This window comes from Phyllobates terribilis, unplaced genomic scaffold (genome assembly GCF_046119375.1).
Source record: "Phyllobates terribilis strain yellow unplaced genomic scaffold, ASM4611937v1 Scaffold_1__5_contigs__length_1240528914, whole genome shotgun sequence".
Classification (NCBI taxonomy): domain Eukaryota; kingdom Metazoa; phylum Chordata; class Amphibia; order Anura; family Dendrobatidae; genus Phyllobates; species Phyllobates terribilis.
In genome coordinates this window covers 1156348770-1156492948 of record NW_027362761.1, presented here as the reverse complement: position 1 = coordinate 1156492948, position 144179 = coordinate 1156348770, and the positions used below count along the sequence as shown (strand labels likewise).

The window sequence follows — 144179 nt, the reverse complement described above, 5'->3', positions numbered from 1 at the left end:
CCTTCTTTCATCCTCTTCTCTGGATTCTGGGCCAGTCCCTCCCCCCAAGGACCTTGCATCCCCAAAAAAAGGAGACACGGCACCACCCTCGGCCTCCTCCTCAGAGGAAGAAATGTTCTCAAGGGCTTGGAACCGGTTAGAAAGATCAACCAAAGGGGAGTCAGTTTTACCTTCCTAAGGTCTCTTGGTCAGAGTGGGAGATGTTTTATCTCCCTTCTTTCTCTTCTTTTTGCTGCTGAGCTTACGCTTGTCCTCTAGCCACTGCTTATTATTCTCATCCATACTTTCATAATGGGAGGATTCTGAGACAGAGGCGGTTTCCTCCCTGTGGATCCTACTGGCCTCCTCATCCAACTTATCATCCCTCAGGGCCTCAGCAGCAAGACTGGCGTCCAGGACAGGGGCCGCCCAGGTAGCTTGGGGCTTGCCCAGCTCCTTCTCATGTCAGCGCTTGTCTAGACGCCTCAGCTGGGCGGGCATCTTTTATTTGCTTTTTCTCCCTGGCCCCTCAGCTTCCTCACCCCGCTAGTCTCTTACCCAGCAGAATCGGCCTCATGGCTTTCTCCCACCGGGGTCACAACCTCATTAGCGAAGGAGTGAGGACAACAGCTGAATGGGTGACCTAACTCACCACACAGGTGGCACCTAATCTCCAAACAAGATGCAGCAAGATGGCCGACAGATGAGGGGATGTGGGCAACCGTAACACCTGAATGCTTAAGTTTTACCATAAAAGTCCAGGCAGCTGACCAGATACCAAACTCACTGCATTTTTTCTTTGGCATCTCTACCACCTCTCCATACCGGCTAAGCCACGTCATGATGTCATAACAAGAAAGTGACTTGTTACAAGTCTTCACGGTCACTTTCTTGACTTGGTTTTGGCACAGCCTGAACAGCAAAGTCTCACGAGCCAGTCTCATTTCTTGCCAACTCATAATTAAACCAGAAGAGCTCAAGCCCCTCTGGTCGAACAAAGATGACATTAAATTCAGGCATGGAATATGGATGTATCAAGCGGTAGATGTCAATTGCCTTGAAGCCCATCTTCAGCCGGAGCTCCACAAGCTTAGTCTTTGGAGGATATGCATCACTGCCCTTCCACCGAAGACGGACCAGATTCCTACGCACACTACCCGGACCACGCCGGCCTGGTTCAGGGAACAGAAGCATGGGTCTTGGCTCCATTGCTCATCCCAGGAAACCCACTCCCTCCCTGGGTAGGAGAGAGAGCAGGCCCCAAGGTGGAGAGGTCTTGCTTCTCAGGAGCTCACAGCAGGATCAGTAACGACCACACCCTCAATCATGAAAGTGAGCAACAGCTGACCAGAGCTGCACTCATTATTCTGCTGGTGCAGTCACTGTCTACATACATTACATTACTGATCCTGAGTTACATCCTGTATTATACTCCAGAGCTGCACTCACTATTCTGCTGGTAAAGTCACTGTGTACATACAGTACAGACCAAAAGTTTGGACACACCTTCTCATTTAAAGATTTTTCTGTATTTTCATGACTATGAAAATTGTACATTCACACTGAATGCATCAAAACTATGAATTAACACATGTGGAATTATATACTTAACAAAAAAGTGTGAAACAACTTAAAATATGTCTTATATTCTAGGTTCTTCAAAGTAGCCACCTTTTGCTTTGATGACTGCTTTCCACACTCTTGGCATTCTCTTGATGAGCTTCAAGAGGTAGTCACCGGAAATGGTTTTCACTTCACAGGTGTGCCCTGTCAGGTTTAATAAGTGGGATTTCTTGCCTTATAAATGGGGTTGGGACCATCAGTTGTGTTGTGCAGAAGTCTGGTGGATACACAGCTGATAGTCCTACTGAATAGACTGTTAGAATTTGTATTATGGCAAGAAAAAAGCAGCTAAGTAAAGAAAAACGAGTGGCCATCATTACTTTAAGAAATGAAGGTCAGTCAGTCCGAAAAATTGGGCAAACTTTGAAAGTGTCCCCAAGTGCAGTTGCAAAAACCATCAAGCGCTACAAAGAAACTGGCTCACATGAGGACCGCCCCAGGAAGGAAGACCAAGAGTCACCTCTGCTTCTGAGGATAAGTTTATCCGAGTCACCAGCCTCAGAAATCGCTGGTTAACAGCAGCTCAGATTAGAGACCAGGTCAATGCCACACAGAGTTCTAGCAGCAGACACATCTCTTCAACAACTGTTAAGAGGAGACTTTGTGCAGCAGGCCTTCATGGTAAAATAGCTGCTAGGAAACCACTGCTAAGTGCAGGCAACAAGCAGAAGAGATTTGTTTGGGCTAAATAACACAAGGAATGGACATTAGACCAGTGGAAATCTGTGCTTTGGTCTGATGAGTCCAAATTTGAGATCTTTGGTTCCAACCACCGTGTCTTTGTGCGACGCAGAAAAGGTGAACGGATGGACTCTACATGCCTGGTTCCCACCGTGAAGCATGGAGGAGGAGGTGTGATGGTGTGGGGGTTCTTTGCTGGTGACACTGTTGGGGATTTATTCAAAATTGAAGGCATACTGAACCAGCATGGCTACCACAGCATCTTGCAGCGGCATGCTATTCCATCCGGTTTGCGTTTAGTTGGACCATCATTTATTTTTCAAAAGGACAATGACCCCAAACACACCTCAAGGCTGTGTAAGGGCTATTTGACCAATAAGGAGAGTGATGGGGTGCTACGCCAGATGACCTGGCCTCCACAGTCACCAGACCTGAACCCAATCGAGATGGTTTGGGGTGAGCTGGACCGCAGAGTGAAGGCAAAAGAGCCAACAAGTGCTAAGCATCTCTGGGAACTCCTTCAAGATTGTTGGAAGACCATTTCTAGTGACTACCTCTTGAAGCTCATCAAGAGAATGCCAAGAGTGTGCAAAGCAGTCATCAAAGCAAAAGGTGGCTACTTTGAAGAACCTAGAATATAAGACATATTTTCAGTTGTTTCACACTTTTTTGTTAAGTATATAATTCCACATGTGTTAATTCATAGTTTTGATGCCTTCAGTGTGAATGTACAATTTTCATAGTCATGAAAATACAGAAAAATCTTTAAATGAGGTGTGTCCAAACTTTTGGTCTGTACTGTACATTAGATTACTTATCCTGTGCTGATCCTGACTTAAAGCTTACATTATACTTCAGAGCTGCATTCATAGTTCTGAAAACTTTATAGCCCATATCTCCCACCATTTAGCACTCCGATGACTGTTCAAAAAATGACTATCCCTGGGATAGGCCATCAATGCATTATGAGAAGTGGGCAGACTCCTGGGACCATCACTGATCAGCAGAACAAAGGGGCATTCAATTAAATGAGCCTGAGCTGGGTTACCTGGCGACTCTGCACCTGCGGACCCATGATATCCACCGATCACACATACATGACCGTCAATGTGTTTTTTTTCTGGAATTCCTGTTTAAGTTCTTCTCAAGGCCTCTCAGTCTTTAAGAAATTAGAAACTCGCCATACTGAGAAACAAAAGCGTTTAACCCCTTCTACCCCAAGTGTATTGGTATTTTTTGTTGTTGCTCCAAATATATAAAAATCCCGTCTATAGAGTTTATCACTTTACTGCTGTGATGTAAATGTAAATTCCATGTCGGTGTTTATCTGAATCTTATGTTATCAGCCAGGACATGAGCGGTGCGAGTACTTTGCAGACACAGCTATGGGGCTTCCATTCTGAACACACACGTCCTGTAATGCATCCTGTAACGTGAAGTGTTTACCAAACCGTTAAACTTCCTGACGCATGAACTGGAGGCTGCGTACGAAGAGGGAGTTTCCTGAAAATATTGCACTGCCATAGAGATGGTGGTTACTCCCCTCGTGCTGCACGTAGACGTCACTGCAGACACTGTACTTCCTACTAGAGCGGAGCCAGTGAGGTCACCAGCACACGCTGAATGCACACAGTCTACATGGACAACTGATTAAAGTGCAATTCTAGAACATACAAAAAAAAAAAAAAGGTACTCAGGACAAGAGTAGTGTCCATAGGGGACTTCAGGGGAATGGTCCTCTCCAGAAGATCGCCATTGTGCATAATGGTGGAACCAAACCCAAAAATATAGTTTGCACAAGAGGATGGTCTTTTCATTAAAAATGGTCATGTTCAAACTGGCGGTCAAAAAAATTAATTTTCAAGTGGAAAACCCTTCAAATTTTCACGGCTTTTTATTTTTTTTTTATCCTGAAGAATTTTGTTAACGTTTCTCAGCGGTATTTTCTGTAAACTTTTTTTTCTGCATTTTTTTCCGTTTTGTACATTTTTTGACATCTATTAAGCAATGAAACGCTAGAATTTTTTTTATTTAAAGCAAAAACACTTACAAGACGCATCTTTCTGTGATCTTTTTAGCCTTTCCATTAACTTCTTTGTAAAGTATTGAGCGTCTTCTTAGCAGAAAATGCCTGAAGAATGGACTTGTTACTACTTTTAAACACTTGATCTTTTTGAAAGCCCAAAGTGTTTAAAAGACATTCAAAACCTGAACCTGTTATTTTTACATGGAAATGAATAGATATGGGAAGCATCCAGGGAAAAGCAGTACAGATAGTAACCACTTATAAAGGAAGAATTCTATAGTAAAGAATGCCTACCTAGGACATGGCATTCATCGTGCTACAACTGAAGATACGAGGGGTGGAGGAAGAACCACCCAGGGATGAAGCAAAAACCAAAGTAAATTACAAAAAACTTTATTATTAAAATTGCACAGATAAACAGGTAGGGTGGGACAAAACACATACACGGACCTCACTGTGAATAAACAGATAAACAGCAGCGCACAGTCATCATAATCGGTCAAATAATGTCATGGCAAAAAATAAATCACCTATATAATCTACTTAGACTCCAAATGTAGGTACAAAAACCATATGTCATAGGGGTGACACAGAGGTCCAACATCCATGTGGGTGGATAACAGCAAAAGTGCAAGATGAGGTTACCTGACTAGGCGGGGGACCTGGAGGCAGAAAGGGCACCGGTGCTACAACCCCAACGCGCGTTTCGGCAGGAACGCCTTCCTCAATGGAAATTAATAGGAAGTTTCTTTTGCACATTTTGTGATCACTTTTTCTGGTATTTTTCAAACCGGACCAGGAAAAAAAATGGCGTAGTGTGAACATATCTTTAGGCATTAGATAGAAGGGTGGGTTTCTCAAAGAAGTGATATTTTTGAGAGGTTTGACACTATATTCATATGAAATTTTTATTTTATTTTATTGAGGATCCATTCCAAAACCCTCCTCAAACACTGTTACAAAAATACTTGAAAAATTCAAATGAAATGTTTTACATTTGAGACTTTTTTTTGCGTTTTTTTTTTTTATTCTGAAAAGTTTTTGAAAAACGCCTTGTGGGGATAAAAAGTGCATGTCCCTTCTGTAAAAAGTATCCTGTTGGAATCTGCTCCATACTGGGCACCGTCCAATCAAAAGACTGAAAAACTTTTCCAAACTACTTTAAGAAAAAAAAAAACTCCACCAAAAAATCACCAAAACAGGAGTGGTTTACATTTGAAAAATTTGTTGAATTTGTCTGCCTCAAAAAAGTCAGTGTGAACATAGCTTTATTGTATCTATTGTATCCTACTGTGAGGCAGTGACCGGGATCGTATACGAGGGACGTTATATCTCCCCCAGAATGTGCACAGAGACCTATTAAATCCATTGGAGTGCATTGCAGTCACAAACTCACCTGCGGCTGCAATGCAGGAATAAAGATGAGCATTGACCTGGTCAGGCTATCTGGCTAAGGCAGATTAGTAAAACCTGGCAGGGCCTTCATTTCTTGGAGGAGGTCACAGGAGGCAGTGGGGCGGCCTCCTCCCTCCAACTCGGGTTTTTCAGTGGCTCTTGCCACAGGTTCTTTAAAAACCCTGCACTAAGGATTAGTGTTGTTCAGTGTTGGGACCTGCTGGGAGCTTAGCAGGAAAACTTGGCAGGACTGTATAGCTGAACCTACGCCTGGGAAGGCTCTGCACCCATCAGGCTCTGAGCGGCCCGGCGCGGCCGTTGCCCACGGCAACCGTTGTGTATGGACTTCTGTTAATCCAGCTGTGGACCGGAGGACTTTCTGTTTACCTGTGAGTTGCTGAAATAAAAGCTGTTTATGTTGGACTTGCTTAGGTCACTGCCTCAGTTACTGCACTGTGTGAACACCGCCGCCTTACACTACTTAGTTTGGTAGTCCAATATGAGTGAACTATGGCAGCTTGCGCAGAGCATTTTTCAGTGAACCTATAAAGGCACAGTAGTACTTAAAGGTCCATCAAAGTAATAATCTGAAAAAAGAAGATCTCTTACAAAAATGTATACTTGAAAATATAACAAAACTTTATTTCAGATAATAATTCTGTCTAAAAAATATATATGGGGTGATGTAAATGCAAAAAACAAGAAGTAGAAGTAGTAGTATGTCAATTCATGCCTTTCTATAGATAATATAAACAGACATATTTATGGTGCTATATAGCAACAAGCATATAATGAATGGCGTTAGAATATTCTTATAAAGTGCGAATTGCTATGAGGTAGATATCTTAGGTAAAGTCAACACTGTCTCTTTAAAAAGTGCTTAGCGCAAATCAAGTGAATTCTAACATAAGACAAGTAGCTCAATGCATATCAGCACTCAAAAGTACCTACTGACATGAAATCAGATTAAATCAAATTGGCAAAGAGTGCACAAAAGGAAAACACAAAATACATTGCATAATAGCCGATAAAGTATAGTACCCAAATGGCAACCACCATCAAGAGTCCCCTTGACGCGCGTTTCATCTACCTTCTTCAGGGGTATGAGGGATGAGGGTGTGCTATTTGTAGGAGGGCAGAGTCCAATCAGATTTGATACTTGTTGTGGGGCAATCATGAGGAGCACTCGTGCCAAGAGCCACCATGTTCCCGGAAGTCTTGGCACTTGGCGTAAAGAGGGGCGCGCCAATACGTCACTACTGGGATGCATCACCCGGCACACCAGCAGTCAAGGGTGAGCGCATCTCTCAACGGAAATGCCTGGACACAGTTCCCTCTATTGAAGCATAACATTGCACTACCATAGGTCTAACTAGATGCAAAATAAGAAAACAGCCACATACAGTCATGGCTGAAAGTGTTGGCACCCTTTAAATTGTTCCAGAAAATGAAGTATTTCTCCCAGAAAATTATTGCAATTACACATTTTATTATACACATGTTTATTTCCTTTGTGTGTATTAGAACACAAAAAAAAAAAAGAGAAAAGAAGGCCAATTGTTGTGTACAAATATCTGAAGGGCGGTCACAGTGTAGAGGGATGTCATTTACACATGGAAACACGAGAAGCAATGGGATGAAACTAAAAGGGAGAAGATACAGATTAGATATTAGAAAAAACTTTTTGACAGTGGGGGTCACAACAACAATGAGCACATTAGAAAGCTCCCAAACGTCAAATTAGTACTCCATCCAGAGGATCATGGGTGATGAGGACGACTTGCTACTGACTTCCCAGAGCTGCAGCCATATCTCTGGTCCTCCTCCATTGGCACTTTACAAAATTACTACTGGAGACACATGACATAATCATCATTTTTTGGAACACATTTCTGTTCTTAGTCGGTTTGACTTGGTGATTTACATAAACTGTCTTCAGACCCGGATGTCTTCATCTGAAAACAGTCCCAGCCAACCCGCTCTAAGGCCCCAACATGGGGAACTCCACAAACAATCCCTAAATTTCTTTCCCGGTGGAAATCAAAGGCCTCTTAGACTGTTCGGAATTGTGGTTGTGTGCTCCCACCTGGGAATGGATTAGGTCCAATGCTATGCTACTCCAGTCGTAAGCATCACCATTGTCCTGACCCTGGAGGCGGAGCTACACAGGGAAACAGTCCCAATATTATGGAGCATTGCGTACTGGAGTAGTAGGATGTCTGGGGACGCAGGACGTTGTATCTCCCACGTATTTCACTGCCCGGGGAGCATGGGATGCTGTGTTCCCCCGTTGCCAGGCAATGCAGGACGCTGCTGTGTCTGGTACTAGGCAGTGGTCGGATTGTGTCCATCCTGCTGTACTAGTTAGCAGGGAGTGGTTGTCTGCGGATGATTGGGAGGTATTCAACACCTGGTCATTTCCTTCAGCATTGGGCATGCTATTTAACCCTGTTCCCAGCTCAGGCCTTTGCTGTTTATTACAGTGCCTGTGTGTTGTGGTGGGGAGTGGTGTTGCTCTCTTTCAGGGTTGGTTTTAGGGTTCGTTTCACTTTCTCTTCATGCTATACTCCCAGGGTTTCTCGCAGGGGTATCTACTTGTTCTTGACTAGGCTCCGGCCACATCACCAGATGTCAGCTTCCTGGCGACAGTGGGCCTGGGAAGGGCTCAGCTAAAGTCCCCTTCCAATTTACTGGGTGCTGGGTGAAGAATAACCAGGCCCATTAAGGCTCGCTTAGCTGGGACAACTTGCACCAAGTCCGTCCATTGCTGCCCCTTTGCTGGTTTGGTACTAGTATTGCTGGGTCTCTGCGGTTGCGCATAACATAGACATCATGCTTCTTTTTGGTCAATATAAATTTAATGTAGCTTCATATCATAGAAAAAGTAACAGAAACATCCATAAGAATGGATTACCTCCATGCGTCAAGACGGCGCATGTGGTGCATCAGTAAACTTGGTCTGTTACAGCCTAGCTAGACGCTATCATGTTGTTTCAATGTTATTTGCCATTTTTATCATTTTGATGCAAAGGAAAGTGAAGAGTTTTATTTTGCCTTTAAAACTGATAACTACTATTGTCTGTATCTGCACAGGGAAGCCAGGACCTTGATCCGCAAAATAGGATGCTGTAGTGTGTGGCCCCACACCAAATAAGAGTCTAGCGCTATGTTTCGTGATGAATTACAGAAGAACGAGAATGGGGTAGTAGAACAGCTTGTGAAAAGCTTAGGTGGGCTGGCAGAGTGAAGTTGACATGTCCTAACCAGAACTGTGCATTGAAGCAGAGTGGTTACGGGCAATCCAGAAGCTCATTCCGGTAAATTTGACCAGAGGGAAAGAACAAGACAGAAGCATTGCCTACCTTGTGCCTGAATTTAATCAGTTGGGGTTCTGTGAAAAACTGTAACCACCAATCCATGGGCCATAAACTGTAACCAACGAGTCTTGAGCCATGGCTTGTAACCACCAAGCTGTGTGCCATACACTGTAAACGCCAATCAGTGTGCCATACACTGTAACCGTCAAGGCATGTGCCATACACTGTAACCGCCAAGGCATGTGCCATAAACTATAACCGCCAAGCTGTGTGGAATAGACTATAACCACCAAGCTGTGTGCCATAGACTGTAACCACCAAGCCGTGTGCCATGGACTGTAACCACCAAGCTTCGTGCCATGCACTGTAAATGCCAAGCTGTGTGCCATACAATGTAACAGCCAAGGCATGTGCCATAGACTATAACCACCAAGCCATGTGCTATCTATTGTAACATTGCTGGGTCCAGGCAGAATGATTAGCGCATAAAGTCTACAGATAACAATACAGCAATTACATAGTTACCAACATTCACGAATTTGTAGGATGATCCCTTTTTTTGGGAGGTGTTTTTTTCCCCGCAAATATTAGTCCCGAGTACTGTCACTCAAAAGAGTTCTTTATCTATTAGAATAATTCAATTTAAACTCTGGGTTTGTATTATGTAGTCTTATTTTTTTATTTCAATTTTAGGGTTGGATCAGATATCTGGATTTGTGCTATAGAAAAATTTGTGAGTCTGGTCTGAAATAATTAGGGTTTATCCAGGCTATAAGCTTCTTATAGTGAAGACAAAGTACAGTGAATAAAGTTTTGGCAAACTTTGCCCCATAACAAGCCACACCCGAATATACGACAACCTGTCAACGTTTCCCTATTTAAAAAAAATGTAAAAGTTTGTTTATTTCAATAGGGAGGAAGACAAATCTTAGAGGAACACAGGATGCTGGACTTCAATATGGCTAGATGTTCTTTCCCTGCCCTACGATCCATGATACAAATCAGCTATCCCACCAAAACAAGGAGGTTGTTTTGACATCAGACTACTAGGTATAGCCATGCACATGGCTATATTACAAATCTGTTTTCGTATATAATGACATTAGTATGGCCCATGGGGAATATAAGGGGGAAGCCCCCATGGAAGGACATAAAGACTCAATTTCTTACAGACCCTGAGGAGCATGTTCACTACTCCTAGTTCTGCAAAGTGTCTTCTATAGACATATCCATGACTATGGAGCCGTCACGACAGCATACGCATACAGTGTAAGGAGTGCAGAGATAGCAGTTTTGCCAAAAAACACCAGAATTTTAATTAGTAGATGGTAGGTGAAGGACCCGGCTACAGCTTTTGGCCCAGGACATGCAATCGTCTCTATACACAAGTGGTCGTGCATTAGGTTTCCCACCACGGTCCTGCTCTTAGATTCCTAGTAATGGGCACACATTACCATCACACGTAATAATATTTCCTAATCAGAATTTCATTTTAATTACATTTTTTCTTTTTTTTTTTAAAGGTCAGTGTCATAAAATTCACACGAATGTAATTGTGAAATCCTCATACACCACGCAAGATCGAGGCCCCTCGTTGGTATTGGCTTTCCTTAGAATTGCTGCAACTTTGACTTCATCCGTTCCATCCAGTGACCTTCAGAACCAGTTCTCTAAATAACAATAATAGCAACGACTTCATACAAAGACATTAAGGAACGCCTACTGACTATTGAATGAACTAACCAGAGAAAAGGCAGCACCCACAAGAGTACTCGTGTTACTCAATGCCAGAACTCCCCCCCCCCCCCGCTCGCAGGTCAGCAGTCTGCTCACCACAAGACTGAGCACCGGCTGCACACCCGTCTGTTAATTAGCAGAAAGTCAAGCGAACAAACTCATGGAATTTATGATCAAGAGGTTTATTCTGCTCAGTGATTATTTTGAAGACCATGAACTCATTTTTAGTAATTTTTCCTTTTAGATTTTTTGATCACAAAAAAAATTGGCACTTTTTCTGCCATCAAAAACTATATTAAAAATAAAAATCAGAATTATTGCAAATTCTCACTGCGGCGTTTTTTTTTTTTTTGTTTTTTTTTAAGACTCTTCCTGTGCTTTCAGGCTCATTTTCAGCAGAGGTAGGATTACAATGACAGGTATCGCCTCCATACACAGCTGATAACACAGGACCCATCAATCACAAAAGGAGATGTCACAGCTCACTTACTCCTCCTCCCTTCATAAGGACCTTTGCACATGCTCATTAAATACTTCACTAGAAAAGATAAAGCCAGTGGCTGTTGATGGCTACTAATGTCCATGTGGATTTCCTGAAACAACAGGAAGTTGGAGCCTTAAAAAAGTCCCAGTGGGAGAATTGCAAGATTTATCACTTTTATTTTAATACATACTGTGATATGGAAAAAAAAAAGTCACAAAAACTTGGTTTAAAGTCATTTTCTGGAGGCAGATTCTCTTTAAGAGTACAGTACATTCTGGAAGCGTGCAAACACGTCTGAATTTTTCAGATAGAAGATCCACCCTTATCATACCAGGGCTGTGGATGAAATGATAAGGTGTGAAAAATATCTTCAGTGTAACTGGATCGGCACCACGGATTTGAATAGCTGCTAATTACTACATAGCAGAGGTCCCCTCAACTCCCTAACATGTTTCGCCACAACAGTTGGATCTTCAGGGGAAAATGTCATCACTTGCACGCATGTGTATTTATTTTATGCTGATTGGCAATTGCCAGTCTAGACTGCAATTATAACTTCTTTGCATATAATTCTTACAGTTTTAGGATATATAAATCTAACTTTATTATTCCATTTTTTTATTCTGCATTGGAGTTCATTATGACTAATTTATTGGTTTACAGCAATATTAAAGCTGATCTGTCAACTGATTTCACAGTAAAAACTGCATTTTTTTTTTTTTTTTTTTAAACTCAGACCAGATGAGGCTTGTGTACTTACTTTGAAAATTTGCATAATAAAGGCTGTGTAATGCTTTGTAAAAGTTTCCTTTGCTGATATTAAAATGAGCATTTTGCTGGGCTCACAAAATGCTTATTTTAATATTCTGACATGGATGTTCAGTGTAAAAACACCAGCCTCGTTAGGTCCAACAGATTTATTTGATTTTATATGGAGCTTGTAGCATGAAATCTGGTGACAAATCCCTTTTAAAGACTATATTAAATAAACAACTTAGGGCACAGTGCTGATTTTGCACTTGTAGATAATAATTTTGGTAATTTTAATGCTAATAAAAGCTAAATGTTATTAGAAGTGTTTTTTTTTTTTAATGAGTAGGATCTGATCTACAGAGCACGCAAGTGGCCACTAAATAGTGAACTGAGCCTAATATCATTACAGGTCAATAATTGTCCCAAAGTTCTGAAAGAGTAAAAAGTCTCAACTCCATAGTGACCTCCACCGTACTGTCACTGTATGGGGTGGGCTCATTAGCTAATACTATCGGAGCTAGCTGATGGCCATCAGCAACCTGTGAAATGCAAATGCGTTGTGCCCCATTGACTACCATGGCCCTTCTGCAGGCCACTATGTCTGCCATGTAAAATCTCATAAGAAGCCCAACCACAAGGCTTCATCATCATTTTAGCAATACACTGGAGACCCAAAAAATTGTATATTGCAGTTTTAATTAATCCTCTAACAGAACTAATAAAAAAAAATAATCAAAAATATTTATTAAAAAAAAAAAAGTTTCCGTCAGTTGTATTTTTTGTTTCTTTTCCATATGCAATTGCTGCTCACGTAGCTTTCTGCATGTCAGATACAGCGGGTAGCAAGGAAGTGAGGGAAAGTGGGCTGGCGAGTGCATATTGGAAATTGTGCTTAAAGGGATTGTCCAGGTTGAGCTCATATGACCACCCACTCTCGCTGGCCACATCGGAGAATCCTGACAGTGTGTGGTGTGCATGTTGTGAGAATTCAGAAGTCACAGAGTTACTGCTGACATTAATCCCAAACCTGGACAACCCCTTAAAGCAGCTCACAGCAATGCAATCCTGATTTCTGGCAGGGTGGGCATTCCTCCTTGAGTGCAGAGCTGCACCCCTGAGGAAGCGAGTGGAAATACGTGAAACGCACATTGAGAAGCATGATCTGTGGGACTCTACATGTTGCACCCCATTATGGGTAAGACTACTCATGTTTTATATATGTCAGTTGGGAACATATACTACTAATACATATTTTATGGATCTTATGATCAGGGGTGGATTAAGAGTAGCAAGGGCCCCGGGCAGTTTAGAAGGCGCGGGCCCCCCTCCCCCCCCCCCCCCCCCCCCCACACACACACACCTGATGTATCACATGTCACATGATCCCCTGTGATAGATCATGTGATAGTTCACGTGAAATTAATTTGGCACAATATTAATTATAATAATTTTTTTTAGGCTGTGTGCCCACTATGCGTTTTTAAAGCAATTCCGCTGCAGACGCTTAAAAAACGCTTGGTAGAAGGCCTGCCATGTTCCCCAATGATAATCCGCATGTGCTGTGCACATGCTGCGGAAATTTCCACTGCTGATTATCATTGCGGAAAAATCCACAGCACAACCAATTATCTTGCGGAAGCGCGGCGTTTTCGCCATTGACTTGCATTGGAACACATGTAATCCGCATCACGGCATCTGTAGATGCGCATTCCATGTGTTTCAATGTGCGGATGGTACCCGGGTTTGGAGAAGAGGAGACTCTCCTCCGGACCCGGGTACCATAGTACCTGTAAAAAAAGAATAAAGTAAAAAATAAATATTATTATACTTACCTTCTGATGGCCCCCGGTGTCTTTATCTGATGCGTCCTGGCTTGCCGGCAGCTCACGATGGTCTGAAAAGGACCTGCCGTGACGTCATTTAGTCATGTGACGGGTCACGCGACCGCTGACGTTGGCAGGCCATCAGAAGGTAATTATATTTTTATTTTTTACCATTCTTTTAAGGTCACACTATATAAATCCATGCCGGTTGCATGGATTTATATAGTGTGACCAAGTTGTCAAGCACTTTCCAAATGATGCTAAAATCGCTTGTCAACCCGCATGCGGAAATGCATGTGAAGAACGCTTCACATCAGCAAGTCCCTGGCAGGAAAAACGCATGTACAATCCGCATGCGTTTTTTCTGCCAGGGAGATGCAGAAACGCTAAAAAAAAATCCAGAGCATTTCTGCATCGTGGGCACATAGCCTTATATTAATTGTATGACTCAATATTGAGCACACGTAGCCATCTCTACACAGCGGGAGGCCGCACGTAGCCATCTATACACAGCAGGAGGCCACACGTAGCCATCTATACACAGCAGGAGGCCACACGTAGCCATCTATACACAGCAGGAGGCCACACGTAGCCATCTATACACAGCAGGAGGCCGCACGTAGCCATCTATACACAGCACGAGGCCGCACGTAGCCATCTATACACAGCACGAGGCCGCACGTAGCCATCTATACACAGCACGAGGCCGCACGTAGCCATCTATACACAGCACGAGGCCGCACGGTGCCATCTATACACAGCACGAGGCCGCACGGTGCCATCTATACACAGCAGGAGGCCGCACGTAGCCATTTATACACAGCAGGAGGCTACATGATGCCATCCATACACAGCAGGAGGCCGCACGGCGCCATCTATACACAGCAGGAGGCCGCACGTAGCCATCTATACACAGCAGGAGGCCGCACGTAGCCATCTATACACAGCAGGAGGCCGCACGTAGCCATTTATACACAGCGGGAGGCCGCACGGTGCCATCCACACACAGCGGGAGGCCGCACGGCGCCAGCCATACACAGCGGGAGGCCGCACGTAGCCATCTATACACAGCAGGAGGCCGCACAGCGCCATCTATACACAGCAGGAGGCTGCACGGTGCCATCTATACACAGCAGGAGGCTGCACGGTGCCATCTATACACAGCAGGAGGCTGCACGGTGCCATCTATACACAGCAGGAGGCCGCACAGCACCATCTATACACAGCGGGAGGCCGCACGGCGCCCCCCCCCCCGGAGACAGCGGGAGGTCGCACGCAGTCACGCACACACAAACATATTCAGACATATACATACACGCATAAACACATTTGAAACACAAAAATACATATAAACAGACATCACACAATGATATCTGCCTGCACACACACACACACTCACTCACTCACACATACATACACACACTCACTCTCACACACACACTCTCTCATACACACAGACTCACCATCCCCCGGCTCAGCTCCAGTCCTCCTGCTCTTCTCCGGTGGTAAGTAGCAGTGCAGGGCGCTCACTGCGTGACGTCATAGCTAGAAGACACAGCCACGAACAGGGCCGTGTCTCCTAGCTGTGACACGGCTGGGCCAGCACAGGGAAGTTAACAGCTGCAGTGCTGACCCGGCCGGAGAGGAAGCAGCGGCTGTGCGCCGCTGCTGGGGAAGCGGTCCGGGGGCCCCCCCGCCACTGTCTGCCAGTATGTGCCGCAGCGCCGCAAATATAATGAGGGTAATCTGGCCATAGAAACCCCGGAGCCCCGGGCCCCCTGGAGGCCCCAGGCGGTAGCCCGGATTGCCCTCATTATACTCCGCCTATGCTCATGATCATTGTGCTTTACAATTGTACCCATGTTTCAATGTGATATGCACCTGCATTGTCATCTGTGATATTTTTTTTGTTGTCTTGTATTTCATGGCATTAAAGCCATTTTTTATATATTATATAAAATAAAATACATATTTTAACTAAAAACTCCTTTTACCTTTGCTGTTCAGTTTTGAGCTATAGCATTAGTAGAACGATAAAGCTCAACACAAGTTCTGCTGTAACACATTCAGCTATCAGTGATTTGTTCTGGAGTGTACACTGCTATTACTGTAATCTAATCTTTATATATATCTATCTATATCTATAAATATACAGGGTGGGCCAGTTATATGGATACACCTAAATTAAATGGGAATGGTTAGTGATATCAACTTCCTGTTCAGATGGGTGGTGACCATGGCGGCCATTTTGAAGTTGGACATTTTGGATCAAACTTTATTTTTTTCAATTTTTTCACCACCCATCTGGAAAAGTTTTCCCCCTCCCATATACTAATGTGCCACCAACAGGAAGTTGATATCACCAACCATTCCCATTTAATTTAGGTGTATCCATATAAATGGCCTACCCTGTATATAACAAGGCATTTGAACAAGAACATGGCTCAAGAAAGAAAATGCTGTGATTAGGATTAGTACTCTGAAAGCAGCGAATTATTGGGCTAGTGATTTTGTATTATATATATATATATATATATATATATATATATATATATATATATATATATATCTATCAGACGTTTGTCAGGAGCGGAGAGGGCTAGGGAGGGAGTTGAACAGCTAACTGTTCTATAGAAATCAATGGGCTGGAGAAACTAGGCTGGTATGTATGTTAGGAGTTAACCCATCTTTTAGAATGTAACTACTGGGCATTATTTCCAGGGTCTGGGCAGGCACTAGTGGCTTAGCTCCATGGAAACCAGGTGTACACTACGAAAGATGAAAGCTTTAATTTCAGGAGAATGAAAAGGTTAAAATGTTGGTGTTTACAGGCATTTTCATTCCCTGAACATTCTACTTTGATGTGATCCGTGGTCATAAATCAACAGAGTAGCTCAGAAAAAGAGACAAAAGACTCCCTCATCAGACCATCAAAACAAGGCCACTGAAAGTTTCTCAGCTAACAGTAGACGGTGCAAAACATCGGCTATAGAAGGCAAACAGTACAAAATGTTTAAGGAAACCCAATTCTAAAAATGATTTTTACCTCAATTACATGCATTTAAGTAAAACAAAAAAAAAAAATTGTCCCAAAAGGTGGACAATCCCTTTGAAGGTGAGCCTGTTATTTACCTTATGATTATTGGGACAGTATCATGCCTGGTACTTTAAGACTTATAAGAGTACTCATTAGAAATGGTTTTATGCCCAAAAATGACAACAGTATTCTAGGAGTGATACTTTTATTGGCTAATCAGAAAAATTATATTTGCAAGCTATCATTTTTCTGCTTAGCCAATAAAATATAACTCCTAGAATACTTTAGTTCTTGGGGAGCATAAAAGTATTAACCTAGATTTTTCTGCCTAACACAGTACCACAATATAGTATTCTATAGTACCAGCGGACCTATCGACACTCTTAGGGGTGCACTGTACTTTTATGGAGAACATGTTGTGCCAAAGAAGCTTGAAGTGCCCAAGGTGCAAGTTATCCCATTAGATTCATTTATTAGTACACATGGCAGAAGTAAGGGGTCTCAGATGACAATGGCCTAGATGCCCTTTTTTTCGAGGGTCTTAAAGCAGAAACACAGTCTGGCTCTATGGGATGTAGTTCTTTGGAAGGAAGTGGGTAAGAGGTAAAAAGTTCAACATATGATCATGAAAGTTTCTGTGACCTCTGTAGAAAGTTCTTCACGACTCTTCCTTTACTCTCGGTTTATTCTAAAGTTATCACAATACAGGATTTCGAGTCTGATCATTAGATTTTAGGTCATCACTGAAGAATATGATGCCCTCTCTTTCTCCAACTTCTCTTTAACTAGAACACACTTCCCTACTGAAGTTCATCACTTTTTTGTTTTTTTTAACTCAGAAAATTTCTTAACAGCCTTTAAAATTCGCAGCATTTCCTTCTTAGGAAATATGTGATTCATATAAAACTGGAAATTAGCAAAGAAAAAGTTATTTTTACACCCAGAATTCAGTTCTGTTTAATTATATGTTTTATAAACTATTAGGGGTTGACTTCAAACATTTATTTATTTATTTTACTCACTTATATAGCTCCATTAATTCCCAAGCGCTTCACAGACAATATCAGCACTGTCCCCATTGGGGCTCACAATCTACATTCACTATCAGTATGTCTTTGGAGTGTGGGAGGAAACCCACACAAACACGGGGAGAACATACAAACTCTTTGTAGATGTTGTATTTGTTCAAATTCGGTCTTTCTGCAGCCACCACTAGGGGGAGCTCACTGCATACTGCTTAAAAAAAACCCTCATAGGGTTATTTCTTGCTTAGAAAATTATCACCTGTGAAGGGTTAAGAAGTTGCTAATCACTTGGGGTCCAAAAGCTGGGACCCACACAAATCCAGAGAACAGGTCTCTGAAATGCGCCGTTAGAATTGAGCAGTGGCCACACATTCACATCCATTTCTGCTAGTCCTATGGACAATGAATGGAACAGTGGTGCAAGTGTGGCCATCACTCCAATCTTAAGGGGCATTTCAGAGATCCATAAGGGTCTTGGAGGTCAGACTATTCTTGTCTAATCAGTGCTTGGAGTTTATCACAATGTTTGCTTTTTGGTTTGACCACTTGCTTTTGAGGTTTGACCACAAGTTCTCAATGATTGGTCTCCAGACTCATGGTAGAACTCATCTTTACTTCTCCGGTCAATCATTCTTACAGATGTCCCAAGCAGTCTGAAGGGGGCTTCATCAGAGAAAATAACTTTGCAGAATTACAGATATTGGACTACAGGGGATTGGGGTAAAAGTTAATCTGTCTGATGAAGCCCCCTTGAGACAGTTTGGGACATCAGGAAGAACGAAAAGGTGAGCGCCATCATGAATCCTGTGTCTGCCAACAGTACAGACTCTTAACACTAATCATTGAGAACCTGTGATCAATCAAAAGCAGGGGGTCAAACAAAAACACAAAAATTGTGATAATCTCCAAGCACTGATTAGGTAAGAATAGGTCATCAGTCAGGATTTGGCCCAGAAATTGACATCCAGCTGCCAAGGGAAGGGCAGAAGTCTTGAAGAATATTTAGACTTTGCACAAACTTAATGTATCAACTTGTGTCAATCTCAAAATTTTTGGCTACAACCGTAATTACATGTTGGAGCCCCATCGCTCCTCGGTACCAAGTAAGCAGTAATTGGAGCTCCGGAGAATCGATGGGGGTGGGTGGGGAATAGGGGGTTGTACCACTTGTTGTGTTTTTTGACGGAGCCCTTTCGGTCTATTTTCATCAGCTGGATAACATCTCTTTATTCCACATAGAAATAGCAGCAACGTATCAGCCATTGAGGCATTTTTACTTGAAAATCTGTTTCAAATTTGACCATAGAATGAATTGAAGCCCAAAAAATGCCCCAATACACAAACACAGCATTTACTGAAAACACACACACACAAAAAAAAAAGACTAAAAAATTTTGAAAAGCGCATTTTTGACTGAGTTTTCAGCTTGAAAAAAATCACGTAAAAGAAGGAATCCACCTTCTAGAATTTTTAAGCCATGGATTAGGTTGCAACAAATTTTCCATTACATGTAGATTTTGATGCTGATTTTTCATAGAATTGCGGTGTTTTCTCTTTGCAATGAAAAAAAAACAGGCACGCGGATTTTGTAGTGGAGTCACTGCAGCCACATCAGAGGCTTAGAAATGCGTCAGCTGTGAATTCATTCTAAGTTGTGTCGACACAAAATATAACTTTTATATACTCTGGGTAAGGGGGGGGGGGGGTCTATTGTACTGTACTTCTACATACCATAATTTATAGTTGGCATTTAAAAGTTTGGGCACCCCTGGTCAAAATTACTGTTATTGTGAACAGTTAAGCAAGTTGAAGATGAAATGATCTCTAAAAGGCCTAAAGTTACAGATGAAACATTTCATTTGTAATTTAGGCAAAACATATATATATTTTCATCTTTTATATTTTAAAAATTACAAAAAGGAAAATAGGCTGATGCAAAAGTTTAGGCACCCTGCATGGTTATCACCTAGTAGCACCCCCTTTTGAATGTATCACAGGTTGTAAACGCTTTTTGTAGCCAGACAAGAGTCTTTCAATTCTTGTTTCAGGGATTTTCATCCATTCTTCCTTGGAAAATTCTTCAAGTTCTGTGAGATTCCTGTGTCGTCTTGCCTGCTCTGCTATTTTGAGTTCTAGCCAAAGATTTTCAATGATGTTCAGATCAGGGGACTGTGAGGGCCATTGTAAAACCTTCAGTTTGCGCCTTTTGAGGTCATCTAATGTGGATTTTGACGTGTGTTTAGCACCATTATCTATTTGAAGAAGCCATCCTCTTTTCAACTTCAGCTTTTTTTTTACAGATGGTGTTATGTTTGCATCAAGAATTTGTTGAAATTTCCTTGAATCCATTCTTCCCTCTACACGTGAAATGTTCCCCATGCCATTGGATGCAACACAACCCCAAAGCATGATTGATCCACCCCCATGCTTAATGGTTGTCAGGATGTTCTTTTCCCGAAATTCCGTGCCCTTTTTTCCTCCACAAAGCTTTGATCATTGTGGCCAAAGAGTTCAATTTTAACCTCATCGGTCCAAAGGACTTGTTTGCAAAATGTATCAGGCTTGTTTAGATGTACTTTTGCAGACATCTGATGCTTAATTTTATGGTGAGGACGCAGGAGAGGTTTTCTTCTGATGACTCTTTCATGAAGGCCATATTTGTGCAGGTGTCTCTGAACAGTAGAACAATGTACCACAACTCCAGAGTCTGCTAAATCTTTCTGAAGGTCTTTTGCAGTCAAATGGGGGGGGGGGGGGTTCTGGTTTGCCTCTCTAGCAATCCTTCAAGCAGCTCTCACTGAAATTTTGCTTGGTCTTCCAGACCTTATTTTGACTTCCACTGCTCCTGTTAACTGCCATTTCTTAATTACATTTCAAAATGAGGAAAGGGCAACTTGAAACCGCTTTGCTATCTTCTTATAGCCTTCTCCTGCTTTGTGGGCCTCCCCCATTTTCAGAGTGCTAGGCAGCTGCTTAGAAGAACTCATGACTGCTGTTTTTGGCACAAGGTTGGAGGATGCTGGGTTTTATAAAGCTGGGAAATTTGCATCACCTGACCTTTCCTAACAATGATTGTGAACAAGCCATAATCCTAACAGGCTAATTAAGGTCTGAAACCTTGGTCAAAGTTATCAGAGCAGACAAATCTCCAAGGGTGCCCAAACTTTTGTATCAACCCATTTTCCTTTTTGTAATTTTTAAAATGTAAAAAATGACAATATTTTTTTTTTGCCTAAAATACAAAGGAAATGTGTCATCTTTAACTATAGGCCTTTTAGAGATCATTTCATCTTCAACTTGCTCAACTGTTCACGATAACAGTAATTTTGACCAGGGGTGCCCAAACTTTTACATGATACTGTACATATGAAGATTTTTCTTTTCTTAGGTAGTAATCCAGATTTCCAAAACATATGGGTAAAAATAGGAGACCTTCCAGAATCACCAAATTTCACAATCATCACCAATTCCTGAAGGTTTCTTGTGTCTCGGGACACTGGCACCAAGGTGTGGAGGGGCAGAAAATAACCACTGAGGGGAGTAACCTCGAAACAGGAGTGTCTACAGCCTGATTTTTGAGTGACAAGCTTTGGGCACCACAAGATTGGCTGACAAAAATGTCAGCCTTCAAAAGTGGTCAATTGTGTAAAATTTGGGAATTTATAGGATTCTAAATAGAGAAATAGAAATCTATAATGTCCAGTGAATTAATATTTCCATAAAATAGAAGATAACAGTCAGGGAATGCAACCCTCGTGCGGCTTATCCTACAAGCAGAGCCGGGTGCTGGGAGAGCCGCACTGTCTTCCCACCTGGTAATTGTGCTTTTTTCTTTTGCATTTTTCCTTCTCTTCAGCAGAACTATTGGTACATATTACAACAGCTCATTTCAGGGTTATGTAAACCAAAGTCAGAACTGTGAGTCAGACAATGGACTCAAAGCTTATAGTGGGAATTCCACTACACACCCACTCAAGAATGGGGTGACGGCGCACCAGAAGGGATTAAAGATCTTTTTACAAACTACATTACTCCTATAGGTAACAAAAAAGGCAGAAAATGCATTAAATGATATTTCTTACTTATGTGCCTTCAAGCAGTGTAAAGAATGCTAGTCACTGCATTGTATTATCACCACAGTTGCCATGTTAGAGAAGATCTTTTCCTATGTACTTAGAAATGTTTTGTTTATTAATTTTTGCAGAAAATTCTGCTAACTTTAGGTTTTCTGTTCTACCCTAATTTGCAAGTCCCTAATTTGAGCACATTATATAATTTCTAGATCAACAGAACCTACATAACATATTGAGTGATTGATCCTGAGTTACATCCTGTATTATACTCCAGAGCTGAACTCACTATTCTGCTGGTGCAGTCACTGTGTACATACATTACATTACTGATCCTGAGTTACATCCTGTATTATACTCCAGAGCTGAACTCACTATTCTGCTGGTGCAGTCACTGTGTACATACATTACATTACTGATCCTGAGTTACATCCTGTATTATACTCCAGAGCTGCACTCACTATTCTGCTGGTGCAGTCACTGTGTACAAACATTACATTACTGATCCTGTATTATACTCCAGAGCTGCACTCACGGTTCTGCTGGTGCAGTCACTGTCTACATACATTACTGATCCTGTATTATACTCCAGAGCTGCACTCACGGTTCTGCTGGTGCAGTCACTTTGTACATACATTACTGATCCTGTATTACCTCCTGTATTATACTCCAGAGCAGCACTCACTATTCTGTTGGTGCAGTCACTGTGTACATACATTACATTACTGATCCTGAGTTACATCCTGTATTATACTCCAGAGCTGCACTCACTATTCTGCTGGTGCAGTCACTGTGTATATTACATTTACCCCCTCTGGAGCAACACTCCTACTCTTTCTACAACATTTTGGTACTCGGGTACTCAGGTATGCACCATGTATCGCGGGTGCTCGAGTGACATGCTCAAGTCCCCGCTCACATGTTTCACGGTTATTAGACACCAAAAAAAAAAACATACGGGGATCGCTCGTGCATGGCAGGCAATCCCCGCAAGGTTTTTTTTTGGCCGCGAAGCATATGGGGCGGAGACTCTAGCATGTCACTCGAGCACCCGATGCAAACTCAAGTAGCGAGCACTTGCGCGCAACACTAGTCGCCATATCGTCATTTTTTTTTTTTTTACTTTTTAAAAAAATCCCAACCCCATCACAACCCTAACCCTAAAGTTTATTTTTTCCGCCGTTCCTCGTGCGGTATAAGTGATTAGACGACTTTATTCTTCGGGTCGGTGCGATTACAGCGATACCAGAATCATATCGGGTTTTTATGATTGACAGCTTTCAGACAATAAAAGATGCATTTTTTTTTCCAAAATCTAGTTTTTGCATCGCCATATTTTGAGAGCTATAAGTTTTCCATATTTTCGCCGATAGTAATGTGACCGCTTGTTTTTTGCCCGACAAGTTGACAGTTTTATTGGTACCATTTTCAGGCACGTGACATTTTTTGATCGCTTTCTATTCCGATTTTTGGGAGGCAGAATAAACAAAAACCAACAATTAAGGAATTGTTTTTTTTTTTTTTTTTTTTTTTAAATTTATGCTGTTCCGCGTGTGGTAAAATTGATAAGGCAGCTTTATTCTTCGGGTCAGGACGTTTACAGCGGTACCGCATTTACATTGTTTTTATATGTTTTGGCGCTTTCACACAATAATAGCCATTTTATAGAAAAAAATATTTTTTTGCATCGCTTTATTCTGAGAGCTATAACTTTTTTATTTCTAGGCTGTTGGAGCTGTATCGGTACCATTTTTATTTATATTAGTCTTTTTGATCGCGTTATTCCATTTTTTGTTTGGCGTTATGATGATAAAGCATTGTTTTTTGCTTCGTTTTTTTTTTTTTTTTTTTGTTACCGTGTTCACTAAAGGGGTTAACTAGTGGGACAGTTTTATAGGTCAGGTCGTTCTGGAAGCGGCGATAACAAATACGTGTACATTTATGGTTTTGTTTTTTTCATAATATCTATTGATTTGGTACATTATATTTTTATTTTTGGTGGATTATTATATTTTTTTTATATTTTTACAATTTTTTTTATTATTTGTTTTCATCTTTTAACACTTTTTTTTTTTTTTTTTTTACTTTTATACTTTGTCCCACTATGGGACTTTCACTTTTTTTTTTACTCTGATCGCCTGTGTGGCATAGGGATGGAGCACCATCCCTGTGCTATACAGGCTGTCAGAGCTGCAGATGCAGAAGATACTTTGGTCATGCACTGCGCATGACCAAAGTATCTTCCTGCTGTCTGGTGACCCGGATGTCGTCATGACAACATCGGGTCATCATGGCAACATCCGGGAAGCCGTGTCAGACAGCGTTGGACGCCAGCAGGACAGGTGAGTATCGGCGATCACCTCCCCTTGCCCCCGCAATGCTGCGATCGACTTAGATCGCAGTATTGCGGGGGTTAATGTGCCGGAAGCGGTGCAGGATCGCTCCAAGCACATAACACCGGGTGTCAGCTGTGACAATCAGCTGACATCCGGCGGCGATCGCACCTGCACAGCCTGTGCGCTGGCGAAATAAACAGGGCGTACTAATACGTACCTGGCTCTTAAAGCCAAGGGCGCAGGTACGTATTAGTATGCCCTGGGCTTTTAAGGGGTTAATATTAGGAGTGCACCGATTAATGATATCTACATTAAAGGAGATCTGTTAGTAGGATGAACCCTGCTAAGCAGTTGATATGGGCATGTAGGAAGTTAAAAATTATACCGTCCAGCGAAGCTAACACCATACAGGAGAAGTGTACTTTGTCTCATTACAAACACATTTGCAGCAGCAGTTGTCCTCTCATATTGCTGTCAGCTCTGCTGAAGAGATATGCCTGATTATAACCAACACAGTACAGTAAAGTTACAAGTCTCACTGCAAACACATTTTAAGTCGTCTTCTCACACTGCTGTTAGGCCTCCCCTCACACTGGCTTCCCGTGAGATGGAAGCTAAAGCACTGAGAGGACAACTGCTGCTGCAAATGTGTTTGCAATGAGACAAAGTTCACTTCTCTTGTACGGTGTTAGCTCTGACCTCACTGCAGAGGCAGATTCTTGGAGATCTATGTCCGGCTCATAGATCTTAACAGCTCATTTACATATTAATAAAAACTTGGATTTCTCTGGAATAAGACATCGGATCGCAGATATCAAGGTATCATTTTATTCAGCTTCCTATGACCAGCATGCCCATATAGACCACTTAGGAGGGTTGATCCTACTGACAGATTCCCTTTAATGATGACTATAGTATTAGTGTAATCTGGGGCAGTCATTTCTGTGATGGAACCGTATAGTGTATCTATGGAAAAGAGGAATAATAACACATACACTCTGCACAATCAGCAGGGAATTTCAGATCTCTTCATGTTAAAAGATGAACCATGGACATCCGTGTCAGATTGCTCAAGAAGGATACAATAAACTGTAATAAGAAGTTAATGGTTATGACATCTGGTACATAACGTTCCTGGAGAAAGTAAATAAAAGACTTCCGAAATCAACCGGATATGACCTGTATTTAATGACGCAACAAACATTGCAAGAATAGTGAAGCTCATACAAGGGTCAATAAAGAGAGATAAAGGGAATTTGTATTTGCCAATAGGCAAAGTATCAGTGTATGACACACACAGCAAATATGGCACACAATGGGCAGAGGAGACTAGGGGAGGTCTCTGACCCCAACCCAGATGCTGTGGTCTTGTGATGTGGGCACTGTACGCCTTGGAAGGCGCAGTTCACATCAGGAATAAGGGGAGAATTTTTTTATTTTTTTTATGGTAGCACACCCAATTCAACCTCCAGTGGGTAGGACCTGTAAGTGGAAAGAGTTTTGAAAGCCACAGAGAGATTTCTTTTAGAAGGGCCACGGCGATTGATTTGTGGCAGACCCTGTGGCGATGAGCAGAGCCATGCAGAGCTCTTATATACTAACAGAGTATATATACAGGATTCACATCACCACGTGAATCACACTGCAGTTGTCAGCAAAATGGCACTGCGACTCCAAGTTAACCTTCCTCATCCTTTTGCATGCACCCAGAAGGGTACAAGACCAGTGCCAGCCCATCTTTGCAGCAATATTCTTAATGCTACATTGCAATATCATTGCTTTTCTAGTGGTAAATTGAGGAGGAGGGGGCAGGGACATCTTACTGTGTATGGAGCTCTGTGGGGACGGGGGGTTGTGGGGACAACAATGCATGGGAGCTCGGTGGGGACATCATACTGTGCGCGGGGACATTATATTGTATTGTGAGCTAATGATTAAAAAGGTACAAAGGCTGAAGACAGGAGCAGAATAATCTGCCGCTTTATATAAACTTTATAAAAAGCAGTAAATATGTTTTTATTAGCTGCTATAGGGAAGAATCCTTTACATGTATTAACAGTAGCAGCGAGTCACCAGATTTAACCCTGCTCAAGACTAAGTGATAAAAAATTGATGTAAAACAATAATAGTTGCGTTCCGCCAGTTGGTAAGGCCTTCCACAACAGTCAGTCTTTGATGTGGCCCCTTGGAAAAAATTAATTATCCACCCTTGATCTATAGGATCCAGATCTGGTGACTGTGAAGATTGGAGAAGCAAGGAGAACGCAGTGTTCTGTTCCTGGAAACAATCCACGCCTATATGATCCTTATGGCAACTTATTCTTCCTCTAAACAGTTGCCACGAAAGGATCTGGTCAGCCACAATGCTTAAGCTCTACTGTCAAAATGTCCATCCACAGGGATCTGAGGAGTCAGGATGTGCCCAGAAACATTCCCAGATCATTACTCCACCCTCACCAACCTGACAGGAAGGGATCAACAATCCACCGGGATCTGAGGAGTCAGGATGTGCCCAGAAACATTCCCAGATCATTACTCCACCCTCACCAACCTGACAGGAAGGGGTCATCCATCCACAGGGATCTGAGGAGTCAGGATGTGCCCAGAAACATTCCCAGATCATTACTCCACCCTCACCAACCTGACAGGAAGGGATCAACCATCCACCGGGATCTGAGGAGTCAGGATGTGCCCACAAACATTCCCAGATCATTACTCCACCCTCACCAACCTGACAGGAAGGGATCAACCATCCACCGGGATCTGAAGAGTCAGAATGTGCCCAGAAACATTCCCAGATCATTACTCCACCCTCACCAACCTGACAGGAAGGGGTCATCCATCCACAGGGATCTGAGGAGTCAGGATGTGCCCAGAAACATTCCCAGATCATTACTCCACCATCACCAACCTGACAGGAAGGGATCAACAATCCACCGGGATCTGAGGAGTCAGGATGTGCCCACAAACATTCCCAGATCATTACTCCATCCTCACCAACCTGACAGGAAGGGATCAACCATCCACCGGGATCTGAAGAGTCAGAATGTGCCCAGAAACATTCCCAGATCATTACTCCACCCTCACCAACCTGACAGGAAGGGGTCATCCATCCACAGGGATCTGAGGAGTCAGGATGTGCCCAGAAACATTCCCAGATCATTACTCCACCCTCACCAACCTGACAGGAAGGGGTCATCCATCCACAGGGATCTGAGGAGTCAGGATGTGCCCAGAAACATTCCCAGATCATTACTCCACCATCACCAACCTGACAGGAAGGGATCAACAATCCACCAGGATCTGAGGAGTCAGGATGTGCCCAGAAACATTCCCAGATCATTACTCCATCCTCACCAACCTGACAGGAAGAGGTCATCCATCCACAGGATCTGAAGAGTCAGGATGTGCCCAGAAACATTCCCAGATCATTACTCCACCCTCACCAACCTGACAGGAAGGGGTCAACCATTCACAGGATCTGAAGAGTCAGGATGTGCCCAGAAACATTCCCAGATCATTACTCCACCCTCACCAACCTGACAGGAAGGGGTCATCCATCCACAGGATCTGAGGAGTCAGGATGTGCCCAGGAACATTCCCAGATCATTACCCCATCCTCACCAACCTGACAGGAAGAGGTCATCCATCCACAGGATCTGAAGAGTCAGGATGTACCCATAAACATTCCCAGATCATTACTCCACCCTCACCAACCTGACAGGAAGAGGTCATCCATCCACAGGATCTGAAGAGTCAGGATGTGCCCAGAAACATTCCCAGATCATTACTCCATCCTCACCAACCTGACAGGAAGGGATCAACCATCCACCGGGATCTGAGGAGTCAGGATGTGCCCAGAAACATTCCCAGATCATTACTCCATCCTCACCAACCTGACAGGAAGGGATCAACCATCCACCGGGATCTGAGGAGTCAGGATGTGCCCAGAAACATTCCCAGATCATTACTCCATCCTCACCAACCTGACAGGAAGGGATCAACCATCCACTGGATCTGTAGAGTCAGGATGTGGCCCCTTGGAAAAAATGAATTATCCACCCTTGCTCTATAGGATGCAGATCTGGTGACTGTGAAGATTGGAGAAGCAAGGAGAACGCAGTGTTCTGTTCCTGGAAACAATCCATGCCTATATGATCCTTATGGCAACTTATTCTTCCTCTAAACAGTTGCCACGAAAGGATCTGGTCAGCCACAATGCTTAAGCTCTACTGTCAAAACGTCCATCCACAGGGATCTGAGGAGTCAGGATGTGCCCAGAAACATTCCCAGATCATTACGCCACCCTCACCAACCTGACAGGAAGAGGTCATCCATCCAGAGGATCTGAGGACTCAGGATGTGCCCAGAAACATTCCCAGATCATTACTCCACCCTCACCAACCTGACAGGAAGGAGTCATTCATCCAGAGGAATCAGAGGACAAGGCGAGCCAGGCTGTGCCGAGAAACCATTCTCCCACTCCATATCCACCAGCCTGAACAAAACCTGACTGATTCCTTAGGGTAGTACCAACTTGTCGCCAGCTGTTATAGGCCATTGGTGCTAAGGAACAACAAGTGGCACATTTGAACTTGATAATCGGACACCAGTGTTGTATTCAGCTGCAGTTTCCTTGACTGTGCACCTCACGCTCATCCGAACGGTTCTTCACTTTCTCCTCTGACCCCCTTCATTGAGTTTTTTTCGTCCACAGACTCCCCTCTTGCTGGCTGTTTTTCCCGCAGTCACTCTGTATACTTTCTACAGAAGGAAACCCCATAAGTTTTGCATTTTATGAAATATTGGCCCCAGCTAAAAATCGGCACTGATGACCACGCTTTGTTCAATTTTTCCATTGAGATGTGGCGTTACACTAACTGATCCTTGGAAAACTGATCACTTGATTTTAGGCTGAACTCTGGAGTCTCATATCTAACTTACAAACAGGAAAACTTTAATCGTGAAAGTTCCGGTGTCTTTAAAAAGAAGTTAAAAAAAAAAGTGACCATTCAGTGGCTATTGTCTTTATCTGCTGTATTCTTGGTTCCCTGTTATCAGCCACTTTTATTACCCACAAAAGCAGCAAGAAAAACAAAGAGCACGGAACTATAGTAATATGTAGTAGCAAGTTTTTTTTACATGGGATTATGACTTGCTCTCCTATCACCCTCCACAAATTTGACATGAATAGAGCTAGCAGGCCTATTTATTCCTATAAGAGGGGAACAAGCCGAAACACCTCTGCTCTTTCATCCCAGGTGAACAAAGGATCAGAGAATGTGAACCTTCAAGCAGAGACACAAATTGTAGTGTTCACTGATCCAGCTATAATTGCATGATTAATGGATTAATTTAAAGGGCAGATTAGGTCAAGAGCGAGACCACACACACAATGAATGTGTATCTGCTGCTTTGCTGCCACACCCTGGCCAAAAGACGCAATGACAGGCTTTAGGTTACAGTTCACATAGAACAGTTCGGGTATTTTGCAAAGTTGGCAGCATAGAAGGATCCCACACAGAAAACCCTAATTGTATCATATGGAATACAGTCCAGAAATCTGAAGGAAAAAAAAAACAAAAAAAAAAAAAAAAAAAAAAAAAACACATTTTTTGCAATGCAAAGAAATCAGCAGCAAAATCTACCTGCAATAAGATGCAGATTTTGCTACGGATCAGCTGCAGTAAAACTTGAAAGAAACACTTCTACCAACTTTTTGTCTTGGTTCACTTTTAAAAGGGGTTTGCCTGTCCAGTTAACACAAGTTATCACCCATCCTGTGAATAGGTGATAAGTTATTGATAGGTGGGGGGTCAGACCGCTGGGACAATGGGGAACTTTTATCCTTGTAAGAATGGAGCTAGCAGTGCTGCATCATTCGTTCCCTATGGGGCTGGCAAGTGCTGCGCTCGGCTTTTTCTGGCAGCCACAACAGAGAATGGAAAAGGGGTCGAGGTCTGACCAGCTACGTCGTCGTGAGACCGGGATAAAAGTTGCCCCATCTGATGGTCAGTCCGACCCCCACCGATCAAATAAGTTATCACTTATCCTGTGTATAGACACTCCACATTAAAGCATCACTCAAACGTTTTTTTTGGGGGGGTTGTTTTCTTTTAGCGCTGGAGTGGCGCTTTAAATGTAACCCTCCTGCTTCCGTTCTTATAATCATATTCCGGCGGCTTCACCTTTCACAGACAGCATCTTGTGCCAGTAATTTCCGACTGGCCGAAAGTCACAAGTGCTCAATGCAAGTCTATGAGAGCCAGAACGGGGCTCTCAGATGTACTGTAAAGTGACCTCCGGCGCGCTCCATAAAACACTGGAGCGGCCTGACCGGTCACTTTTCCCCAGAGACCGACGCTGGAAAAGGATGAAGGCGGTGGAAGGAGAGTATGAGACAGGGGATTACATTTATAGCACCACTCCAGGGGTGCAATAAAAAAAAAAAAAAACTGCTGGAGTGATCGCTTTAAGACTTTTCCTTGCAGAGTATTGTGCAGAAAGGAGATAAACACCTGATTTTCATTAGTAAATACTTCGACATCTATAGATACGGTGCAATGCATACTTTTTTTTTGCAATCAGGGTTTAGTGTTTGACATTTATATCATTTTTCCATTTTTTTTGAATAATAACTTTTTTCTATGAAATAATTTGTTTCTGTGTCAATGTATATACGATTTAGTAGCTTTTAAAATTAAAAAGATGACAAGTCCATCAACCTCAACCTAGAACCTAACATGCTGGTCCGGAGAAAGCAAAAACCCCGTGGGCAGACTAGGGAAAAAATTCCTTCCAAACTCCACATACAGCATCAGACTAGTTCCCTGGATCAACGTCCCATCACTGAATCTTGTACCCATAACCTGTAATATTATATTTTTCAAAAATAGGCCTCCAGGCCCTTGTGAACTTTTGTAGTGATCAACCATTACAACATCAGTGGCAGAGAGTTCTCCATCGATCACTGCTGCAACAGTAAAGCCACCCATCGACTCACTGCTGCAACAGTAAAGCACCCATCGACTCACTGCTGCACAGTAATGCACCCATCGACTCACTGCTGCAACAGTAAAGCACCCATCGACTCACTGCTGCAACAGTAAAGCACCCATCGACTCACTGCTGCAACAGTAAAGCACCCATCGACTCACTGCTGACAGTAAGCACCCATCGACTCACTGCTGCAACAGTAAAGCACCCATCGACTCACTGCTGCAACAGTTAAGCACCAGACCACTGCTGATAAAGCACCCATCGACTCACTGCTGCAACAGTAAAGCACCCATCGACTCACTGCTGCAACAGTAAAGCACCCATCGACTCACTGCTGCAACAGTAAAGCACCCATCGACTCACTGCTGCAACAGTAAAGCACCCATCGACTCACTGCTGCAACAGTAAAGCACCCATCGACTCATGCTGCAACAGTAAAGCACCCATCGACTCACTGCTGCAACAGTAAAGCACCCATCGACTCACTGCTGCAACAGTAAAGCACCCATCGACTCCACATGCTGCAACAGTAAAGCACCCATCGACTCACTGCTGCAACAGTAAAGCAACCCATCGACTCACTGCTGCAACAGTAAAGCACCCATCGACTCACTGCTGCAACAGTAAAGCACCCATCGACTCACTGCTGCAACAGTAAAGCACCCATCGACTCACTGCTGCAACAGTAAAGACCCATCGACTCACTGGCTGCTAACAGTAAAGCACCCATCGACTCACTGCTGCAACAGTAAAGCACCCATCGACTCACTGCTGCAACAGTAAAGCACCCATCGACTCACTGCTGCAACAGTAAAGCCCCATCGACTCACTGCTGCAACCAGTAAAGCACCCATCGACTCACTGCTGCAACAGTAAAGCACCCATCGACTCACTGCTGCAACAGTAAAGCACCCATCGACTCACTGCTGCAACAGTAAAGCACCCATCGACTCACTGCTGCCACAGTAAAGCACCCATCGACTCACTGCTGCAACAGTAAAGCACCCATCGACTCACTGCTGCAACAGTAAAGCACCCATCGACTCACTGCTGCAACAGTAAAGCACCCATCGACTCACTGCTGCAACAGTAAAGCACCCATCGACTCACTGCTGCAACAGTAAAGCACCCATCGACTCACTGCTGCAACAGTAAAGCACCCACGACTCACTGCTGCAACAGTAAAGCACCATCGACTCACTGCTGCAACAGTAAAGCACCCATCGACTCACTGCTGCAACAGTAAAGCACCCATCGACTCACTGCTGCAACAGTAAAGCACCCATCGACTCACTGCTGCAACAGTAAAGCACCCATCGACTCACTGCTGCAACAGTAAAGCACCCATCGACTCACTGCTGCAACAGTAAAGCACCCATCGACTCCTGCTGCAACAGTAAAGCACCCATCGACTCACTGCTGCAACAGTAAAGCACCCATCGACTCACTGCTGCAACAGTAAAGCACCCATCGACTCACTGCTGCAACAGTAAAGCACCCATCGACTCACTGCTGCAACAGTAAAGCACCCATCGACTCACTGCTGCAACAGTAAAGCACCCATCGACTCACTGCTGCAACAGTAAAGCACCCACGACTCACTGCTGCAACAGTAAAGCACCCATCGACTCACTGCTGCAACAGTAAAGCACCCATCGACTCACTGCTGCAACAGTAAAGCACCCATCGACTCACTGCACCCATCGACTCACTGCTGCAACAGTAAGCACCCATCGACTCACTGCTTGCAACAGTAAAGCACCCATCGACTCACTGCTGCAACAGTAAAGCACCCATCGACTCACTGCTGCAACAGTAAAGCACCCATCGACTCACTGCTGCAACAGTAAAGCACCCATCGACTCACTGCTGCAACAGTAAAGCACCCATCGACTCACTGCTGCAACAGTAAAGCACCCATCGACTCACTGCTGCAACAGTAAAGCACCCATCGACTCACTGCTGCAACAGTAAAGCACCCATCGACTCACTGCTGCAACAGTAAAGCACCCATCGACTCACTGCTGCAACAGTAAGCACCCATCGACTCACTGCTGCAACAGTAAAGCACCCATCGACTCACTGCTGCAACAGTAAAGCACCCATCGACTCCACTGCTGCAACAGTAAAGCACCCATCGACTCACTGCTGCAACAGTAAAGCACCCATCGACTCACTGCTGCAACAGTAAAGCACCCATCGACTCACTGCTGCAACAGTAAAGCACCCATCGACTCACTGCTGCAACAGTAAAGCACCCATCGACTCACTGCTGCAACAGTAAAGCACCCATCGACTCACTGCTGCAACAGTAAAGCACCCATCGACTCACTGCTGCAACAGTAAAGCACCCATCGACTCACTGCTGCAACAGTAAAGCACCCATCGACTCACTGCTGCAACAGTAAAGCACCCATCGACTCACTGCTGCAACAGTAAAGCACCCATCGACTCACTGCTGCAACAGTAAAGCACCCATCGACTCACTGCTGCACAGTAAAGCACCCATCGACTCACTGCTGCAACAGTAAAGCACCCATCGACTCACTGCTGCAACAGTAAAGCACCCATCGACTCACTGCTGCAACAGTAAAGCACCCATCGACTCACTGCTGCAACAGTAAAGCACCCATCGACTCACTGCTGCAACAGTAAAGCACCCATCGACTCACTGCTGCAACAGTAAAGCACCCATCGACTCACTGCTGCAACAGTAAAGCACCCATCGACTCACTGCTGCAACAGTAAAGCACCCATCGACTCACTGCTGCAACAGTAAAGCACCCATCGACTCACTGCTGCAACAGTAAAGCACCCATCGACTCACTGCTGCAACAGTAAAGCACCCATCGACTCACTGCTGCAACAGTAAAGCACCCATCGACTCACTGCTGCAACAGTAAAGCACCCATCGACTCACTGCTGCAACAGTAAAGCACCCATCGACTCACTGCTGCAACAGTAAAGCACCCATCGACTCACTGCTGCAACAGTAAAGCACCCATCGACTCACTGCTGCAACAGTAAAGCACCCATCGACTCACTGCTGCAACAGTAAAGCACCCATCGACTCACTGCTGCAACAGTAAAGCACCCATCGACTCACTGCTGCAACAGTCAAGCACCCATCGACTCACTGCTGCAACAGTCAAGCACCCATCGACTCACTGCTGCAACAGTCAAGCACCCATCGACTCACTGCTGCAACAGTAAAGCACCCATCGACTCACTGCTGCAACAGTAAAGCACCCATCGACTCACTGCTGCAACAGTAAAGCACCCATCGACTCACTGCTGCAACAGTCAAGCACCCATCGACTCACTGCTGCAACAGTCAAAGACCATCGACTCACTGCTGCAACAGTCAAGAACCCATCGACTCACTGCTGCAACAGTCAAGAACCCATCGACTCACTGCTGCAACAGTCAAGAACCCATCGACTCACTGCTGCAACAGTCAAGAAACCCATCTCTCACTGCTGCAACAGTCAAGAACCATCGACTCACTGCTGCAACAGTCAAGAACCCATCGACTCACTGCTGCAAACATTCAAGAACCCATCGACTCACTGCTGCAACAGTCAAGAACCCATCGACTCACTGCTGCAACAGTCAAGAACCCATCGGACTCACTGCTGCAACAGTCAAGAACCATCGACTCACTGCTGCAACAGTCAAGGAACCCATCGACTCACTGCTGCAACAGTCAAGAACCCATCGACTCACTGCTGCAACAGTCAAGAACCGACTCACTGCTGCAACAGTAAAGAAACCATCGACTCACTGCTGCAACAGTAAAGAACCCATCGACTCACTGCTGCAACAGTAACGAACCCATCGACTCACTGCTGCAACAGTAACGAATCCATCGACTCACTGCTCCAAAAGTAAAGAATCCATAATCTCACTGTCCTTACAGTACAAAATCCATAGTCTCACTGCTCTTACAGTAAAGAATCCATAGACTCACTGCTCCAACAGTAAAGAATCCATAGACTCACTGCTCCAACAGTAAAGAATCCATAGACTCACTGCTCCAACAGTAAAGAATCCATAGACTCACTGCTCCAACAGTAAAGAATCCATAGACTCACTGCTCCAACAGTAAAGAATACATAATCTCACTGTTCTTAAAGGGATTGTGTGGAACTTTAACATTGATGGTCTATCCTTAGGTGAGGTCAACAATGACTGATCAGTGGGGGTGTGACACCAGGAACAGCTGATCCGCACCCCCCACGATCAGACATTGATGACCTATTTTAAGATTAGGCCATCAATATTAAAATCCCAGAAAACCCCTTTAAGACCCCGATGGCCGACGGTCTAATGTGTATGGGAGTGACGGCCAATTGACAGGGGAGCTGTCAATTGGACATGTCCGACTTCGGACTACCAATCGCATTGGTCTCTCTTTCTAATGGCCCAGCCTTACAGTAAAGAATCCATCATCTCACTGCTCTTACAGTAAAGAATCACCAATCAGTATTATTCTTTCTACCTCCTTACCTTCACCTATAGGGACTGTAAGAAGCAGCATAACATTTTTACTGAGCTGTACGAGGGCCTTTTTTTTTTTTTACAGGACAATTTGTAGTTTTCATTGGTTCCAGGATCAATAAAGCGTTAATGTTGACGCACAAGTCGTAATGTATGCATCAATGCCAATTATATATGTCATTTTACACTTTTTTTCTAAAGAGGGGACTTGTAGATATACTATATCACATTAAGTAATGTGTCAGCGCACACACAACACCTTGTAACCATCGAGCACCCATAAACGCCTCTCAAAAATCTGCGCTTGGGTCAAAGTTACCGCAGAACATTTAGAATATGAGGTTATACTGCCACCATGTGGTAAAAACAAATATTGAAAAACAAATTTCCTATAGTAAAACCCGATGGGACTAGGGTGTTTTGCTTAGATCAGATGCTGTGTGGTGCAGAATGCAGGGGAATAAAAAACCTTAATCTTATACACTGCCCCTTTTACTTAGATAATCCCTTTATCCAATTTAAAGGGATTCCGTCAGCAGGTTTTTGTCATTGAATCTGAGATTAGCATGATGTAGGGGCAGAGAGCCTGATTCCAGGGATGTGTCACTTGTTCAGTAGCTGGCTGTAGTTTTAATACAATCAGTGTTTTATCAGGAGGAGATTATCCCTGCAGGACTAGGTCTCCTGTGCCAGGAAGTCAGGCTCATCTGTGTAATCCCACCCAACACTGATTGGAAGTTTCCTGTGTACATTATTAAGCTGCCAATCAGTGTTGGGGGTGGGGATATACACAGCTCAGCATTCTGAGCTCTGCTAGGTCTACAGCAGAAAAAACAGATCCTATAAAAACTGCAGCCCAGCGATTAATCACTGGAATCGGGCTCTCTGCCTCTACATCAAGCTTCTCTCGGATTACATAAAAACCTTCTGAATGATTCTTTTAAAGCAAATAGTTTTCATGCATATTATTTTCCAGCCTCATGGTCAGTTGCGCAGTGTCTCTCCTCGCTGCTGAGATTTCACAGTGCGCAGTACAAGCTGCAGCTGTCCATCAAGCTGGTTGGACAGAGATCAAGTAAACTTGGACTCAATATCAGGATTATACGATCATTCTGAACGGGATTTTCACAGTAAGTACACCAGTCTCATCAGGTAAAACAAAAGTCTGTTTAGTAATGCACAGGTGCATCTCACTACATTAGAATATCAAAAACTTAATTTCAGTTCTTCAATACAAAAAGTGAAACTCCTATATTATATAGAGTCATTACAGACAGAGTGATCTATTATATAGAGTCATTACACACAGAGTGATCTATTATATAGAGTCATTACACACAGAGGGATCTATTATATAGAGTCATTACACACAGAGGGATCTATTATATAGTCATTACACACAGAGTGATCTATTATATAGAGTCATTACACACAGAGGGATCTATTACATAGAGTCATTACACACAGAGGGATCTATTACATAGAGTCATTACACACAGAGGGATCTATTATATAGAGTCATTACACACAGAGGGATCTATTATAGAGAGTCATTACACACAGGGGGATCTATTATATAGAGTCATTACACACAGAGGGATCTATTATATAGAGTCATTACACACAGAGGGATCTATTATATAGAGTCTTTACACACAGAGGGATCTATTATATAGAGTCATTACACACAGAGGGATCTATTATATAGAGTCATTACACACAGAGGGATCTATTATATAGAGTCATTACACACAGAGGGATCTATTATATAGAGTCATTACACACAGAGGGATCTATTATATAGAGTCATTACACACAGAGGGATCTATTATATAGAGTCATTACACACAGAGGGATCTATTATATAGAGTCATTACACACAGAGTGATCTATTATATAGAGTCATTACACACAGAGTGATCTATTATATAGTCATTACACACAGAGGGATCTATTATATAGAGTCATTACACACAGAGGGATCTATTATATAGAGTCATTACACACAGGGATCTATTATATAGAGTCATTACACACAGAGGGATCTATTATATAGTCATTACACACAGAGGGATCTATTATATAGAGTCATTACACACAGAGGGATCTATTATATAGAGTCATTACACACAGAGGGATCTATTATATAGAGTCATTACACACAGAGGGATCTATTATATAGAGTCATTACACACAGAGGGATCTATTATATAGAGTCATTACACACAGAGGGATCTATTATATAGAGTCATTACACACAGAGGGATCTATTATATAGAGTCATTACACACAGAGTGATCTATTCCAAGTGTTTATTTCTGTTAATGTTGATGATTATGGCTTACAGCCAATGACAACACAAAAGTCATTATCTCAGTAAATTAGAATACTTTATAACAGCTTGAAAATTTATTTTAAAATCTGATATGTTGTCCTACTGAAATGTCTGTTCAGTAAATGCCCTCAATACTTGGTCGGGCTCCTTTTGCATCGATTACTGCATCAATGCGGCAATGTGGCATGGAGGCGATCAGCCTGGGGCACTGCTGAGGTGTTATGGAAGCCCAGGTGGCTTTGATAGCCGCCTTCAGCTCGTCTGCATTGTTGGGTCTGGTGTCTCATCTTCCTCTTGACAATACCCCATAGATTCTCTATAATAGATTCTCTATGGGGTTAAGGTCAGGCGAGTTTGCTGCCAATCAAGCACAGTGATACTGTTGTGTAAACCAGGTACTGGTACTTTTGGCAGTGTGGACAGGTGCCAAGTTCTGCTGGAGAATGACATTTCCATCTCCAAAAAGCTTGTCGGCAGAGGGAAGCATGAACTGCTCTAAAATGTCCTGGTAGACGGCTGCGCTGACTTTGGTCTTGATAACACACAGTGGACCTACACCAGCAGATGACATGGCTCCCCAAACCATCACTGATTGTGGAGACTTCACACTAGACCTCCAGCAGCTTGGATTGTGGCCTCTCCACTCTTCCTCCAGACTCTGGGACCTTGTGGAGTGTGTCAGTGACTGCCTTCAAAAAACATCTGTCAAGTCAGCAGTCTTCCCCATGATTGTGGAGCCTACTGAAACAGACTAAGGGACCTTTTTAAACGTTTAGGAAGCCTTTGCAGGTGTTTTTTGTTAATTATTTTAATTTACTGAGATAATGACTATTGTGTTGTCATTGGCTGTAAGCCATAATCATCAACATTAACAGAAATAAACACTTGAAATAGATCACTCTGTCTGTAATGACTCTATATAATAGATCCCTCTGTGTGTAATGACTCTATATAATAGATCCCTCTGTGTGTAATGACTCTATATAATAGATCCCTCTGCGTGTAATGACTCTATATAATAGATCCCTCTGCGTGTAATGACTATATAATAGATCCCTCTGCGTGTAATGACTATATAATAGATCCCCCTGTGTGTAATGACTCTATATAATAGATCCCCCTGTGTGTAATGACTATATAATAGATCCCCCTGTGTGTAATGACTCTATATAATAGATCCCCCTGTGTGTAATGACTCTATATAATAGATCCCTGTGTGTAATGACTCTATATAATAGATTCCTGTGTGTAATGACTCTATATAATAGATCCCTCTGTGTGTAATGACTCTATATAATAGATCACTCTGTGTAATGACTATATAATAGATCACTCTGTGTGTAATGACTCTATATAATAGATCCCTCTGTGTGTAATGACTCTATATAATAGATCCCTGTGTGTAATGACTCTATATAATAGATCCCTCTGCGTGTAATGACTATATAATAGATCCCCCTGTGTGTAATGACTCTATATAATAGATCCCCCTGTGTGTAATGACTATATAATAGATCCCCCTGTGTGTAATGACTCTATATAATAGATCCCTCTGTGTGTAATGACTCTATATAATAGATCCCTGTGTGTAATGACTCTATATAATAGATCCCTGTGTGTAATGACTCTATATAATAGATCCCTCTGTGTGTAATGACTCTATATAATAGATCACTCTGTGTAATGACTATATAATAGATCACTCTGTGTGTAATGACTCTATATAATAGATCCCTCTGTGTGTAATGACTCTATATAATAGATCCCTGTGTGTAATGACTCTATATAATAGATCCCTCTGTGTGTAATGACTCTATATAATAGATCCCTCTGTGTGTAATGACTATATAATAGATCCCTCTGTGTGTAATGACTCTATATAATAGATCACTCTGTGTAATGACTATATAATAGATCACTCTGTGTGTAATGACTCTATATAATAGATCACTCTGTGTGTAATGACTCTATATAATAGATCCCTCTGTGTGTAATGACTATATAATAGATCACTCTGTGTGTAATGACTCTATAGAATAGATCACTCTGTGTGTAATGACTCTATATACTATAGGTTTCACTTTTTGTATTGAAGAACTGAAAAATTAACTTTTTGAAGATATATTCTAATTTAGTGAAATGATTTGTAGATTTAGCACTGTTCGAGTGGCTAGTCTATCAAATTATTCTGCTGGATTGGCACTGCCGAAAAATGGGAAATTGCAACACAGTTATCACACCTTGCACAGCAGGTTATTAAAACTGTATAGTATAGATGTAGTTGGAGAACATAATAGAAGGGGTTATCTGACAATATTTTTTTTTCTAGGAATGAATTGATTAAAAATATTAAAAAACCTCCCTCCACGGGGCACACCTCCCTCCACGGGGCACACCTCCCTCAGGATCCGCAGTGGCATTGGAAGAAGGGCATAATTCAGTTTTTGTTTCTTTTTTGAAAGAAAGAAAAAAGGAGTTCTGTTACTTACCAGGTTTTTGCACTAGTTAATAGTATTCGATGAATCACTCCCCGGACATTCAACATCATCTTGCCCAGGTGGTCCCTCCTCCCCTTCCAGCCAAGTCATATCAAGGAAGCCCCTTTTTCTGAAGCCATAACCCCCCGGGGCTTATTCGACAACCCTTTGTCTCCCTTACATAAAAATAAGCGAAATACTGATATCACCTAGAAATGAAGAACACAGGAACAGACCATCCTTCTGCCATACTAATGTATTCCATCTTTCAAAAAGAAAGATATGATTTTAATATTACTTAACAATATGTTAAAAAAGTAGCCACTTGGGCGTCAGTGTTAATACAATTATACACTCTATAACAGATTGATAGTGTGAGTATTTTTTTTCTTCTTTTTTTTTCCGTTTTTCTTCTCCTGTTAACATCCTCATTCTGCAAGTATTCTTTACACAAGCCGGCTACGAGTTTAGGAAGGGGGTAAAAAAAAAAAGAAAGAAAAGAAAATCCAAAAAAAAAAAAAAAAAAAACAAACACAGACAAGCGTATCTTGTACACTTCTTTTCGACAGTAGATTGTATGTGAGCTGAGAAACGTCCGTCCGTTTACGAGAATTTCCCCCATGAGAATCGGAGCAGTGATGATTTCATGAGCGGGTATGAAGTCCATTCTTTTATTATATTTTTTTTCTCGCCGGTAGTCCGTGTGATAAAACATCGCGTACTGCAGAAGTGACATGAGCCATCCTGGGTGATGCAACTAGCCGGGCCTCAAATCAACCCAAGGAACCAATCTTGAGCCTGACGCCAAGGCAATTTAGAAGAGAGCGTATTGCTACAACCAAAGTCTCACTCACAGACTACGAGCGCACAAGCTAACAAATCCAGGTAGAAAGTGGCATATTCGGGTTTTTTTTTTCCAGATCAGCGAGAATGGTCAGGGCTGCGGGGGGTGGGGGGTTCAGTGCAGATCCACACAGCACTGGGGGACAAGGCAAGGCAGCACTGGCTTGGGGGCCGGATTAAGCGGTCAGAAGAGCAGGGCATATACCAGTGGCATTGGTTCCTGCAGGGTGACCCCCTCCCCTCTCACACATCTCCATAGTCAGTGTGCAGCATAGGTAGTCTTCTTCAGGCTGAAGTTGGACCAGTTGATTGACAGCCTCTGTCTTGTCTGCCGGGCGGAGTCTAAGCAGAACCTGCGGGGAAAAAAAACCATGGAAATTCACCAAATGCATTAAAGGGGTTCTCCAGGAACTGTTCCGAGCATGGCGGGTCTCCCCAACTCTCCCCTGACAAATACTAGAATCCTAATGAGTTTCAATACGCCCGATCCCTTAGTCTCATGTGAAATAAGCAGTCGTCACCAGAGAAGTCTCTCCTCCCCTTCCCCATAGAGAACACATGCACACTCAGGTGAGCCGAGTACGCACGTGTATGGCGGAGGGGAGACTCGGGAGGAATATCTATGACGGTTCAGCTGTCAGATACAGTCTTCAGGTGGGTGTAGACAGTGAGATGTAGGTATGCGAATGCCGGGACATATGTAAAGATAAGCCGAGCCAATTATATTGTTACAATGTATGTCCCGTAAATGTGTATATATATATATATATATATAATCAGTGACTGATGATGTAATAAACAGATCGACCTTGATGCGCCATGTACCAGCGTGGCTCTTACGCGCACATATTTGGACTTTACTATTTAATTTCAAACAGTCACAACGTCTCAGAACGTCCCACATTATGTGGTGACAAGCGGCAGCGGTCAGGGACCGTGATAAGAGCAGATAATCATGGATATGGAGTTGTCATTATTAAGAGTCGCTCAGCTGATGACATGTCTGACTTTTAAATCTTTATTATTTTTTTTGCAATCCTCATGAAATTACATGATTGGAGATTCTCTCATGTTCCAGCTGTTCCTCCCAGAAATTTATGGGGAAAAGAAAAGCGCAACTGGGTCTTACAGGTTGAGGGTTTGTTCCCAATACAGCATGTTCAACCAGGGTAGACACCCCCAGGACCCAGTAACATGCAGTTCACAATTTCTAAATATTCAGGAGGAAGCATATTTTTTTTTTAACTATATTTGCCCAACCTGTATGGCTTCTGACAAAACTGCAGCACCCATCATCCCAACCTGTCCAAGCATGATGGGAGGTGTAGTTTTGCAACAGCTGTAGGGTCGTGACTGTGGGTAGGCTCCTCCACATTTGTACGAGCCTCCTTTTTTAAATTATGCCTACGGTACATTAATGTTCTGGCGTTATCCAGCAAAATGGTGCCGGGGGGTGGCGCATGCTCAGATTAACCTCCGGCGGTCTCCAGAAAAACGGCACGGTGGCTGCACATGCGCAGATTGGGATCTCGGTTCAATTAGGAGCAGAAATCTCCATCTGTGCATGCGCCATTTTGCTGGAGACAGCCGGAGGAGCCCTGCTCCTGCCTCCTGTGACCCCCCCAGCTCCACCCCCACCAACCAGGTAAGCTACATTCGGACTATAAGACGCACCCCCCTAAACACAGGGTTTGGCCGAATTAGGACGTCCCTGAAACACGGTTGGAATATGGTCTGCGATGTCCAAACCGGTCGTTTGCCACCTGACCCGGATTCAACAGCCTCATATATGCCTATGAGGCTGGTAACTTTGGGTCAGGAGAAATGTACATGGTCTGGATATCATGGTCTGAATTGTGCCTTAAGAGAAATGAGGAATAGTTACATAATGGCCACTAAATCTACAATCTACATCAGTCAGCTAATGGGTCCTCTAACTTATAAAGGGGCTTATACGTCTTCTCAGTGCTTTTATTTCCTTCCAGAAGCTTCGGTATATTCCTGTCTCATCGCGTATCCTGTTGATATGCAATGAATGTATAAGTGTAGGTAATTGGCGGCCACACGAGCGCAGCTCTCGCCATTGATTAGTATGGGCATTCCAAGGTAACATCAAGTTTTCTAGATAGAGGAGGGCCCCGTCTATTCTGTAGATATCCAGTTTTCTAGATAGAGGAGGGCCCCGTCTATTCTGTAGATATCCAGTTTCCTAGATAGAGGAGGGCCCCGTCTATCCTGTAGATATCCAGTTTTCTAGATAGAGGAGGGCCCCGTCTATTCTGTAGATATCCAGTTTTCTAGATAGAGGAGGGCACCGTCTATTCTGTAGATATCCAGTTTTCTAGATAGAGGAGGGCCCCGTCTATCCTATAGATATCCAGTTTCCTAGATAGAGGAGGGCCCCGTCTATCCTATAGATATCCAGTTTCCTAGATAGAGGAGGGCCCCATCTATTCTGTAGATATCCAGTTTCCTAGATAGAGGAGGGCCCCGTCTATTCTGTAGATATCCAGTTTTCTAGATAGTGGAGGGCCCCGTCTATCCTGTAGATATCCAGTTTTCTAGATAGAGGAGGGCCCCGTCTATTCTGTAGATATCCAGTTTTCTAGATAGTGGAGGGCCCCGTCTATCCTGTAGATATCCAGTTTTCTAGATAGAGGAGGGCCCCGTCTATTCTGTAGGTATCCAGTTTCCTAGATAGAGGAGGGCCCCGTCTATCCTATAGATATCCAGTTTCCTAGATAGAGGAGGGCCCCGTCTATTCTGTAGATATCCAGTTTCCTAGATAGAGGAGGGCCCCGTCTATTCTGTAGATATCCAGTTTCCTAGATAGAGGAGGGCCCCGTCTATTCTGTAGATATCCAGTTTTCTAGATAGAGGAGGGCCCCGTCTATCCTATAGATATCCAGTTTTCTAGATAGAGGAGGGCCCCGTCTATCCTATAGATATCCAGTTTCCTAGATAGAAGAGGGCCCCGTCTATCCTGTAGATATCCAGCTTTCTAGATAGAGGAGGGCCCCGTCTATTCTGTAGATATCCAGCTTTCTAGATAGAGGAGGGCCCCGTCTATTCTGTAGATATCCAGCTTTATAGATAGAGGAGGGCCCCGTCTATTCTGTAGATATCCAGCTTTCTAGATAGAGGAGGGCCCCGTCTATTCTGTAGATATCCAGCTTTCTAGATAGAGGGGGGCCCCGTCTATTCTGTAGATATCCATCTTTCTAGATAGAGGAGGGCCCCGTCTATTCTGTAGATATCCAGCTTTCTAGATAGAGGAGGGCCCCGTCTATTCTGTAGATATCCAGCTTTCTAGATAGAGGAGGGCCCCGTCTATTCTGTAGATATCCAGCTTTCTAGATAGAGGAGGGCCCCGTCTATTCTGTAGATATCCAGCTTTCTAGATAGAGGAGGGCCCCGTCTATTCTGTAGATATCCAGCTTTCTAGATAGAGGAGGGCCCCTGCAGACAAGAAAGAAAAGTTCTTCACCTTTTGAAATATTCCACTTCTCTTTCAGTCTCATCCATTTCAACACTGTCGAGATCAATGTCTTTTGGAAGAAAAACATCATCTGGAAGAAAATATAGAAATGACATATGAACGAGTTTTAGTACTTGGTGAAAGTAAGATCTGAGTGTACGACACACGTCTCACGGTACGAGGGTCACAACGTCGCACTCACAGATCAACTGCTGTAAGGTTTAATTACCACCTAAGTATTTTATACTTTCCAATCCGGCAGAATTGTATTAAGTCTAGCCTGTAAATGCTGACAGTCCTGTTAGTGCATGTCCAGCAGAAGGAGAGCACAGTCCTGTTTTAGTTATCAAACACCAAAACTGATCCGTCCCCCCAAAAAAAACAAAAAAACATTAAAGCTGTCGTCTGAAGTTTATAAAATGGTTAAAGTGCTTGTAAAAAGGAACAGATTAGCAATTTCTCTCTTATTAAAAATCCTCTCTGTTCTCTATGAAAGGATCTTTTAACTGTATAGCTTACAGCTTGTTAAGGTTAGTGCCACTCCTGCAGGGGATTAGAGGTGGCCGGTTAACTAGATAGGGAGCGTGCCCGGCTTGTAGGTGCAATGCTTTAGATCTTGTAAGCTCTGCTCTGAGGCCGGACGAACCTCCTCTACGCCGCCACATATAGAGGCAAGGGAGACCGCGAAGTTCAGACCGGCGGCGCAGCCTAACAACCAGCTCCAAGTCAGGAGGAGCGGTGTGCACTCCTGACGAAAGGCGGTCTTCCAGCATGCCTACTGGTTGCCACCAAGACAACCTAGTCCTACCAGAAGAGGGGTATAGTCTGCATCACTCTTCCTCCTAGGGAACGCACAGATATACTCAGGAGGGGGCCCTCTTCTAACCCAGGGCATGCTGTGCTTTCTTGTCCCCCCCCCCCCCCTCCAATCACCAGCTCTGTGCCATACAGCAAGAGAAATATTAACATCCCTATATGACAGACTGCATTACCCAACCTCATGCCCCCGCTATAGGTGGGGTAATTATGCCATAACATAGGTACGATATCTGACACGTCAACGCAGTTGTATCTGTTTGCCTGGCCAATGAAAGCATAATCTACATACAACTATGTATGCCCACCAAAGCAACATGCAGCAACCCCCAGACTGCATAAAACGGCATGCAGGTCTTTGAAATATAAATTTATCAACACCTTTATATCTTTTTTCTGTTGCTGCTTTCCTGACAAATTAATTCATAAGCAAATGAGGCTTGAAGTGCTCGGGGTGCACTTAACAAGCTCCTGCCTCCCAAGGTTATTTCCCTGACCAGCATCAGCCTCTTCAGCTTGCCTGACGTCACATATGGTGAGATATAAAGCTAAACAGGCTGGTGATGGGTGGGGAAATAACCACAGGAAGCAGTCAAAATTATAATTTGTTTATTCCAAAAAAAAAGCCCTCATATGGCCAATGTCGATGGAAAAATAAAGAAAAAAAGTTATGGCTCTTGGAAAGGGAGGAAAAAGCAAGAGCAAGAATGAAAAACAGCTGACGGGAAGGGATTAAACCCTGCTCCTAACGCTTTAGAGACCAAAGGAAGGTCCTAAGACAGGACTTCATGCTTGATGACACAGGTTGCCCTTTAATGACCAGAAAGCAATGCCATGTGGATCGGCAACTTACCAATTGAATTGTTGACTTTTTCTCCTTTCTTCTTCTTATTCCTCTTGCTTTTCCCCTTGGGCTGCGGGGAATCAGCGGTGACCAGCTGCTTGTTGTTCTGCTGCTCCCCGATGATGGTGGCTTCACAAGGTGCTGGGGGTTTGTCCTCCTTTATAAAGTTTAGCTGTTTCTTGTTGTTTCCGTTCGTGGCCTTTTTCTCTTCTTTCTTCTGCTCGACCAAAGGTGCCACTTCCACGGCTCGGACTTTGGCTTCGCATTGGTTCTTGGGTTTTGGTTGGAGTTCGGACATTTTGGGGGCCTCAGACTTTTTGACTTGTTCCGGGCTGAGCTTTGCCATTTTGGGCTTCTGCTTGACGTGGTTTTCTTTTTGCTGGACTAAGTCGAGGAGGAGTGAGAGCTGCTCTTGCTGTTTTGCCTTCACTTCTTTTGAGGTGTAAGATTTTAAGTCTCTGCTGTTTGTGTGGTTGGAGAACTCGTTCATGGCCTCTAATAACGGACTCGGCGTGGCTTTGTGACACTGCCTCGTGGGTAAAGGAACGGATATGGTTTCCTGCTCTAGGGTCCCATTGGGAAGAACGTCTGTGGTGGCTTCTCTACTGGGGAGAGAGTGGTGTGTGTGTCGATCCGACTTGTGACAGTCTTTACTAGATCGATCCTTTTTCTTCTTCTTGAGCGCCTGACACTCCTGGTGCCGCTGAAGTTCCTGTTTGAACCTTTCCTCGACCTCTCGTTGCTGCTGCTCTTCTATGAGACGACAGACTTCCAGTTCTCGGATTTCAGCTTCCCGTCGTGCCTTTTCCTCCAGCTGTGTTTAAAAAAAAAAAAAAAAAAAAATGAAGATATAGGAAGAGACAATTTAAGGTTCTCTTTTGCGACATGTGCTGATTACCATAAAGAATACTTAAAAATTCCCGCATATTTATTCCCCCAGTCCATTCCAAAGATGCATTTTAGAGGCATGTTCTTGAGATCTGTCGGGGCTCCAGTAATTGGACCCCCATGATCAGGAGGTTGTCATCTATCCCATGTATAATTGATACCTTTCAATGCTGGGACAACCCTTTAAATATGGATGATGTTCTCCCAACATTCAAGGGTCAAAACCGGAAAAATATGCTACTCAAGGGCTGATCATAGGAACATCTACCGGAGAATGGGAAGTCAAGGCAGTGGTTAATCACACGCAACTACAGTGCCTACAAGTAGTATTCAACCCCCTGCAGATTTAGCTGGTTGACACATGCGGAATTAACTTGGCATTGTGACATTTGTACTGTAGATCAGCCTGGAAGTGGGAAATGCACTGCAGCAAATTTTGTTCTTGTTTTTTTTTATTTTTTTTTTAAAAACGTTAAAAGTTAAATCAGAGTGTCATTTATTATTCAACCCCTCAAACCACAAGAATTCTGTTTGGTCCCCCTAAAGTATTAAGAAGTAGTTCAGGCACCAAGAATAATGAGCTTCACATGTGTGGATTAAAGATCTCTTTTGCCAGCCTTTTCTGACTATTTAAGACCCTCCCCAAACTTGTGAACAGCACTCAGACATGGTCAACATGGGAAAGACAAAGGAGCATTCCAAGGCCATCAGAGACAAGATCGTGGAGGGTCACAAGGCTGGCAAGGGGTACAAAACCCTTTACAAGGAGTTGGGCCTACCTGTCTCCACTGTTGGGAGCATCATCCATAAGTGGAAGGCTTATGTTACTACTGTTAGCCTTCCACGGCCTGGACAGCCTTTGAAAGTGTCCTCCCGTGCCGAGGCCAGGCTTGTCCGAAGAGTCAAGGCTAACCCAAGGACAACAAGGAAGGAGCTCCGGGAAGATCTCATGGCAGTGGGGACATTGCTTTCAGTCAATACCATAAGTAACGTACTCCACCGCAATGGTCTCCGTTCCAGATGAGCCTGTATGGTACCTTTACTTTCAAAGCGTCATGTCAAGGCTCGTCTACAGTTTGCTCATGATCACTTGGAGGACTCTGAGACAGACTGGTTCAAGGTTCTATGGTCTGATGAGACCAAGATCGAGATCTTTGGTGCCAACCACACACGTGACGTTTGGAGACTGGATGGCACTGCATACGACCCCAAGAATACCATCCCTACAGTCAAGCATGGTGGTGGCAGCATCATGCTGTGGGGCTGTTTCTCAACCAAGGGGCCTGGCCATCTGGTCCGCATGCATGGGAAGATGGATAGCACGGCCTACCTGGAGATTTTGGCCAAGAACCTCCGCTCCTCCATCAAGGATCTTAAGATGGGTCGTAATTTCATCTTCCAACAAGACAACGACCCAAAGCACACAGCCAAGAAAACCAAGGCCTGGTTCAAGAGGGAAAAAGTCAAGGTGTTGGAGTGGCCTAGTCAGTCTCCTGACCTTAACCCAATTGAAAACTTGTGGAAGGAGCTCAAGAATAAAGTCCACATGAGACACCCAAAGAACCTAGATAACTTGGAGAAGATCTGCATGGAGGAGTGGGCCAAGATAACTCCACAGACCTGTGCCGGCCTGATCAGGTCTTATAAAAGACGATTATTAGCTGTAATTGCAAACAAGGGTTATTCCACAAAATATTAAACATAGGGGTTGTATAATAATTGACCCACACTTTTATGTTTAAAATTTAATAAAATTCAACTGAGCAACATAACTTTTTGGTTTGTAAGATTTATGCTTCTGTTCATAAAACCTACTCTCGTTTGCAGTTTGAAGGCTCTAACTTATTTGCATCTTATCAAACCAGCTAAATCTGCAGGGGGTTGAATACTACTTGTAGGCACTGTATATGGGACGTCATATAGGTTTAGCTGCAGGGTGCATTACAAGTATCTTGGTCGATATAATGGCTTCCATGGGCACGTAAAGCAGTGCATCAGCTCCACCTTACAACCCCTCCGCCCTACAGAAGCAGTTTGAGCTACCAAATCCTTGAGAATTACTTTAAGACTAAACCTATTAAGTGACTTAGGTCGTGGCACAGGAATAGTGGCGAAAGTTCTCTAGGTGTCGTTGCTACATCGCAGCGTAATACAAGTGAACGGGGGTCGCATTGTCACCCCCGGGGTACGGCCACAAGCAAGTCACAAAAAATAAGTTGCAGTTGGACTTATTACTCGCTTGTCACGGTACCCTTGGAGTTGCAAACAGACACCATTCACAAGTATTGAGCTGTGATGAAGCAGCGACACCAAGAAATCTTTGGTCGGTCAAAGCCGCCAAGTAGCCGCAGCCTACAGCTGGAATGACATGCAGCTATTTGAGCAAACACACAAAGAGGATCTAAAAGGAATAGGAGATAAAAAGAGGGTTGGTCACTACTGTGAAGTCACTGCCACAGATGGACTCTTTTCTAAAAGCATTTCCAAATACACTGCTTTCCCAAATCTTTCTGTAACCCGAGCTGCTCCCCTGGTGACATGATGTCTAGCTGAGAATGCTCTGACTTCCTGTTATGTCGCCTCTCCAGCCTCTGGAGTCTGACGTGACTCATGCTGTGTGAGTGAGTGTTATTCAGCAGAGCTCACTGAAGGTGCCTCTCCAGCCTCTGGAGTCTGACGTGACTCATGCTGTCTGAGTGAGTGTTATTCAGCAGAGCTCACTGAAGGTGCCTCTCCAGCCTCTGGAGTCTGACGTGACTCATGCTGTGTGAGTGAGTGTTAAGGCCCCGTCACACTAAGCGATGCAGCAGCGATCCCGACAACGATACGACCTGTCAGGGATCGTTGCTGCATCGCTAATACATCGCTGGTGAGCTGTCAAACAGGCAGGCTCACCAGCGATCAGGGGAGCAGCGATATCGTGGAAAGGATCGTTCCACGATGTCCTGCTCCCGTTACCAGCCTGCTGCAAGCAGGAGCAGGCTGGTAACTATGGTAAACATCGGGTTACTAAGTGCACGTGTGCCCCTAGTAACCCGCTGTTTACCATGGATACCACTCTGTTACGGTGCGCGGGAGCCTCCGAGCACTGTAGCAGAGTGGTATCCATGGTAAACAGCGGGTTACTAAGTGCGCGCGTGCCCCTAGTAACCCGATGTTTACCATAGTTACCAGCCAGATCGTTGGTCCCGCTGGTCACACACAGCGATGTGTGCTGGCCAGCGGGAGGCCAACGACCAAAAAATGATCCAGGACACTTTGCAACGATCAGCGACCTCACAGCAGGGGCCTGATCGTTGCAAAGTGTCACACATAGCGACATCGCTGGTGAGGTCGCTGGTGAGTCACCAAAACCGTGACACAGCAGCAATCTCGCTAGCGATATCGCTATGTGAGACGGGGGCTTTATTCAGCAGAGCTCACTGAAGGTGCCTCTCCAGCCTCTGGAGTCTGACGTGACTCATGCTTTGTGAGTGAGTGTTATTCAGCAGAGCTCACTGAAGGTGCCGCAGAACTGATTATTCTCAGGAATGGCAGAGGTCGGACCCCCACGAATCATAAAGTGATGGAATATAATAGCAATAAGGCATCGCTTTTGATGGAAATACCCTTTTCAAATATACACAAGTTAACCACAATTTAGAAAGTTACTAAAAAAAAAAGTAACCATTTCACAGTTTATATAGTGAAACATATCTCCGGTCCTGGGTTACAGACTGGATTATTTCCCTGAGCTGCACTGTGAAAGTAGCAGATGAGAATAGGCACCCATATGCAGACTGGCCCCATTCTGTACACCGGTCTTATTGAAGGGTGTGCAGAAATAAGATACGCACGCCTCCATGTTCCCCCAGTTGAGGACTGGAGTAACCCATCTGGCATAAGAAACAGCGCCACATTCCATGAATTTGACAGGTGTAGCGATGCCCCGTCCCGTTGTCTCCCCAGCTCTTTTCATTATGGCGGAGCTGCTTGAAACCGTCATATCTGGCAAAATTTTTGCACAACTCCACAATGCGCAAAAATTAGTCAAGTGTTTTATACCAGTAAGCACCGATTTATCTGCCTTTATATCTACAAGTAAACTGCAAGGAAATTGTTCATTTAGACCCGTAGTTGCAGTCTACATTCAGCATATATTCCAGAAAAAATGCTTCTGGCTAATGGTTCTAATAAATGCAAAAAAAAAAAATTGTTTTTCTTTGGTTCTTTTCCACCAGATTGGTGTACATTTTGCTTCAACACACTGTGTGCATCATGTAAAATGTATACAGAGGTAGTGTGAACAAAGACTGGAAGCACGGCAGGGATGGATACCGTCACTTGTGTTACTATTAGGTACCTTGCTCCCAAAAGAAGCTCCCACACATGAAGATGCTAACCTGCTGCTTTTCCAGTCGTTCTCGCTCTGGTTCGATGTCCAGTCTCTCTGTCCGTTCCTCAGCTGCGCTGCTGCAGGATCTCTGCATGCTCCCATCAGAGCCGAGCACATGGCTAACGAGAATATTCATCGCGGGGCTCGCTCCATACTCCTATGAAGGGTAGCACATGGGTATTAAAAAAGAAGAAAATTATATCTATCTATCTATCTATCTATCTATCTATCTATCTATCTATCTATCTATCTATCTATCTATATATATATATATATATATATATACACACACACACATATATACATATACACAGTGGCATGTAAAAGTTTGGGCACCCCTGGTCAAAGTTGGTGTTATTGTGAACAGTTAAGCAAGTTGAAGATGAAATGATCTCTAAAAGGCCTGAAGTTAAAGATAACACATTTCCTTCGTATTTTAGGCGAAAAATATATATATTTTTAATCTTTTACATTTTAAAAATGACGAAAAAGGAAAATGTACCAATGCAAAAGTTTGGGCATCCTGCATGGTTAGTACCTAGTAGCGCACCCTTTTGAAAGTATCACAGCGTGTAAACGCTTTTTGTAGCCAGACAAGAGTCTTTCAGTTCTTGTTTGAGGGACTTTCATCCATTCTTCTTTGGAAAATCCTTCCAGTTCTGTGAGATTCCTTGGTCATCTTGCATGCACTGCTATTTTGAGGTCTAGCCACAGATTTTCATTGATGTTCAGAAGAGGGGACTGTGAGGGCCATTGTAAAACCTTCAGCTTGCACCTTTTGAGGTAGCCTATTGTGGATTTTGATGTTTGTTTAGGATCATTAACCATTTGTAGAAGCCATCCTCTTTTCAACTTCAGCTTTTTTACAGATGGTGTTATGTTTGCATCAAGAATTTGTTGAAATTTCATTGAATCCATTGTTCCCTCTACCTGTGAAATGTCCCCTGTACCATCGGCTGCAACACAACCCCAAAGCATGATTGATCTACCCCCATGCTTAATAGTTGGCGAGATGTTATTTTCCTGAAATTTGGTGGCTTTTTTTCTCCACACATACCTTTGATCATTGTGGCCAAAGACTTCTATTTTAACCTTTTCGGTCGACAGAACTTGTTTCCAAAATGTATCAGGCTTGTTTAGATGTTCTTTTGCATACTTCTGATGCTGAATTTTATGGTGAGGACGCAGGAGAGGTTTTCTTCTGATGACTCTTCCATGAAGGTCATATTTGTGCAGGTGTCTCTGAACAGTAGAACAATGAACCACAAAGCTAGAGTCTGCTAAATCTTTCTGTAGGTCTTTTGAGGTCAAGCTGGGGTTCTGATTTGCCTATCTAGCAATCGTACGAACAGCTCTCACTGAAATTTTGCTTGGTCTTCCAGACCTTATCTTGACCTTCACTGTTCCTGTTAACTGCCATTTCTTAATTACATTTCAAACGGAGGAAAGGGCAACTTGAAAACACTTTGCTATCTTCTTTTAGCCTTCTCCTGCTTTATGGGCCTCCACCATTTTCATTTTCAGAGTGCTAGGCAGCTGCTTAGAAGAACCCATGGCTGCTGTTAATTTGGCATAAAGTTAGAGGAGGCTTGGTTTTTATAAAGCAGGGAAATTTTCATCACCTGGCATTTCCTAACGATGGTAGTGAACAAGCCATAACCCTAACAGGCTAATTGAGGTTTGAAACCTTGGTTAAAATTATCAAAGCACACAAATCTCCAAGGGTGCCCAAACTTTTGCATAGGCCCATTTCCCTTATTGTAATTTTTTAAAATGAAAAAAAAAAAAAAAAAAAAAAAAAAGACAATATATATTTATTTGCCTGAAATATGTCCTCTTTAACAATATGCCTTTTAGAGATCATTTCATCTTCAACTTGCTTAACTGTTCACAATAACACTTATTTTGACCAAGGGTGCCCAAACTTTTACATGCCACTGTATGTATGTATGTATGTATGTGTAATATATATATATATATTCACACCACTGTGTGTGTGTGTGTGTGTGTGTGTGTGTGTGTGTGTGTGTGTATAAGTGTTTGCCCCTTTTCCTGATTTCTTAGTCTTTTGCATGTTTGTCACACTTTAATATTATTAAAATTTGTTTTGTTATCTGAAACATTTGACAAACATAACAAAAGTAAACAAAAATGCAGTTTTTAAATGAAGATCTTTATTATTAAGGGAAAAAGAAATCCAAACCTACAGGGGCCTGTGTGAAAAAGTGATTGCCCCACCACTCCTTAAAACATAAATTAACTGTGGTTTATGACATCTTGGGTAAGTGGAGTTCAATTTCTCTAGCCACACACAGGCCTGATTTCTGCCGCACCTGTTCTCAATCAAGAAACCACTTAAATAGGACCAGCCTGACAGTGAAATAGACCAAAAGATCCTCAAAAGCCTGCAATGACCCTGCTGCCTCCTCAACAACACCGAAGCTACTGCATCCCCCAACCTACTGTCTCCTCCCCACTCCTGTAGAATGTAAGCCCGCAAGGGCAGGGTCCTCTTCCCTCCGTACCAGTCTATCATTGTTAGTTTGTTTACTGTAAGTGATATTTTTACTTGGTATGTAACCCCTTCTTATGAACAGCACCATGGAATCAATGGCTATATAAATGAATAATAATAATAAAAAAAAAAGAGGGATTTTTGGTACTCACCGTAAAATCTCTTTCTTGGAGCCTTCATTGGCGGACACAGGACCATGGGTGTATGCTGCTGTCGCTAGGAGGTTGACACTATGCAAAAAAAGGAAAATGGCTCCTCCTCCGCAGTATACACCCGCCTACAGGCACCAAGCTCACCAGTTAGTGGCTAGAGCAGTAGGAGAAGAACAAAATAACCAACTATGTAATGCCCAAAGGGGCACAACCGTGAAAAACTAAATGAGATGCCCAACAGGGCCAACAGGACATATGTCCAAAAACAGGGAGGGTGCTGTGTCCCCCAATGAAGGCTCCAAGAAAGAGATTTTACGTTGAGTACCAAAAATTCCTCTTTCTCTATCACTTCATTGGGGGGACACAGGACCATGGGACGTCCCAAAGCAGTCCCTTGGGTGGGAGAACAGAAGATAGCCACAGATTAGGTCAGACTTCGGCAACTGCCGCCTGCAGGACCTTCCGTCCAAGACTGGCATCAGCCGAAGAATAAGTGTGGACCTTGTAAAACCTTGAAAAGGTGTGAAGAGAAGACCACGTTGCGGCCTTGCAGAATTGAGAGGCCAAAGCCTGATGGTGGACCGCCCTAGAGGCCCCCACCGCCCTGGAGTGAGCCTTGCAGAATTGAGAGGCCAAAGCCTGATGGCGGACCGCCCTAGAGGCCCCCACCGCCCTGGTGGAGTGAGCCCTTACTCCGGGAGGGGGAGGTTTGCCCGAGATGCGATGTGCCTCCAAGATGGTCGAACGTATCCAACGGGCGATGGTTGACTTGGAAGCAGGGAGACCCTTGCGATGCCCCTCAGGGATGACAAAAAGGTCATCCGAGCGCCGAAGGGAGGCCGTTCTGGAAAGGTAAACACGTAGAGCTCTGACCAGGTCCAGTTTGTGCAGGGACTTCTCCCGTGGATGCACTGGAGCAGGGCAAAAGGAAGGCAAAACGATGTCCTCATTAATGTGAAAAGAGGAAACCTTAGGCAAAAAGGAAGGCACCGGCCTGAGCACTACTTTGTCTTGATGGAATACCAGAAAAGGCGACCGACAAGAGAGGGCTGAGAGTTCTGCGACCCTTCTAATAGAGGTAACAGCCACCAGAAAGGCCACCTTCCAGGAAAGGAGAGAGGCTGGAATGTCCTGAATGGGTTCAAATGGAGGCTGTTGTAGGATGCTTAGGACCATATTAAGGTCCCATGGTTCCACTGGAGGGCGATAGGGGGGGCGCCAGGTGGGCCACCCCTTGTAGAAACGTCCTGACCTGAGGACGGCTAGCTAAGTTACGTTGGAATAGAATGGACAAGGCCGAAACTTGGCCCTTGAGAGTGCTGAGAGATAGTCCCGCCTCTAGGCCAGACTGAAGAAAAGCCAAAATGACTGGCAAAGAAAAGGACATAGGCGTTAGCTGATCTTGTTCGCAGTGACGAAAAAAGGCTCTCCAAGTTCTGTGGTATATGCGTGAGGTAGCGGGTTTTCTGGCGCTAATTAGGGTCTGAATGACATTGTCTGTAAAGCCCGCCGTCTTCAACACTGCGGCCTCAACGGCCATACCATTAAATTCAGAGAACGAGAACTCTTATGAAGAATAGGCCCCCTGAGAGAGGAGGTCCGGACAGTCTGGTAGTCTCCAGGGGGAGTCGACAAGCAGATTTACCAGATCTGCGTACCAGACGCGTCTGGGCCAATCTGGGGCTACTAGGAGAACTGGTACTCCCTCTATCTTGATCTTTTTGATGACTCGAGGGATCAAAGGTAGAGGTGGAAAGATAGGGCAGTTGGATCTGTGACCATGATATGACTAGCGCGTCCTGGGCGATTGCTAGCGGATCGCGGGACCGAGCTACAAAGGATGGAACCTTGTGGTTTAATCGGGACGCCATGAGGTCGATGTCCGGCATGCCCCACCGTAAGCAGATTTGGTGAAACACCTCGGGTTGGAGAGACCATTCTCCTGAGGCGAGGCCCTGCCGACTGAGAGTCAGCCGCCCAGTTGTTGTCCCCTGGATTGTGAACTGCTGAGATTGCCGGGACCATCTTCTCGGCCCAAAGTAGCACTCTTGCCACCTCTTTTAGGACGGGCTTGCTGCGCGTTCCTCCCTGATGGTTTATGTATGCCACGGCCGTGGCATTGTCCGATTGTACACGGACTGAGAACCCTGCCAGGATCCTCTGCCAGTGACGCAACGCCAGGTAAATCGCCCTTATCTCCAGAATGTTGATGGGGAGGGAGACTTCGTGGGGACTCCACCGGCCCTGGACCGTGTGTTGTAGAAAAACTGCCCCCCAACCGATGAGACTGGCATCGGTCGTGACCACCTGCCAGCGAAGCGGAAGGAATGATCTCCCGGGTCTGAAGGAAGAAGGGCGGGACCACCAGGTTAGCGACTGTCTTACTTGACGAGGCAACTTGATGCGATCTAGAGATGACGGATTCTTGTCCCAAGCTGAGAGAAGGGCTAGTTGAAGAGACCGGGTATGGAACTGGGCAAACGGAACTGCCTCCATGGCTGCTACAATCTTTCCCAGGACACTCATGCATAGGCGAAGGGAGTGTGGACTTGAGTCGGAGAGGATGTGGATTCCTTGTCGTAGGGAGTTCATCTTGTCCCTCGGAAGGAGGACCCGGGCACGGGTCGTGTCGAACTGCATCCCTAGGAAGGTTAAGCGTTGGGATGGGACCAGGGAGGATTTGTCCGTGTTGATCAGCCAGCCTAACCGGGAGAAAGTGTTCAAGGTGATCTGGAGACTGTGGAGACAGTCCCTGAACGTGGGACCTTTGATTAACAGGTCGTCAAGGTAGGGGATGATTACAATTCCCCTTGTTCGAAGAATGGCCATAACCGTCGCCATCACCTTTGTGAAAACCCTCGGGGCTGTGGGGAGGCCGAAGGGGAGGGCAGTGAACTGGTAATGCGCGTTCTTGAAGGAAAAGCGTAGGAACTTCTGATGTGACGCGCAGATTGGGATGTGAAGGTATGCATCCTGAATGTCCACTGAACATAAATATTCCCCGGCCTCCATTGAGGCGATTACCGACTTGAGGGACTCCATCCTGAACTGTCGGATGCGTACCTGTCAGTTTAGCTGTTTGAGGTCCAGAATCGGACGTAGTGAGCCGTCCTTTTTTGGGACGACGAAGAGATTTGAGTAAAAACCGGAAAACCTTTCCTGAACGGGAACCGGGACTATGACTCCTGAGCGCAGAAGAGAAGTGATGGCTTGGAGGAAACCGGGAAGCAGAAATGGTTGTGGGGGGCGGGACCTGAGAAAACGTGATCGTGGGCTGTAATCGAACTCTATTTTGTAGCCTGAAGTCACAATTTCTTTGACCCAGGCATCTTCTATTGCCGGGAGCCAAGAATCTGAACAGAAGGAGACGGCCGCCCACCCTGGGAGAAGCCCCAGGTGGGAGTGACCCGTCATGTTGAGGAAAACCTGTTGGATCGTGAACGTGATCCAGAGGACTTGGAGGAGCGACTCTTTGGGCGCCAGTTAGGCGTGGGCCTAAAGGAGGGTTTACGACTGACCCGCTGTGCTGGAGTACGGTCCTGTTGAGAGGAGGGGTTCGGATGAACGAACTGACGAAAGGACAGGACCTGAAGGGGGCGTCTCCTAGGAAAAGGGCGTTTGGGTCTGGGCTGGGGGAGAGAGGTGCTCTTACCCCCAGTAGCATCAGAGATGATCTGATCTAGTTTGGAGCCAAACAGCCTGGAACCTTGAAAAGGAAGATTAGTTAGAGATCTTTTGGAAGCCGGGTCGGCGTTCCAGGCTTTAAGCCAAAGAATTCTACGTAAGGCAACGAGATTACTGGAAACCCAGGCTGAGCATGCAGCGGAGTCAAGGGACGCCGTAAGCAGATATTTTCCGGCGTGGCCGATCTGATCAGCTAAGTCGGCCAGATCGTCCGGGGAGGCCCCTGCTAGGATGTCCTGTCTGAGCTGTTTGGCCCATGCGGACACCGCTTTTGATACCCAAGTTGAGGCGAAGGAAGGGCAAAGGGAGGTGCCCGCAGCCTCAAAGGCTGACTTAGACTGGTTGAGGCCCTCTCTATCCGTGGTATCCTTAAGGGAGGAACCATCTGGAAGAGTCAGTACCGTCTTGGCGGAAAGGCGAGAGATGGGAGGATCCACAGATGGGGACTCCGTCCATTTGCTGACAAGGTCATGGTTAAAGGGGTATAGGACATTTAACTGTTTCTTTCCTGTAAAGCGCTTTTCTGGATGCTCCCACTGCTTTTGAAAAACGCTGTCAAATTCTGCATGGTTAGAAAAAGTGCGTGCAGGATGCTTAATCTTTTTGAAGGAAACTGAGTAGTCCCGGGAAGGGCTCTAGTCTTCTGTAACATGCAGAGTCTGATTGACAACAGTTATAAGGCTGTCTATCATGTCCTGGACCTTGGAATACTGGTCTGAGTCAGAACCAGAGTCTGAATCTGAAGCAGAGTTAGATCCCGGGGCAACCTCCGGGGAGGAGGTGTGAGACGCAGGGAGCATCTTGGAGTCTTGAGAGCTGGAGGATGGGCTTGTGCGAGTCCGTTTCTGAGAACGTGCCGTCAGTCTGCCCCTGTGAGGAGGGGGCAGGGGTGCCTGCGAATCGTCTGTGGGGACGTTCAGAGCGCTGGTGGCCGTGGATAACATAGGCAAACGTTCCGGAAAGCGTTCTAAGACCTGCACCAGAGATTGAGAAACCTTGGTGAGGTCAGAGACAGACTGTGACATAGCAACAGCCCACTCCGGAGGGGAGGGGGTTGCCACGTCCTGAGCGGCGGGGGGATCTTGGGGTGCCAGCATGGCGGGAGGCTTGCAGGTCGAGCAGAAGGCCGTAGTGAGACCCGCGGGCCACTTAGTACCGCAAAGAGCACAGGCGTAGTATGTGACAATGTGAGAGGGACGGACTGAGAGCTCCCTGGGTTTGGGCATATGTGCCTGACCAGGGATACTGCAGAGGGGAGCGCTGTAAGCGGGGAGGGGTGGGGGATAGAGCCTACCCGATCCTGCAGAGAAGCGGTCCCGTGTCCCCCCTGAAGGCTCCGAAGGCGAGATTGGAGCGGGTCACAGTAGGTGCCGACGGAGTAGGGAGCTGCGTGCGGCAGAGTGATGGAGTCGGTGCAGAGGACGCTCGTTGATGACGGAGCGCGCGAGGCTCCGATAGGCAGATGGGAAGGGGGGCGGGCTTGAGAGGCCCCCCAATAATAGGTCCGCGGAAGGCACGAGGGCGTCACAGAAGCGTCACTATGCTCCTCGGCCCTGGTTGGTCAAATAGGAGGGTGCGTATAGCCGTCCGAGGGGGACCGCCCACAGGACACACACCCCCCCGCCCCGACGGAGAAAAGCGCGGCAAATTTGCCACGCATTATGGAGAAGAAGGAGGAAGTGGCCCAGGAAAGCGCTGTTAAGCGCCATGTTTGGAGAGGGGGAGGGGGGAGGAAGGCGGGTAACGCCGGGGGGCTGGGACCTGCAGCTGAAAGACAGGGAAGTACCTGTCTTAGCGGGTCCGGGAATCGTCCCTTCCGTTCTCCTTCTGAGGATGGTCTCAGGATGCGTTCCAGGATAGGGGGGGGATCCTGGCTTTTCCTCCTTCCCGCACTGCCCAGTCCTGGACAGTGCAGGAGATGGTGTCAACCCCAGAAAACTGGGGGAAGGTCACCCGCAGGGACCACAGTCTCCCTCCCAGGCTGCTCTGAGGAGGGGGCTGGGGTGGGGAACAGGCTAGGACTGGCCACCGAAATCACCCTGAGACACCCTAAGGTGACAGGGGAAAAGTCCGGCCCAGCGGGTCCGAGAGTGGGCGATGTGGGTGTAGCTACATTGCTCTCTCAGTCGCTAGTGGGTTAACAGGGGACGCAATGTGCCCTGTTAGCCTGAAGAGCTGTATCTGAAAGAGAAAAAACAAGGATTAATAAACACAACAAGGTTGGATCAGTAGGATCCAGGTCTACCTCCTACAGACACTAAGCTTAAACTGGTGAGCTTGGTGCCTGTAGGTGTGTGCATACTGCGGAGGAGGAGCTATTTTCCTTTTTTTGCATAGTGTCAACCTCCTAGCAGCATACACCCATGGTCCTGTGTCCCCCAATGAAGCGATAGAGAAAAGCTAGACATCATGCTGTGATCCTAAGAAATTCAGGAACAAATGAGAAACAAAGTAATTGAGATCTATCAGTCTGGAAAATGTTATAAAACCACTTCTAAAGCTTTGGGACTCCAGCGAGCCACAGTGAGAGCCATTAGCCACAAGTGGCGAAAACATGGAACAGTGGTGAACCTTCCCAGGAGTGGCCGGCCGACCAAAATTACCCCAAGAGTGCAACGACGACTCATTCAAGAGGTCACAAAAAAACCCACAACAACATCCAAAGAACTCAGGCCTCACTTGCCTCAGTTAAGGTCATTGTTCATGACTCCACCATAAGAAAGACTGGGCAAAATTGGCATGAATGGCAGAGTTAAGTAGCTTAAGTAGAAATCATATCGTGTCAGGCCCACCAAGTACAGTGTCAGGATCAAGTCACACGGGAAAAATGCTACAATACCAACATCTCAAAGTCGAAAACCACTGCTGAGCAAAAACAACAAAGGCTCGACTCACTTTTGCCAGAAAACATCTTGATGATCACCAAGACTTTTGGGAGAATACTCTGTGGACTTAAGAGACAAAAGTTGAACTTTTTGGAAGGTGTATGTCCCTTTACATCTGGCGTAGAAGTAACAGCATTTCAGAAAGGGAATATCATACCAACAGTAAAATATGGTGGTGGTAGCGTGGTGGTCTGGGGCCGTTTTGCTGCTTCAGGACCTGTAAGACTCGCTGTGGTAAATGGAACAATGAATTCTGCTGTCTAGCAAAAAATCCTGAAGGAGAATGTCCGGCCATCTGTTCGTGACCTCAAGCTGAAGCGCACTTGGGTTATGCAGCAGAACAATTATGTAAAACACACCAGCAAGTCCACCTCTGAATGGCTTAAGAAAAACAAAATTAAGACTTTGGAGTAACCTAGTCAAAGTCCTGACCTTGATCCCGATTGAGATGCTGTGGCATGACCTTAAAAAGGCGGTTCATTCTCGGAAACCCTCAAATGTGGCTGAATTACAACAATTTTGCAAAGATGAGTGGTCAAAATTTCTCCAGAGATTTGTAAAAGACTCATTGCCAGTTATTGCAAACACTTGATTGCAGTTGTTACTGCTATGGATGGCCAACCAGTTATTAGGTTTAGGTGGCAATCACTTTCACACAGGGCCCTGTAGCTTTGGATTTCTTTTTCCCTTAATAAAGACCTTCATTTAAAAACTGCATTTTGTGTTTACTTGTGTTATCTTTGTCTAATATTTACATTTTTGTGATCTGAAACATTTAAGTGTGACAAACATGCAAAAGAATAAGAAATCAGGAAGGAGGCAAACACTTTTTCACATGACTGACTGCCTGTATGTATGTACAGTTGAAACCAGAAGTTTCCATACACTACATAAAGACACATCTGCAGGTTTTTCTCAATATCTGATATGAAATCAGAATTAACCTTTCCCATTTTAGATCATTTAGGATTACCATAATTTTTAATATTTGCCAAATGCCAGAATAAATGAGAGAGAACTTCACAAAATAGATGGCATCATGAGAAAAGAAGATTATGTGGCAATACTGAAGCAACATCTCAAAACATCAGCCAGGAAGTTAAAGCTTGGGCGGAAATGGGTCTAACAAATGGACAATGACCCGAAGCAAACTGCCAAAATGGTAACAAAGTGGCTTAAGGATAACAAAGTCAAATGTTTTGGAGTGGCCATCACAGAGCCCTGATCTCAATCCTATTGAAAATTTATGGGCATAATTGAAAAAGCAGGTGAGAGCAAGGCGACCTACAAACCTGGATCAGTTACACCAGTTTTGTCAGGAGGAATGGGCCCAAAATATGACAAACTATTGTGAGAAGCTTGTGGAAGGAGATCCCAAAAGCTTCACCCAAGTCATTCAGTTTAAGGGCAATGGTGCCAAATACTAATGAAATGTATGGAAACTTGACTTTGCAGTAAGTAATAAAAATGGCTTAAAACATTCTCTCTCTCTCATTATTCTGGCATTTGGCAAATATTAAAAGTTATGGTAATCCTAATTGACCTAAAACGGGAAAGGTTTATTCTGATTTCATGTAAGATATCTGCATGTTTTTCACTGTGAATTTTTATAGAGTATCGAAACTTCTAGTTTCGTATGTATGTATGTATGTATGTATGTATGTATGTATGTATGTGTCAGTTGCGGATTTAATGAATAAATCTTGCTGTGGAAGAAACTGACCTCCACATGAATGACATTGGCCACTGCCTCCACGACAGGCGCTTTTCATCATGGAGGTCAGGCTCCATCAGCACAAATGTGTGGTGCACAAAATAAAATACAGCTGGGACCCTTCTTCAGCGTACACGTGTGTCTGCACAGTAACGCTGAGCTGGGGTGACTGACATGAGCTTACCTTTCTTTGCTTGTGTCTGGCACGCTTGGCTGCCCGCGAGCTGCTGACTGGTTTGGGCTCAGAGCTGTTGATGAACTGTACTAAGTCTTCTACCTTTCGATGGTCGACCACACCGGTTTCCCTTTCTGGGATCTGCTCTGGCTTTTTGGGCTGCTCTTCTTTCCTCTTGGTTAGCCGTAAACGGAGTTTCTCCCTCATTTCTGTGTAATTCCTACTCGTTGGTGCTGACGGGGGCTTAAGTAGAAATCAGATAGTGTCAGGACCACCAAGCAAAGTGTCAGGATCAAGTCACAAGGGAAAAATGCTACAATACCAACATCTCCAAAGAGTAACATTTGACGGCACTTTCAGCAACGGGGTATTACAGATTTTGTAAAATGAAATGTTGTAAAACTTTTACTTTTTATATTAATCAAAATTAAGAAACCTCAGATTGCTGTCAATCAAGACATTGATTATATACTTCCATCTGTCCCAGACACGTGCTGAAGCTCTGTAGCACAGGGAAGAGATTTCTACAAGCAGATCCACTGTGGCCTGTACTTAATCCTCTGTGGATTTTACCTGCACAAATCAGTAAGCAATATCTGTAGCAAATCCACGGTAGAGCTGGGTTTCCACGGGGAGGTTGCCATTCTTGCACGCGGTGACTTTTTTCACCTTTTTTTTAACCCACAAAACCATTGAATCAATGGCTGCACGGTTTCGGTCACATGTGGCAACTTCGGCGAGAAAAATTCCAAACTTACGGTACAAAGATCAGAACTTTTACCCCGGGCCTTCAGGAAGGCAGAATCAGATCAGGGTGAATAGTAGAAAGTTGCATCCTAGACACAACTGCTGTCTGGGAAGGTAGTAGTTATAATATATGTTAAGATTCTTTTTATTACTACTTCTATTCGCAAGACCCTCACCCCTCCATGTCCGAAGAACTCGCAGTAGCAGCAGTCACAGTATTTGCCCTCTTTCTGGTTGGTGGATGTGGACGTGCTGGAGCTGTGTTCGGAGCAGCTGTCCTCGTCCTGACTCTCCTCCCCGTCGTACTGCTGGTGATCGTACGCAGCGCTGTTTTCACACCGATGACCCTCGCAGTCGGGATCGCTGCAACACAAGTCACTCTGGATTAAAGTCTGCAAACCGTTCAACGATGTATAAATGGTGTGTCTGCTCTTCCCTGACCAGGAGTAGGCAGCCGGCAGTAGGAGGAGGGGAGCATGTGCAGCTCCGTGCCATTCATGGTCTCTGCACTCTCTGGAGAAAGCAGAGCATTGTACTCAGCTCTTCCCGGCAGTCCAATAGACAACGAATGGAGCACAGACCAAGCATCAGACCAAGCATCAGCACCATCCAAAACCGGGCTGCAGAGCCTGATTCATTGTTTGCTGGGGGTCCCCAGAGATCAGCAAGTTCCATGTGAATAAGGGATAAACATGTATTATTTGGAATACCCCTTTAACCACTTCACGACTTTTTGTTTTTTGTTCCTCTTCTTCCCAGAGCCATAACTTTATTATTTTTCTGTCAATATGGCCATGTGGGGGCTTGTTTTTTGCAGGTCGAGTTGTACTTTTTAACCACCACTTTTTCAATACAGTGTACTGAAAAATGGGGAAACAATTCTAAGTGCGGTGAAATTGCATAAAAAGTGCAATTCCACAATGCTTTTTGGGTTGTTTTATTATTTATTTTTTTTTACCATGCTCACTAAATGTTAAAACTCATTATGATTCTCCATTATGAGTTTGTAGATACCAAATACGTATAGGTTATTTTTTATTTAAGTGGTGAAAAAAAAGTTTTCTGTTTTTTTTTTTCTTTAACAAAAAGGCGCCATCCATTTTTCGAGACCCGTAGGAGTCTTCACTTTTTGGGATCTGGGGCCGGCTGAGGGCTTATTTTTTGTACCCTGAGCTGACATTTTTATTGCTACCATTTTGGGGTAGATACGATGTTTTGATCGCCCGTTATTGCATTTCATTTAAATGTTGCGGGGAGCAAAAAAAAACCCGTAATTCTGGCGTTTTGATTTTTTTTTTTATCATTACGCCGTTTACCGATCGGCTTTATTCTTTTAAGATTTTGGTAGATCAGGCATTTCTGAAGACGGCGATATCAAATGTGTATTTTTTTTATTATTGTTTTATTTAAATGGGGCAAAAGGGGCGTGATTTTAATTTTTATATAAAAAAAAAAATATATAAAACATCTTTTTTTCTACTTTTTACTTGCTTCAATAGTCTGAAGCTGCGATCATCTGATCGCTTGTGCTACACATAGCAGGGCTTCATCCCGGCTATGTGTAACAGAAATCATCATCATCTGCTATGAACGCTGACAATGTGTCGGTATCCATAGGAGATATGCAATGACAAGCACGGGGCTCTTCTGCAGACCCTCGGGCTGTCATTCCAACCCATCGGTGCCCCGCGATCATGTGACGGGGCAACGATGGGCGGGGTTTGTGATGCGCATCCGGTTTGCACGAGTTAAAGGCCACTGTTAGAGACTGATGTGGTATTTAACATGTTAACAGTTGCGGGTGAAGCGCGATTCCACCCGCGTCTTGTTAGGGGCACATGACCGCTGATCAAATCATCTATACGTCATAGGTCGTGAAGGGGTTAAATATAGATCTAAATAGCTTGAATATTAAAACACAGCCAACACGTTGGCATCGGATAGCGGCATACAACACGCGGTTCCTTACCTGCAGACACTGGGCGGTGCGCTGAGCGTGCCGTCTGTAGCAGATGTTGGAGGAGTCGCAGTGGAAGGACAAAAACCTAAGTGAGAATCCACAAAACCAGGAGCGGTGGCAGCTGTTTTGGGGAAGGGCTGAGGATTAATATTTGGATGGTGCGGAGTGGAGGCAGATGAATGTGTAGCAGGAGACAGGGAGGGAAGAGAAGCTAAGCTTGTTGGACTGTTTCTTGGTGCAACCGGCGTAGACGGATGTCTGTGCTCTTCTTTGATGTTATGAAATACATCACCTGAAACGAGTGAGAAAGTAAAAGAATGGTAAAGCAATGGCCTGCCTGCAAACACATAGCATCCATCAGTAATCGCTAAATGGCAAAAGATAACTGCCAGCAGTCACCACTAGAGGGCGCTTAAGTACTTACACCATATGCAGTTTTGTGTTCAACGCATAAATCTGGTCAGCGCCATCTAGCGGCAGCAAGAAAAGTGTCATTTAAATAAATGACTTCTTTTAAGACCCATAACTATTTTTCCACCATTAAAACTTGTTTTTTTTTTGCAGGATCAGCTGTAGGTTGTAATGACACTATTCATTTTACCATATAAAGTACAGAAATTGGAAAAAAAAAAATCCAAATGGGCTGGAAATGGGGGGGAGGAGGGGACCAACTCTGCCGTTCATTTTCTGGGTCTTATTCTATACATGTATGCTGCATTTTAGAGGTCACCTGGCTGTAGCTATATATACAGGAGCAATTTATCAGTCTTCCCCATGATTGTGGAGCCTACTGAAACAGACTTAGGTTAAGTGCACACGTAGCGTTCTTGATGAGTTTTCGCAGCGTTTTTTTGGCGCGGAAAAACTTCAAAAACGCTTGGTAATGGTAATTGGTCTGCCAGCTATTGCAATGATAATCCTGATGTGCTGTGCACATAATGCGGAAATCTTCGCTCAGGATTACCATTGCGGAAAAAAAACGCAGCATGACCATTGTATGCAGGGTTCCCACAGCGTTTCCCGCCCATTGACTAATTGAATCACAGCAAATCCGCAAGTATAATAATTACCCTGGTCGGTTGGTGAGGACTACTACCCCCCTCATCCGATTGCCGCTCCCGCAGATAACAGCGAGAGTGGCACAGCTGAGGGGAGCAGTAGTCTCCTCATCCAAGCCGGGACTGCATGTGGCGGTAAAAAAATAAAATTTTTTTTTTTTTTTTTTTTTTTTTAAAAGCCCACTATACTCACCTGTCCGGCACCCCCCTGGTCCTCGGGAGGTCATCCTCCCAGCGGTACACTGTTGGGAGCACGCTCGCTCCCAGCAGTGTACTGCGCTGCCAGGACCTGCGGTGCAGTCAAGTGAACTCTCAGCTGAAGATCAGCTGAGAGCTCACATGACCTCACTTTACAGCATCGGTGCTGCATGGGAATATTCTGAAAAATGTTCCCACCAGTACTAGTGCTGAGGTCACCGGGGCTGATCAGCTGATGAACCCCAGTGACCTCACTCCTGCAGCAGCATTTTACACCCCTGTCAGTGTACATTGCAGTCTTCTACAGAAGGACATCAGTGATTGCTGATATCACAGCTGTAGAAGTGGCCTGGATCGTCGAGGGACAATGGTGACGGCGGTACACGTTGACTACATCGTGATGGCGGACAGGTGAGGAATATGGTTGTTTTTTATTTTACAGAAGATCAAGGGATTCGGGGACTGAGCGTACTATATATATATTTTATTTTTTTAAACCGTGTTATTTTTTTTTTCAATAATACACTTTATTCTGGCTGTGTCTTTTATTGAAAACGCGCAGACAACTTTACTACGCAGTTAGCAATGGGGGCGTCTTATAGACCCCCTCCATGACTAACTTAAGCTTCACGTTTTACAAGGCGGACGTGAACCCCAACCCCATTACCCCACTCTCCACTGCTACAGGACAGTGGGAAGAGCGGAAGCTAAGTGCCAGATTTGGAGCATCTTATGGATGCGCCATTTCTGGGACTGCTGAGGGGGCTTGCATCCATGGCCCCTTCCCTGGCTATTAATATCAGCCCGCAGCTGTCTGTTTAGCCTTTTCTGGTTTGATTTTAGAGGGACCACATGTCAATTTTTTTCTGGGGTCCACCTGTAATCTAGCCAGTAAAGGCTAAACAAACAGCTGTGGGCTGATATTAATAGCCAGGAACATTGTTGGCTAATGGCCCCTTCCCCGGCTACTAATATCAGCCCCCAGTGGTCAGCTTTCCCTCTGCTGGTTATAAAAATAACACGGAAGCCCACGCCATTCTTTTTTAAAATTTTAGGCTGTGCGCCCACGATACAGACATAACAGCGCTTTGGACACATTTTTGCTGCGTCCAAAACGTTGCATTCTATTGAACTCAGATAAATCCACATGTGTTTACTGAACCATGCGGATTTATCGCATTCAATACTTTCTAGTGGTCAAATTTCTGTTGCGCAGACAAGCGACTCCGCAAGAGAATTTGACATGCCGCGGTCCTGAAAGACACACCGCATGTCAGTGTCCGCAGGTGATTCGCAGCCTCTGATGCACGCATAGTGGACATGGGATTTCTAGAAATCCCATCCACTATGCTGTAACATTTGGACGCTGCGGGTTTGACGCTGTATAATCAAACACGCAGTGTCAAACCTGCAGCGGCTTCTGATTGTGGCCAAGTACCCAAACTCACCGGCAGCATGTTCATTTCTGTAGCGGACACGCCAGTCTCAGCTGCAGATTTTGACCAATTGAAGTGTCATTATATGCGGTAGATTCACATGTACCGACAACAAAAAATGCGGCATTAGAACACAGCGTTTTGGACGCAGCAAAAAACACGCTGAATCCAAAGTGCTGCCGAGTGCTGATCGGGGGGACGTAGCGGCTAACGAACCATCTGTGAGATGTTAATAATAGCCAGGGACCATGTTTGCCTAATGGCACCTTCCTAGGCTAAAAATAGCAGCTCTCAGCTGCCCCAGAAATTACATGAATGCTAATGAAGATTGGGTGAATGGGATTAGCTGACACCTAGCTCTTTTGTTTGGAGATGACAAGATGTCAATCAGACCCTTTCATCACCAAACCTAATTAAAGTAAAGAGTTAAATAAACACACAGTAAACACTTTATTTGAAATACAACAGACATTTAATCATTTACATTAAACAATATACTCACCCCAGTTCTGAGAGTAATCCAAGGGTTGAAGCAATGACCCACCAAAATAGCTTTATTTAGCTCCAAAAATGCTTCAAAAACGCAGCAAAACAGCACTTTTTCCTGCCAAGGAGATGCAGAAACGCTGCAGAAATTTTTGCTTTAAATCCTTAACGTGCGCACATAGCCTAAGGGACCTTTTTAAACGAGTGGGAAGCGTTTGCAGGTGCTTTTTGTTATTCTAATTTACTGAGATAATGACTTGTGTTTTCATTGGCTGTAAGCCATAATCATCAACATTAACAGAAATAAACACTTGAAATAGATCCCTCTGTGTGTAATGACTCTATATAATAGATCCCTCTGTGTGTAATGACTCTATATAATAGATCCCTCTGTGTGTAATGACTCTATATAATAGATCCCTCTGTGTGTAATGACTCTATATAATAGATCACTAGGTGTGTAATGACTTTTTGTACTGAAGAACTGAAATAAATTAACTTTTTGATGATATTCTAATTTAGTGAGATGAACCTGTATATATTCAGAAAAAATTGAACTGAAAACTGCTTTTCTCACTTTTTCTGGTCAAGAGCCGTGTTTCTGGTGTCTGTAGCACCGGGGTGGGTGAATATACACATTTGTGTTTTGGGGGTTTTTTTTGTAAAAAAAAAAAACTCCAACCAGGAGAGTGGACCTAGAAATCCTTTTTTTAATAAATTTTGAGAGCCACAACTTTTAATTTTTAATTATTAAGAGTTTTATCTGTTATTTTTTTTTTTGCTGCATAAACAGTAGTTTTGGTGGCAGATATGACCTGGATTTCCCTTTATATTTTTTTACTGTGGCGATAGGAGAACCGTTTTGGTGGACTGACATTTGACATCTGACATCCCACAGTTTCAGTGTATGGGATAAATATTGATAATTAATTTAGACAATTCGGCAAATAGCAATACTAAAATGTATTTGCATAGTTTATTACACTTTTATATTTGATTCTAGTAGGCCTTTTGCTATAAGGCTGCGTGCCCACGATGCGTTTTTCATGTGTTTCCGCTGCGGAAACGCATAAAAAACGCTTGGTAATCCGCACCCCATGGTCCCCAATGGCATTCCGCAATGTCAATGTACATGCTGCGGAATTTTCCGCAGCATTTCTGCAGCGCAAATAAATCCGCAGCATGTTCATTAATTTTGCGGAAGCGCTGCCATTGACTTGCATTGAGACGCATATAATCCGTGTCTGTACATTTGTACAAGCGGCTTCTATGCGTCTCTATGTGTGGATGGTACCCAGTTCTGGAGGAGAGGAGACTCTCATCCAGACCTGGGTACCATTGTACCTGTGAAAAAAAGAATAAAATAATAAATAAAGTTTATATTCACCTGTCCGGCGGCTTCTCTCTGCTTGCCGGCAGCGCTCATCTTCCAGGACTTGAGATAACGTCGCGGTCATGTGACCGCAGGCTGTCTCGCGAGAGCCTGGCAACCAGGAAGAAGCCAGGACGAGCTCGACAGCACACGTGGCGGGGCATCGGAGGCAAGTATAGCTTTATTTTTTTATTTTTACGGTCACACTATATAAATCCATGCCGTTTGCATGGATTTATATAGCGTGACCTAGTTGTCAAGCACTTTCCAAGTGATGCTAAAATCGCCTGGAAAGTGCTTGTCAGTCCACATGCGGAAACGCATGCGTTAACGCATGTGAATCCGCATGTATTCTGCAGGAAAAAACGCATGCACAATCTGCATGCATTTTTTCTGGCAAGGGAGATGCAGAAATTTTCTGCTTCATTTCTGCATTGTGGGCACATAGCCTAAGGGTAGCCGATAGGTGTCAGAGGTCACCCCCTTTCCAACTTCCTAGATTCTACTATAAATGGTGACAATGGCATTCAAAAGGTTAAACTGATGCAATTGGAGCTACAGTCTCTCTCGGGTGCCGGCTGTATAAGAGAGCTGGCACCTGAGTGGTATGGTTCATATATATGGCCCTTTGCTACGTGCCTTAAAATAAAAGCCAAACCAGATACTGTATTTGAAGACACGTGTTTCAGGGTGTTTGCCCCTCATCAGTAGAAAGCAAATACAAGTCATTGAGAAGTGAAGGGGAGAGAAAAAAAAATGCTATAGCAAAACACAGTGGACCGATGTGACGGGCGATGTCTGGAGACATACGCTTCCTCGCTCACCTATAGAAGAAGGCCTCTTGGATGACACTTTGAACTGGTTGCTGCTAGACTGTACCGTCGTGGCTGTGCAGGAAACGGACGACGTTGCGGACGAGGTTGCCATTACAACCTTATTTGCTTCTATAAAGGCATCCTGGAAATTATATAGACATTTCTTTTTGGCAGTGTTTTTCTTCTCTTTAACATCCGGTGCCGTTGTCGTCTCATTGCTGGATGTGGTAGGAAGTGTTTCTGGTCTAATTTCTGGGAGGGCTGGGCCTAATATATCCCCTCCTGGACAGCGAGAAAAGAGGGGAGGGGGTGAATAAAATAAAAATAAGCTTCTGTTGAAATCAGCCTTCTCCGTTAAATGCATTGGCTTTTCATTTTTGGCAATGTACCCCAACCCCCTATAACACAACCTGGATTAAAAGATAAAAATGAGAAATTTTGCAATCTTCACACTAGCCACTAGGGATTTTTTATACTCTGACTTCATCTTTCAAGAAATTTACATGAACATTAGCAGCAAAGCACAGACTCCGACTTTATTCTTAGCATTTCGGCGAGGGAGGCACGTGTGCAAGGCGAGGGAGGAGGTGAGCTGTGACCACGTATTGCGATAGGTGGATCCTAGCTCTGTATAGGAGGTGTTACCCATCATTGCCATCTTGCCTCTGATGAGAAGGAAAACTTATCCTAAAAAGGGCTGAAAATGTCAGTAATTAATAGCCACAGTGGCCAGTGTGAAAATTTTAAGACTATGAATTCTTGTTTTTTTTTGGTTTAAATATTGTTATATCAATGAAAAAATTACCAACAATTTTTATAAAAATATATAGAGGTCTAAGGGGTAACGTCTCTCCTTGTGTAGAGTGACATACTGGTGTAAGGAGACTTATAGGCCATGCAGGCTCCTCTGTGAAATTAAATATTCAAATTGCCTCTTCAGAGAGGAAAATGACAAGCACTCTAGCACCACCTACTGGAAGTAGCAATCTTAAAATCTCATCAACCCTTTAATGGGACTTGCCACATGACTTAAGATAAAAGCCAAACCAGATGCTCTATTTTCAGACACGTGTTTCGGAGTGTTTGCCCCTCATTAGTGCAAAGCAAGTATAAAAAAAAAACAAATCCTGGTTAAGAAAAGTTCACTTTCTAATGACACTCTGTAAGCTGACCATACACTTTAGATGTCTGCTGAAAGTACGGACAACCGCTATCTCTCTCGTCCCCCACACACAGGAACGCTCGGCTGAGCGCTTGTGTATTCTCTACGAGCGAATCGCTGCCTACTCATCTCCTTACCAAATCAGAACGATCGCTGTTGAAATTCAACAGCCTGTTACTCTGGGAGACTCAATGCTAGCTGGATGGTCGGCAAAACCAACCAAAATGGGTGGGTTTGGCCGACTGTGTTTTGTGTGCGTTATGTAAGTATAGGGTCACGGCACAAAAATATACACCATGCACTACACTTTTTTTTTTTTGCAGTGGGTCTCTGTGGTGGATGGATGCCTAAGCAAAGGAAGAAACCAGGGTCAATCTGGATCATATATTACAAGGCGATGCCCTCGACTGCCCTCTGCGTGGGATACTGCCATATTTACCTGCCATGGGGTCGGGTAAAAAAGAAGTTGGACTCCAGTTTTTCTCGTTCATCATTTCTGAATTCCATAGACTTATAAATTTTGACCTGTTCCACTCGGGAGAATTGCCAAAACAGGTTGGGTATATGTGATCCTGTAGGGAGGCGTTCAACACTTGATGCTTATTGGTGTGATTCTGTACGGTTGTGGGTGGCAAGGCCTAGACAAAAAAAAAGGCAAAAGTGTCAATACGAGCCACATTCCTAAGTAAAAGCAGAGGGGCGATATCTAGGCTTAGAGGGATGGAAGAGTGCAAACTTCAAAGTCTCAAAACTTACCTTACTGTGTGCAAACGGGGAGGCGTAGAGTGTGGGATGGATGAGCGGTCTGGGCAGGTGGGGGATTGTGTGTAAGGGTAAATGTCCGTGTATATGGGGGTAGAGGTGAAGTGCTGGGTGCGGTGGCTTGTCGGGATTAACAAACTGATGTCCACTTGGGAGACGTCCAGCTACCAGTGCAGACGGAGAGAGGCCAGAAGCTTCCTGCTTACACACATGACACTCACAAGTATTTGGTATGGGTTCCACCTACAATGCAAAATAATGCAATTACACTATTATGTACAGTCATAGCAAAACAAACAAACTTGGGACCACTTTTATGAGCTAGGACTACCTATATGGCTATTCGACTGAATGTCGTTCATCCTATAAAAAGCCTCACAAATATAGATGGCACTTCACTATCAGCAATATCATATAATTCACTGGAAGCAAAGCCAATTTGATTAAAAAAAAAGAAGATTGTTATTGACAGATTAAAAAAATACTTTTTAAACAATACAAGGGGAAAAATACTAGTTGAAAGTACAAAAACCCGTCATATCTAACTACACCACAAGAGGGAGACCATGCTCCATATTAATCTAGATTCCAAGTGGTACTAAACAAAATTCATAAACGTATATTTATATATTTATACAGATCCTAGTGGTAATGGAGTCAAACTGCTGTTATATTGTGCTACTGTGAAGTCTTCTAAGTACACAGAAATTATTAAATTAGAATATTTGGTAAAGTGCTATGTGCAAAGTGCATGTACATGCAATTCATAATGAAAGCACTTAACAAAGTGCATAAAGCAAATCAGTAATTTAATACAATGCCAGTGCATGAAATCTCAAATAATCAATAATGGTATCAAAAGAATATTGAATATAAACTGCATAGAGTGAAGTAAGGAAAGCAGCAGATATGACCTGGGTAGGTGGACAGCTGATGCCAACACGTGTTTCGCAAGATGCTTCTTCCAGGGGAATAGTATACTATCGTGCGAAACGCGCGTTGGGGTCAGCTGCTCATCTACCCAGGTTATATCTGCTGCTTTCCTTACTTCGCTCTATGCACTTTATATTTAAGATTCTTTTGATACCATTATTGATTATTTGAGATTTCATACACTGGCATTATATTAAAATTACTGATTGCTTTATGCACTTTGTTAAGTGCTTTCATTATGAATAGCATGTATATGCACTTTGCACATAGCACTTTACCAAATATTCTAATTTAATAATTTCTGTGTACTCCTATTGTGCTGCTGTGAAGTCTTCTAACAGCAGTTTGACTCCATTACCACTAGGATCTATTTAAATATACGTCTTTATGAATTTTGTTTAGTACCACTTGGAATCTAGATTAATATGGAGCATGGTCTCCCTCTTGTGGTGTAGTTAGATATGACGGGTTTTTGAACTTTCAACTAGTATTTTTCCCCTTGTATTAATTGTTTAAAAAATATTTTTTCAATCTGTGTCAATAAAAATCAAAGTTTTTTTCTTTATCAAACTGGCTTTGCTTCCAGTGAATTATAGGATGCTGTTTTCGAATGAAAGGCGGCCTAAAATAAAGGCCGGCTGTTAATCCCCCCTGGCAAACTCAGCTGATTGCCAGGGATGCCAGTCCCAGACCAGAGCCCGATCAGCTGATCACGCCAATGAACGTATTCAGACAAAGGGTTGTCTTTGTCTGAATTATTATTTTATTTTGATCTGAATTTATTTATTTATTTTACTCACTTATATAGCGCCATTAATTCCACAGCGCTTTACAGACATTATCATCACTGTCCCCAATGGGGCTTACAATCTACATTCCCTATCAGTAGGTCTTTGGAGTGTGGGAGGAAACCTATCCAAACATGGGGAGAACATACAAACTCCTTGCAGATGTTGTCTTTGGTGGGATATGAACCCAGGACCCCACAGCAAGATAATAGTGCTAACCACTGAGGAGCCACTGCCCTGCCCTGAGTTAACTGAGAATCCATCACTGAGCTCGTCCTCACAGTCTTAAAGGGTCGGTTCCTGGGTGCAGCTTAGTATTAAAAAAAACAAAGCCTGCTGATCTGGAGCGCTTTAATATATTTGTGCTTTAATTGTTTAACATTATTAAAATGATGATTGCTGTCAAGAATGGAATTATTTTTCTTCAGTACATTTACTGGGCAACCTGTGCAAATAAAGAAGGAAAACCCCTCTTAATCGCTCAATTCAAGTTTCTCATTCAATACCCTTCCCGCCAGTGTGTAGCATAGCATCCGGCCCCATAGCCTCCGGCCCCATAGCCTCCGGCCCCATAGCCTTAGCCTCCAGCCAACTCTTAATCACCCCTGGGGTATAACATCTAGCCATTTGCCCTTACTCTACAGAGTAAGAATGAGCATTGCATTACCTGTGGGCTGAGGTATGATGGAGGGGGGCTGTCCATCTTTGCGCCTTCCTTTCGAGGTGACCTCTTCCCAACATGAATGTCATCTTTTGACATGTCCGGCTGCTCACCGCCGCTCTCGCCATCTGCTTCTTCATCGTCCGCCTCTGAGGAGCTGCTGCTTGTGCTGCTCACTGAAGGAGACTGTAAAGCAGAGACCGTGACAATTTCCCTTTCTATGAAAGACGAGAGCGATGCCGGGTGCCATAGGAAGTGACCTACTTCGTCTTTCATCGCCATGTTTTCTCCACCGCCATTGAGCTCGTTGTGAATACCATTCATGTTGGCGACGACTTCCGCATCATCGTAGTTGTTCAGGGGGTAAATATCAGCAAATTTTGCTGATAAGGGGGCACCATCTTCATCATCACTACCACTATAAACAAAGAGGATACAGTTAATTCATGTGCTCCCATTAATAAAGCCTCGGTTAAGGCAGATATCCCAAATATTATGGATGGCTGCTATATTGAATTAGATAAGACGTGATACAAAAACTACCAATACTGCAGTGCTGTGGAAATCCAGTATTACTGGGATGCCCTAAAACCACCACCATCTCTCCATCCCTTCCAGCTCATCATAAATCAAGTCAGTGACTAACGTAGGAGCTGCAGTGGCTGCTGAGCCCATATGCCAGCGATTTTATGATGAGCTCAGAGGGAGTTGGAAAAGCAACAGAAACACTCGTTCCTGTGATAAAACAGGCAGGGAAATGTGATATCTTACAAAAAGACATAGCTGCAAGCTGGTGCTGTGTCTGTATACTCTTATGCTTCCTCCCCTGGCCAGGAGCTGTGGTATGCACAGACCATGAATTGGAGCAGCTCTGCACAGTTGCATATAACAAATAAGACTGTAGGGACACATTTATAAATGTCTTCGCACAAGAACATATTTTTTTTTAAAAGACATCCAATTGTGAAACCTATTAATATTCCAAGATTAATTAAAATATCCTTTATTCACGGGACAACACCTTTAAAACGGTCCCAAAATTTCACCAAGTGCCTGCAAAGAAGGACAGAATGTGCAACTCCCTGAAGAAAGGTACCCTATTTGTGAAAAATCAATATACAGTTAAAGCGTATGGAAAGGGTGGAACCCTGTCCTTTCATAGAGGTGAGGCTGAGGTCTATGTCCAGTTAGGACTGAAGAAAGTAAAGAACCCTAGGAATGGAGAAAACCATGTGACGCAAGTACCTTTGCCTGCACTAGTGAAAGTAGATACTCCAAGTATGGCAGTAAACCTTGACGGATTGTGATTTACCAGCCTTCAGAATTGTCTGTACAAGAGTCAGAAATTACCTTGGATCTCAGAACCTCGGTTTAAACAGTCACCCTGTTAAATGCAGCGGAGATACAGTGGGGTGGAAGAGGAGGACCAGGAGAAGGATGGTTGTGATGAGTAGGAGAAAGTCATGGAGTTCCAGTGACCAGCTTCATAAAGAGTACTATGTGTCTGGAGGTTTTAGGATCACCCTATGCTTAGATCACTTGAGAACATTAGGAAGGAGGTGAACAGGAGGGAAGAGAGTACTCTGACCATAGAGTGAGCAGAGCATCTACCAAAAAGGCCCTTCAGTTTGGGACCTTGTGATTGAGAAAAGACACAGAGGTTTTCATCAAGGTTGCCCCAGTGAAGGCAGAGCTAGCTGAACATCGCTAGAAGTTTTCACTCTCCCAGATCCAGAGAGATTCTTGACTGAAAATCCAAGGTCCAGCTTTCCACACTTCTAATGTGGACCGGGGTGAGGGCTGGAATATGACACTCCATCCAATAAAGAATCCTAGTGTCTTCCCCCATGGCCAAGGGCTCCTGGTGCCTCTCTGATGGTTCAAGTAGGCCACCAAAGTAGAGTTGCTGGTCTGCTCACAAAGTGGGAAAGAACCACAAAGATGGCTCCCAGTTCCAGAAAGCTGATCTGGCGGTGGGTTTCCTCCAAAGACTAAGTGGTGTAATAGGTGAACACCCTTCCCCAACAAGAGAGACTGACATTGGCTGTCATCATCTCAAATTAAAAGGGGAAGAAAGCATCTGCTGGAGGTACCAAAGGCAGCCTCTGTGCACTCACACAGGGAGACTGATAAGATGATGCAGAGTTCACGGATTTGTTTTGAAGAGACCAAATGAAATCCTGCAGAGGGAGGGCATGAAATTTGATGAAGAATACAGCCTCAAAAATTAGACCGTCCTGCCAAGGACCCTCCCTCATGGGGAAAAAAAAAAAAAAAAAAAAAGAGAGACCCTACAATAAATGACACTGTCTCGAAAAGGAGAAAACTTGTCTGGTGGAGGAAAACTCAACCCACCCAGGTATTTAAGGTCATGTCCAGAAATACTAGCTACTAGGATGGCGTCGAACATGATTTCTATATGTTGATGGTGCAATCAAAGAGCTCCAAGGATGAAGGGTATTTGGAGGGTGGACAAATTCTTCTTCTTCCCGAACGAGATCTTCACCAAAAGTTTGTAGAGATGAGTGACAATTGTCCCTCTTCTGGCATGGAGGAGCGTCATGAGGGGCTTGTCTGAAGGGGAGTGTGACAAACTGGAAATTAAAGAGAAACGCCAGCAAAGAAATAACTGGTGGGACTCGGCGATGGGGATGTGAAGATACACATTGTGTAGCTCTACCAATGAGGAATTCTAGCTCCAGTGATGGGACCACAGACCACAGGTATGCCATGTGAAATCTTCAGACTTACAATCTATTGAGTCTCGTCAGGTCCAGTATGGGCCTGATCAAGCTGACTTTTCTAAGAAAACTATGAACAGGTTGTAATAATATCACTTGAAATCATTCCAGATCCAGAACGGCAACAATAACTCTTTGGAGCTTAAAATCATTGATGGCTGAGGGGGGAAAGGAGGAAAATGGAGGGAAGGAGATGTAGGAAAGAACCTGTCTGGGAGCAGAGTGACGAATTTGATCTTGTAGCCCAAAGAGTACACCTCCTGGGCCCAGGCGTCGTCCACGTGAGCCATCTAAATTTCTCTGGAGGAGAGAACAGAGGGATTTTTGGTACTCACCGTAAAATCTCTTTCTTGGAGCCTTCATTGGGGGACACAGGACCATGGGTGTATGCTGTTGTCACTAGGAGGCTGACACTAGGCAAAAAAAGAAAATAGCTCCTCCTCCGCAGTATGCACCCGCCTACAGGCACCAAGCTCACCAGTTAGTGGCTAGAGCAGTAGGAGGAACATAAAATAATTAACTATGCAATGCCCAACGGGGCACAACCGTGAAAACTAAATTAGATGCCCAACAGGGCCAACTGGACATATGCCCAAAATCAGGGAGGGTCTTGTGTCCCCCAATGAAGGCTCCAAAAAAGATTTTACAGTGAGTACCAAAAATCCCTCTTTTATCGCTTCATTGGGGGACACAGGACCATGGGACGTCCAAAAGCAGTCCCTAGGGTGGGAGAACAAAAGATAGCCACAGATTAGGTCAGACTGCCTGCAACTGCCGCCTGCAGAACCTTCCGTCCAAGACTGGCGTCAGCCGAAGAATAAGTGTGGACTTTGTAAAACCTTGAAAAGGTGTGGAGCTTAGACCAGGTTACGGCCTTACAGATCTGAGAAGCTGAAGCCTGATGGCGAACAGCCCAAGAGGCCCCCAACGCCCGGGTGGAGTGAGCCCTTACCCCCAAAGGGGGAGGTTAGTCCGAGACGCGATATGCCTCCAAAATGGTCGAACGTATCCAAAGGGCGATGGTTGACTTGGAAGCAGGAAGGCCCCTGCGACGCCCTTCAGGGATGACAAACAGGGTGTCCCAACGCCGGAGGGAGGCTGTTCTAGAAAGGTACACACGTAAGGCTCTGACCAGATCCAGTTTATGCAGGGACTTCTCCCGTGGGTGCACTGGGGCCAGACAGAAGGAAGGCAAAACAATGTCCTCATTGATGTGGAAAGAGAAGACTTTCGGCAAAAAGGAAGGCACCGGCCTGAGCACTACCTTGTCTTGATGTTAGACCAGAAAGGGTGACCGACATGAGAGGGCTCCGAGCTCTGCAACCCTCCTAATAGAGGTAACGGCCACCAGAAAAGCCACTTTCCAGGAGAGAAGAGAGGCTGAGATGTCCTGAACGGGTTCAAACAGGGGCTGTTGGAGGACGCTTAGGACCATATTAAGGTCCTATGGATCCACCGGGGGGCGATAAGGCGGCGCCAGGTGAGCCACCCCTTGTAGAAACTTCTTGACCTGAGGACGGGAAGCCAAGTTACCTTGGAATAGAATGGACAAGGCCGAAACTTGGCCTTTGAGAGTGTTTAGAGAGAGTCCTGCTTCCAGACCAGACTGAAGAAAGGCCAAAATGCCCGGTAACGAAAAGGACATGGGAGCTAGCAGATCTTTCTCGCAGTGACGAAAAAAAGCCTCTCCAGGTTCTGTGGTATATGCACGAGGTTGCGGGTTTTCTGGCACTAATTAGGGTCTGAATGACGTCTGCAAAACCCACCTTCCTCAAGACTACGGCCTGAACGGCCATGCCATTAAATTCAGAGAACGAGAACTCTGATGAAGAATAGGCCCCCTGAGAGAGGAGGTCCGGACGGTCTGGTAGTCTCCAGGGGGAGTAGACGAGCAGGTTTACTAGATCTGCGTACCAGACTCGTCTGGGCCAATATGGGGCTACTAGAATTACCGCTACTCCTTCTGTCTTGATCTTTTTGATGACTCGAGGGATCAATGATATAGGGGGAAAAAGATATGGCAGCTGGAACTGAGACCATGATATGACTAGTGCCTCTTGAGCGATCGCAAGGGGTTCGCGGGACCGGGCTACAAAGGATGGAACCTTGTGGTTTAACCGAGACGACATGAGGTAAACGTCCGGCGTGCCCCACCGTAAACAAATCTGATGGAACACCTCGGGATGGAGAGACCATTCTGAGGCAAGGCCCTGTCGACTGAGGAAGTCGGCCGCACAATTGTCGACCCCCGGAATGTAGACTGCTGAGATTGCCAGAACTGTGTTCTTGGCCCAAACTAGCACTCTGGCCACTTCTTTCAAGACGTACTTGCTGCGCGTTCCTCCCTGACGGTTTATGCACGCCACAGCCGTGACGTTGTCAGATTGTACACGGATCGGGAACCCTGCATGAATATCCTGCCAGTGACGCAAAGCCAGGTAAATTGCCCTTATCTCCAAGATGTTGATCGGTAGGGAGACTTCGTGGGGACTCCACCAGCCCTGCACCGTGTGGTGAAGGAATACTGCCCCCCAACTGATGAGGCTGGCATCGGTCTTGACCACCTGCCAACAAAGCGGTAGGATTGACCTCCCGGGTCTGAAGGAAGAGGGGCGAGTCCACGTTGTTAATGACCTTATGACATGAAGAGGTAACCTGATGCGTCGATCTAGAGACGACGGGTTCTTGTCCCATGCCGACAAGGGCCAGTTGAAGAGGCCGGGTATGGAACTGGGCAAAAGGCACTGCTTCCATAGCTGCCACTATTTTTCCCAAGACACTCATGCATAGGCGAAGAGTGTGTGGACTGGGGTCGGAAAGGAGGTGGATTCCCCGATGGAGAGAGTTTATCTTTTCCCTCGGGAGAAAGACCCGGGCATGGGTCGTGTCGAACTGCATCTCTAGAAAGGTTACGCGTTGAGATGGGACCAGGGATGATTTGCCTGTGTTGATCAGCCAGCCTAACCGAGAGAGCGTGTTCAAGGTGAACTGGAGACAGTCCCTGAACGTGGGACCCTTGATCAATAGGTCGTCGAGGTAGGGGATAATTACAATCCCCCTGGCTCGTAGAATGGCCATGACAGTCGCCATTACCTTCGTGAAAACCCTCGGGGCGGAGGCAAGCCCGAAGGGGAGAGCAGTGAACTGGTAATGTGCGTTCTGTTAGGCAAATCGAAGGAACTTCAGATATGGTGCGCAGATTGGGATGTGAAGATACGCATCCTGAATGTCCACTGAACATAGATATTCCTCGGCTTCCATCGAGGCGATTACGACCTGAGGAACTCCATTCTGAAGTGCCGGATGCGTACCTGTCGGTTTAGTTGTTTGAGGTCCAGGATCGGACGTAGTGAGCCATCCTTTTTTGGAACAACGAAAAGATTGGAGTAAAAACCGGAAAACCTTTCCTGAAGGGGGACTGGAACTATGACTCCTAAGCGCAGAAGGGAGGCGATGGCCTGAAAGAAACCGGGAAGCAGAGATGGATGCGGGGGGCGAGACCTGAAAAATCGTGTTCCTGGCATGGCGTTGAATCAGATCTTGTAGCCGGAGGTCACAATCTCTTTGACCCAGGCGTCTTCTATTGCTGAGACCCAAGAGTCTCGGAACAAAAGTAGACGGCCGCAAACCCTGGGAGAAGTCCCAGGTGGGAGTGACAAGTCATGCTGAGGAAAATATGTTGGATCGTGATCGGGATCCAGAGGGCTTAGAAGAGCGACCCTTTGGGCGCCAGTTGGGAGTGGGCCTAAAGGTAGGCTTACGTCTCTCACGCTGTGCTGGGGTACGGTCCTGTTGAGAGGAGGGGCTCGGTTGAGCGAACTGACGAAAGGACCGGAACTGAAGGGAACGTCTCCTAGGAAAGAGGTGTTTAGGTCTCGGCTGGGGAAGGGAGGTGCTCTTACCCCCAGTGGCATCAGAAATGATCTGGTCTAACTTAGACCCAAACAGCCTGGAGCCTTGAAAACGGAGATTTGTTAGTGATTTTTTGGAGGCCGGGTCGGCGTTCCAAGCCTTCAGCCAAAGAATTCTACGTATAGCAATAATATTACTAGAGACGCGGGCTGAACAGGCAGTAGCGTCAAGGGACGCCGTGAGCAGATATTTTCCTGCGCGGGCGATCTGTTCCGCTAGGTCAGCCAGATCGTCCGGGGAAGCCCCTGTAAGGATGCCCTGCCTAAGCTAAGCAGTTTGGCCCATGCGGAGACTGCCTTTGATACCCAAGTTGAGGCGAAGGAAGGACACAGGGAGGAGCCAGCAGCCTCAAAGGCTGAGTTAGCCAAGGCCTCAACCTGTCTATCCATAGTGTCCTTGAGGGAGGAACAGTCTGGAAGAGACAGCACCGTCTTGGCCGAGAGACGAGAGACAGGAGGATCCACAGATGGGGAATCCGTCCATTTACTGACAAGATCGTGATTAAACGGGTATAGCATGTCTAACTTTCTTTCCAGTGAAGCGCTTTTCTGGATGCTCCCACTGTTTCTGAAAGACACCGTCAAATTCTGTATGATTAGAAAAGGTGCGAGCCGGGCGTTTAATTCTCTTGAAGGAAACTGAGTAGTCCTGAGAATGGCTCTCGTCCTCTTTAACATGCAGGGTCTGATTGACGGCCGATATAAGGCTGTTAACCATGTCCTGGATTTTAGAATATTGATCCGTGTCGGATCCAGAGTCAGAATCTGATGCAGAGTCAGATCCCAGGGCGCCCTCTGGGGAAGAGATGTGAGATGCAGGGAGCATATTGGAGTCTGGAGAGCTGCAAGACTGACCTTGTGTGAGTCCGTTTATGAGAACGTGCTCCAAGTTTGTCCTTGGGAGGAGGGGTAGGGGTGCCTGCGAATCATCCGTGGGAACGTTCGGAGCACTGATGGCCGTGGATAGCATGGGCAAGCGTTCTAGGACATGAACCAGAGATTGAGATACCTTGGTGAGGTCAGAGACAGACTAGGACATAGCAACAGCCCACTCTGGAGGAGGGAGAGTTACTTCTTCCTGGGCGGCCGGGGGATCTTGGGGAGCCAGCATGGTGGGAGGCTTGCAGGTCGAGCAGAAAGCCGTTGTCAGACCCACGGGACACTTAGTACTGCAAAGAGCACAGGCGTAGTATGTGACTGTGTGAGCGGGACGAACAGAAAACTCCCTGGGTTTGGGCATATGTGCCTAACCAGGAATACTGCAGAGGAGGGAGCCTGTAGGCAGAAAAGGTGTGTCGGTGCCAGGGCAGAGCCGACCCAGTCTAGGAATATCCACAGTCCAGTTTCCCCCGTCGGAAACTCTGGAGCTGAGCTGAAGGGAGCCGCTGTAGGAGGTGCGGTGCTGAAGCTGGCAGGCAGAACCAGGAACAGAGAACAGCGTAGAGGGGCGGGGCGGGAGCAGAGCATGCTGTCCTGAGTGACTTGGGGGAGCCGAGGCTCTGATAGGTGGAAAGAATGGGGACGGGCTTAGGAAACCAGCCGCTGATAGGTCCCCGGGAGAAATGTGGGCGTGCCAGACACATCACAATGCTTCTCTTCGGCCCTAATTGGCCGATTGCCGGAGGGGGCGTATACCAGCCGGTAAAAGGAACGCCCCAATCGAGACGAATTCTCCCAGAAGCTTTGTGGCTTGTACACATGTAGTTTGGCAAATTCCAGTCTGGCTTTATGATTTTTTTTTCCAACATTGGTGTTCTCCTTGGTCGTCTCATATGAAGTTCACTTTGGATCAAACAAAGACGGATGGTGCGATCTGACACTGATGTTCCTTGAGCTTGAAATTCACCTTTAATCTCTATAGAAGTTATCCTGGGCTCTTTTGTTACCATTCGTATTATCCGTCTCTTTGATTTGTCATCAATTTTCCTCCTGTGGCCACGTCCAGGGAGGTTGGCTACAGTACCATGGATCTTACATTTCTGAATAATAAGTGCAACTGTAGTCACAGGAACATCAAGCTGCTTGGAGATGGTCTTATAACCTTTACCATGCTTGTCTATAATTTTCTTTCTAATCTCCTGAGACAACTCTTTCCTTTGCTTCCTCTGGTCCATGTTGAGTGTGGTACACCACAATGTCACCAAACAACACAGTGAGTATCTGTAGCTGTATATACAGGCCCACTGACTGATTACAAGTTTGTAGACACCTGTGATGCTACTTAGTGGACACAACTTGATTTAACATGTCCCTTTTGTTACATTTTCAGGGGTACCATCATTTCTGTCCAGGCCTATGTCAGGAGTTGAATTTTTTTAGAAAATTCTGTGTAAGCAGGGTTGAAAAGCAATGACTGACTTTCATTCGTTCATTTTTATAGATTTTTAATTATTACTTTTGTCAGAATCAAGATGACCATTGTGGGGTTTCCTTTCATTAAAAGAGGGGCACTGTCAAGTGTGTGTGTGTGTGTGTGTGTGTGTGTGTGTGTGTGTGTGTGTGTGTGTGTGTGTGTGTGTGTGTGTGTGCCAAAAGTTTGGACACACCTTCTCATTTAAAGATTTTTCTGTATTTTCACGACTATGAAAATTGTACATTCACACTGAAGGCATCAAAACTATGAATTAACACATGTGGAATTATATACTTAACAAAAAAGTGTGAAACAACTGAAAATATGTCTTATATTCTAGGTTCTTCAAAGTAGCCACCTTTGGCTTTGATGACTGCTTTGCACACTCTTGGCATTCTCTTGATGAGCTTCAAGAGGTAGTCACCGGAAATGGTTTTCACTTCACAGGTGTGGCCTGTCAGGTTTAATAAGTGGGATTTCTTGCCTTATAAATGGGGTTGGGACCATCAGTTGTGTTGTGCAGAAGTCTGGTGGATACACAGCTGATAGTCCTACTGAATAGACAGTTAGAATTTGTATTATGGCAAGAAAAAAGTAGCTAAGTAAAGAAAAACGAGTGGCCATCATTACTTTAAGAAATGAAGGTCAGTCAGTCCGAAAAATTGGGAAAACTTTGAAAGTGTCCCCAAGTGCAGTTGCAAAAACCATCAAGCGCTACAAAGAAACTGGCTCACATGAGGACCGCCCCAGGAAAGGAAGACCAAGAGTCACCTCTGCTTCTGAGGATAAGTTTATCCGAGTCACCAGCCTGAGAAATCGCAGGTTAACAGCAGCTCAGATTTGAGACAAGGTCAATGCCACACAGAGTTCTAGCAGCAGACACATCTCTTCAACAACTGTTAAGAGGAGACTTTGTGCAGCAGGCCTTCATGGTAAAATAGCTGCTAGGAAACCACTGCTAAGGACAGGCAACAAGCAGAAGAGACTTGCTTGGGCTAAAGAACACAAGGAATGGACATTAGACCAATGGAAATCTGTGCTTTGGTCTGATGAGTCCAAATTTGAGGTCTTTGGTTCCAACCACCGTGTCTTTGTGTGACGCAGAAAAGGTGAACGGATGGACTCTACATGCCTGGTTCCCACCGTGAAGCATGGAGGAGGAGGTGTGATGGTGTGGGGGAGCTTTGCTGGTGACACTGTTAGGGATTTATTCAAAATTGAAGGCATACTGAACCAGCATGGCTACCACAGCATCTTGCAGCAGCATGCTATTCCATCCGGTTTTGTTTAACTGGACCATAATTTATTTTTTAACAGGACAATGACCCCAAACACACCTCCAGGCTGTGTAAGGGCTATTTGACCAAGAAAGAGTGATGGGGTGCTACGCCAGATGACCTGACCTCCACAGTCACCAGACCTGAACCCAATCGAGATGGTTTGGGGTGAGCTGGACCGCAGAGTGAAGGCAAAAGGGCCAACAAGTGCTAAGCATCTCTGGGAACTCCTTCAAGATTGTTGGAAGACCATTTCCGGTGACTACCTCTTGAAGCTCATCAAGAGAATGCCAAGAGTGTGCAAAGCAGTCATCAAAGCAAAAAGGTGGCTACTTTGAAGAACCTAGAATATAAGACATATTTTCAGTTGTTTCACACTTTTTTGTTAAGTATATAATTCCACATGTGTTAATTCATAGTTTTGATGCCTTCAGTGTGAATGTACAATTTTCAAAGTCATGAAAATACAGAAAAATCTTTAAATGAGAAGATGTGTCCAAACTTTTGGTCTGATAGAATATATATTACACACACACACGGTCAAAATTGATGGTACCCCTGGTTTAATTAAAGAAAAGCCCACAATGGTATATATACACATACACACACACGTATAGTGCACAACAATAACGACGCATGCATAATAACTCACAATGTGGGTGCAGAGCCGTTGTCTGCAAGTATCAGCCTGGGATGCTGTTGGATAGTGATGGGAGAACTGGGGCCAGAACCTGAACTGGCGGAGGACAGGCTGGGCGGGTGTATCTCCGACAGATAATCTGGAGTGGCGTCTACTTGTAGTGGCAATGGGTTTAGGTGGATATCATCTGTAATGGGTGTATCCATGATGCCACACGTGAGGATGTGAGACAGGCTGCAGTCGTCACAGGTGCACCTGGGAGAAGAACACAGACCCGACAGCGTACAGTCAGAAAAAAAGAAATAAATTAAAGGTTGTTTTTTTTGTATAGAAGGCGATAATCAAAACGGCGACACTACACGCTCCATAATTAGAAGCTGCAAAGACTAGCGTTCATACAAATTACCGGCAAGCGATGGTATATAAAGGAGTGTTTATAACACATTCGCCTATGGTCTACAAGCTTTCTAGGGATTTGTATCCCAGGAATAAAAGTAGCAGCCCACAGAGTACACGGACCACGGTTATGCCGACAGCAATAAACCCACCTCCTCCTGTAGTTACAGTTCGGACAGTCGGACATGCACATCCGCGTTGACAGCATGTGTCTCATTTTGTCTGCGAAGTTGTTTTCTCCAGTTAACGCTTTCTTGTTGTTTAACTGAGAATCAGAATAAAATATACCATGAAGTTAATAAAATAGAACATGGTCTTAAGCCATCGGCTCCACTGCTGTCGCAGCAAAATTGCAGCATTACCGCTAACAGTTTCACACATCCGAGATTTACAGTGATATCTGGACCAGCCGAGGTGCTCCTGCCCCGAAATCAGCCTGAGGGCGTATACGAGGCTGCCAAGTTCAGGTCATGACACCCTGGCAGCCCGGACATCGCACTCTGTACTCGGATGTGTGAAACCTACCATTTCTGCGGAAAGGTCACCAACAACTGCAAGAATTTTTACCATCAAGAGAATTCTTGCAATTGTCGTCCCTAGCTTTTTCCTCTACGTTGCGGTAGTGCCGCATTTTCATGGCGACTCACATCGGCGCAGTGTCACTGCGGAGCACTCGTTTTACAGAAAATTGACAAGGACATGAATTAAATTAGGATGAGAATAGTCTTGGACAAGCAGTCAGGTTTTCTAATCTGGCCGGTTATAGTAAAGCTACATGGCGACTTTGGTTGTGCGACACCAAGATTGCAATGTGGCACTGTGACATCGCAAGTATAGTGTGCAGCGGTACGTCCCGCAAGAGCGACATGACTGGACCAACACATGTAGACTGATCGTAAATTGCTTTTCTAACAGAGTTCGAAGTAAATGTGGTGCAAGTTCAACTCTTGGATATACAGTGTAAAAGTTTGGGTACCCCTGGTCAAAATGACTTCTTGTGAACAGTTAAGCAAGTTGAAGATAAAATACTTTCTAAAAAGGTCTAAAGTTAAAGATAACACATTTCCTTTGTATTTTAGGCAAACAAATATACACTGCTCAAAAAATAAAGGGAACACCCAAATAACACATCCTAGATCTGAATGAATGAAATATTCTCATTGAATACTTTGTTCTGTACAAAGTTGAATGTGCTGACAACACAATCACACAAAAATCATCAATGGAAATCAAATTTATTAACCAACGGAGGCCTGGATTTGGAGTCAACCCCAAAATTAAAGTGGAAAAACACACTACAGGCTGATCCAACTTTGATGTAATGTCCTTAAAACAAGTCAAAATGAGGCTCAGTATTGTGTGTGGCCTCCACGTGCCTGTATGACCTCCCTACAACGCCTGGGCATGCTCCTGATGAGGTTGCGGATGGTCTCCTGTGGGATCTCCTCCCAGACCTGGACTAAAACATCCGCCAACTCCTGGACAGTCTGGTGCAACGTGACGTTGGTCGATGGAGCGAGACAGGATGTCCCAGATGTGCTCAATCGGATTCAGGTCTGCGGAACGGGCGGGCCAGTCCATAGCTTCAATGCCTTCATCTTGCAGGAACTGCTGACACACTCCAGCCACATGAGGTCTGGCATTGTCCTGCATTAGGAGGAACCCAGGGCCAACCGCACCAGCATATGGTCTCACAAGGGGTCTGAGGATCTCATCTCGTTACCTAATGGCAGTTAGGCTACCTCTGGCGAGCACATGGAGGTCCTCCAAAGAAATGCCACCCCACACCATTACTGACCCACTGCCAAACCGGTCACGCGGAAGGATGTTGCAGGCAGCAGATCGCTCTCCATGGCGTCTCCAGACTCTGTCACGTCTGTCACATGTGCTCAGTGTGAACCTGCTTTCATCTGTGAAGAGCACAGGGTGCCAGTGGCGACTTTGCCAATCCTGGTGTTCTGTGGCAAATGTCAAGCGTCCTGCACGGTGTTGGGCTGTGAGCGCAACCCCCATCTGTGGACGTCGGGCCCTCATACCACCCTCATGGAGTCGGTTTCTAACCGTTTGTGCAGACACATGCACATTTGTGGCCTGCTGGAGGTCACTTTGCACGGCTCTGGCAGTGCTCCTCCTGTTCCTCCTTGCACAAAGGCGGAGGTAGCGGTCCTGCTGCTGGGTTGTTGCCCTTCTACGGCCCCCTCCACGTCTCCTGGTGTACTGGCCTGTCTCCTGGTAGCGCCTCCAGCCTCTGGACACTACGCTGACAGACACAGCAAACCTTCTTCCCACAGCTCGCATTGATGTGCCATCCTGGATGAGCTGCACTACCTGAGCAACTTCTGTGGGTTGTAGAGTTCGTTTCATGCTACCACGAGTGTGAAAGCACAACCAACATTCAAAAGTGACCAAAACTTCAGCCAGAAAGCATTGGTACTGAGATGTGGTCTGTGGTCCCCACCTGCAGAACCACTCCTTTATTGAGGGTGTCTTGATAATTGCCAATAATTTCCATCTATTGTCTATTCCATTTGCACAACAGCATGTGAAATTGATTGTCAATCAGTGTTGCTTCCTAAGTGGACAGTTTGATTTCACAGGAGTTTGATTTACTTGGAGTTATATTCTGCTGTTTAAGTGCTCCCTTTATTTTTTTGAGCAGTGTATATATATTTTTATCTTTCACATTTTAAAAACTACAAAAAGGAAAATGAGCCAATGCAAAAGTTTGGGCACTCTTGGAGATTTGTGTGCTCAGATAAGGTTTGAAACCTTGGGCAAAGTTATTAGCCTGGTAGGATTATGGCTTGTTCACTATCATTGTTAGGAAAGACCAGGTGATGCAAATTTTCCAGCTTTATAAAAACCCCAGCCACCTTGTGAGAAACAGCAGCCATGGGTTCTTCTAAGCAGCTGCCTAGCACTCTGAAAATGGTGGAGGCCCACAAAGCAGGAGAATGCTATAAGATGATGGCAAAGCATTTTCAAGTGGCCCTTACCTTAGTTTGAAATGTAATTAACAAATGGCAGTTAACAGGAACAGTGGAGGTCAAGATAAGGTCTGGAAGACCAAGCAGAATTTCAGTGAGCTGCTAGTAGGATTGCTAGAGAGGAAAATCAGAAACCTGCTTGACTACAAAACACCTTCCGAAAGTTTTAGCAGACTCTGGAGTTGTGGTACATTGTTCTACTGTTCAGAGACACTTGCACAAATATGGCCTTCATGGAAGAGTCATCAGAAGAAAACCCATCCTGCGTACTCACCATAAAATTTTGCATCAGAGGTATACAAAAGTACATCTAAACAAGCCTGATGCACTTTGGAAACAAGTTCTGTGGACCGAAGAGGTTAAAACAGAACTCTATGGCCACAATGATTAAAAGAATGTGTGGAGAAAAAATGGCACAGAATTTCAGGAAAGGAACATCTTGCCAACCATTAAGCATGGGGGTAGATCAATCATGCTTTGGGGTTGTGTTGCAGCCAATGGCATAGAAAACATTTCACGGGTAGAAGGAAGAATGGATTCAATGAAATATCAACAAATTCTTGATGCAAACATAAAACCATCTGTAAAAAAGCTGAAGTTGTAAAGAGGATGGCTTCTACAAATGGATAATGGTGCTAAACACACGTCAAAATCCACAATAAGACGCAAGCTGAAGGTTTTACAATGGCCCTCACAGTCCCCTAATCTGCTCATCATTGAAAATCTGTGGCTAGACCCAGGAATCTCTCAGAACTGGAAGAATTTTCCAAGGAAGAATGGATGAAAATCCCTGAAACAAGAACTGAAAGACTCTTGTCTGGCTACAAAAAGCGCTTACAAGCTGTGATACTTTCAAAAGGGGGTGCTACTAGGTGCTAACCATGCAGGGTGCCTAAACCTCTGCATAGGCACTTTTTTTTTGCAATTTTTAAAATGGAAAATCTGAAAATATATATATATTTTTTGCCTAAAATACAAAAGAAATGTGTCATCTTTAACTTTAGGCCTTTTAGAGATCATTTTATCTTCAAGTGCTTAACTGTTCACAATAACTAATTTTGACCAGGAGTGCTTAAACCTTTATATGCCACTGTATATTCATTTATTGCAATATAATCATACCCTAGAATAGTCATGTGACTTCAACAACAGCAGGTCGCAGAAGAAAAGAAAAATGCACATATTTCTCGACTTGTATGGATCTTGCTGTAGGGGTACCAAAGTTGCTATGTAGCCCCAACCCCAGGGAAATGACAAAGATTTGGACGCAGATGATAATGCAGTAAAAAAAAAAAAAAAAAAATTACACAAACCAGGCACACACATAAATTAATGGCAGGCCAGTACTGTAAAGAAACACCTGGGCCAAAAGCACAGAACAAAGCACTGAGAATGGGGGGGTTAATGCCCAACAGTAATTTGGCAGGACTGGACAATAGTAATCTCACTAAGGAGGTTAAAAAAATAAAATAAAAGTCTGGAGTGGTTTACAGAAGAGAAAAAAAAAAGAAGCCATGTTTTTGTAACCTTGCGCACATCCAGAGATAAGACTAGCCCAGTGGTGGCCTCTTGCTAAGGGATAGACCTGTCAATCACTTCTAGAAGTGCAGGTGCGGTGCTGGACTAGTCACCTCTCCAGCTCTGGAGCCCAACTGGAATCTAAAATGAATTGGGGGGGCTTTAACCTGCTCTAATCTCAGTTTAATGAGCCACATGAGAACACACTGATCAGCAGATTGCAAAGATGTCTGCAGATGGGAGTCATTTTCTTTTGGAGTAGACCCTGGTTTGGCTAAACACAGACACATAGGGCAACCTACCTCCAACAGGGAAAGGCGGCTTTCCAACTCCTTGAGGAGTAGAGCTATTTTGCATCGCTTTATCCCATTTTTCCACATTATCCCATCCCCAAAGAGCAAGTTTCCTTCCTTCTCTAGGAAATCATTGCGATTCCTTTTGGGCTATGCTGTTTTTACCATTGGAAAGCGACAAAAACCCGGCGTAATGGGAGAAAATTTGTCTCGTTTGTTAGAGTCGGCGCGTTGTAACATTTGCATCTATCTAGCCCTATAAAAACATAAATCAATACTGCAGAGCTGCTGCCTACAGTTTGCAGCCGGTCCTAAAAATAAAAACTTAAAAAAAAAAATGGAAAAATTTATATTTTTCTTTTCTTTATTTTGGCAAAAATGGATTTCAGGAAAGCAGAAGAAGAGCACACGGCCAGAGCCGGACATAACCAAGCAGATAACGCAACAAAGCGTTTATTCCCTCCACCCCAAAAAGAGGATTTTGTTTCACGAAAGTCAATTCCAAAAGCACAGTGAAAGCAATGGTGGCGGCCTTACTTGGTCTTCAATAAACATCCTTTGTCTATAGTATTCCCAATCTTCTTTTAGCATCCTGTGTTTGGACTGCAATGCCATCTAAAATGAAGTTTAGACCAAAGTGAACACGCTTTCTGGAAAGTCCATAACCACCTGCACCTTTTGGCAGCGCTCCTTTACAGACGGCTGGCATGGTTCTCAGCAGCACACCAGGAGCTGTGGTATGATCAGACCATGTTCCTGCACGGTCAGACTCAGCCATTACACAGTACACAGCAGGGGCACATTTATAAGATTATCTCAGCACAGGAACATTTTATTTAGACACATCCAATTGTGGAAATTATTATTATTGATTAAAATCAACTTTTGTTTGTGGGAAAACCCCTTTTAATAAATGCAGATTACATCAAGCGCATAAAAACAATTAAGATTAAAAAGGACCAGCCATTTTCACTTGAAAGGGTCAAAGATCAGCAGATAAAAGCAGGAGTATTTGCTTAACCATATCCAACCTCTTGCAAGAGGTCTGCGGTGTAACCCCCTAAACCGGTCCGGGGGTTTCTCCAAGCCAAAGGTGGGATCAGTGATGAGAGCAGTAACTGCTAGCAGCACCAATGACCAAGTCCTACCACTCGATCACCTGCTGCGATGGGAATGCTCAGATATATCCGAACTAGTCTGCATCCTCTCCACCCGCACATAGATGTAGACGCAGAGAAAACAATGGATGGCAATGAAAAGCACAACACAAATGTGTAGTAGTTTCCTAAGAGAAGCGATCATTAAACGACTAGAGCGGCTGTGGTTTACCTGCTCATCTACATAGTTGTCGATCCTCTTCTGACACTCCAGCCACTCTTCTGCAATCTGCGCCATCTCTTGCTCCAGCTGAAGGTACCTTTGTAGTAAGGTAGTGTACATGTCCTCGCTGTACGAGTCGTGCGATGCTGTTCCAAGCCTGGGGCACAAAACACCAGTCCAAGAGTGTGAGTAAATGCTTGAGATTACACAATTCTGCAAGAACACTGCTTGGCTACAACAACCCAGCAACCTCACACTGAACCTCCAAACGCCATCATTAGGTACGAAATGAGCCATTTAGGATCAAGCACTATAGGAGCAGAACATTGGGGGGGGGATGCAATGGATTGGGTTTCAGAATACTGATCTCGGGATGTCTGGGCGCCCCAGCGGTCAGATCCTGGCAATTAGCAATATATTGCCCATTCTATATAGGGGATCATTTATTTGGGAATAAACCTATCAAGGTTTAGACCAACTTTTTCTACCTGCGACTCACCAGACAGACCAAGATTATGTCCAGGCTTTCCTATCGATAGTAAACGCCTGCACTAAAGTTAAAAACATCTTGACTTCTACTTTGTCTCCTGAACCCAATCGAACATTAAAATAAGTACAAAATGAGTCAAGTATGTTGCTAAACTAGAGATTGCTGCAGTCACAGAAACTAAGAAAATAGGAAAAAACTAAGATACTTTGCGCATAAATCAGCCAATTCATGTGAGCCCAACAGGCACAACCAAGCGATTCTCTGTTTATTTTCCTAAAGTGTAACGTTATTTGTTAGCTATATATGGAGATGGCTGCTGCTAGTAAGTACCTGTCCTGTTTGGAAGTGACGATCAGTCTTTATATTTATACATAGGCTCTGACCGAGCACTCCACCCATCAACCTATGGCGGTTTTAATCACAGCAGGATCCTACCTACCCATATAAATGTAGGCCATCAGCCCAGGAGAGGAATCACATTAGGTTAAGTTCCCAGCAAAGAGGATCACCTTGTCATGACTGTTCGGCTCATTTGAATTGGCCAATTTGTGTGCCAAGTATCTTAGTTTTTTCCTATTTTCTAAAGCAGTATTGCAATTTCAGATACAGTGCCTACAAGTAGTATTCAACCCCCTGCAGATTTAGCTGGTTTGATAAGATGCAAATAAGTTAGAGACTGCAAACGAGAGTAGGTTTTATGAACAGAAGCATAAATCTTACAAACCAAAAAGTTATGTTGCTCAGTTGAATTTTATTAAATTTTAAACATAAAAGTGTGGGTTAATTATTATACAACCCCTATGTTTAATATTTTGTGGAATAACCCTTGTTTGCAATTACAGCTAATAATCGTCTTTTATAAGACCTGATCAGGCCGGCACAGGTCTGTGGAGTTATCTTGGCCCACTCCTCCATGCAGATCTTCTCCAAGTTATCTAGGTTCTTTGGGTGTCTCATGTGGACTTTATTCTTGAGCTCCTTCCACAAGTTTTCAATTGGGTTAAGGTCAGGAGACTGACTAGGCCACTCCAACACCTTGACTTTTTCCCTCTTGAACCAGGCCTTGGTTTTCTTGGCTGTGTGCTTTGGGTCGTTGTCTTGTTGGAAGATGAAATTACGACCCATCTTAAGATCCTTGATGGAGGAGCGGAGGTTCTTGGCCAAAATCTCCAGGTAGGCCGTGCTATCCATCTTCCCATGGATGCGGACCAGATGGCCAGGCCCCTTGGCTGAGAAACAGCCCCACAGCATGATGCTGCCACCACCATGCTTGACTGTAGGGATGGTATTCTTGGGGTCGTATGCAGTGCCATCCAGTCTCCAAACGTCACGTGTGTGGTTGGCACCAAAGATCTCGATCTTGGTCTCATCAGACCATAGAACCTTGAACCAGTCTGTCTCAGAGTCCTCCAAGTGATCATGAGCAAACTGTAGACGAGCCTTGACATGACGCTTTGAAAGTAAAGGTACCATACAGGCTCGTCTGGAACGGAGACCATTGCGGTGGAGTACGTTACTTATAGTATTGACTGAAACCAATGTCCCCACTGCCATGAGATCTTCCCGGAGCTCCTTCCTTGTTGTCCTTGGGTTAGCCTTGACTCTTCGGACAAGCCTGGCCTCGGCACGGGAGGACACTTTTTCAAAGGCTGTCCAGGCCGTGGAAGGCTAACAGTAGTTCCATAAGCCTTCCACTTACGGATGATGCTCCCAACAGTGGAGACAGGTAGGACCAACTCCTAGGAAAGGGTTTTGTACCCCTTGCCAGCCTTGTGACCCTCCACGATCTTGTCTCTGATGGCCTTGGAATGCTCCTTTGTCTTTCCCATGTTGACCATGTCTGAGTGCTGTTCACAAGTTTGGGGAGGGTCTTAAATAGTCAGAAAAGGCTGGCAAGAGAGATCTTTAATCCACACATGTGAAGCTCATTATTCTTGGTGCCTGAACTACTTCTTAATACTTTAGGGGGACCAAACAGAATTCTTGTGGTTTGAGGGGTTGAATAATAAATGACACTCTGAATTAACTTTTAACGTTTTTAAAAAAAAAAAAAAAAAAAAAAAAATTTGCTGCAGTGCATTTCCCACTTCCAGGCTGATCTACAGTACAAATGTCACAATGCCAAGTTAATTCCGCATGTGTCAACCAGCTAAATCTGCAGGGGGTTGAATACTACTTGTAGGCACTGTATTTCATGTTTGCATGCTATAGCGTTACAGAGTGCAACTTTGTTAGCTATAGATGAAGATAGCTACTCTTAGTTCTGTTCTGTTTGGAAGTCACAGTCAGTCTTTTGATATTTGTAGTCACAGAAACGACCGTGCAGAATGATCACTAAGAAAACCGCCCGCAGCATTTTCCACGTTACTGAAATAAACAGTCTTGTAGAAATCCTGGAGAAAACACTGGGGTTAATAAGGAAACCTATCATACAATTCATGCTGCCCAAATTATAGGCAGCATGAACCAAAGTCGGACTGCACTATTGGAGCCAGGTATTTTATTATGAATATAAAATAATAGTTAGAAGATCCAGCTGGTGACCATAGCCGGAGACTAGTCTGAAACTGCTCTTGGCCGGCTCTTCCTGATCTTTCAGTCCCCTGAAGTGGCACCAGAGTAATCTCATCTCCAGCTATAGTCCTCAGACAGATCTTCTCACTATATTTTCTCTGAAGCGCCAGAACATTCAGAGTAAAATATAACCTGGCTGCAGTCATGCAGCCAGGCTCTAATTCACACGGTCTACAATTTGGGATCCCCTTGCTGTGCTGTAAGCTGTTTACAGACCATGGCTTTTGCTGCAAAATGCAAGAGAAAAATCAGGAAAATCAAATCCTCCTTGAACAGCGAAACTGTATATGGGGTTAATCAGAATCACTGTAATACTATTTACCATGAGTGACTGGCTAATTCGGATTTTAAAATTTTCCCCCTCCAAAAATTATTACAGTTTGTTTTCCAATGAATTGTAAAGTTTATGGGTGACATTAAAAGGTGGAAAACGTTCTGAAAATATTCTTCTTGGCAAGATGTTTTTACATGACAAAAACCTGGCATTCTAACAGGGAGGTGTAGGCGGTTTATATTGCACGTATGTATATATGCAAGGAAAAACGTTACCCCTTAGACCTCAGTCCAGAGCCTCTCACACTTTGCACTGACGAGGGCCAACAGCCTGAAACACCGTGTCTGCAAACAGATTCTGATTTGGCTTTTATCCTAAGTCATATTGCATGACTCGTTAAAGGGCTGATAGTGACTTGTAGGATTGCTGCTTCCCATAGGTGGCGCTATAGAGTACAAGTCCTCTTTTTCTCTGAAGAGGCAATTTGCGTGTATGAATATATAAACTGTGTGTGCACATTTTCTACATTTCGCTTTCTTTTAACACAACCAACAGAACTAGGCTTATTTTGGTTACTATTAGATGTTCCCTGGAGCTGCCACTGACTGGTGCGATGTAGCAGCGGGGCTCTGCTCCCGCCGTCAGAGCTGGTAACAGCTAATCAATGGGGGGGTTCCTAGTGTCGCAACCCCACCAAACTGATAATGATGATCTATCCCATGAATAGGTCATTGAGATCATAATGCTATAAAAAGCTGTTAAAAGGCACAGATGGCATTACATAATAGCCAATAAAGGAGTATTCCCATCTACAATATCCTATCCCAATATGTAGTAAGTGTAATAGTAATATAAAGCAACTACTTACAATTAGAAATGTAGTGTAGTTCTTCTGATTCACCATGTTGCTTACCCCATGAGCAGGGCATTGCAGTAGCTTAGGTATACATGGTTACAGCCACTAACAACTAACTGTCACTATTTGAGTGGTCGTATCCATGGATACCTAAGCTACTGCAATGCCCTGCACATGGGGTAGGAGACATAGCTAATCAGAAGAACTATACTACATTTCTAATTGGAGGTATTTGCTAATATTGCTATTCTTACACTTACTACATATTGGGACAGGATCTTAGAAATGGGAATACCCCATTAACAACAATTAAGATCAGGAAAAAAGTCGCATCGGGATCATTAGCTTTGAGCATTGAAGGCAGGTTACCTTAACTGTGAAACCAATGCCGGCAAGCTGTTTTGGAGTAACGGTTCAGAAAATACTAAGTTTTCGAAGAGATGCTTATTGTGCAGTTCCCAGGTCACCTGGAATTTCTTCAAATGTTCATTTTCCTGCCGATCAGAAATGTAAAAAAAAACAAACAAAAAACAAAAAAAAAAACACAAAACCTGTAAATTAAACTCTCAAAAGACATCGCCTGCCGCAAAGGAGACGGTGTCATCAAGGCTTACAACACGTAGTTTAGTCATTTAGGTCCTACCAGAGTGATGAGGAAGGTGCCGATTGTGCATGCCGCCTGACAGAGGGCGCTGTATTCTTCTAGGAGGAGGGAGATGAATTGGTGGGCTTGGGGAGGCTTGTTTGGGGTCACCTTAAAGCCCAATGACAAGTGCTTGAGTAGACGGACTTTCATCTCCAGGACGTATTCTCGCGCTTGCTGCTCTAAGCGTTGATACAACTGGTAAGGGTCCCGCTCACATAACCTGTATAGGGGGCAGGAAAAGCCATAAAGTGAGGGAGTGTAGCAAAGACGAAATTAGATTCCCCTGTGGTTATAGGCTCCATGTAGAGCAATGTGTAACATGCCAGGACGTAGTTGTGAGAATGGTGCCACAACTAATTGTATGATAGATGGGTTTGTATGCATTAGACTACGTTCACATCTTGGTTTTTTCAGCATTTTTTGATGCTCTTTTTTATGAAATTTTCAGCTGCGTTTTACAGTACCAGCAAAGTCTATGAGATTCCAGAAATCTCCTGCACACATCATGGTTTTTTGTTCAGGATTTTGTGCTTTGCATGTTTTTTTTGCACAACAGAGAATGTCACTTCTTTCAGCGGTTTTTCAGCATTGGAAGTAATGGGTGGTGAAAGAAAACCCTGAAAAAGCCCACCAAAAACACGTGTCCAGTTTTCAAAGTTTTCAGCTTTTTTGTGCCTAAACCAGAATGAGATTTTTTTTCCACTGAACTTAAAAGTACATGCATAACAGACAAAAGGAAAGTGGGGAAAAAAAATGCTGAAAAACGCAAAAAAAAAAAAAAAAATTGCATGAAAACAGCAACAAAAATCTTGAACAACCTCTCGGCAAGAGACCAGGTTTTGATGCAGAAAAATAATGCTTAAAAAACCATGATGTGTGAACATAGCCTTAGGCTTACCGGCCTTTATTAACCCCATGTCGGCCCCCTGACTTTAACCCCTTAATGACATGGCCATTCATTCTATCAGTGTACTGGAACACAGGTAAGAGAAAATTCCAAGTGCATTAAAATTGCAAAAAAAACTGCAATTTCACAATGGTTTTTGGAGTTTTCTTTTTTGTTTTTATTTACCATGCTCACTATATGCTAAAACTGACCTGGCAATATGATTCTCCATGTCAGTATGATTATGTAGATCCCAAACATGTATAGTTTTTTTGTTTGTTTGTTTTGTTTTTAATTTAAGTGGTGAAAAACATTTTGGAAATTTGCAAAAAAAAGATTAGAAAAAAAAAAAAAGAGTTTGTCACAGGTTTCCCCGAGACCTGTAACATTTTCATTTTTCGGTTGAGGGCTTATTTTTTGTGCCCTTATTTTGGGGTAGATACAATGTTTTCATCGCCCGTTATTGCATTTTATTGCACCGGACAAAAAAAAAATGTAATTCTGGCGTTTTGATTTTTTTTTCATTATGCCGTTCACTGATCGGCTTAAATTTATATATTTTGATGGATCGGACTTATATGAATGCAGCGATACCAAATGTGTGTAATTTTTAATTGTTTTATTTTTAATGTGGTAAAAGGGGGGTGATTTGAACATTTTTTTTCATATTTTTAAAAAGCTTTTCTCACTTTTTACTGTATTTCTTAATCCTCTTAATTTCATCAGTACACATAACATTGTGGGTTAAAGTGAATTTAGTGATATAATGTATAATTGGTGAAGAAGGGTTGAACTTGATGGACCGTGGTCTTTTTTTTCAACCTATGTAACCCCAATCTGTAAACTGTGTAACTAAAATAAAAATCAATAACCACCAGAATTGTGGGGGAAAAAATGCAATAAGAGGCAATCAAAACATTGTCTCTACCCCAAAGTGGTATCATTTCCACCCCATACATTGGACCGTCCGCTCGTGATTATCCATCCTGAGCATTTACCTATCTACCAGCTCTTTCATTCCATCCTTCTCTGGCACCAGGGACTGGTCCTGGTCGTCCGCCAAAGGCGTCCCAGCTTGCCGGTATATGCATCGGATCATGTACCGTACGTCTGACCAGTAATTTTGGAGCTGTTGGGATTCCCGTTCAGTCTCTGCTGAAATTTCCCTAAAGTTAAAAGCAGCGGGAAAAAAAAAAAAAAAATGTTAATATTGCAAAATTCACACCAAAGCAGCAAAGTGAGTAAGCTTTCTGAAATCTCGTGTTTTTCTTGCAGGTTTAAACCATCAAAGGATTTTGCTTTATTCTTCAAATCTGCAGCAAGGCAATGCTTTCAGCATGTTTCACCCGAATGATTAGGAGGGGAGGGGGAAGGTGGGGGATGTGCATGTAACAAGTGAAAAAAGGGAGTATTTTACGCAGAGTTTTTCATGCCAAGACACTGGCTTTTGGAGCAGAAAAATCGACTGAAAATATTCAACGTTTGCACATAGCCTAAGGGGTTCAAAAAAAAATAAAAAATATATAAAAAGTTATTTAACATCACTGCATCCACAAAAGATCTTTCAATATGTAAAATTAATTTAACTATATAGTAAATGAATGGACCCAAAAAAAATTCTAAAGAGCAGAACTCCCAAAATTTAGACTACAGCACTTTCCCAAGTAAAGAATTAAAAACATCGTACCACAAAATGGTTGAAGTAAAAATAGCAGCAAAAAAAAAAAAAAAAAAACAACAACCCTCATACTGCTTCATAATTGGGTAAAAAAAAAAATAAATAAATAAAAAAGTTTTACATTTCAGAAAATTGGTTTGCATTTATTTTTTTATTTTAAAACTTCAACATTTTTGAGAACAAAAAGGATCAGGCATGTTGAAATCGCCATGCCTCACCCTTCTTTGCATCAAGGAGAAGTGGTCACACCCTATACACATAAAAATTTAGGATCTCAAATGCTGCTCTTTTTTAAGCCTGGAGTCCTTCACTTATCTTACCTGCGCTCGTTACATGCTTCACAACTGCATGACATTTCAGGAGGTGCAGTGTTATTAAGGGCCACGGTGGGTGCAACAGTCTGAGCTCCGACTAACATCCGCCCTCCGCCGACAGATTCCTGTTTTGAACCGCTGTTTCCCGGTGGCATGTGCAAAAGGAAATCTTGACTCTAAAAATATGAGGGATAAAATACTTACACACACACATTATATTTATATATATATATATTGTACACAATTCACAAATAAAACGTAGTAGTACTAAGAAAGACGTAAGCAGAACTACATGGTCATGGAGTGTGGGCACAGAATGACTGATCAAACCAAGCACAGCCTTTCTGTGCACAATTCAGTGCACCTTCCCACCTAATTGTTTTGCATATTATCGCTACCCTTATCTGGATCCTGTAAAATCAGTCAAGGAAGAGGAGGGCGGAGTTAAAGAACAAAAATCAAGTAGGTTGGAACGAGGCCTATGCTTGGTATGAACAGTCATTTTGTGCAGACAATATTGTAGCAGCTGACTTACCACTAACGATTGGTCTTGCGTGGGGTGGATATCCTCGCTTTCTACCGTCCGCCGGCAGTCTGAGCATACCCACAGGGGAAGGTGCATCTTGGCGTTGGATTTTGGAGATGTGGAAAGTGCTAGTTTGCTTGAGTTTTTTGTGCCGCACTCGGAGAGTGTAAGGTCCTTGCGTTCACTCCTACACAGGAGGCAATGCTCTCCTGTGGTGTAAGGCGCCCTCTGACCCAGGCCAAATGTAAATGGTGCCTTTAAATTTAATTAAAAAAAAAGAAAGAAATTACGGATTTATTAATTTGGCAGCAAAATTATACTACCACCAAACATCAATGAAGTCACTAGTGACTTTCACAACTTTTCACATCTTTCCCTATTGTGCGCGCTGCCAGGATTCTCCGATGCCGCGAGCAGGCGGTCGTACGACCACATGTATGCGATTTGAAAACTTCTGGCCACATCCTGACTAGACGTGCCTGGCATACCTCAATACACTTGTACTGAGCAAGGCCCGACAAGTCTAGTCGGCACGTGACTGCATGTATGCAAATCCCATACTTGCGATTACATGACCGTCCACTCCCGGCATTGGAGAATCCTGACAGCGCACGCTGTGCGCACAGTGAGGGTTCACAGGTCTACAATCACAGAGACTGCAGTCTTGTGCCTCAAGCCTGGACAACCTTTTTAACCCCTTTTACTGCCAGGGGTTTCTCGACATTTTATGGACACCCGCACAATGTCATAATGCCACTCAGCACTTTAAAACCACCGGTTACCTTCATTTTCTGTTAAAAGTAAAAAAAAAAAAAAATAATGCATAAAACCTTATTAACTAAAAGTGTGACCCAAATAGAAAGTTGGATGCACTGCACCTCCTTAAAATAAAAAAGTGTAACATGTGCAGAGTCTACACGTACCCATCCCAGGCCTAGGTCTTCATTTTATATAACTAGAACTGGAAACACCAAAAATCTGGTTTTAGGCTGGAAAATTCAATTCTGGATTGTGTCACTTTACGACGTAAAAACTTTGGAATGCCTCCATGCATACCCTTGGTTCATAGACAGTTTTTTCATGACACTTTGGACTTTAGTTTTGAATTCATTAAAAACTGTAAAAACTTAAAAAAAATTTTTTATTTTTTTTAAGGTGCACTTAAAACAGATTGTCATACCACACAAAATAGTTCATTGACATTTCCCATAGGTCTACTTTATGTGGGCATCATTATTTTTTATACATCCATTTATTTTTTTTGGGGGGGGGGGGGGGTGGCACCTAAGCAAGTTAAAAATTTTAGTAGCATTTTTCACATTTTCAAGGAAGTTTTCAGAAACTTAATTCAGTTCTCAAGTCCCTTTCAGGCGCATGTATTTTAAAATAAACCCACAAAAGCTCCATTTATAATGACGCCCCCCTTACAGTATACAAAATAAAAGTTTAGTAAGTCCGTTAACCCTTCTGGCGCCTCACATGTCTAATGCAAATTGTAATCAATAAGTGAAAAATTTTGGGGTTTTTGCCATTAAAAATGGAGGTTTAGCCCAAAATTTTTCAGTTTAAAAAAAAAAAAAAGTAAACAGGTGTGAAAAAGAAAATCCAACAAATTTTCAATCAATTTCTTCCTAGTACGGCAATACCCTATATGTGGTTGTACTGAACTGGTGCACAAGGAAAGGAGAGACATCTGTTGGTCAAATTTTGGCGAAATGGTTTCCTGATTCAAGAGCGCATTTTCAGAGCCCCTGAAGTGTTTGACTAGAGGAAACCACCGCCCACCCCCAGAAGTTACACCATTTTTTGGAAACCATACCCCTAATGCAGTGCATGTGGTGCAGGGGACTATTTTGACCAACAATGTTCAGCAGAAGTGACAATTTCATCCCCTGCGCCCAGAGGTTTTACTTATTACGTGTGACATATGGACTGTCTGGAAAGTGTCTATGATTAAAGAGATAGCAAGTTATAAAGTATCATTTATATTTCAGTATGTTTGCACAAAAAAAAGAATTGTAAAAAAAAAAAAAAAATGTAAAAAAAAATGGTGACGTCATTTTGCAGGACACGCAACATTCTTATTGTTAACGGACATGTGAGGGCTTATTATTTGAAGGACAAGTTATAGTTTTTATTGGTACCATTTTGGGGTGTGTGTGTCTTGATCGCTTTTTATTCCATCTTTTGTAAGAAAAGTTTATATAAAAACAATTCTGGCTTCTTTTTTTTTAATGATGTTCCAAGGGCAGAATAAATAACACTCATTTTATAGTTGGGTTGTAACTGACACATTAGCGTCATATCTACAGCTTAGATTTTATAACTTTAACAATTTAATTTAAACAAAAAAATGAATGCTTTGATATGTCGCCATATTTTAAGAGCTGTAACTTATTTTTTTTGTTGGAGTAGTGTGACAGCTTATTTTGTGTAGAATTTATTGGTACCATATTATTGTTCGAGAATGTATTCAATTTTATTAAGTGAAATGACCATAAAACATCTATTCTAGCTTTGGTTTTTTCTTTATCGAATTTACTTGGCAGGATAAATGTTATACTTCATTTGGGTGAACACGGACACAGTGATCTAGCACATGTATCGTTTAGTTATACTTTATAATCGTATTAGCAAAATAAATATATTTTTATTTATTTTGAGACGGTATTAGAGGGCATGTTTTATTGCAGGATGAACTAGAATTTTAGTTGGTATAATTTTTGGGTATGTGACTTTTTGGTTGCTTTTTAGTCTTTTTTGAGGAAAGGCAAGGTAATGAAGAAATAGCATCTCTGGGGTTGTTGTTTTTTTTAGTTTTTTTCCTTGCCATTGTCAGGACAGTAAGGCTATGTGCGCACGTTCAGTATTTGATAGCAGAAATTTCTACAAGGTTTCTGCATCTCTTAGCAGCAAAAACACGTTTTGCAGTGATTTTGGTGCGTTTTAGTACAGCAATGAAAGCTTTTTGAAGATAGAGATTTGAAAAAAGAAACGTGGGTCATCGCTTTAACCCTTGGATTACTGTAGGAACCGGGTGTGAGTATATGTGTGTTTATTTAACTCTTTACTTCGTAATGAGGGTGTCTGGCTAACACCTCTTCATTACTAAACCTATGGTTAGGTGTCAGCAACACCTAATCCCATTAACCCTAATGCCACACTTGTTTTGTAAAGGCCCCGTCACACATAGCGACGCTGCAGCGATCCTGACAACAATAAGAACTGTCAGGAATCGTTGCTGCGTCGCTGTGTGGTCGCTGGTGAGCTGTCAAACAGGCAGGCTCACCAACGATCAGGGGAGCAGCGACATCGTGGAAACACGATGTCCTGCTCCTGGTTACCAGCCTGCTGAAGCAGGAGCAGGCTGGTAACCATGGTAAACATCGGGTTACTAGGGGCACATGCGCACCTAGTAACCCGCTGTTTATCATGGTTACCGCTCACTTTAGCAGGCTCGTAACCATGATAAACAGCGGGTTACTAAGTGCGCGTGTGCCCCTAGTAACCCGATGTTTACCATGGTTACCAGCCTGATCGCTGCTCCCGCTGGTCACACACAGCGATGTGTGCTGACCAGCGGGAGGGCAACAACCAAAAAATGGTCCAGGACATTTTGCAGCGATCAGCGACCTCACAGCAGGGACCTGATTGCTGCAAAGTGTCACACATAGCGACATCGCTGGTGAGGTCGCTGTTGCGTCACCAAAACCGTGACACAGCAGCAATCTTGCCATGTGAGACGGGGGCTTTAGTATATACAAATCCACCGCATCTAATGACATTTCAACCTGTCTCCGCTACAGAAATTGACATGCTGCGGGTGAGTTTGGGTACGTGCCCATGATAAGGAGGAAATGCTGCGTGTTTGAAGCTGTGCAGCGGCCAGATGTTACAGCATAGTGAATGGTATTTTTACAAATCCCATATCCACTATGAGTGCATCTGAGGCCACTAGTCTCCGCAACAGAAATTTGACCACTAGAAAGTACTGAATGCGGTAAATACGCATGTTTCAGTGAAAACATGCAAATTCACCTGCGCTCAATAGAACGCAGCGTTTTGGAAACAGCAAAAATATGCTGTGTCCGGATCAATGGGCACATAGCCAAAAGTTAAAAAAATGGTGTGGGCTTCCACGTCATTTTCATAACCAGCAGAGGGGAAAGCCAACCACTGGGGAAAGATCTTACTAGCCAGGGAAGGGGCCATTAGCCAAAAATGTTCTGGCTATTAAAAACAGCTCACAGCTATGTGCTTAGCCTTTACTGGCTAGATTACAGGGGAACCCCAGAAAAAAAATTGGCGTAGGGTCCCCCTATAAAATCTAACGCACAAAGGCTAGGCAGACAGCTGTGGGCTGATATTAATAGCCAGGAAAGGGGCCATGGATCTTGGTTCCCTTCGAGACCAATAATATAAGCTCTCAGCGGCCCCAGGACTGGCGCATCGATAAGATGCACCAGATCTGGCACTTAGCCTCCGCTCTTCCCACGTGCCCTGGTGGTGACAAGTGAGGTAATAGGGCTGGGATTCATGTCAGCCTTGTCAGCTGACATGAAGCCCAGGTTAGTAATAGAGGATGGCTACAAGACACCCTCATTACTAACCCCGTTAAGTTTTTGAAATAAAGACACGACCAGAATAAAGTCTTATTTTAAATAGTTACATACGGTTTTAATAATTTACAAATAAAAAATACCATATACTCACCTAACGCCCATTCCGCTGAAGCCACTGTCACCAGTAAAAAAATAAATAAATAAAAAACAACCATATCCCTCACCTGTCCGCAATGATGACATAATCCAGTGTCCCACGACGATCTGGGTCACTTTTAGTGCACCTACACCAGCAATCACTGATGTGCCTGCTCTAAAGGACAGCACTCTATTCACTGACAGGACTGTAATCACTCCTGTCATTGTATAGTGTTAAGATGCCGGGAGTGAGGTCACCGGAGTTCAATCAGCTAATAAGCTGAGCGCTCCGGAGACCTCACTTAATGCACCAGTGTTGCATGGGAAAATTCTCACACCGCACCGATGGTGTGAGGCCACCGGAGCTGATTGAACTCTGGTGACCTCCGCCCTGGCAGCACATATACACTGCTGGGAGCGATAGTGCTCCTGTCAGTGTATAGCATGCTGCCGGGTGATCGGTTCGCCGTGGGACACTCGTGATGACGGCAGTAGGAGAGTATGAAATGTTTTTTTATTTTAATATCAATTTTTTTTTTTTACACCGAGCACAGACGCCAGCTGAGGAGACTACTTCTCCCCTCATCAGCGCCTGCTCCCACTATTAATTGAGATAGTCAAATCCGCAACAAACATCCGCAGCAAATCCGCAAATATTTTTATAACTGCGTTTTTGCGGCGGATTTGACTGACGCAATTGAAGCCAGTCAAATTCCTCAGAAAATTCCTGATCATGTACACAGCACTTCAGGATTGTCATTGCATTAGCTGGCACAAGGATGCCCTAGCTTTTTTGACCCACTTTTGCGCAGAAAAAAAACGCACAGTGTGCACATAGCCTTAAGTGACAAGCTAGTCTTAGGCTGTCAAAGCCAAATAGCAGAAGGTATCAAAAACAAAAGTAGATTTAAAGCCTAACATACAAAAATAAGAGAACAACCACAACGTCAAAAATGAGGTTAAAAAAACGTGTGGAGAAAAAAAAAAAAAAAAAAACGATGAAACACAACAGTAACCTAATTCAACTAATAGGTGCAGAAAAACTGCAGCATCAAACACTCAAATACTAGTTAGAGTAGCCTTATAATTCGGGTTTTTACAGACACAGCCAAACCACATATTTATATATTTTTCAGTAATAAAGGACTTAAAAGTAAAAGGGCCATTCACATTATGCCAAGATTTCCATCTAGTTTTCTCAACATTTTTTTTCTTTAACTTTGCAGGTGTGATACATGAATCCTAGTGCTACCCAGGCACAGGAGGAGATGGCACATTAATTCTCTCCTGTACCTGCAGCCGGTCAGCTTCCCCACAACCCCGGCTCCCATGTTCTCCTTCACACTGGATGAAGTTGTTTCTCAGCCCAGATTGCCACTATAGCTGTGATTTAGGGCTCAAATTTAAGCTAAGAGTTAAAAGAGAAGGTGCCATGAAGTTACATTTATCATAAAAGACAGAAAAAGGTATTTTTTTTTAAACAATAGGGAAAATAAAAACACCAGAAATCTTGCAATTTTCAGACTGATCACTAGGCCTTATGATAGACTCATACTACCGGTTCTGTATGAGTAACCTTCCTACAGACTCATCATCATCATCATCATCACAGGATAACAATGACTGATAACACCTCTACATATTGTAGATAACAGAGGGTTCACTATTCACAATAGAGGATATCACAGCTCACCTCCTCCCCCAATGAACACACTTCAATTGGGTCTATTCTTTGCAATGTCAAGGTGAAGAACTGGAATAGGGAATCCAATACTAGACAGTGTGTACTGTACATTGCAAAAAAAAATGTTTTATAGCATTATATTAAAAAAATGAATAAGAACCTAAATTTAGATTGTGAGCTCCAATGGGGACAGTGCCGATATTGTCTGTGAAGCGCTATGGAATTAATGGCGCTATATAAGGGAGTAAAATAAATAATGTAAACAATAGGTCATTTTCTGACTAAACACTCCATTTGAGACTAGGGCATTACGTTGTCACTATCCTACCTAACGACTGACAGTGGGGTTACACTAGGCCGAAAAAAAAAAATCAAACCTTGTTGGATATTCGGATGCAAGATTCATGCAACTTGTCTGCGCGCAGCCTTTTTACAGCAAGATCCCATTCAGATGTCAGGTTATTTTTGCATAAGTGTTCTTATTTTTTCATGGCTAAAACATGTACCCATTATAGTCTATGGGGCTTTTTATCGCCTACTCTCCCAAAAAAAAAAAAAAAAATATCTGAGTCATGGATCAATAAGTATTACTCACACAAGTCTATGGGTCAGTGGAACCCCCAAGTACTCCCCCGCCGCCCCCCAACGCAGGGGGACAGTACCCCCCCCTCCTCACCCGCAACGCAGGGGGGCAGTATTTTTCCCCCTCACCCCCAACGCAGGGGACAGTATTTTATTTCCCCCCAATACAGGGGGACAGTATTTTATTTCCCCCCAATACAGGGGGACAGTATTTTATTTCCCCCCAATACAGGGGGACAGTATTTTATTTCCCCCCAATACAGGGGGACAGTATTTTATGTGGCTCCCTGCAAGGGATAAAAAAAAAATACTGTATGGGGGCACAATGTAGTTTTATATTCACAACGCCCACTAATCCTTTTACTCATGGGGTACAGTATATTAATAGCATATTCACACACACTGGAAAGGTACAAGTCTATTTTTTCTTAGCCCTACAGTAAAACGTATTTGTAGCTGTTGGATATTCATATTTTGTGTCATTTTAGTTACTTTTGGTCTGTAATTGGTAGGGGTGCCCCACTGCAATTTTTTCTTTTTTTTTATCCAGGGTTGTCTTGAGTGTAAAGGCGAAAAATGTTGGGAAAACACCAATCTACATAATGAACTGACTAAAACAAGTAGGATGTTCGCCCAGCCGGGTGTGTACAGGATAAACGTAACCTTGACGTGTTATTGGATCACGTGCAGAAACCTGATTTATTGCAGGTGCGAAGTCACACGCTGCATAAATACTCAAACTAAACAACAACAGAAGACACGCAGCACCGCACATACAGGAGCACTACAGAAGACACGCAGCGCCGCACATACAGGAGCACTACAGAAGACACGCAGCGCCGCACATACAGGAGCACTACAGAAGACACGCAGCGCCGCACATACAGGAGCACTACAGAAGACACGCAGCGCCGCACATACAGGATCACTACAGAAGACACGCAGCGCCGCACATACAGGAGCACTACAGAAGACACGCAGCGCCGCACATACAGGAGCACTACAGAAGACACGCAGCGCCGCACATACAGGAGCACTACAGAAGACACGCAGCGCCGCACATACAGGAGCACTACAGAAGACACGCAGCGCCGCACATACAGGATCACTACAGAAGACACGCAGAGCCGCACATACAGGAGCACTACAGAAGACAAGCAGCGCCGCACATACAGGAGCACTACAGAAGACACGCAGCGCCGCACATACAGGAGCACTACAGAAGACACGCAGCGCCGCACATACAGGAGCACTACAGAAGACACGCAGCGCCGCACATACAGGAGCACTACAGAAGACACGCAGCGCCGCACATACAGGAGCACTACAGAAGACACGCAGCGCCGCACATATAGGATCACTACAGAAGACACGCAGCGCCGCACATACAGGAGCACTACAGAAGACACGCAGCGCCGCACATACAGGAGCACTACAGAAGACACGCAGCGCCGCACATACAGGAGCACTACAGAAGACACGCAGCGCCGCACATACAGGATCACTACAGAAGACACGCAGAGCCGCACATACAGGAGCACTACAGAAGACAAGCAGCGCCGCACATACAGGATCACTACAGAAGACACGAAGCGCCGCACATACAGGATCACTACAGAAGACACGAAGCGCCGCACATACAGGATCACTACAGAAGACACGCAGCGCCGCACATACAGGAGCACTACAAAAGACACGCAGCGCCGCACACACAGGAGCACTACAGAACACACGCAGCGCCGCACACACAGGATCACTACAGAAGACACGCAGCGCCGCACACACAGGATCACTACAGAAGACACGCAGCGCCGCACACACAGGATCACTACAGAAGACACGCAGCGCCGCACATACAGGATCACTACAGAAGACACGCAGCGCTGCACATACAGGATCACTACAGAAGACACGCAGCGCCGCACATACAGGATCACTACAGAAGACACGCAGCGCCGCACATACAGGATCACTACAGAAGACACGCAGCGCCGCACATACAGGATCACTACAGAAGACACGCAGCGCCGCACATACAGGATCACTACAGAAGACACGCAGCGCCGCACATACAGGATCACTACAGAAGACACGCAGCGCCGCACATACAGGCTCTCTACACAAGACAAGCAGCGCAGCACATACAGGATTACTACACAAGAAACACAGCGCCGCACATACAGGATCACTACACGAGACGCTACTTAATTCTGGCTGCAGGATACTGCTTGCAAGCTCTTCAATCTTCCGAAAGAGTCCCTGGGCCAAACACGTAATAGACGGGCCACAAATCACTGCTGTGATTTGAGGAGCGAGAGGCACATCCCGATCAGTCGCATCAGCGACAGCAGCTCAGATATTGCTTTCCACATACAGACTTATCTTTAAAAGCTATCCTAGCAAACGGATATTGCATTGGTGCTGCATTGTACTTATCCTGATGGAGGAACTGATCCCAATGGTTGCACGAGATCAGTCCCACCTGTCCGCCGTATCAAGTGCAGGAATTATGTGATCAGACCCCACACCGGCGGCCTGGCATAAACAGCGAAAAAGGCTTAATGGCTACAGATGCATTTTTTTGCATCAGTTTTGATCCATTGGGTTGCAGCAGGAAAAAAAAAAGTTGAGCCTAATGCAACAAATATGAACCTAGCCCAAGTCGGCCATCAGCGAGTCTGGACCTGAAGTACGTGCACAAGAAAAAAAAATTTGCAATGGGAATTGACTGTCGCTGCAATTTAAAAATGAGCAGTGTGTGAACGTGCGCTGCGGATTTACAGTGCAATGTCGGAAAGTGGCAGCAGGTCCGCAGAGGGTCACAACGCATAACTGCAACTGCCGGATGAAAGCAGCACTGTGTGCACATGGGCACAGCAAGTACATGGCACTGCACTGAGGGAGGTCCATTTATGCTGCATATACAAGGCTTAAAAGCAACATAAAACACAGGATAAGTATCCCCAACCTTCTACTCCGATCATTAGATTTAGTTTGCTCCGGTCCGCAGGACGGCCATTATTATAACTAGCCTGCTATGAATAGTCTGTGATTGCCCAGAGCGGCACTCCCATTAATTATACATATGGATAAGGTCACCGCATGAAGATGTCTCACAAAGCACAACACTGCGCCTGTGCAGAGAAACCCATGTACTCCGTCTACTGTTATGTCCCAGCATGCACATAGAGGACCCGTGCATTAACTCTTACATTTACCTTTTAATGTGCATTTGGATAATAAGTGAACAAGCGTTCGTGGGAATCCTTCTTCCCAATTATGTGTAAAAATGCCATTGATCACGCAACAAATGAGCAAAAGGTTCAAAGAAAAAAAATAATAATAATAATAATAATAATAATGCTATCACTAGCGGAAAGATGATCCTGTATGGGGACAGAATGATCGTTTTTCAGATCCTGATAAATGGAGACGCTATGGGTCTTGGAAAATGATGACAAACGCAAAAAAATTTTTTTTCATAAAGATGTCGGAATTTTTTTTCACCACTGAAATAAAAAATAAACTATACACGTTTGGTATCGGCAAACTCATAATTACCTGGAGAATCTTACTGCCAGGTTAGTTTTACCATATAGTAAACATGGTAAATATAACACCCCCCAAAAAATTGTGAAATTGAACTTTTTTTTTTTTGCAGTGTCAATGCATTTTTTTTCCTGTTTTCCAGTACATTATATGGTAAAATCAATGGTGTCAATCAAAAGTACAACTTGTCCTGCAAAAAAAAAAAAAAAAAAAAAAACAAGCCCACATACGGCCATACTGATGGCAAAGTAAAAATAAAGTTATGGTTCTGGGAAGAGAAAAAAAAAAAAAAAAAAAAAAAAAAAGGAAAATGGAGGAGTTAACATGCAAAAAATAAATAAAGTATAGACTAAAGCACACTAGTTCTCTGCTTCCAAGCCGAGAGCAAACATTTCTTCACATACAACCTTTTACCTGTGGGACGCCTGTGAAATCGGAACTGAAGGGTCCGTCAGTGAAAGGGGTACCGTTTAATGCAATCTGGAAAAAAAGAAAAGAAATAAAATCCATTAAAAAACAAACAAAAAGAAAACATAACAAATTAGGCTACACTGTGCTGGAGGAGATGGCTGCACAACTGCGGGGACGCCGCTCATCTCTAATGGATTCCCAGCATTGAGATGTTTAAGGAATCCATGATAGTCACACAACGATATGTATGCAGGGCGCAGGGAGGGCTCCTCCTCGCCATAATCTGTGCAGCACTTCCTATGGAGGAGAGTTTTTGGCGATATTTCAGACCATCTGTTTAACCACAAGTGCCACAAACTATGCAAAATAACAAACACACTGTAACGACACGAACTATCAGCAGCGAGGTCACACCGCGAGGAGTGTTATCACACACAGCCCTATTTATTGCACTCAGCTTCTCTACAAAAGAATGTATAGTCCCACAATTTAATAAAAAGTGTAAAAAATAAATAAGCACAGTAAATGCATTTCTGCTCATTTCTACGGAACCACACGGGGTCTAAGTTTCCGTCTGCCGGAGTCCATCCATTGCTCTTTCTTGGTTGGATTCATGGCTGGTAGAAAACTTTTCCTCTAAAGCATCCCCCCTGGGGTGGGCAGGTCCCCCCCCCCGAGGATATATTTGACCCGCGACACTGTGCGGGTCCCCGGCCCGCCATCACACTTTCACCTATATTGGCATCCTAGATGCTGATACAGTAGAAAGCAATGATGGACTCTGAGCGTGGACATAAAGTGCAGCAGATTCATCTCAACTAAAAGCCCAGATCCTTAGATCAGGAATAGGACAGACATTGCATAACTTTCCAAACTTAAGAAAAAATTTACAGCACATCCTGCATTGTACTACAATACCAGGTTTATTGTATATTTTAGGAGTTGGAGTATTTTATACAGACTCCACTAAAAAATGGCAACCAACTCCATGACTCCGGCTCCACAGCCTTGATTACAATGAAATATATACCGTATTTTTCGGACCATAAGACGCACCTAAGTTTTAGAGGAAGAAAATAGAAAAAAAATGTAAGCAAAAAATGTGGTCATGATGCCCTGTTAAGGAGGAGGGGTCTGCAGCTGACACTGGTATAGGGGCAATGTCCCCCAATTCTGTTAATATCCCCCATCCTGGTATATATGGCCCCCTCCTTCCTGTTATAAGTGGCCCTCATCCCCCCCCATCCTGGTATGTATGGCCCTCCTCATCCTGGTACGCATGGCACCCCCTGATCCCCATCACGCTGCACACACAAAAAAAAAAAACAGTTATACTCCCCTCCTCTCTGCTCCAGTGCTGCGTCCTGCTCTGCTGCCAACAGGGATCTCACTGTGTGAGCCGGGCATGGCGTAACTGCCATGCGCCCTCACACTGAGATGCTGTGCCAAATAGTCAATGCTCCCCAAGCCGGGACTGTGTGCGTGGGGAGCAGTGACCATTCACTCACCTTAAAAGCGCACACTGTACCCGCAGCGCGGCTCTGCGGTCTGTGTGGCCGCTATTAAAGACCATGAATATTCACTACAATCCACCACCCCGGGAGTGGGTTGTAGTGAATATTCATGGTTTCTAATAGGAGGCAGCACAGACCGCAGAGCCGTGCTGCGGGTACAGTGTGCGCTACTAAGGAGAGAATTTCCCTGACACTCCACAGCCCTGATTGTAATCCTGCCGCTGTTAGGCTGTGTGCCCACTATGCGTTTTTCAAGTGTTTTTGCCACAGTATTTCCGCAGTGAAAACGCTTAAACGCTTGGTAATAGGTGCCCCATGGTCCCCAATGATAATCCACATATGCTGTGCACATGCTGCGGAAATTTCCGCTGTGAATTATCATTGCAGAAAAATACGCAGCACGTCCATTAATTTTGTGGACACGCAGCGTAATTGCCGCCATTGACTTGCATTGAAATGCATAACATCCGTACGTATACATATATACATGCGGATGTTATGCGGTTCAATGTGCGGATGGTACCTGGGTCTGGAGAAGAGGAGACTCTCCTCCAGACCGGGGTACCATAGTGCCTGTAAAAAAAAGAATAAAATAAAAAATAAAGATTATACTCACCTTCCGATGGCCTGTGGTCTCCATAGCGATGCGTCCGGTGTGTTGGGCGGCTCGCGATGGTCTAAAAGTACCTGCGGTGACGTCATTTAGTCATGTGACAGGTCACGCGACCGCTGACGTCGGCGGTCGCGTGACCGGTCACATGACTAAATAATGTCAACGCAGGTACTTTTAGACAACCGCGAGACACAGGAAGACCGGACGCAGGGGAGAAAACACCGGGGCTATCGGAAGGCAAGTATAATGTTTATTTTTTTTTTTACCATTTTTACTCTTTTTTTTTTTTTTTTTTTTTTTTAACTATTACTTGGTCACACACTATATATGCTGGCTGCATGGATTTACATAGTGTGACCAAGTTGTCAAGCACTTTCCAAGTGATGCTAAAATCGCCTGGAAAAGCGCTTGATAACCCGCATGCGGAAATGCATGTGAAGAACGCTTCACAAACGCTTCTACCTGACAGGAAAAACGCATGTACAATCCGCATGCACAATCCGCATGTGTTTTTCCTGCCAGGGAGAAGCGGAAAAAATATGCAGCATTTCTGCATCGTGGGCACATAGCCTTAAGGAAACTGCTGTAAACTCCTCCCGAAATAACAAGCACCCGAGTGGCCAGTGTGAAAATTGCATTTTTTTTCTTTAGATAAAGTTAAATTTGATATGAAAAAAAAAAAAAAGTTTTTGAAAAATACATAAAATTCAAAAACCTAGTTTATTATTTATTATACAGATAATGGCTCAGAAAGGGCCAATGTGGATGGAAGGTCCCAAAATAAAGTACTGTAAGCGGGATTAGCAGTCCTGGTGACCAAGTCGCCTTCCTAACTTGCCGCACATTGGCTGAATAGGGGAGAGATGGCACAAAGTTACCGGCACGTGTGGTACATAGACCCCTCGACCTCAGAGGCCAATGACTACGGTCTGATGGGGCTTCATGATCCTACTAATAAGCTCCAACCGAGACCTTCGTGCGATAATGGAGCCGGCTAATGACGAGGGCAGAGTACCAAGTCGTGCCAGAGACGAATACTAAGCAGCTCTTCATAAAATCAGCCGCTACAGTCACATAATAATTCTGTGCCCTGTTACCAGGCTGCGATAGACTAAAAATAGGCCCTTAAATCAGCGGAGGAAGTGAATGCAGCCATATTGAATCCGGCAAAGCAGCCAGGTGGCCTAGAGGGCAGGATTTCTGTTTAACCACAGACTTAAAACACACACACATGCATTAATCCTCGCAATATAAACTAGTGATGCTACTACGTGACTGCAAGGTCCGGGAGAGCAGGAAGAGTACTCATCTACAGAGACCTTAATGGGGAATCTGTCAGCAGGTTATTGCTATGTAATCAAAGAGCAGCATGATGTAGGGGCAGAGACCCTGATTACGGGGATCTTTCACTCACTAAGCTGTGTGCTGTAGTTTCAATACAATCATTGTTTTATCAGCAGGAGATCATCACTGCAGGACTAGGTCTCATGGACACAGCAGTCAGGCTAATCTGTGTAGCCCCGCCCCCCACCACTGATTGGCAGTGTACACAGGAAGCTGCCAATGAGTGGTGTGGGCGGGGTTAAACACAGCTCAGCATTCATAGCACTGCTACATCTACAGCAGAGAAAACAGGGATCACAACAACTGCACCAGGCAGCCCAGTATGTGACATCACTGGAATCAGGGTATCTGCCCTTACACCAGGCTGCTTTTGGATTACATGGCAAAAAATGCTGTCAAATTCTCTCCTTATGGTCCTGTGCCCACGGTGCAGATTTGCCGCTTTTTTTCTGTGCAGATCTGTCACAAAACCTGGAGGGCTTCCTGATGCCAGAAAAAAGTGAATGAGATTCCTGACGTCTGATGAACACGTTGCTTATTTTTGACTTCCAGAATTGGTGTAGATGTAACTCTATTTTATGTCAATTCTTTCAGCGTTTTTGCTGCAGGTTTCACCCAAACTAATGAGTGGGGGAAAATGCGCCAAAAAAAACAAACCACGAGGCCAAAAAAAAAAAAACGCATATTTTGCGCTCCGTTTTTTCTGGCAAGAGATGCAAAAATCCTTAATGTGCGCACATACCCCAACACTTTCCTGAAATAAAAATAGCGATTCTCAGTTTTGTTTTTTACGCTTTCGTTACCTTCTCCCAACATCTGACACTTTTACATTTTATTATCCACAGAGGTACGAGGGTTTCTTTTTTGTGGAGGAGTTTTGAATGACATTTTTCGGTTTACCATTCAATGTACTGTAAACAAAAAATATACAATTGTTTTTTGGACTTTGTTTCTACATCAATGTGCTGTAAAAATAAACAATCTTAGCGATCCAATTCTCATTACAATTACAGCACCAAACTTATATTTTTCCTTTCTTCAAGTGGTGATAAAATATTTCAGAAAATTGTAAAAACTAATATAGAACATTACACTCGTCTCCATGTCTTGAGACCCGAAACGATTTAATTTTTTCATTAATAGAGCTGTATGAGGGCACACCTGTCCTGCTTGTGTGCTGTAAAGGTCATGGTAAGAGATCGACAGCGCCATTTAATGGGAAGACAGCAGCGGGCGGTGATTGGCTCCGCGAGCCGCTGATAGGGGCAGGTGCCGGCAATAATGCAGAGAGGGACACTACAGTGGACATACAAGTAGGGGTTAAAGAAGGAATCTCATCAGAAAATGCTTTGCTTAAATAAGGTTTTATTAATTTAAAAATAATTTTAACATAATCAGTCATTGTACAGGAAGAGGAGGAGGTGAGCTGTGACATCCCCTATTGTGAATAGTGGATCCTGTGTCATCTACTGTATACAGAGATGTTATCTATCACTGTACAGGAGGGGGAGGAGGCGAGCTGGATCCTTTGCGGTCTACGGTACACAGAGGTGTGACTTGTTATTGTAATCCTGTGATGAGACTGCTGCAAAGTAGGAACTTTGAGTCTAGTATAAAACCTAGTAGCCAGTGTCAAAATGCAGTGAAACGGCAAATTGTTAAAAAAGAAAAAAAAAACATCCTTAGGATATATTATCAATATCAGATCTGTGAGGGTGAGACGCCCGGCACTCCTGTCAATCAGGTGCTCCCGATGGCGGCACAGCACAGCTCCATCGCCTGTATAGTGGCCGCGCCCGGGTACTGCACATTCACCATATCTGAATGATAAGTGGTGGATCTGCTGTACCCCGTTACAGAGCTGTGCCGGGTGTCACATTCCCCATCTATCTGATTTTGATGACCTTTCCTAAAGACAGACCATTATTATAAAAGTACTGATAAACTGTTTAGGAAGTGTTTAATTCCCCCCTTCCTTTCTAATTTGCTGGTGCCTTGTTTGGAGCAGAGTCCACTTGAGTAAAGTGACATGCACTTTCCACCCCCCCACCAGGCATTTTTCAAAAACCTCTTCAAGCAAAAAAATAAAAAACTTTTTGTATGAACAGCAAAATACCGTAGATTTCCCATAGAAATGAATAGGAAGAGTTTTCGTGCAATTTTAGGTTGATTTTTGGAGAGGATGCCAAAAAATAAAAAGCCCTCAAACTTTATGTTAACATAGCCTGATATTGCGAACAAGATTTTTTATTTTTTTTTTGCAAGCGATGTGAATACTAGGCAACAAGACATGAGGCTTTATAGCAGCTTACTGTATCCTGGCGAGTTGCTATACCAGCATCGACCCTCTGAGGGGCGCTGTCCCATGACGCTGCCATTACGTGCTCCTACTAATAGGCACAGATTTATATGTGAACCTCACCCGACGAGGTCACCGGCGGCTCAGGTTATTCCATGTGTCCTATGCTGTGATTTCCGTCACCCTTTTGGTATATACTGTTTCACAGGTTGTATCAGGTTTGCATTATATTCCAGAGCTGCATTCACAATTCTTCAGGCTTCCATCAGTCACTTATGCCTCAAAGAGTTTCTTCTAGTGATCCTCAGAAAAACTATAGGTGCCCAGACACATTAGAAAAAAGTTTATGAAAATGTCAATTCTTTCAAAGGTTTTTGTAGCTTTTTTCACCCAAATGAATGGGGGGAAAAAACAAACCAATCAAAAATACATGCAAAAAAATGCAGGAAAACCTAGTGTATTTTACACAGTTATTTTTCCTGGCAACACTGCAGTATTTGAAGATTTTTCTGAACATTTGCACAGTCTTCAGCATATTCATGAAATAGGACTAACCAAATAATGCGATTTTTGATGCTAAAAAAGATGCAAAATCTGTTTAAAAGAAAGATAAAGAGCATTTTGGATTTCATGTCAAATTAATCAACATCGTGCGGCATTTTGAAACATTTGGGGCAAAAATAAAAAAAAAGAAAGAAAATTGACATTGATAAATCGGGCCCCAAGACTTAACATTTTGTGCCAAATTTATTACATCTCCGAACTACAAGGTTTGTCCTGTAAATGCACCTCGGGGCTACGCTGCCACGATAAGCTTTTGGTAGGTTTTTGATGTTGCAGATTTTCTTCACCCAATAAGTAAAATATTTTTGTTTGAGAATACACAGCATAAAAAAACTCACCAAAAACTCGTGGGAATGCAGCTTTAACATGTGCCGATGGACGCCTGTACACAATTGCTGATGGTTATCTGCCGCGTTTGGCACGTTCATCGGGTGATCTGCCGTATTTACATGAGCCAATATTTGGGATCGGTTCGGCCGCTCTTATTACACCTTACGCTTGTGCTTTCTGCCCGTCACACAGCATTAGTAAATGTGCTCCAATGTGTTCACGTTTTCTAAAAATCAAAGGCAAATCACTGTGATAAACTAGCGGAGAGAAAGCTCATCACCACATTAAGGTCAGGACTACTGCCGCTGTATAAACGGTGGCCACCCAGAACCACAGGCGCACAAATGACTGAGCCGCCACAATGATCTGCACAAGTTACACCAACCAGGAAAGCAGCTGGAGAGTTCAGCTTCCTTTAAAAAAAAAAGAAACGTTTCCATGCTATGGGCCATCTGCAACCCTCAACCTCTGCCAGACTAATCAGGATAAGTCGCTGGCTATGAGCATCTACAGGCAGTATACACTAGACACAGCCGCGCCGACGGGAGTCCGGAGGTTCGGGGAGGCAGGCAGGCAGGCTGCGCCGACGGGCGTCCGGAGGATCGGGGAGGCAGGCAGGCAGGCAGGCTGCGCCGACGGGCGTCCGGAGGATCGGGGAGGCAGGCAGGCAGGCCGCGCCGACGGGCGTCCGGAGGATCGGGGAGGCAGGCAGGCAGGCCGCGCCGACGGGCGTCCGGAGGATCGGGGAGGCAGGCAGGCAGGCAGGCCGCGCCAACGAACTTCTGGGCTCTAAGTAATCACTTAGCTTGTGGCTCCCCGGTAGTCTGGGCATCCTGGGAGTTGTAGTATGAGGTCTAGACTGTAGGTTTTATTACAATGGAAGTGACAATTTAATGTCCTGTGCTTTCCTGCAAAGTCTGCAAAAAATTCCAATATTGAAAAAATATAAAACATTTACATTGTAAAAAGACTTGGATCGCTATACATAAAGAGGCAGCAGTGTGATTTCTACATAACAAAGTCACCCCAACCTGGTAAAGGACAATGATGCCAGGGCTGAGGATGTATTGTCACGTAAATGAGCAGACACATCCTCCTCTTCCTCCTCCCCGCAAACCCTGCGGTCTCTCCCTGTACACAATCCTGCAGGAGAGAGCCGGCATGGGAAAAGGACACTTCAGGACTGGCACACGCCGAGCGCCGCACGGCAATAGACACAAAGATGACAGGAATTAACATCAGGAATCGGCCAATCACTCACATCTTGGGGGAAAACAGGACAGCCCCAGAAATGTCATACCAGCCATACATGAGCCCAACGACACCTCCACAGAACGGAGCGGATTAATAAAAGGAGGAAAACACACGTCCAGTACAGGAGTTCTGTATCTATGACTCATTTCCTATTACTTCATCTGTTCTTCATTGTAACTACCCGTATTCCCCCGCCCTCGAACGCCCGTCACCTGCTCGCCCAACATACACGTCATCTAAGAAGGAAACCTTCACACACCTGCCACAGAATCTGCACCAAACTCTGCGGCTTTTTTACTCAGGATTCACAATTTATTAGCATGGGGTGAAAACCATTGTGGATATCAGCAGCATAAATTAACGGGTTGTGCAAAAAAAAATAAAAAAATCTGCAGCGACTGTCAATGTAAGCTGAGGATTACCTCTGCAGCCTTTGGATGACATTTCACAAAATCTCACCCACACCCTGGTACTGTAATAAGCAGCAGCATATCCATACACCCTAAACCTTAAAAAAAAGTGCAAAAAAGTCTATGGATTCATGAGGGGGAAAAAAAAATAAAATAAAAAATTACAGATAAATTGCAATTCTTTAACATAGAAAGCTGTATTCAGTCTTGTAAAATTTTAACTACTGCGGTATAAAAAATGAAGGACATAGGGAAAAAAAAGTAATCAGTTTCCTGGATAAAAAACTGACATCTATTTATATGCTCATGTGAACTCGGCCTTACAGTATCAACAAAGCGGATAGGATTTTAAGAATTCCAATAAAGAGACTGGAATCAGGAGCGGAAAATTACCTGCGCCGTGGAGATATAGATAGATAAAATATATCACTTTTTTTTTTTTTCTTCATATCGAGAGGGGACTAAATAGGGAAAAAACACACACAAAAGCTCTTTTTACACTACATTTTTAACTGAAAAAAAGGTGCAAATCCAAAGGAAAAAAGAAAAAGAAACTCACAGCTACCTGCACACCCGCTGCACTACGGCTTAAGAAAAAGGCAAAAAAAACAACCCCAATAAAAAAATCAAAAAAGGACACTATCGGTCAGGTAAAATAAGAGTATGTGCACACCTTTGAGTTTTGCAGCAGAATAATCTACTAGTGTTGTCAGGAAAAGCACTGCATAAAATACACGGCCTTTTTTATTCATTTTTTTTCCCATTCATTTACATGGGTGAAAAACACTGAATGAATTGGACACTGTAGATGCGAAAAAAACTCTTTGAAGGTTCAAATCTGCAAGGAAATAAGTAAGAGTGTGCATGAGGTTGCAGAAATCTCATTCATTTTGCCGGTACTGTAATTTGCTGGGGTTTTCCCAGTGGGGGGGGGGGGGGGGACGCAACTTGTGAACAAGCAATAAGGGTATGTGCAGATGGTCAGGAGCTGCTGCGGGTTTGACGCTGTGAGTTATGTAGCGCCAAACCTGCAGCGGGCAGATGTTACAGCAAAGTGGATGGGACTTCTGCATCATGTGCAGATCACCTGCGGAAACTGACATGGACCTTTCAGACCGCAGCATGCTAATTTCTCTTGTAGGTCCGCATGTGGACTTTCCCCTTAGACCTAACCTCTATGAGGAAAGTCCGCATGTAATGAGCATAAGGAGCGGACGCTGACCATCTGCATATACCCTAAAGGGTAAGTTTGCAAGGAGCAAGCAGAAACCGCTTACTGCGGTGACAAAGTAGCCTGCTGTACCATCACACAAGTCATATACTAGGCACAGACATAACAAAATGTAGTTCATAACCATGTGTTGTGTCTGGAATTACAGCCAGACCTCACTGCCACATTGAACCTGTGGATAGGTGTGGCACTGTTTATGGAGGAAAGAAGATTTGGGGAAATTGTATAATTCTAGACCACCCCTTTAAGATGATGTAACAAATTTCTTGCCTACAGCAAGTGTTTTTTTTCCCCGCTGTTTGGTCATGCCCCTGGTGTTTTTTCACCACAAATGCAGCATACTCTAGATGTGCCATTTAGTCAAATGCTTTCTCATAACCATCGAAAAAGAAAAAAAAAAAACTCTAACGTAAAAAAATAATAGGTGCATAAAAGAAAATAAACACCCAAACATTACAGAAAGAAAAATAAAATGGATCGGAAACTAAATCCACTCAATTTGGTGTGGATATTCCATCCCAGAATTTCCATAGAATCAAAAAGATAAATAAATTTGTTCGCTACAAACATAAAAACAGGATCCTCAATGGGATAAGTGGACACCGGATAGAAAAGGAAACCTGCAGTGTATTATAGTAGCGGCTTTACCATCTCTTCCAAAAAAAAAAAAAGTAAGAACAGAGCAGAATTTACAAAAGAAAAAAAAAAAGTTAACTAAACATAGACCTACACTTTAGATTTATAGTCTGCAGTACATGAATTTATTCTGTAGATTTTACAATAGGCTGGAATCAGGGTCTCTGCCCCCACATTATGCTGCTCTCACACAAACTAGCCAAAACCTGGTGACCGATTCCCATTAAAGCCAGAGTCAAAAAAATTGGGAGGGTAAAGGAAAACTAGGAAGTAGACAATCACCCGGCTAAATGATTTTACCAACTTTCAAGACGTGGCCTCGCTTGGCACAAGGGGAGGTGTTATATTTGGTTTTCTTTTAGGTAGATATGGCTTTTTATTCCACTCATTAGTAAGCACAGACGTTTACACTATGAATCTGTACAATATGTGAGTTTTTTTATTATTTTACTACTTTTTTAAAACTATGATTTGACCCTTTGGTTATGCAATATGTTATACAATACACTGGAATACTTCAATATTCTCCTGTACTGTATTATAACATTTTACTAGGCTTTAGTGAACACAATTTTGTTTACTGGCTTCTAAAGCCTATGCACGTATGGAGAATTTTTTTATTTTTTGTTTGGGTTTTTTGGGAGCAGTCAAAAACAAGTTTTAAAGTGAAAACACTGCTTTTTGGGTAAGTTTTCCTTCTCCTGAAGTGGCTTTTAAGAATTTTTTTTTTAAAGGGAATCAGTCACCACTTTGGAGCTATCAGACCTCTACTATGGCCATAACGGGTATAGAAAAGTAAATCTATAGATACCTGTATGGTCCATAGTAGAGGTCTGATTGCAGAATGCCACGGAGAGGGAGAGCGCGCACACTGCTTCATCCCGGCCCCGTCTGCCTGTGCCGCAGGTTTCTATTGCGCAGGCGCCGGGAAGTGACAGTGACTCCCCGGCGCCTGCGCAATATAAACCTGCGGCTCAGTGCACAGGCAGACGGGGCCGGGAGGAAGCAAAGCGCGCTCTATGTGAGCTCTATGTGAGCGGCACTTTGCGCATGCCCGGAAGTCAGGGAGCACAGTGCACGTCACAGGGCCCTGTAACATGTAGGGGAGAGGGGGATATGCTAATCAAGCACATAGGCAGGGATTTGGGGGAAGAATAAGCACATAGGCGGGGATTGCTTGGCCTCCCCCGGACACCAAGCCTGTACAAAATAGAATTGTTTAAAGCTCTTTTCTCTGCAATCAGACCTCTACTATGGGCCAAATGTATAGATTTACTTTTCTATACCCTGTATGGCCATAGTAGAGGTCTGATAGCTCCAAAGTGGTGACAGATTCCCTTTAAGCTTCAAAGAGTTATTTCCTGTAGCAATTTTTTTGCAGCCTATTTTGGATAGTGCCAAGTTTGAAGAGTTTTACATCAAGAGCCACGCCAGGCATTCTTCAAAACCTTAAAAGAGTAGCTATCAGGGGTGAAATGCATCTTCAGTGAATACAGATTTTCCCCATTAGGCCATGGCCCCACTATCTGTATTTGGTCAGTATTTTTTCTCAGGAGTAGGAGACAACACCAGGTGAGGAACAATCAGGGAAAGGGTATAATAGAAACAAGTCACCAATTCTGCATTTATCACCCACTCCTGGTTTTGGCTCCTCTCCTGAGAAAAAATACTGACTGAATACTAAGGGTGGGGCACTGGACTTACTGAGATAGGAGATGGCAGTTGGTGCTCGTAACGTTCTATGGAGAACTGTAACTGACGTTTACAGGAGAATTTGCAGCAGAATGTCTGTCGCCCTCTAGCTCCTCCCTCCTCCAAAGAATTGTAAGCACCAACTGTCATTTATCTCAGTAATGGGAATATCAGTTTTCACTGAATACAGATTTTACCCATAAACTGAGAGTGAAAGATCAGTCCCGGAGAAAGTTTTCTCTGATGAGATATATTGCAAAATTGCTTAATTTGTAGATTGTGAGCCCTTGCGGCAGGGCTGTGGAGTCTGAGTCCATTTTGGTGGAGTCGGTATAAAATGGACCGACTCCAACTCCTAAATTATATAATAAATTGGGTACAGTAGTTCAATGCAGTTTGTGGGGAATATTTTTACATAAGAAGTTGGGAAAGTTATGAAATGTCCTATAAATGTCCTATTCCTGATCTAAGGGTCTAGACTTTTAGCTGAGATGAATCTGTGCTACAGTAAATTTATCACTTAAACATGAGCCGTGTATGAGGGAGTCGGAGTCGTGGAAATTGAGGAGTCTGAGTCGGAGGTTTGGCTTACCGACTCCACAGCCCTTCCTCGCGGGCAGGGTCCTCGCTCCTCCTGTACCAGCCGCTGTCGCATTTTTGTTCAAGATTATTGTAAGTGTTTTTGCTATGTATACCCCTTTTTCACGTGTAAAGCGCCATGGAATAAATGCTGCTATAATAAATATTTTGTGTACTATTGATTTATGCAAAAATTAAATTGACAGATACTCATGAAGCGGGGGGAAAACCAAACAAAACTGAAAAGTCTAAAGGTATGAACAGCAAAGTGTTTTTCACAACAGAAATGAATAGGAAGTGTTTTTGAAGCAATTTTTTAAAAAAAAACTGTGCGCACAGAGACATCGGGTACGGTCGAACACGGGGTATGCTGACGAGTAATGATGAGAACAGATCAGTTATACTGCACACAATCGTCCTGTCCCCCCTATAGAGTCTCAAGTTATCGTCAACGATTAGCCGAAAAGTTTTCACAAGTCAATAATTGGAAAGGAGTCAATTCTTGGCCACAGAAATGCACCCATTGACTCCATTACATGACAGACGTGGCGATTGGTAGCCCCATGGCTACCTCCGGCACCCATCAAACTTAATAGGACGCTAATACAGGTATATGGCTGCCTTTAAAAAAAAAACAAACAAACAAAAAAAAAAAAAACACACTTTAGTGTTTTAATCCTATAATGACTGCAGTATATAAAATGGTTAAACGTCTATCCCGGGCATTAAAGCTGTGGGTAAGGGATTTACTGAAAAGTATGAGAAAAAAAAAAGGTTAGTATTGCCCTGCACCCAACTCAGCACCGAAGGGAGGAGGCAGCAGACAATGAACTGCTGACAATCTCCTCTCCTGGATGGGAAAATTGCACAGCTGCTACCTGAAAGTACTTGGAGTAGATCCCCGAAGCATCGCCGCTGCCCCCCGTGACCTGGTACTGCACAATGATTGTTAACGGCGAGGTATGGATGCAACAGGACTTCATTACCAATTTCCTACAGGATTATATATACAGCTCCTAAGCAAAGCCATGCATCTTCATGGTAACAAAAACAGTCTGGCGGAACTTTAAGGAATCAATGCGCTGCTTACAAATTCTGCAGCATAAAATTTCTGGGAGTTTGGAGATGAAAACACAGCGAACAGAAAGAAAGCTCCTGCGAAACTTCAACTAAATCTGCTGTAAAATTTGGACGACATCTTGCCCATCTTACAGCTGAAAGGTTTACTGCAGGGATAACTCCCGTGTGGAGATTTGATGTGGATAAAAAAAATAATACCTGTCAAAATCTGCACTGTGTTTGTGAGGTTTTTGAACCTTTGCAACGTCAAGGATGAAATCCACAACCTTTCCTCAGCAGAATCAGCAGCCTAATGATCTAACACGCTGGAAAATCTACTGATTTTTTTTTCTGGATTTAAAGTACAGAAAAGTTGAAAATCCACTCAGAGTATTCCACACGATGCAAAATCTGCTGCTATCAAGTTATTTAGTTCTTCTTTCGGTAACTGTTCAAAGTAGCGTGTGGTATTTTGCATGGGATTCTGGCGTGTTTTTCATACACTGTGCAGGACGCATTTTTCAACTTCAATTGTTTCACAAGTCCAACCCGGAGTGTTTTTTTTATTTTATCCAAGTAAAAAGGCCTCAATAATTAACAAGTTGCTGTTCTTACTACGTGGAAAAAAGTTGAGGAAATAACAGCACCAAATGCACTACAGGCGTGTTTTCCTATTGAAATTAATAGAAAGCTTTCTCCAAGTGTATTTGTAGTGACTGTGGATTTTGGAGCAGACTGCTCTAAATTCCAGGTAAGAAACTTCATGCAAGCATACACTTACAAAAGCCTATACTATGACAAAGAGCGACAAAGACCCGCCGGGCCCACGCCCCCCCCGGAGAACGACAAAGACCCGCCGGGCCCACGCCCCCCCCTCCGGAGAGCGACAAAGACCCGCCGGGCCCACGCCCCCCCCCGGAGAGCGACAAAGACCCGCCGGGCCCACGCCCCCCCCCGGAGCGACAAAAACCCGCCGGGCCCACGCCCCGCAGAGCGACAAAAACCCGCCGGGCCCACGCCCCGCAGAGCGACAAAAACCCGCCGGGCCCATGCCCCGCAAAGCAACAAAGACCCGCCAGCCCACGTCCTGCAATTCTTGCCTGTAAGGCTATGTGCCCACGATGCAGAAATGAAGCGGTAAATTTCTGCATGTCCTTGCCCGGAAAAAACCGTGGGCGGAATTTGACACGCGTTTTTCGCGCGCGGAATTGCATTGCGTTTATTTAATGCATTGAGAAGGCAATTCCGCATGCGTAAATGCACAAATAATGGACACACATCAAAAATGCTGCAGAAAATTCCGCAGCATGGGCATTGAAATTGCGGATTGACATTGGGGACCATGGAGGGCGGATTACCAAGCGTTTTACAAGAGTTTACGCTGCGAAAAATTCCGCAGCAAAAATGCTTGAAAAACGCATTGTGGGCACGCAGCCCAATTCAAAATCAGCAAGTCTATGGATCAGTGAAAGAAAAAAAATTGGACATAACTCGGGATGCCATTCGAGTGTTGTCCTTTTTCATACATATATAGATATGAAAAGATAGGAAAATTACTTTTTTTTAGGTGGTTTCTTATCCAAGAAAAACTGATGAAACTGACCAGACTGATGAACACTGGGAAAAAAAAAAAACTGATGAAACTCAGACTAGTTATCTTGTATGAGAAAATCACTGATGTCTGAACAAGCCCTAACTTGTGTTTTAATCATTTAAACCTCTTCTTTCTTGGATCTTTGGTCCAGTGGGCGGTCCCATCAGTGACTGACAGCTCTGTCAGTGAGCACAATTATACAAAGAAAGCCGTCAGTCACTGATCAGACCGCCCACTGGACTGAAAATCCCAGAAAGAGCAGAGGATTAAAGTAATAAAGAACAGGTAATGCTGAATCTGCTCACAAACTGTACATCAATCTGCTCAGCTCCTCCTGCTCTATAACAAGGTGCCTGCAGATTGGGCAGCATTTTTGTGGTGAGTGGTTCCCTTTAAGGCAAAATTTATTATTATTATTTTATTTATTTATTTATTTTTTTTCAGACTCCAAATCCTCTAATAAAGTGCACTGAAATCATATGACTGTCCCATTAACACCCAGTTTAAGACATTAAAGACCAGTCACAATAAAGCCGAGTAGTTTTCACCTCCTGCGGCCACAGCCATGTTTATGTGACACTTTCATAAGATAGCCGCCCATTCTGTAGCACGGGCATAAATCATCAGCGTACATAATAAAGCCGACAAGGCAGCAGATCTCACCTCAATTTGGTTTCTCCAATCTAGGAGTGCCTTCTCACCGGCATTGCCGCTTTGGAAGTGCCACAATGAATTCTTCAGCGGCATTTACAACTAATAACACAGGTATACAGCAAAGGGCGAAATATACATAAACGTCAGCAGCACGCACCGCCAGCTACAGTGTTCACATCTGCAGAGCCTGTCAGTTTATGCCATGGATATAGATATATAGATATGGAGATAGATAGAATTTTTTGTAATCAGTATATGCACAAGATTGCTTATTATTTCCAACACTCGGCTAAAAATGCAGTGGAATATCAATCCAAGGAAATCTGCTGCAAATAGGAGTTGTGCGGAATATATGATTAGGTGGATTTTCATGTGTCTCCATGGTTACAGACTACAAATAAACCCTGTGCAGTCTGTAACCATGGCGACAAGTCTGAAAAGAAGCTGCAGATGCAAAAAGATTGAAGATTTTTCATATCTTTTAGGAAATGATTTGTCATATTCCAATTTCTAAGATGGAACAAAAGGAAAAAAACTTTTTTTTTTTTTTTTTTTTCTCATTAAACTTTACACGCTTATTCTTTAAAAGTCATAACAGCACCTGATGGCCCTCATTGACTGTAAGGGGGTCTGTTGGGTTTCCATTACAGCTACCATTGTTTTAACAGAAAAATGTTGCACGCTGCACCATAAATAGTATGGAAACGGCAATGCAACAAAAGAGCAACATGAATGAGGCCCAAGAAAACACAGACAAGAGGAAAAATAATGAATATGAAGAGCAACAATTAAGGTATGTTCACACTTTTTTTTTTCAGACAGTCAAAAACATCTATTTTTCTTTTCCAATATTTTTTTTTATAAAACAGGGGAAAGGATAAGGGAGTGAGGGAGGGGTGGGAGAATGGGGAGGGGTGAGGGAAAGTATTGGGAAGAAAAAAGGGTTGAGGGATAAGGGAGGACAATGAAGCAAAGAGATGATAAAGTGAAGGTGCAGTATCCAACACATGATACCTTAGCACATTAGTAATAATCATTAAAGAACAGTTACAAATAATAATCAATATTCACCCAATAACAAAGTACAAATCTTCTTTTACAAGCAAAGGAGTTTTAAGAGTAAGCGTCAGACCAAAGATCCCATTTCTTGGTATGTTTAGGCAGACAATTATTTATAATAGCAAATCTAAGTTCAAATTCCCTGTGTGTAGAGATTTTGTCGATAATATCTGATAATTTGGGAATGTCTGTTTTCTTCCAGAAAAAGGCCAATGAGTTTTTGACAACAAGAAATAGGTGTATGAGGAGACGCCTGCGATGAGGTTCCAGAGTTTCTAAATCAATAGATAGTAGGGCCATCTGTGGGGTGATTTTTGTGACCTGTTGAGTAATCAGTTTATGGAGGGAAGAGATTTGATCCCGTAAGATTTTGATTTTCGGACAGGACCAGCAGATGTGTAATAGATCAGCTTTAATACTGCTATTTCTCCAGCACAATGGAGATGATTCAGAACTAATATGGGATAATCTAGAGTGGGTGTAATACAGTCTAGTCAAAATTTTATAATAAGACTCTTGAAGAGATGTTCATAGAGCAGCTGAGTAGGAGTAATTTATAGCTTCTTCCCATTGGTCTAAATCTGGAGAAATTTTTAAGTCAGATTCCCATTTGGCGAAGTATGAATTTTCAACTAATTCAATGTCGTTGTTAAAGCAGGAATATAATTTTTTGTGCCCCCAAACAGGTTGTGGTTAATATTGCAGAGGAGTTTAACTGAATGTTTGGAGATTTTTGGTTTATTAAGAATTGTTTTCTATAGTCTTTTAGGATCACAAAATGAAAAAAAGTCAGATGCAGGTAGTAGGCTAAATCTGGCTTTTAACTCCGTATATAAACAGATATTATCACAGTTGTATAAATCTTTTAATTTTTTAAGGCCAAGATTCAACCAATGAGAGGGGATTAGGGAGTTAAGAGAGGCTATGAATGATAAGGGAAGAGTTTTAATGATGTCGAATTTTTTTGCTTTCCTTCTGGGCTTAGAAATGTTTTCCCAAGCGGAAATAGCTTGGAAAATAGAGTTATTAGAGTAGTTGGAAGAGTTTTTAAATAGTTGTTAATATAATAAAAGTCACAAGGAGGGGAGTTATTGTTTTGGTGTAATTCCAGATTATACCAGGCAGGAGGGTTATCAGGAATGAACCAGTAAGAGCTCTGTTTGATCAAGTAAACCAAATAATAGGCTGTAATGTTAGGGAGACTGGCGAAGCCATTTTGTTTTTATTTGTATAGGATGTTGGTAGGAAGCTTTTTTATAATTCCAGATAAAGGAATTAATTTGGTTTTGTAGTCTCAATAAGGAAGAGGGAATTGTAAGAGGAAGTGTTCTAAAAAAATATAGAATTTTGGGAAGGATAATAGATTTAATTATTAATATTTTACCCAGCCACATAAGATCATGATTACCCAAGACCAGTAAATCCTTAGCTATGGTACTGCTTAAGTTATCAATGTTGAGAGAGATCAGAGTGTTAATATTTTTGGTAATTGAGATACCTAAATAAGGGAGTTCATTTTCTGACCAAGAAAAAGATGAGATGTTTTTAATTTTATCTATGGAGTGGCCATGGAGATTGAAATGCAGAATTTTAGATTTGTTTTCATTGATCTTGAAATATGAGATTTTTGAGAATGCGTTGAGTATTTTGGCGAGTTCAGAAATAGAATTGACAGGATCAGAGAGAGTCAAAAAAAGGTCATCCGCAAAGAGACCAATTTTATATTGACGAGAAGGAATCGAGATTCCAGATATTTTTGGATTGTCCCTTATTGTTTGAGCTAGAGGCTCCATTGCAAGAGCAAAAAGGAGAGGGGATAATGGACACCCCTGTCTGGTGCCGTTGGATAACGTAAATGATTTTGAGAGATAATTATCTAGGTAGATACTAGTGCTAGGATTTGAGTAGAGAGCAGAGATAAAAAGAAGTGACTTGTCATTAAAGCCGAATTTAAGGAGTGTTGAACATAAATCGCTCCAGTTCAGTCTGTCGAAAGCCTTTTAGGCATCAAAGGTAAGGAAAATTGCTGGAAGCTTCGAGGAACTGATCAATTTAACAATATTTATAATTCTCCTTGTTCCCTCCGTGTCCTGTCTGCCACCAATAAAACCAATTTGGTCGTTGTTTATAAGGTATGGGAGAGAATTTTTCAATCTATTTGCTAAAATTTTAGAGTAAATTTTAAGGTCTGTATTAATCAGTGAAATTGGCCTGAAGTTTTTGACCTTATCTAATTTGTCTTTATATTTGGGGATTAATATAATATTGGATTTAAGCATTTCTGCAGGGAAAGATCCTTGGGAAGAGGCCAAGTTGAATATTTGGGTCATTTCTGGGATCAAGTGTTTGTTAAAAATTTTGAAGTACTCGTTAGTAAAACCATCAGGGCCAGGAGCTTTATGGCTTTTAGATTTTGGATGGTATCTTCGATTTCTTTTTCAGAGAACGGGGCGGTTAATTGATCTAAGTCATTAGGGTTAATTTTGCAAAGATTGGTGGATGAAAGGAATGAGTCCATGTCATTTTTATTTGGTTGGGGAGAAAGAGGGTTGAGGTGTAAGTTATACAGTTAGTAATAATAATCTGCAAAAATGTCCGCAATCTCTTTTGGGTGATATGAGGGAACCCCATTAGAAGAAGTGATTTTATCAATTCTATTTTTTAGTCTGTCAGATTTTAGACGACGCATCATGAATCCAGTTGGTTTATTTACAGAGGTATAGAAGTTGTATTTAGAAGATTTAATCATTGAGTAATAAGGAGAAAATTTTGTGTTTTAGCTTTTGTCTGAGATTGAAAATTTCCTTTTGTATTAATAAAGAGGGAGAGGATGAGTTGAGTTGGAGGTCTTTTTTGGTTTTTATTTGAGATTGCAAAGAAGTTAGTTTAGCTCTATATTTTTTCTTATGTCTAGATGAGATCTGCATCAGAACCCCCCTCATAAATGCTTTATGAGCATTGCAACAGATGAAAGGGTCCATTCCCTCAGTACAGTTGTCAATAAATACATTTTTTAGGGCGCAATCAATTTCTTCCGTGTAATTGGGATTTTGTAAGAGAGGAGTTGCATTTCCACAAGATTTTATTCTGGAGATTAGGTCCTAAAGAGATTTCGCACAGAACTGGTGAGTGGTCGGAGACAGTTCTTGGAAGAATTGTTACTTTCTTAAATTTAGGGAGAGAAAACACGTCAGTAATAATAAGATCAATTCTAGATGCGGATTGGTGCACGTCAGAAAAATGGATATATTAGACAGATGTAGTGTTGATACACCGAAAAACATAGAAAAAATTCATTTTTAAAGATCCAATTATTGAGAGTGGTAGCGGTATGGCGAGTTGAGGAAGATGAATCTCAGTGACTATATTAAAGTCACCTAACAGAATTAAGACACCTTTTCTAACTAACTGAACTTTTCTCATTTAATTTGTCCAAGAAAGAAATATGTCTTTTATTGGGGGCGTAAATATTAACAATGGTACTCAATTGATTATTCAGATGGCAGATCAAGATATGATATCTGCCCAAAGTATCACTATGTTCATCTATCAGTTTAAAGGGAATCAAATTTTTTATTATTGTGGCAACTCCCACCTTTTTTTTTGGATTTAAGGGTTCGAAAATATTGGGAAAATTTGTGCGTGAAAATTTTGTTTCCTGGAGACATGTCACATCTGCATGGCTGTTACTGATTTCCTTCCAAATGGAGTGTCTTTTGTTTGGGCTGTTTAGGCCCTTCACATTATATGACAAAAATGTAATACTCATGGTGCAGTAGGTGCGAGGTGGTATATACTAGATTAAGTTCTTTGGATGTTATGTGAGAAAAACGTCTATTTTTCAAACAGAAGACGCTTCGCTCCTTTTCTCTGGAGTTTTGTAAACCGTAAGAGTCATTTTTGGGGGGGTTTTCTGGTAAGTCCTTCAGCACTTTTTCTCATGCGTTTTTTTTTTTTTTTTTCTTAGTGGTCTTCTTGCTATTGATTTCCAGATGATTATTAAATCCATTAAACAAAGAAAAAGCTAAAAAAAAAAAATATTTTTGTTTGTTTTTTTTTAAGCAAAAACTCTGGCAGAAACACTGGAAAAAGTTGCCAGGCGTCTTGTAAGGTTTCCCATTTTACTTGTATGATATACATACTATAGTACGCAGTCTCTTTCTAGCGCAGAACACCAGAACAATTTACATGTTACTTCTTTTAATCAATTGGGCCCCACTGGTGTAAATCCCTTTGAAAAAATAGCAACATTTTGTACAACGCTCAACTGCACAAATATTCTGAAACCTTTGGTGATTTCCAGTTTCACACAGCTCCGCCAAAAAGGGCAGAGCATAGGCGAGAGGGGGTGATACGCCACACCTCATCTAATTCAAGACAAGCTATGACGCACGTTATGCCGGAAATCTTACTCCAGTCACTAACTGAAGTAAGATTTGTGGTGAGGCGCACGCCACTTATCAGACGGACTAAGAAGCGCGCACCTTATAATGAATCAGGATGTCTGACTCCAGTGAGCCCCCTCATCGACTTGATGAATCGAGGACGAGGCCAGAAGCATTTAAAAGCAGAACATATAAACAGTGGGTCGCTTTCCTATTCCAAGTAATAGGACCACTCTCTTGTTTTTTTAATTGCTGCTTTTTCCAACATTTAAAAAAAGCCTTACGCTAGAGAAGGATCACAGAACCATTAAGGAAAAGATTTTGAGGGCATTTAGGGTCCGCATGCTGCATGGTGAGCTGCATTTTGTATCTGATACTAGAATTCAAGAACATCACAGGGGCAGCGGGTCCGTCTCCTAAAATTATTTCATTTCATTATTTGTTTATTTGTATTTTTTTAAAAACACGTATAGGAAAGCCCACAAAAAAAATGACCATACACCAATGCAGTGTAGTGTAATAGTACAGGGTATGTAGACTTCAGCAACTATTGGTTGCTCCAATGCATCAAAAAATTAAAGCTAAAATCAACGTTACCAATAGTTTAGCTCATCTTTTAAAAAAAAAAAAAAAAAAAAAACACACTATCATTCTGTGTATATCATTATTATAAGGGGTTGTTTTATAATGAAAAAGGGACAGTACGGAGCCATCCTGATAAAAACAAAAAAGCTACACCCAGGAAATACGAAATCCATTGCCTTTCTGATGATGTCACGACCAACAGTCATCTGACCGCTGCTACAGTCACCGACTGGCTGCAGGTTCAGAAGACTGGCAGGCGGGTGGAGACTGAGTAGCAGAGACAGCTGGGAGCAAATTTTCAGGTTGAGAAAAGCTTCCCATCTCCCTTGCTTAGTCAGCAGCGCTTACCAAGGCCGGAAGACCCCTTTAAACTTCCACAAGTACATTTATAAAGAATGGGAGGCTGAAGGAGTGGAGTAGAAGCATGTGCAGTCTGTATAGGAGCTGTGAACACAAAAAGGTATGATCTATACTAAATCAAGACTCGCTGCAAAAGTGCTTATTTTAGACATACTGAAAATAATTTTTTTATATATATATACACACATACACAGTACAGACCAAAAGTTTGGACACACCTCATTTAAAGAAATGTCTATTTTCATGACTATGAAGGCATCAAAACTATGAATTAACACATGTGGAATTGTATACTTAACAAAAAAGTGTGAAACAACTGAAAATATGTCTTATATTCTAGGTTCTTCAAAGTAGCCACCTTTTGCTTTGATGACTGCTTTGCACACTCTTGGCATTCTCTTGATGAGCTTCAAGAGGTAGTCACCGGAAATGGTCTTCCAACAATCTTGAAGGAGTTCCCAGAGATGCTTAGCACTTGTTGGTCCTTTTGCCTTCACTCTGAGGTCCAGCTCACCCCAAACCATCTCGATTGGGTTCAGGTCTGGTGACTGTGGCGGCCAGGTCATCTGGCGTAGCACCCCATCACTCTCCTTCTTGGTCAAATAGCCCTTACACAGCCTGGAGGTGTGTTTAGGGTCATTGTCCTGTTGAAAAATAAATGATGGTCCAACTAAACGCAAACCGGATGGAATAACTTGCCGCTGTAAGATGCTGTGGTAGCCATGCTGGTTCAGTATGCCTTCAATTTTGAATAAATCCCCAACAGTGTCACCAGCAAAGCCCCCCCACACCATCACACCTCCTCCTCCATGCTTCACGGTGGGAACCAGGCATGTAGAGTCCATCCGTTCACCTTTTCTGCGTCGCACAAAGACACGGTGGTTGGAACCAAAGATCTCAAATTTGGACTCATCAGACCAAAGCACAGATTTCCACTGGTCTAATGTCCATTCCTTGTGTTCTTTAGCCCAAACAAGTCTCTTCTGCTTGTTGCCTGTCCTTAGCAGTGGTTTCCTAGCAGCTATTTTACCATGAAGGCCTGCTGCACAAAGTCTCCTCTTAACAGTTGTTGTAGAGATGTGTCTGCTGCTAGAACTCTGTGTGGCATTGACCTGGTCTCTAATCTGAGCTGCTGTTAACCTGCGATTTCTGAGGCTGGTGACTCGGAGAAACTTATCCTCAGAAGCAGAGGTGACTCTTGGTCTTCCTTTCCTGGGGCGGTCCTCATGTGAGCCAGTTTCTTTGTAGCGCTTGATGATTTTTGCAACTGCACTTGGGGACACATTCAAAGTTTGCCCAATTTTTTCGGACTGACTGACCTTCATTTCATAAAGTAATGATGGCCACTCGTTTTTCTTTACTTAGAATTTGTATTATGGCAAGAAAAAAGCAGCTAACAGTCTATTCAGTAGGACTATCAGCTATGTATCCACCTGACTTCTGCACAACACAACTGGTGGTCCCAACCCCATTTATAAGGCAAGAAATCCCACTTATTAAACCTGACAGGGCACACCTGTGAAGTGAAGACCATTTCCGGTGACTACCTCTTGAAGCTCATCAAGAGAATGCCAAGAGTGTGCAAAGCAGTCATCAAAGCAAAAGGTGGCTACTCTGAAGAACCTAGAATATAAGACATATTTTCAGTTGTTTCACACTTTTTTGTTAAGTATATAATTCCACATGTGATAATTCATAGTTTTGATGCCTTCAGTGTGAATGTACAATTTTCAAAGTCATGAAAATACAGAAAAATCTTTAAATGAGAAGGTGTGTCCAAACTTTTGGTCTGTACTGTATATATATTTGAAAATTGCTCTGTAACATCCTCCCAGGGATCCTCAGTAACACCGACAGGTGCAAAGACTGACAAACATTTACACAAATGACGATATGTAAAAGTTTTGAAAAGTGAATTTGCGTAAAAACAAAAAGAGTAAACTAAACTGCGGTTCTGATACTCTGTGCAGGACATGCAACATGAAAACATACGAGAGAATAAAAAGTGAAAAGCACAACTCCAGCTCCGCTTCATCCACAAATAAAGCATCATTTCCTGATATGTCGGCACAATTGTCTGGATCCGAGAGCCGCTGAACAGCTGAGCAATCACAACCTCACGCAGAACCACCGGCCTTATTTACATGGATGTTACATAAGCGGCAGCTGAAGTGCTCGGGAGAAGACAGACAGCGGACACGTTCATAAGTATCTACAGGCTCCGCTAATGTCACATACATGTCGCTTTCCACAGTTCAGTCATTAGCAAACAGCAATTTACAGAGAGCGGAGGAAGACTTCATCAGGGGCCGGCTGCGGCGGAGGAAGAGCATGGAGTTGCTTGGAGACCGGGCCCCAAAGCACAGAGTGATTTACATAAGATGCATTACTCCTTATTCACCAAGTGCTGCATACACAGATATACAGTATATCAGCTGAATATTTCACAAGGTTGTCTATGCACAGGCATTGGCCACACACCCTAGCAACATGCCACCCATGTGGACGATCCACCCCGTGACATCGATGACATCCTATATTTAATAAAACAAAAACCTATAAAGAGCAGGTGGGATAACATTACAAGACACATCGCTTACACCGGCAGTAAAACCCACGAGGGGCAGGAGATGCAGGTTACTGACCCCTGGTCTATGCTGTCACCCATCTCCTCCAACATTGGTGATACTACTGCATAAATACAGAGGGGTGTCACTCAGGAGCCAGGGAAAGCTGGGTGATGGCACTAGCAGGGGCTGCAGTAGCGGTCATACTGGCTCTAGTCCCAAGAAATTAAAACACAAATTTATTAAGAGGTGAGTGAAACGATTCCCAGGACCCGACCGAGCAAACAAGTCAGTGCTCTATGGCTGCTGGACGGCAACCTTGAACACAGCCTTCTCTACCTGTTGTACATTTGACTGGCCATTGTGGCATACATGTGATGACATCGTGCCAGGAAAGCTAGGAAAAAGAGGAGCTGGCATGGCGGCAGGTAGGAGGTGGTACACAGGGTTGCCATCCTGATGTGTCTAATGTAAGTGTCCTGTGAATGGATTCCCACCAACTCTAATTGAAATAATGTAACAATTTGCAGTATTATCACAGAACCAGACAGGGTTTGCTTGCAGTCCGCAACCATGGAAACGAACATCTGAAGCTGTATACAAAAACCGGCTGCAGCCATTTACAAGGTTTGCCTTATTTATTTCTCCTGTTACTAGTGGGGACAATCACATATCAGACAGCAGTAAAGAGATCCTCCATGTATGCGGAGCACTAACATTCACGCAGCCCTGGCCTGGCATTCAGTCCTCACCTCCACGGCCTGCACAATCAGCACCTCGGACTCAGTGGGTCCAAAGGCGATGGAGAGCGCAAGACGTGCCTAGGAGAAGTGAGGACCGGACTAGCAAATCTTTTGGCTCATCTCCAAGTTTGTATGGTCTCCCCCCTTTTGGGTGGCTTTGCTTCTGTCGGTCAGTTTGCGGTGACACGTGTGTACAGCGTTGTAGAATATGTATGGATAAAGTAAGTAAATATAGAGGCACTTCACAACAATGCTAAAAAGAGTATGGGACAACATTAGGGGGATTGCTTTTTAAGCAATTTGCTAGTAGTTATATTATTAGTGCTAAATGGCAGGTTCACTTTACAGTCAGCAATGGTGGATACAGGACACTACATCAGTGCCAGACAGGTGGGGGGTGCCATCCTTCCCAATCAGATGCTTAAGACACCATAAACACAACTCTCCCACTAGATAGAGCAGGGGGTGAGTAACCTGCAGCACTCCAGTTGGCTATCAGGGCATGCTGGGAGTTGTAGTTTGGCTAACAGCTGGCGTGCTGCAGATCATAAGCACAAGATGTGTCACCTGGAAAGCAAATGTGCAACCAACCTAGTGACAGCGCCTGAATAGAGAGAGGGAAATAAGCGACATCGGGACAGGTAGACCTCAAATACCCGTACCCAGGACACCCAGCCCTGACACCAAGACATAGGAAAAGGTAATGCGCTGCCCAAGACTGGGAAATAAAATAGGTGAACCCTTGTAATGGGGACCAGTCATAAATGCTGCTCTTTTCGCTCATACATCAGTGCAGAGAGGAGCTCTGAGCCCCCAAAGCTTTCCAGATGTCCACATTAAACACCTTGTCATATTAGGTATTCGATTAGCTAAACATCAGCACAGTATTTGCAACCATAATGTGCGTTAACAACATGTGTGACCTTTAAATTTACATATTTGCACTGCCAAGTAAATACATCCCTTTTCATTTTTAGATATTTGCTCCAAAGCAACTGAATTGAAAACAAATATCAACTTTGAAAATATACTTTTGGTTCCATCTCTGTGGCCAGTTTGTGTCTGCAGCACCTCGGCAGGCTGATGCGATTCCAAGGTTACAGATAAACAGATCGTAGAGTCACACGTCGCTCCCTTTAGGCCGGATGCACACCTCGTAGATTCAATGCAGATATTTCGCTGTTGCTATTTCCCATAAAAATACACAGGTAGATTTCATCCGCAATAAAATCCAGGTAAAGAACTGTGGAGTTTAATATCTGCACGGCAGGTGAATTTATGTGCAGAAAATCTCCGCATTAAACTTAATTAACCCTGTATTATACTGCGCTTCTTCCGCACGGAAATCCAGGTGGAAAATCCGCAACGTGTTCAGTCGGCTCTATATGCAGGGATGGAGTTACATCAGACTGCAGCATCACACTATACACAGGGTTTGTTACCATGGAGACACATAGCTCTGCAGGGGGAGCTGTAAGCTGCTAAAGTTTGGTGTATCTTTTTTTTTTTTTTTTTTTTTTTTTTTTTTTTTTTATTACTGGAAATAAAAAGTATGGATTAAAAATTTCAAAAGCATTTATACCTTATCAATAGCTTACTTCTAACTCTGAGATGCGACTGCCTGAAGTTCTAGACGTAAAAAAAAAATTACAACGCTACATCTATCAAGGAGCTTGTTATGAAGTAAGGAGTCTAGGCAAACCCTAAGCTTCAGTCACCTCCAGAAGAAAAAGCAGGACCAGGACGCCATATTAGAACCGGACAGACCCTACTCTAATCACCGGGGTCAGTGCTGGTGTCCATCCCTCCAGCCATCTGCGCCGCTCAGTTCCATGACGAGCAGAATAATTTAATGAGAATGAAGCCTTAACATCTAACAAACCCTCAGCTGTGCAAGAGAGGCATTTTCAACCTCTGATCTGAATTTCAGTCACTGACCGCAAGCATTGATCTTAAAAATTAGAAAGAAATTGCATCAAGGTATATTAGAAAGTTAAAGAAGACACTGGGGCAAACGGTGCAGTAGTCAACATAGCCCCTAAGTTGTGGAGCATCGCCGTGCCCCCCCATCAGAATAATGGAGCTGTTCATCCAGATAACAGGACCATACTGCTGTCAGGCAATGCCTTGACCCATAGCAATGCATACAGTATCCTCCACCAAAAGATGTGCAAGCAATACAGTAGCACGTCCCCCCACACACATCCCCAAAAAAAAAACTCTGTAAAAATCACAAGTGACAGCAACCACCAAGCTCACTGAAGGGTTTTCTGGTTTCAGGAAAAATTGTAGCCGAAGGACAAGGGTTGTGGAACAAAAAATAAATATATAAAAAATGGTCCTGTACTCATCCTTCCCTGGTCCGTTACAGTCTCCAGAGACCTGGGGAGGGCGAGTAATACTTAACTACTTTATTAAGGTAGAGGAACAGGGTTTTTCCAAAACAGGAAAAATCCCTTTAGATGTTGTTAGGGAAAAAAATATGGTGCAGTCACCTTCCACTGGTCCAGTGCTGCATCTCCAATACTGCTCCCAGTGTCTTATCTGCAGCGCTGATGTTACATTGGCTGCAACGCTGTCAATCAGTATTCTCAGTGGCTCTGCCCAGTAGACAGTAGTTCCAGCTGCTGAGCTCACTGATTGGATGCAGCGCTGTCAGCATTGCAGACAAAATCAGACAACAGGAGCAGCAGTGAAGACTCAGTGCTGGACCGGAGGAAGGTGAGTAGTGCTAAATTATTATTTTTTAAGGCAGAGGAACAGGGGTTTACCAAAACTGGAAAAATCCCTGTAATATTTTTAGAAGTTGCTGGGTAAAAAAAAAAAAAAATGTTCTTTGCTCACCTTCCCCAGGTCCAGCGCTGTATTTCCATCGCTGCTCCCAGTGTCTTTTCTGTAGCGCTCACATTGACAGCGCAGCAGCCAATCAGTAGGCTGAGCTCTAGTAGACCGTTCCAGCTGCTGAGCCCATTGATTGGATGCAGCACTGTCAACATGACATCAGACACCAGAAGCGGCAGAGAAGACTCAGCATAGGACCTGGGGATGGTGAGTAATGCACACTTATTACGGTACAGGAATAGGGGTTTTCCGAAACCAGAAAAATCCCTTTAGAGGTTGTTAGGGGAAATAATATGGTGCACTCACCCTCCACAGGTCTAGTACTATATATCCACCTCTGCTCCCAGTGTCTTTTCTGCAGCGCTGATGACATGTTGGCAGCACTGCAGCCAATCAGTAGGCTCAGCCCTAGTAGACAGTTCCAGCTGCTGAGCTTACTGATTGGCTGCAGCGCTGTCAATGTGGTGTCAGCATTGCAGACAAAATTAGACACCAGGAGCAGCGACGGCGACTCAGTACAGGACCTGTGGAGGTCGAGTAATGCTCATTATTTTTTTGGCAGAGTATTAGAGGTATTCCAAAACAGTAAAAATCCTTTTAGAGGTCGTTGGGGAAAAATGTCCCGCGCTCACCCTCCCCAGGTCCTGCACTGTATCTCCCCCACTGCTCCCAGTGTCTTTTCTGCAGCGCTGATGTCTTGTTGACAGCGCTGCAAAAAATCAGTAGGCTCAGCTCATGCAGACAGATCCAGCAGTTGAGCGCACTGATTGGCTGCAGACAAAAAAAAAAAAAAGTCAGCGGGAGTACACTTCTTTTTTTTTTTTTTTTTTTTTTTTTTTTTAATCGGCAGAGGAACAGTGATTTTCCGAAACCGGAAAAATCCCTTTAGGGGTCGTTGGGGGGCTTCACTCACTCTCCCCAGGTCCTGCGCTGTATCTCAGCCGTTACTCCCAGTGTCTTTCCTGCAGCGCTGATGTCATGTTGGCAGCACTGCAGCCAATCAGTAAGCTCAGCCCTAGTAGACATTCCAGCTGCTGAGCTGCGCTGTCAATGTGATGTCAGCACTGCAGACAAAATCAGACACAGGGAGCAGCAGCTGAGACTCAGTGCTGGACCTGGGGAAGACGAGTCACGCACAATTTATTTTTTCAGACAGAGGAACAGGGGTATTTCGAAACTAGAAAAATCCTTTTAGAGGTGGTTGGGGGAAAATGTGCTGCACTCATCCTCACCAGGTCCTGCGCTGTATCTCCACCGCTGCTCCCAGTGTCTTTTCTGCAGTACTGACGTCTCGTTGACAGTGCTGCAGCCAATCAGTAGGCTCCGCTCAAGCAGACAGTTCCAGCTACTGAGCTCACTGATTGGCTACAGCGCTGTCAATGTGATGTCAGTACTGCAGACAAAATCAGACACAGGGAGCCGCAGCGGAGACTCAGTGCTGGACCTGGGGAAGACGAGTCAAGCACAATTTATTTTTTCAGACAGAGGAACGGGTATTTCAAAACTAGAAAAATCCTTTTAGAGGTGGTTGGGGAAAAACGTTCTGCACTGTATCTCCACCGCTGCTCCCAGTGTCTTTTCTGCAGTTCTGACGTCTCATTGACAGCGCTGCAACCAATCAGTAGGCTTAGATCAAGCAGACAGTTCCAGATGTTGAGCGCACTGATTGGATGCAGCGCTGTCAACGTGACGTAAGCACTGTAGACAAAATCAGACACAGGGAGCAGCAGCAGTGACTTCGTACAGGACCTGGGGAGGGTGGGGAACGGGTTTTCCGAAACCGGAAAAATCCCTTAAATCCCTGTAGAGGTTGTTTGGAAAAAAAAATATGGTGCACTCACCCTCCACAGGTCCAGAGCTGTATCTCCGGCGCTGCTGCCAGTGTGTTTTCTGCAGTGCTGATGTCATGTTGGCAACACTGCAGCCAATCAGTAGGCTCAGCCCTAGTAGACAGTTCCAGCTACTGAGCTCACTGATTGGCTACAGCGCTGTCAATGTGATGTCAGCACTGCAGACAAAATCAGACACCGGGAGCAACAGTGGAGACTCAGTGCAAAACCTGGGGAAGGTGAGGCATACACAATTTATTCTTTCAAGCGGAGGAACAGGGGTTTTCCGAAACTAGAAAAATCTATTTAGAGTCGGTTGGGGAAAAATGAGCTGCACTCATCCTCCCCATGTCCTGCGCTGTATCTCCACTGCTGCTCCCAGTGTCAACGTCTCGCTGACAGCGCTGCAGTCAATCAGTAGGCTCAGCTCGAGCAGACAGTTCCAGCTGCTGAGAGCACTGATCGGTTGCAGCGCTGTCAATATGACGTCAGTGGGAGACTCCGTACAGGACCTGGGAAGAGGGAATAATGCATAATTTGTTTTTGCAGGCAGATGATTTTTAAGAAAAATAAAATAAAGACAGAATTATTTTAGCAAAACAGCGCCACTCAAGGTCGTGACTGGTAATTGCAATGCTAAACACAACCCAAGAAAGATGAGAAAAAAAATGCAACCTTCACCATGACAGGGATGTGAGGCACAAGATGCTCAGATGGGAGAACTACAAGTGCCAGCCTAACCAAGATGCCTGCTGGACGACTCCTCCACCCCACCCCCCTAATGGTACGGTTACCATGACAACTACATTAGCATACCCCCAAAAGTGGCACCCACAAAATAAAGAGTCGTGGGTGACCCGGCCGCAGACAGCAGCAGGCTGGTGAGCGGTGCAGCCCCGGTGACACATGGCAGTGCCCCCCCGGGTACACACCGGCTGCCCGGTATCAGGCCTGGCACTGCAGGCTGGCAGCTCACCTCTGTCCCGGGCGCGGTGCTGGAGATCAGGCCTGCTCCCGCCGCGCTGCCCGCTCCTCCGCTGCCTCCTCCGGCGGCCGCACTGTGCTGTCCCCGCAGAGAAGCCGCCGCTGCCTTCACGTCCCCGGCTGCACTGCTGTTACTGCCGCTACTGCTGCCGCTGCTGCCTCCGCCCCGCTTGTTCTTCCTCCGCTTCGCCCCTCTCTTGGCGTCGGCCGGGCTCATATCTGCGCTATAATACCGTCCGCTCTACCGAGAGCCGCACACCGGAGCTCTACTGAAGAGGAGCGCGGATTTAAGCCGCAGCGATATATGACAGGGCGGCGGAGGAGAAGGAGGCAGCGAACAACCGACCAGAGCGGAGCCAAGCTAGACTCCAATATGGCGGACCACAAGGAGGAAAGCTATTCCCGTCTTACGCACAGACGTCATCACGTAATCCTACGTCAACGTGCTGCTGGGGCTGAGCGCTCATTGCTGCCACCTTTAGGGAGAAAAAAAGCTTAGGTTTAAAAAAGCCCGCAGTACACGGCCTGGAGCGAACTACGAATCCTAAGATGCAATGCGCCGAAGCTGACTGCGATCTCTAGTGAGGGGAAGTAACATAGGCATGCCGGGAATTGTAGTTCAGTAAACTCGTATAGGGAATGTGTCTGTAGAGATAAATGTCAAGGTGTTGAGTTTGTGATAAAAGTGGCGCTTTATTAATAATATCAGAGAAAATGAGGGGAAAAAAATCACAAAATAAAGACATTTATTCATGAGTAACAAGTCGCTTATAAAGGGGCATTTAGAAGTGAAGGGGGTTTTATGTGGATTTTTCTGACAGGAAAAAAGATGTCAAAATACCTCACGGTTTTCGTGGCTTTTTTAGCAATGTATAAAGGGGAAAAATATCAATTCCAGTTGATCGACATTGACACATCGCGCTGGAAAAAAAAAAACTATTGGAAGAAAAAAGCACCGTATGCGTAATAAGCACATTATCCCATTGAGATGAACAGAAAGAATTGATTTACAGAGTATTTATAGCGTTACTTTTACTTGGCATTTTCTATAGAATCAGCTCCAAAAATCAACCTCAAGAAACTGTGTGTGAACGTAGCCTTAG

The 144179-nt window shown here is 43.8% G+C and overlaps 1 protein-coding gene across 2 annotated transcripts; it reads right to left on the bottom strand.

Annotated features, from left to right (window-relative positions):
- Window positions 1-40845: 40845 nt before the first annotated feature.
- Window positions 40846-143486, bottom strand: FAM193A (family with sequence similarity 193 member A). Of its 2 annotated transcripts, XM_073648634.1 has the most exons (23): window positions 143069-143486; window positions 111954-112019; window positions 101034-101279; window positions 100505-100674; window positions 99505-99672; window positions 97618-97840; window positions 97344-97468; window positions 92790-92937; window positions 91998-92075; window positions 86815-86927; window positions 86279-86521; window positions 75609-75762; window positions 75351-75530; window positions 72957-73205; window positions 72640-72838; window positions 71048-71320; window positions 65683-65965; window positions 63890-64076; window positions 62976-63209; window positions 51849-51998; window positions 46588-47392; window positions 44928-45009; window positions 40846-41793 (listed from the first exon to the last, which is right to left on the bottom strand). In XM_073648634.1, exons 1-23 carry the CDS (start codon window positions 143291-143293, stop codon window positions 41700-41702), a joined length of 4695 nt encoding a protein of 1564 aa, XP_073504735.1. In that variant the 5' UTR covers window positions 143294-143486; the 3' UTR covers window positions 40846-41699. The 2 variants fall into 2 exon arrangements, with proteins under 2 accessions (XP_073504735.1, XP_073504744.1); XM_073648643.1 differs by lacking the exon at window positions 91998-92075 and having other exon boundaries at window positions 75351-75762.
- Window positions 143487-144179: the final 693 nt, after the last annotated feature.

Excerpts from the sequence above, each read along its gene's own strand:
- FAM193A (XM_073648634.1), bottom strand. The coding sequence starts at position 143,293 with ATGAGCCCGGCCGACGCCAAGAGAGGGGCGAAGCGGAGGAAGAACAAG. Across the intron at positions 101,280-111,953 it reads ATTTCACAGGCGTCCCACAG|GCACCATTTACATTTGGCCT; the intron begins GTAAAAGGTTGT and ends TTAAATTTAAAG. Across the intron at positions 75,531-75,608 it reads ACATGGCGATGAAAGACGAA|TCTCCTTCAGTGAGCAGCAC; the intron begins GTAGGTCACTTC and ends TCTGCTTTACAG.